This window comes from Durio zibethinus, chromosome 13 (assembly GCF_047325235.1).
Source record: "Durio zibethinus cultivar Kanyao isolate XHJ-2024 chromosome 13, ASM4732523v1, whole genome shotgun sequence".
In the NCBI taxonomy this organism is placed as follows: Eukaryota; Viridiplantae; Streptophyta; class Magnoliopsida; order Malvales; family Malvaceae; genus Durio; species Durio zibethinus.
Genome location: NC_143174.1, coordinates 21,542,566 through 21,654,379, shown reverse-complemented (window position 1 = coordinate 21,654,379; position 111,814 = coordinate 21,542,566). Strand labels below are relative to the sequence as shown.

The 111,814-nt window shown below is 32.5% G+C and overlaps 9 protein-coding genes and 2 pseudogenes across 20 annotated transcripts; 6 read left to right on the top strand and 5 right to left on the bottom strand.

Moving 5' to 3' along the window:
• The first annotated feature begins 312 nt into the window (after positions 1 to 312).
• LOC111303021 (alpha-aminoadipic semialdehyde synthase-like) lies at positions 313 to 16,423 on the top strand. Of its 7 annotated transcripts, none has more exons than XM_022899009.2 (26): positions 313 to 531; positions 1,053 to 1,112; positions 1,533 to 1,788; positions 1,878 to 1,964; positions 2,053 to 2,182; positions 2,580 to 2,753; positions 3,069 to 3,151; positions 3,276 to 3,392; positions 3,496 to 3,571; positions 3,935 to 4,106; positions 4,994 to 5,090; positions 5,239 to 5,405; positions 5,553 to 5,607; positions 5,752 to 5,892; positions 6,208 to 6,555; positions 6,660 to 6,740; positions 7,139 to 7,204; positions 13,631 to 13,748; positions 13,891 to 14,020; positions 14,392 to 14,471; positions 14,823 to 14,981; positions 15,179 to 15,416; positions 15,515 to 15,623; positions 15,707 to 15,868; positions 15,956 to 16,025; positions 16,107 to 16,423. In XM_022899009.2, the coding sequence occupies exons 3-26, from the start codon at positions 1,540 to 1,542 to the stop codon at positions 16,157 to 16,159; spliced, it is 3,162 nt and encodes a 1,053-aa protein (XP_022754744.1). In that variant the 5' UTR covers positions 313 to 531; positions 1,053 to 1,112; positions 1,533 to 1,539; the 3' UTR covers positions 16,160 to 16,423. The 7 variants fall into 7 exon arrangements, 5 of the variants coding, with proteins under 5 accessions (XP_022754744.1, XP_089598160.1, XP_022754743.1 ...); XM_089742034.1 differs by having other exon boundaries at positions 1,011 to 1,112; XR_016326583.1 differs by lacking the exon at positions 313 to 531 and adding an exon at positions 757 to 863 and having other exon boundaries at positions 15,687 to 15,868.
• An 84-nt stretch (positions 16,424 to 16,507) lies between these two features.
• On the bottom strand, positions 16,508 to 19,672 carry LOC111303023 (uncharacterized). Its single transcript, XM_022899014.2, has 6 exons — positions 19,065 to 19,672; positions 18,871 to 18,968; positions 18,255 to 18,279; positions 17,647 to 17,767; positions 17,429 to 17,563; positions 16,508 to 17,202 (listed from the first exon to the last, which is right to left on the bottom strand). Exons 1-6 carry the CDS (start codon positions 19,534 to 19,536, stop codon positions 16,974 to 16,976), a joined length of 1,080 nt encoding a protein of 359 aa, XP_022754749.1. The 5' UTR covers positions 19,537 to 19,672; the 3' UTR covers positions 16,508 to 16,973.
• A 9,961-nt stretch (positions 19,673 to 29,633) lies between these two features.
• Positions 29,634 to 34,214, top strand: LOC111302560 (uncharacterized; annotated as a pseudogene). Its single transcript, XR_016326581.1, has 11 exons — positions 29,634 to 29,898; positions 30,014 to 30,116; positions 30,261 to 30,337; positions 31,116 to 31,233; positions 31,301 to 31,492; positions 31,702 to 32,143; positions 32,331 to 32,430; positions 32,699 to 32,758; positions 32,908 to 33,000; positions 33,449 to 33,569; positions 33,757 to 34,214. The product of XR_016326581.1 is annotated as an uncharacterized LOC111302560 (transcript).
• A 297-nt stretch (positions 34,215 to 34,511) lies between these two features.
• On the bottom strand, positions 34,512 to 50,539 carry ATMIN7 (HOPM interactor 7). Of its 3 annotated transcripts, XM_022899003.2 has the most exons (34): positions 50,465 to 50,539; positions 50,170 to 50,322; positions 49,015 to 49,090; positions 48,434 to 48,686; positions 48,077 to 48,198; positions 47,938 to 47,996; positions 47,784 to 47,841; positions 47,616 to 47,700; positions 47,326 to 47,523; positions 47,134 to 47,192; positions 46,950 to 47,019; positions 46,793 to 46,861; positions 46,297 to 46,419; positions 46,149 to 46,202; positions 45,944 to 46,032; positions 45,692 to 45,788; positions 45,495 to 45,593; positions 45,168 to 45,365; positions 44,908 to 45,018; positions 44,652 to 44,836; positions 43,258 to 43,884; positions 42,662 to 43,079; positions 41,813 to 42,052; positions 41,507 to 41,630; positions 41,282 to 41,430; positions 38,448 to 38,804; positions 38,082 to 38,248; positions 37,718 to 37,983; positions 37,249 to 37,427; positions 36,601 to 36,714; positions 36,387 to 36,523; positions 35,950 to 36,283; positions 35,293 to 35,388; positions 34,512 to 34,849 (listed from the first exon to the last, which is right to left on the bottom strand). In XM_022899003.2, the coding sequence occupies exons 2-34, from the start codon at positions 50,270 to 50,272 to the stop codon at positions 34,787 to 34,789; spliced, it is 5,379 nt and encodes a 1,792-aa protein (XP_022754738.1). In that variant the 5' UTR covers positions 50,273 to 50,322; positions 50,465 to 50,539; the 3' UTR covers positions 34,512 to 34,786. The 3 variants fall into 3 exon arrangements, with proteins under 3 accessions (XP_022754738.1, XP_022754739.1, XP_022754740.1); XM_022899004.2 differs by lacking the exon at positions 41,813 to 42,052; XM_022899005.2 differs by lacking the exons at positions 49,015 to 49,090; positions 50,170 to 50,322; positions 50,465 to 50,539 and having other exon boundaries at positions 48,077 to 48,203; positions 48,434 to 48,570.
• A 1,615-nt stretch (positions 50,540 to 52,154) lies between these two features.
• LOC111304141 (RING-H2 finger protein ATL64-like) lies at positions 52,155 to 53,276 on the bottom strand. Its single transcript, XM_022900655.2, has one exon. It carries the CDS (start codon positions 52,804 to 52,806, stop codon positions 52,249 to 52,251), a length of 558 nt encoding a protein of 185 aa, XP_022756390.1. The 5' UTR covers positions 52,807 to 53,276; the 3' UTR covers positions 52,155 to 52,248.
• Positions 53,277 to 54,455: 1,179 nt separating this feature from the next.
• LOC111304140 (uncharacterized) lies at positions 54,456 to 58,434 on the bottom strand. Its single transcript, XM_022900654.2, has 10 exons — positions 58,269 to 58,434; positions 57,366 to 57,422; positions 57,168 to 57,235; positions 56,724 to 56,934; positions 56,542 to 56,642; positions 55,921 to 55,999; positions 55,760 to 55,819; positions 55,609 to 55,659; positions 55,364 to 55,442; positions 54,456 to 54,971 (listed from the first exon to the last, which is right to left on the bottom strand). Exons 1-10 carry the CDS (start codon positions 58,347 to 58,349, stop codon positions 54,883 to 54,885), a joined length of 876 nt encoding a protein of 291 aa, XP_022756389.1. The 5' UTR covers positions 58,350 to 58,434; the 3' UTR covers positions 54,456 to 54,882.
• Positions 58,435 to 60,176: 1,742 nt separating this feature from the next.
• On the top strand, positions 60,177 to 62,554 carry LOC111303018 (protein TIFY 3B). The gene is made up of 5 exons (XM_022899002.2): positions 60,177 to 60,349; positions 61,168 to 61,279; positions 61,369 to 61,573; positions 61,697 to 61,754; positions 62,037 to 62,554. The coding sequence occupies exons 1-5, from the start codon at positions 60,213 to 60,215 to the stop codon at positions 62,197 to 62,199; spliced, it is 675 nt and encodes a 224-aa protein (XP_022754737.1). The 5' UTR covers positions 60,177 to 60,212; the 3' UTR covers positions 62,200 to 62,554.
• Positions 62,555 to 63,094: 540 nt separating this feature from the next.
• LOC111303017 (uncharacterized) lies at positions 63,095 to 65,307 on the bottom strand. 2 transcript variants are annotated; one of them, XM_022899000.2, is made up of 3 exons: positions 64,819 to 65,298; positions 64,412 to 64,546; positions 63,095 to 63,660 (listed from the first exon to the last, which is right to left on the bottom strand). In XM_022899000.2, the coding sequence occupies exons 1-3, from the start codon at positions 65,252 to 65,254 to the stop codon at positions 63,521 to 63,523; spliced, it is 711 nt and encodes a 236-aa protein (XP_022754735.2). In that variant the 5' UTR covers positions 65,255 to 65,298; the 3' UTR covers positions 63,095 to 63,520. The 2 variants fall into 2 exon arrangements, with proteins under 2 accessions (XP_022754735.2, XP_022754736.2); XM_022899001.2 differs by lacking the exon at positions 64,412 to 64,546 and having other exon boundaries at positions 64,819 to 65,307.
• A 19,969-nt stretch (positions 65,308 to 85,276) lies between these two features.
• Positions 85,277 to 88,105, top strand: LOC111304139 (F-box only protein 13 pseudogene; annotated as a pseudogene). The gene is made up of 2 exons (XR_016326578.1): positions 85,277 to 86,073; positions 86,827 to 88,105. The product of XR_016326578.1 is annotated as an F-box only protein 13 pseudogene (transcript).
• Positions 88,106 to 90,168: 2,063 nt separating this feature from the next.
• AIP2 (RING/U-box superfamily protein) lies at positions 90,169 to 91,850 on the top strand. The gene is made up of 5 exons (XM_022898999.2): positions 90,169 to 90,407; positions 90,475 to 90,691; positions 90,789 to 90,991; positions 91,085 to 91,300; positions 91,422 to 91,850. The coding sequence occupies exons 1-5, from the start codon at positions 90,249 to 90,251 to the stop codon at positions 91,569 to 91,571; spliced, it is 945 nt and encodes a 314-aa protein (XP_022754734.1). The 5' UTR covers positions 90,169 to 90,248; the 3' UTR covers positions 91,572 to 91,850.
• A 10,622-nt stretch (positions 91,851 to 102,472) lies between these two features.
• Positions 102,473 to 104,953, top strand: LOC111302558 (protein AAL-toxin resistant 7-like). Its single transcript, XM_022898416.2, has 2 exons — positions 102,473 to 104,143; positions 104,700 to 104,953. Exons 1-2 carry the CDS (start codon positions 103,077 to 103,079, stop codon positions 104,746 to 104,748), a joined length of 1,116 nt encoding a protein of 371 aa, XP_022754151.1. The 5' UTR covers positions 102,473 to 103,076; the 3' UTR covers positions 104,749 to 104,953.
• The last annotated feature ends 6,861 nt before the right edge of the window (positions 104,954 to 111,814 follow it).

Genomic DNA, 111,814 nt, shown 5'->3' with positions numbered 1-111,814 from the left:
TAATAAATCAAATCGAATCGAACCGAAAAAATTTAATTTGATTCGATTCGAATTGAACAAAAATTCAAATTCAAATTTGTATTAAAATTTAAATTTTTATAATATCATATAATATCTAAAAAATTAAATCGAATCTAATTTAAATTATTATCATCCATCGGAGAAACCATTAAAAACAAATAAAAAACTCTCCCGCTACCAAAATTATACCCTACGCTCTAAAATTCAATTGAATTTGGCGCTATACCTACCGTTCAACGCCAAACGAAGGGGAAAAAAAGAATTAAAGCTGGAAAGCGTCCATTTTCCTTCATTCATTAATGTTTTAGTTAGAAGAAAAGCATGACATTTTTTCTCATGATTTTTTTTTTTTGGTCTTCCGACTTCGGAGACGTGATCGGCTGGAACTGTTCTTACAAGGTAACTTGTGCCAAGAGGCAAAAAGTGGTAACATGTTTATCGAACTAAGCTTTCCGAAGTAATATACGTGGCCCCTCTCGATTGGATGTTTCGAATGTATACAAATCGAAGGTGCGACTCCCCTCGTCTCTTCTTAGCGTCGTATCCTTATCATCAATTCCACCGCCAAAAAGAAAGAAACAAAAAAATTGATAATTCAGCCATTGATTCACAAGCCAGATTCGAGATACGTGCCTTAACATATCGTTGATTAATAATAACAAAAAAAGAAAAAAAACATTAAAAAAAAGAAGAAAAAATGGATGTTTTTATTTGCATCTCTGTTCTGCATTGCCTAGTCTGTATCAGTATTTTCCTCTGGCTTCGTAGGGCAGCTCTTCCAGGATTCCAGGGTGCTGGATGCCCCATGTTATTTTACTACTACAGTTTTTCTTCTTTTGAAAGTAAAGTGGTTCCTCTGTTTCAACTTTCTTTTCTTTATTGTCATAGTTATTTATTCTAGGAATGAAAATGAGTTGTTTGTTCTATCCGGGCTAGGAGTTTTGGATCTTTTGTATTCTGATGATAGGCATGTGTGTAAATGTTTGCAGGGATTTTATTCTCTACTCTTGACTGAGATCTGTTCTTTTCAGAATTGTTTGATCGCTACTTGGATTTCGGTTCATACCCATTGTTTAATTCTTCGGTTACAAGTAAGTTTTATTTTCTTCATTCTCTGTTTCTTTTTTTAATCTTACCCCTATTAGCCTGTCCTAGTGAGTTCTAATTACGTGAAGTGGTGAACCGTCATGGAAATTTTCGTTTCGTATTTGTGTCTTTTCTCAAGTTGAATTTTTTAACCTCTCAAAATCATACTTAGAACTGTTTTCTTGAATGAGAGACGAAAAGGTATAGTTGTTTGGAGCAATTTTATATTTTGTGCATAATAAATCAGTTTCAAACTTTGATTAGTATTTACTGTGGGATTTTTAGTTGTACAAAGAAGCATACTTTGAAGCAAAAGGGCTAATAAAGAAGTGACTTTTTAATTTTTGTCCACTTGCATTATAAAGAAACAAGTAAGTTATCGCGTAGGTAATAGTGCTAATTATTGATTTTTCTTGCTGATGAAGGTATAAGATGCTTGGGAATGGAGTTGTTGGAATCCTTTCCGAGTCTGTGAATAAATGGGAAAGAAGGGTTCCTCTAACCCCATCACACTGTGCTCGACTTCTACACAGTGGGAGGGAAAAAACTGGAGTAGCCCGTATAGTTGTGCAGCCGTCTACAAAACGCATCCATCATGATTCACTCTATGAGGATGTTGGTTGTGACATATCAGATGACTTGTCAACATGTGGTCTAATTTTGGGTATCAAGCAGCCAAAGGTGCTAAAGTTCCCTACAGTTTACTTTTCAATTTTCATATTAGCCACAGGCTTGGGAACTCCAAAATAACTGTTTGGCTTTGCCTGCAGCTAGACATGATTCTTCCTGATAGAGCTTATGCCTTCTTCTCACATACTCACAAAGCTCAGAAAGAAAACATGCCTTTGTTAGAGAAGGTAACATTCTTTTGTATCTTTATGGAAAGCTGGCAATAAATCAAATGAATGTTGAATTTCCTCTGCTGACTTTTTCTATGGCATGTAGATTCTGGCGAAGAGGGTATCATTGTATGACTATGAGCTTATTGTTGGGGACCATGGTAAAAGGTTACTTGCATTTGGCAAATATGCTGGCAGAGCAGGAATAATTGATTTCTTATGTGGATTAGGACAGCGTATGGTCCATCACCCTTAATCCTTTTCTAATGTTGCTTTATTGGAATATCCCTGCTCATTTTAAACTGATGGAGATTTTATAATCTGTATTGTTTTTCTTAGACTGGGCTCAAAGTAGGTGCATGATACACATTAGAATTCTTTCTTTTCGTGTGTGTTAATGTTATCTTTAATCAGTATGATAGTAATCTATTCTAACCTAGTCATTCAAGAGTAAAGAAATTAGCCATACTGGTTGTTGTTTGCTGTTTGGATGAGAGGAAGATGATTGTTGATCTTTCTTAAAGTGAACCGACAACATTCTTTTCTCTTATTTGGATCACACGAAACCCTTTTTCTGTGTGAAGATGCTGAAAAGTTTATTGTAATCTTACACTTTCCTTTAACAAATTTCAGGGTACCTAAGTCTTGGATATTCAACACCTTTACTCTCTCTGGGTGCATCTTATATGTATCCCTCGTTGGCTGCTGCAAAGGCTGCAGTGATCTCTGTGGGTGAAGAGATAGCATCTCAGGGACTGCCATCAGGAATATGTCCTCTAGTCTTTGTATTCACCGGTTCTGGAAATGGTATAAAACTTCTCAGGATGTTCTTTTTGTCAGCCATTCATAACATGTCAACACAACACTCAATAATGTGACCCTCAGTCAGAATACATGTCTGTTGTGGTGCTTCAGAGTTTGCATTCATTTGATGTCATTAGATACTTCTTGTGTAAACTTGTTTTCATCATTTGTTCAATATATCAGTTTAAATTGCTAATACCAAAATTTTTCTTTTTGTTTTAAATTTTCCTTTAGTGTTCATTTTTGGGATAAATCCCATGAAATTCCTCACATTTGCATATAAAATTTTCTCTCTCCCCTCTTCCCTTTCCTTTGCAGTTTCTCATGGTGCACAAGAGATATTTAAACTTCTTCCTCATACTTTTGTTGAACCAAGCAGACTTCCAGAACTCTTTGGGAAGGTTAGTCTCCATTTTAGCACTCCTTTTTATTCTTGTAGTGGCATATATCTCTATTAAAGGGTATTCTTATCTTTGTATATTTAATTTTTTTCTCACTTTTTTTATGCTGCTCTCATATTCTCAGGTAAGGAATCTTAATTCACCAGCACGAACATCAAAGAGGGTCTTTCAAGTTTATGGTTGTGTTGTGACTAGTCGGGACATGGTTGAGCACAAAGATCCTTCAAAAATATTTGATAAAGTAATCCCTCCTTTCTGTTTTTGGTTTGACATTTTGAGTTCAAACTGTTTGAAAAATAGTGCTAAGCTTAGGGTTTTTTTTTCCTTTTCTTTTCAACTTTCAGGCAGATTATTATGCACATCCAGAGCATTACAACCCCGTTTTCCATGAAAAAGTAGCCCCATATGCATCAGCAATTGGTAGGTGATGCTTTCTCTGCTGACAATATATTTTTAAGGCAAATACTGTTTCTCCTTACTTATTATATTTAGAGATTTGCACTTTTTAAACTGTAAACATGCTAGTTAATGAAAGCTTAAATGAGAAGGGACCGGCATTTGTAATTTTCCCAGTCCCAATATGCTGTGGTTGAACTTGGAACTTTAAAAACTTGATTCTAGTACGAGACCTGAATTTGGCTTTAAATCCTTCCTCTTAGCAAGTAAACAACATTCTTGTTCTATTCGCAAGAAGATTTTAGTTTTGGTGCATATTATACTTGTTGCACTTTTGTTTGGAATTAGTTTCAATGAATAAATCACTGAAAATGTACTCTGTGGCAGTCAATTGCATTTATTGGGAGAAAAGATTTCCTCGGTTGTTGAGTACCCAGCAGCTTCAAGATCTAATGAGGAAAGGATGTCCACTTGTTGGGATCTCTGATATAACTTGTGATGTAGGGGGCTCAATAGAGTTTGTTAATGAAACTACGTCAATAGACTTACCTTTCTTCAGGTATTCTAATGCTAGTTTGATCTCATGTTTCAAATGCATTATCTGATACATATTGCCTCATTTTATAGAAGCATTTTACCCATCAAAAAGTTCATCTTGTCTATGAAATATTCTTTTTTTTTTAATGAAATCTATAAAGTATTCATATTCATGCACAAACCTTAAACATTATAAACAATCCCACTATTAGGATAAAAACCATAGACAGTAAAGTATTCCAAACAATCCCATTATTTCTGTCGTCATCCTGCCCCATTAGCATAAAAAATAAAAGCATTACTTTGAAAGTGGAGGATCATGGAATCTTTCTTTTTTGTTGTTGACCAGTTTGTCTTGTTCACATTCAATGATGTTTTTACGTCTGAAGCTGAAACTTTACCATGGGTGTCAAATCCCAATTCAGTGTGATGTTTTAGATGTGATCTTTTTTCTATTTCTTTTTTTACTCCTGTAGACTGAGCATGAAGAGATGTAATTCTTAATAACTTAGGATCAAGTCAAATAAGGAAGTACCAGTGGGTCAACCAATATGATCTTTATTACTCCATAAGAGAAAAAATAAAATTGATTGAGACCTTTAGAAATGTCTGGAAACTGAAACCGTCTATCACAGAACATTCTGAGAGTTCACTTTGAAAAGTTTGTAATCTTCCTTATTGCTTTTCTCATATAATTTTAACATTATTGAACAATGTACAGATTATCTATATGGGCATAATTTTATCATATTGCTGATTGTTGTTTGATTTTATGTACAGAATATGGTTTGTGCTTCACATCATTCCATATCTTATTGCTGGCTTCTAAGTTGCATCTCTCTTTTTTCTACAAATATTATGTTCTGTAGCTTGAGATTTGTGGATAATATGATCAATGGTGTTTTTCAGATATGACCCCTTAACCGATTCCTACCATCATGACATGGAGGGTAATGGAATATTATGTTCAGCTGTTGATATTCTCCCAACTGAGTTTGCAAAAGAGGTGCGATATTTAACCCATTGTTTCAATGAAAAAAATTTGAAAACGTTCTGGTTCCCTTGGTAGTATAGAATGAACAAGTTTTGGGATTATAGTCTATCTAATTTATGTTGATCATGACCTTTAACATGCCATTTTTAATTGTGAAAAGGCTTCTCAACACTTTGGAGACATTCTGTCCCAGTTTGTTGGTAGTTTAGCCTCTACAGCCGATGTTTCCAAGTTACCTGCACACCTGAAGAGAGCTTGCATAGCCCATGGGGGAGCACTTACCTCCTTATATGAATATATCCCTCGTATGAGAAATTCAGACACAGAGTAAGCATTTAATTGTGTCCAATATTTCTTTGCCTTCTCTAGCCTCAATTATATGCTAGTAAAGAACTTGTGTCAATATTTGGATATAGAAAAGAAAATTGATCCATAGATATGTGTCAAGTGAATATTTTTTTGCTTGATTTGCAGAGATATATCAGATAATCTTGCTAATGGACACTCTAACAAGAAATACAGTGTATTGGTAGGTATCTAAATCCTGCTACATGTATCTGTTCTCCTATACCAGATAGAAATTTTAAAACAAGCCATTTTAGTATTGTGTTCTAAACCTCATTATTCGACTTTTCCTTTGTTAAAGACTGTTGATTGTAATTTTAATTCACAGGTATCTCTGAGTGGCCACTTATTTGACCAGTTCCTGATAAATGAGGCTTTGGATATAATTGAAGCTGCAGGTGGTTCCTTTCACTTGGTGAAGTGCCAAGTGGGCCAGAGCACAAGCGCCATGTCTTACTCAGAACTCGAGGCAAGTAGAATGCTTGTCTATTTTGATTCTATAAGAGAGGCTATTTATGGCGTTGTTCATGTAAGATGTGGCTATGATTAAGTTCCTACCCACCTAGTTGGGTAGCTTCGTAGTTTTTACTTTCTTGATTCTTCAAATCACTTCTGAGTTGTTGCGTGATTATTCCAATTACGTAATCTCTAGATAGATCAAGAAAAGTGGTTAGTTTTGAGCTATTTGTTTCAAAATTCTTTTATTGGATATTTATCATGTGGTATCAAGTTAGAACTCCTTGGTTAAATTGATTATAAGAAACCATCTTGTTGTTTTTGATAGGTTGGTGCAGATGATAGGGAAGTTCTGGATCAGATTATTGATTCTTTAACTTCTGTTGCTAATCCAAGTGAAAATCATGTAATCATAAGTCAAGAAATGAATAAGATTTCCCTGAAGGTTGGTAAGATCCAGGAGACTGTCGACACGACTGAGTTTGACACAAAAAGGAGGAAATCGGTTCTTATTCTGGGTGCAGGCCGGGTCTGTCAACCAGCTGTTGAGTTGTTAGCATCAACAGGAAGCAGTTCATCCCGCCAATGGTATAAGACATGCCTTGAAACTGATTTTGAAGAGCAGAACGATGTTCATGTTATTGTTGCGTCTCTCTACCTTAAGGATGCAGAAGAGGTACAGTTAAGAAATTCCAATTTTGCCGTTTTAAACTTTGCTTTATTCACATGTCATTCCTTTGAATTGAAGTTCTGTTCTGATAATGACGGGTCTGGTGCCAGATAATTCAAGGTATTCCAAATGCAACAGCAGTTGAGCTTGATGTGACAGATCATGGATCTCTTTGTGAATATATTTCACAGGTAATGTCTTTAAGGTACATTTCTGAGCAGTTATATATATATATATATATATATATATATATATATTTGGTGACATGTAGTAACTAATAATAAGTGCATAATTTAATGCTTCAAGAACCAAATAGTAAATGATAATATATGATTATATCTACATAAAATTACATTGGTAAAACTGTTGTTTTTCCAATATGACCTCAAAAAATTTCAACCCTATTGGCATAACCTGTAACTTGCAGTACTTGAATGCTTGATGCCAGTTTACATGGAAATTTCAAATAATTGATTTAGTAGGGTCTTCTTGTTACTTTGATAGGTGAGCCTTTTGTTGAGTGTGCCTCATTGATTCAGGGCCTTGATCAAGGTCTTATATTACCGTAATTTTTCCATGCCATGAACAGGTTGAGGTCGTTGTTAGTTTGTTGCCTCAGAGTTGCCATGTTGTTATAGCAAATGTTTGCATTGAGGTATGTGTACCTTCTCAAACCTCATACAATATCATACAACACATGTGTCTTTACCATATTTAGTAAATAAAAGTATTATTTTCTCTCCCTCTCAAAAAAAAAAAAGAAGAAGAATTACACCATATTACTACCTCATCTTATCTTATATTTTCTTTCTTTCTTTAAAAACAAAACCCAGCTTGTTGCTATACTGAAACTGTTAGACCTAAAGCTTTAGAGAACAACTTGCTAATCCCTTGGATTAGTCTTTTATCATATAGACAATACTAAGGAAAGAGAATCAATTACAAATTACACATTAATGGTCCCAAATAATCCCTCCTAAATTGTCTCCCATGGAATATTCTCATAATATTCCAACTCATACACAAGCATACACTAATACTCCCACTTAAGCTGGAGTATATATATCAGTCATGCTTAGCTTGTTACATATATAGTGTAAAGCCCCCAATCCCATATCGGAAGGATGTGTGGATAAGGAATGATATATATGTAGAGACTTAATCCCAAACTTGCGAGGCGCCTTTTTGTGGAACAAAACTGTGAGACTTTCGGGTCAAAACGGACAATAGCTCGCAGGTTGGGTGTTGGTCTCCACATATAGTCAACTCGAACTACTGGAAGTTTAATAAGAATAGCGGCTAGTTGTTCCCTTGTGCACACATGCTTCAATAATATTGTTCCATTCTGCAACTTTTCCCTAATGAAATGACAATCAACTTCTATATGCTTGGTTCTTTCATGAAATATTGGATTGGAAGCAATATGAATCGCCGCCTAGTTATCACACCATAACTCTGTAGGGGTCTGAACTGAAAGCCTAATTTCATCTAAGAATTTAACCATCCATAATACCTATGTTGTAGCCCAAGCCATGGCTTTATACTCTGTTTTTGTGCTAGACCTAGCAACTACTTGCTGCTTCTTACTCTTCCAGGACACCTGATTACTCACAAGGAAGATAGCATAACCAGATGTAGACTTCCTATCTATGGAAGAGCCCGCTCAATCTACATCTGCATAGGCTCCAATACCCCCATCACTAGTAGAACTATAGAGTATTCCCTTTCTAGGATTTCTCAACAAATATCAGAGGATGCGCATCACTGCTCTCCAGTGACTATCTCTGGGAGTTGCGATGAATTGACTTGCCACACTCAATGGAAAAGATATATTAGGTCTTGTCATGGTCAGGTAATTCAGTTTTCCCACTAGTCTTCTGTAAGGTGTAGGATCATCAAGTAAAGTGCCATTTTCTAGAGAAAGCTTGAAACCTCGATCCATCGGTGTGTCACTTGGCTTGGCATGGAACAAGCCTTCATCTCTCAAAATATCCAGCACATACTTCCTCTGAGATACAAAGATTCCCTTTTTACATCTTGCCACTTCGATACCCAGAAAATATTTCAATTGACTAAGATCCTTGGTCTCAAACCGGATTCATCTTAAGTCTGTCAATCCCTGCACCATCATTGCTAGTGATGATGATATCATCTACATACACTCTCAACAATATAAGGCCAGAACTCTACAACATATAAAATACTGAATGATCTTTCGCGCTCTGTTGCATGCCATACTAAACAAGAGCTGCACTAAATTTGCTGAACCACGCACGTGGAGATTGTTTCAAACCATACGGAGACCTACGCAAACGGCTCACCTTCCTAGACTCCCCTTGAGCAACAAACCCTGGTGGTTGCTCCATATATACCTCTTTAGTCAAGCCACCATGTAAGAAAGCATTCTTCACATCCAACTAATGTAATGCCCATTTATGTGTAGCAGCAAATTTGAGAAATAGGCAAATATATGTCATCTGTCACTGGTGAAAAGGTATCAAAATAATCTACTCCATATGTCAGTGCATATCCCTTTGCTACCAGTCTTGCCTTCAATCTAGCAAATGAACCATTAGGAATTAATTTTGTCATGTAAACCCACTTGCACCCAATAGCTTGCTTACCTTCTAGCAAGGAAACCAAGTCCCATTTATGGTTGGCCTCTAGGGCCATCATCTCATTCTCCAGAGCTTTATGCCATCCTGAATTTGCAAAAGCATCACAAAGAGTACGGGCACAGTAATAGCATCAATAGTGGCAATACAAGTCTGAAGTTGAATAGAAAGTCCTTTGTACAAGGTCGTGTATAAAGGAAAATTTCTGCAAGTTTGCTACCTTTCCGTAGAGTAATCGATACATCTTTAGCCATAGTGTCTTGAGGTAGATCCCTTGACAGAGAGATTGTCTCAACAGGGGAAGTTTCCATAGGCGGATCTACACAGGTCGTAGTGTACGTACAACCAAATTGAGTATATGGGCATGCCTTAGAAGGAGATGCATTGATCGGTATGCTATGCATCTGATAGATGAGAAAATCTTCTTATGATGGATGAGACTATAGTACCGAAGGAAAGGGAATTGACTCCTGAAACACGACATCTGTCGAAACAATAAAGCAACCCAGGTCTGGAAGGAGCATTGATACCCTTTTTGGACATATGAATAACCTAGGAAAATACACTTAAGAGAACATGCGTCTAATTTAGTGCGACCTGGATGAGTGTCAGGAACAAAACATGTGCACCCAAACCCCTTGAGGGAGATTGGAAATAAGGGATGATTAGGACACAATACTTGAAGAGAAACTTTTCTTTCAATAACCAAGGATGGCAAACGATTTATAAGATAGCATGCTGTGAGGGTAGCATCACTCCAGAACACCTTAGGGACCTTCATTTGAAACAAAAGAGCTCTAGCCACTTCCAACAAATGGTGATTCTTCCTTTCAGCAACCCTATTTTGCTGTGGAGTATCTGTACACGAGGACTGATGAACAATACCTTTTGTATTTAGGAATTGAACAAACTCTGTAGAAAAATACTTTCCCCTGTTATCACTTTGTAAAATTTTGATAGACTTATCGAATTGATTCTCTATTTCTGCATGAAAGGTAGTGAAAACAGAGAATAATTTGGAATGTCTCTGCAACAAATACAACCAACAAACTCATGAATAATCATCAACAAATGTCAAAAAGTATCTGTAGCTAGATTTTGAAATAATAGGACAAGGGCCCCCCATACATCAGAATTTATCATAGCAAAAGGAAACTTTTCTCTTTTATTAAATCGAGGTTGATAAGATACTTTGTGCAGTTTAGCAAACTTGCACAATTCACAATCAAAACTAAAAGATGATAAATGAGGAGGCATAGCTCATAAAGGTGACATAGATGGATGACCAAAACGACTATGAGACTCATAAGCTTGTGACAATTCTTTTCAGTATGTCATTAATCTAGACTGTATCTTCTGTATATCATCAAGCACATAAAAGCCTCCTTCAATCCTTCCCCTACCAATAGTTTGCTTCGTCAATAGATCTTGGAAAACACAATAAGTAGGAAAGAAGGAAACACTACAATTTAAATTCCTTGTAATCTAACTAACGGAAAGTAAGTTAAAAGAAGAAGAAGGGACATGTAGCACTGAATGTAAAGGTAACTTGGATATAGGTCAAGCCTTGCCACTTCCCACAATATCTATAGAGTTTCCATCAGCAACCAAAACAGAATGTTTCCCAGTCATAGGATTATATGAATAAAGAGTACTTGTAGTACCCATCATATGATCCGAAACTCCCGAATCAATCACCCAAGTCCTGGAAGGTGTAGCCAGGCATGCAGTAGATTTACCTTGTATAAAAGTTGCTGTTGGAAAAGAGATCAAAGTCTGATTCTGAAGCATCTGAATAAGCCTGTCATACTCATCCTGAGATAATTGAACTCCTTTCTCCTCTTGCTGCTGGGACTGAAACGTAGCATCAGTCACATGCTGGTGGGCCAGAATTGCCTCAAAGCTGCGAACAAACATTCTGTAAGTGTCCCTGCTGTCCACAATGATAGCAGGACCATGGGCTCCTTTACCATTTCTGGGTCCTACCTTGTCCACCATGTCCCCCGAGTGGTGCTCGCCCTGCACATTATGGGGCCACAAATACTGCCCTGTCTTCGTATAGAGGATCATGCTAAGTGATCTTGCTCAGGCACTTATAATCATCCGGTAAAAAAGGTGGATCTCTACCTGCTAACATCTTAGTACTAGTGTCACGGGTCGAGACTCAAGCTCCGAACCCGCGCGGCTCCGGGACCCAGGCATTCACCCTTCCGGCGTCCCAGATCAGCCTGACTGCCACGGTTCACATCCTTGTGAGGTATTGTCCGCTCTGGCCCCCCATGGCCTCACGGTTTTGTCCTACAAAAGGCGCCTCCCAAGACGGAGATGGTGTGAACCCTTTTATACCCCAGTGACCTTCCTATTATGTTCGATGTGGGATTCAGGACTTCCCCTTAGGTCCGTGACATTCTCCCGCACCCAACCTCATGACGCCCTCGTCACGGAGGCTGGCCACCCTGCTTGCCTCCCTTGAGGTGCTCGGCGTGGATCGAACGGTATAGGGCTGGCTCTGATACCACCTCGTCACGGGTCGAGACTTAAGCTCCGAACCCGCGCGGCTCCGGGACCCGGGCATTCACCCTTCCGGCGTCCCAGATCAGCCTGATCGCCACGGTTCACACCCTTGTGAGGTATTGTTCACTCTGGCCCCCCATGGCCTCACGGTTTTGTCCTACAAAAGGCGCCTCCCAAGGCGGAGGTGGTGTGAACCCTTTTATACCCCAAGGACCCTCCTATTATGTTCGATGTGGGATTCAAGACTCTTCCTTAGGTCCGTGACACTAGCACTAGCATATTCCGTCCTCAATCCTGCTAAGAAAAACACTATAGCTAGAGTTTGTCGTTGCTCCTAGTTTGTCTTCAAATCGGTAGACAAAGGCATGAGTTTATTAAACTTGTCATATACCTCCTTGAACGCAGCAAAATATTCCTTCAGGCTCTTATCAGACTGCTCCATTCTAGTCCATGCCTCGCTAACATCTGAGATCCTCCACCAATTCTCAGAATTTGCATAAACAATTTTTAAAGTATCCCAAAGTTCCTTACTTGTAAAGTATTGATTAAACATCAACTTGACTCGTCGTTACATAGAGTTGAATAATTATCCAAGTACTCAATTGTCCTCCTGCTCCCAAGCTGCATGCTCCGAGCTTTCCTTTGCTGGTGACTTACTTGTTAGGAACTGAGCCTTTCCAAGACCTCGCAAGGTCACCAACACAGTCTTGCTCCATGATAAGTAGTTGGAGCCATCAAGTTTCGCATCCGACAATCGTGAGTCTATGATAAACTCCTGAGTTATCATCTTTGATGCGGTTGCCTCTTCCTTTGCCATGGCCACAAAACCTTCTTCCTCCAGCATATAACTGGTAATCTTTCAACCGGGTAACACAATCCCTAATTAACAACCGGGAATTCCATCCCTAGTTCTGCAGCTACTCTACACCGAGAAAAACTTGTTTCCCTTAATCTATCATTCACAAAGAGGTTGCAACCCTTCTTCTTGCCGCCTTTGAGAATAAGGGGGCAGCCCCCCTTTCAACTAATGAAGAACTGCTGAAGAGGAAGGAAAAGTTTTAAGTACACAGCTTTAGGGCTGCAAGATCAAAGTCCGTAGTAGCGACAGCTTAGGTGACATCGCAAGGGCTATCATAGAGGGTTTGGGAAAAAAAGAGAGAGGGGGTGACAGCAGCTGGGGTTGTGCTGCTGGCTCTGATACCTTGTTATAATTAAGGCTTTAGAGAACAACTTGCTAATCCCTTGGATTAGCCTTTCATTATATAGACAACACTAAGGAAAGAGAATCAATTACAAATTACACATTAATGCTCCCAATTAATCCCTCCTAAACTGTCTCCCAGGAAATATTCCCATAATATTCCAACTCTTACACAAGCATACACTAACAGAAACATCTACTTAACCTATGATGACATAGGAAAAACACATTTGTAATTATAAAGTCTATGAGAAACAACTAAACTCAAACACACAGGAGAAGAAGTGAAGATTTTCCTTAATGTGAAGAAATTATGAGGATTTCCTTTGTGGACAAAACAGAATAAGAATAAACAGTAACAAATTACTGATAGTAAGAAATGGGGTGTGGAGGAGAGAATTAAATTTAGCCGAGGAAGAAATTTTCAGAGAGGGAGTTGGATGAGTGAGGAATGTAATTTGCTTGCGTGTTTAATGAGAAGAACCTTGAAATGTGATGCTAAACTTCCAATATGTCAAAAAAAGAAAGAAAGCAGAATATACAACTTATCTTGCAAGTGATTTAAGGGGAAATACCATTTCAAAAATATTTCAAAAGAAGTAAGTAATAACCAGATGATGAATTGTTGAGAGTACTGTTGCAGGGAATACTTGAAGTCTGATGTTGAATACATGATCAATTAATGAACAGCTAAATATGGTTTCCTCTTTGTTCCTCGTAGCTAAGAATATCATAACATCTCTTTATGCAGCTCAAAAAACATCTTGTCACAGCAAGTTATGTTGACAATTCCATGTCAATGCTGGATGAAAAAGCCAAGAATGCTGGTATTACAATTCTTGGTGAAATGGGCTTGGACCCTGGAATAGGTAATCTTTAATCTATCCATGCAAGTATGTTACTCGGAATGTTAGTTTTGCTTTATAATGCATGTGTTTCTGTAAGAATACCCATATCATTGGCCATCTCATAGAGTAATCTGACCGATTTAACATGCTGCATGCTTTTCAGATCACATGATGGCAATGAAGATGATCAACGAAGCACATGTCAGAAAGGGCAAAATAAAGTCTTTCACTTCTTATTGTGGAGGGCTCCCATCACCAGCAGCTGCAAATAATCCATTAGCATATAAATTCAGGTAAATCTGGAGCCACAAGAGCCCAAACAACCTATGAAATTTCAGAACCAATGCTCATCTTTCTATTAAATTATCTTCTAATGCTGAACAAGTGGAACTGTGTTAAAATGTGCTGTTAAAGTCTATTTTAAACTGCATGGTCAGGTTCCATATCTGTTCTCGTGCTGTTATGGCTTTGATTTTAACCAAAGCATACATCTTACCTTTTTGGTTTGGTTTTGGGGTCAGAAGGCCCAATAATTGTTTCCACACTGACATTATTTGTATAAATGGATGGAAATTAGTCGCTAGAGTTTCATGTTGAGCACTATTGTTTTAACTCACAAATGTTAGTCCTGTGGCAGTTCCTGACTGTATAGTCACTTTTTCAGTTGGAATCCAGCAGGAGCTATTCGAGCCGGGCAAAATCCTGCCACTTACAAATCTCAGGATGAAACTGTGCATGTAAATGGTAAGCTGTCAGCAACCGGATTTAAAGAAAAAAAATGATAATTTTGTGATAGTTGTGAGTTAGGCTATGCCAGACCATGTCAAAGAAAAAGAAGTATGAATCCAAGTCAAATTGTTTTACGTGTTTATACCCATAAAGCTTCCTATTATACACTAGTACATGAATATAGCTCTACCTTTATTACAACTTGTCGTATATGATTAATTATATTAGTCTCATGTAATATTGATTTGTTATGGCTACAACCTTTCCTTTTGCTTATCTTTTTCTCAAATGATTTTGAAAGTCTCTTTTCTTACAGGTTTTCACTTATGGATTTATCTTCATTATTTCACTTAATCATGTTTCCAGGGGATGACCTCTACTATTCAGCTGTGAGATTCCGGATACCTGAGCTTCCAGCTTTTGCATTGGAGTGCCTCCCTAATCGTAACTCATTAATTTATGGGGAGTTGTATGGAATAGGATATGAAGCATCAACCATTTTCCGCGGAACCCTCCGCTATGAAGGCATGACAGCATGTCCCTCTTGAATTTTGCAATTCTTATTCTGTTTAAACTTTAATGCTAGAAACCTGACTGTTTGGACTGAATGCAAAGAGGATCAAATGACCAAACTATCATAAAGTGTTTTTGGGTTCCAAAGTGGTTATTACGTCTTTATCATGATTCAAGATTTGGTCTTAACATCTTTATGTTTTCTACAGGTTTTAGTGAGATAATGGCCACACTTGCTAGAATTGGTCTATTCAATGCTGAAGCTCATCCACTTCTTGAACATGAAAGTCGACCAACATTTAGAACTTTCCTATACAAACTTCTAAAAATTGATACTGAAGCAATGGATGAAGCTGTAATTGGAGAGAAGGAGATAACTGAAAGGATTGTAAAACTTGGACATTGCAAGGATGGAGGAGCTGCAGTAAAGGCTGCCAAAACTATTATGTAACCCTAGTTCACATTCTGATATCACTTATCTATTCTTTTGACTACCCAAATCCAAAGGTAATAATATAATGACTTAACAATCGAAAATGAATCAGGTTTTTGGGACTACTCGAGCGGACAGAAATTCCTGTTTCCTGCCACAGTGCGTTTGCTGTAACCTGTCACCGCATGGAAGAAAAGCTAGCATATTCCCGCACAGAACAGGTACATTACTCATCAATGACAGAAACCTATTTGATCAGAAAAAATTACATTAATTTTCGAAAGTTGTGAATTTTAATCCTCAGGATATGGTTTTGTTGCATCATGAAGTGGAGGTAGATTTCCCAGATAGCCAACATACAGAGCATCATACTGCGACTTTATTGGAATTTGGGAAGGCTAAGAATGGGAAAATGACCTCTGCTATGGCCCTTACTGTCGGTGTTCCGGTAGCAATTGGAGCTCTGGTACTTTGACATATATCTCTTCTACCCCCAATCCCGAATGATTGAAAATGCTTTGAACTTGATTTTTGTTCATTTCCGTGGTTTCAGCTTTTACTTGTAAACAAGATCACAACACCAGGTGTGTTGAGGCCTATTCAACCTGAAGTATATGTACCAGGTAATTTTCACCATAATGTTATTATGCATATATTTTCTTGCATTGGTCCATTATATCATCCATCACCGTTGGTCGTGGCAGCTTTGGATATTCTTCAAGCCTATGGTATTAAATTGATGGAGAAAACTGAGTGATCATTTCTCAAGATGTCCTTTATATGTTCTTGCGGACAAATGGTGGTTTTTAAACCAGAACTTCCAAATCAGGAGAAGATGATGATCCGGATTGGTTCGATTATCCCATTGAGTTTGCTTTGCAAAACCACAAAAGGGCTGGATAATACCAATCTATTACCCCCAAAGGGCTTTGTAATTATTCTAAAATAAAACATTCACACAGATAATGCGTATATCATTTTGCATTTTTATCCAATAAAAAAGTATCTTGATCTTCTCAAATTACTTTATTGTTTATTATTTAAAATGGGTACATAATAGCATTATTATAAGTAAACAACCAAAAAAAAAAAAAAACAATATATAGTAATTTAAGCATGATCAAAATTATAGTTATCAGAATCTCAGTACAAACAAGCACAAAACTAGATGATACTACAATTGGAGAAGACCTTTCTCAAAGTTGGATATTGGATCTACTTGAGCAACTCAATAATCTCTAACCTCACCAAAATTGGACCTCACTATTGTTTCCCTAACTCAAACTGGACTGGGCATTGCTAAAAAGAAACTGTTGTTTCTTGAGTGTAATTGAAGTAACCTCCAATCTCATGAACTTCTAATGAATCGATGTTCTAGGGCATTCAGCAATTGCTTTTCCTTCATCTTGTATGCCAAGATGAAATATAAGAAATGCATTATTCCACCCACATTCCTTCCAATTTTGTCCTCAAAGCCAATCAATACAACCATGTTCCCAATTTGGCAGGTCTCATTATGGTTGATTCACCAACAACAAAATTAGCCCAAATTTTTCGGCATTATCAAATGTTCAGGGTCCATCTTTAAGGGTAGTAGAATTACGAATCCAAGACGCTATTTGTTCCTGCACTTCTTCCCAGTTATGTACTTTAGTCACCAAAGGATGTTGATCAATTGACTCTGTCTTGCACCAAGGATACGAGTTCTCATAATCAAAAAGTAGAACTCTGATTCCAGCTTGAGCACACTCAACAGCATATCTTGGGTTATCATCAATTAGCACCTTGGCTCCTAACAACCTGCAAGAGAAACAACTCATCAAGAAAACTTGTCAGCAATTAGTTTCTCTGAGGAATTAAAAGCTTATCAAGGCAATTATCTCAAAAAAGATGCCGGTACACTGGCATCATAAAAATAAAGAAATCATTGCACTTTAGATTATTTAAGGGTTACAGGATGAAAGAAAAGAAAGCTGACTAATAAAAGAATCCAGAAGCATTAAGGCCAAAGGTCTTATGGGCATACCGGCATATTTCTGACTTAGGTCTGGACTCGCCATCAAGAGCAAAATGGTTGCCAAAGTGAATCTCCTGGAACAGTCCAGGATAGTGCTTGTCTAACCACTCAATTGTATGGTCCTTAATCACATTCTGTCGAGACCTACTCATTCATATACGAAAGACCAGATTAGTGCACAGGTCAGAAGTAAAGGCATTATTAAGGAAGAATACATGCATACATACGTTACGACTGACAGGTTACAGAATCTTGATAACTTATGAAGCGCCCTCTGAGCACCTGGGATGGGGTGAATGCCTTTCTTGAAATATGGTGTCTTGAAGAACTCATGGACACGAATATCAGCTGTCAAAACAAGAATAACAAAAGAAACTCCAAATGATTGAAAGTTTTTCAGAAAGGATAAGAAAACATTCAATACTCTATTAAACAATGAGAGCATTGCAAAATGTTGAACCATCAGCAAGTTTGCACAAAATTTACCATTGATACATACTAAACTTAAATCTGATAGCTTTTCCATTTTTCCAACGAAAAATATTCCATAAATCATTTTCTATTAGGGATCCACTTTGTCTATATATTTAAAGTTGGAATATCAAAGAACAAACCCACAAAAGACTCCACCTAGGTTGATAACTTTTTTTGCAATCATTAAAAGCAAATGAACCTTGACCTTTCATCCAAAACAAACAGCCAGATTCCAGTGAAATTTATACTAAGAATTTGATGAATTTTTAATATAGCAGTAGTAGCATATTACTGAATGCTTTTTGTCTCATGAATTTAACAAATTATCCACAAAGGAATCAATCATGATGTCTAGTGATACCTTCATCACGAGAACAGTTCCATATCTGTAAAAAAAATAAAAAGAGGTATTAGAATACATATTAAAGAAACAAAACCAACATCCGAACAACAGCTGACTACCGAAAGCAGAAAACTACAAGAACAACACGAGTAAAATTACTAAAGAGGAAAGACCCAACCACAGAGTAAACTATCAAGTATGTTAGAGCAATCTGAACATGGAGGCAATTACATCTCATGATATTAAACGGAACAACACCAATACTAACATAACTTGTATTGCGAATGGCAAGCAGAATTCACATAGAAACCATTCACACGCAAAACGATACAAAAGACTGGACTCTGCTAAAAACCCATTAGAACCTTAGCTAGCAGCTAACACCAGGCATATCAAATATCTTCATGGCACAAAAATTGGCCTTCTGCTTTTTTTTTTTTGGGTCTTCCCGCGACCTTGCAGCTTTCCTGTCCTCAGGGAAGAGCAAGTTTTCTTTTCCTTCTTTTGGTCTTCGCTTTCATGCAAAATTAGTGCTGATCCTCTTTGATTCCACTTAACTAAAATTCAACACTAATTGACTCGTACCACCAAAAAAGTACCAATTATCTTGACTTCTTCACTTCTTTAGTCTTACCTTGAAAAACTCATAAACATGGTACTCTGAAACTGAATGATTCAACGAATAACGATCCGCTATAAATCTGTTCAAAGCCGACACAAAGTTTCCTAGCACTGCTTATACGAGAAACAAGGAAAAAACAATATTAGCATTAGAAAAATACCAAAAATTTCCAAAAGGCGTATAATTGGTAAAAAACAAAGTTGTACCTTCGTCGACGTCGACAGCAACAGCAATTTTTTCAGGCAAAGGCTTGTCGGCAAAATTAAGAGGATTCCCTCGTTGACACGCGCCACGACTATCAGTCGCCGACTTCGCCAGTTTTGGGGGTTCATTATGGCTAATCATTTCTAAATCACGCGCCAATTGGGGATAAAAGGCGCGTGTTTTCTGATTCCAGGTTGGACATGAATCCTCGAAACAACTTTTGAGAGTCAAATTTAAGCCAGCGGCGGGTTTGTTAAACTTAAAACCGCCGCCGCCGACATTGTAATGTTCAAACGAGTCGAGTTTGCCGTGGAATTGGAAGCAACGGCGTTGGTCGTTGGGCAACGTGTGGAGTTGTCTGAAAAACGGATCGTTTCGAGCTGAAAACGCCATGAAACGATCTTTTCCGTTACGGTTACAATTAGAGATTTGGTTGAACAAGAAACGAACACTGCTGCTTTGCTTCTTTAACATAACGAAGCTTCTCACATTCCAACTTTCCCCCCACAAAAAATTGCCACAAAAATGGAACGAAATAATGATGATTTCCCAGAAAAAAATTTGATTAATTGAATCGATTAATTAATAAAAAGTAGAGGCTAAAATAAAAGAAACCCTACAAAAGTAGTAGTTTTTTTTTTTTCTTTTTTTTGGGGGTGGGGGGGGGAGGGGGCGGAAGAATGGAAGAGGTAGAGACGGATAAAAATAGGAGAGAGTTGCGCGGCAAACCGACTTATAAATGGAATAAACGGAGAATATAATTATTGGCCTAGTGACCAAACAAACTTTAAAAAGACATAAGATTAAATGTTCCACCTTAATCTCTCTTTTCTTCTTCTGTTGTAGGACAACTTAAACAAAAAAATATATATTTATTTTAAATTATATGTTGTTGTTGTTTAGATTTTTTTTATTTTTTTATTTTAAATTATGTGTTGTTGTTGTTTAGAAATTTTGTTTCTTTTGTTACCTTTATTTATTGGTTTTTTTGTTAAAAGTTTTATCTAATTAAAAGTGAAAAATAAAACCAACCGATTTCATTTTTCTTAAAAGAATTGATCCATTTGAATTCGATTTTGATTTTAAAAATTTGTTTTTAATTATTTCAAGATGGATAGAAACTCATTATATATAGATTATTTTATTATCTCTATCAATTAATATCTTTGGTTATAAATTTTATGTAGTAATAAATGAAAACAATGTGAAAAAAAAAATCAAATAGGAGTGGCATGTGAAAACTCCATTGCTCTTTTTTAATAAAATTAACTTAATTAAAACGGTATAAAAATGAAAAAAAAAAGAAAAAAGATAAAAGGGAAAAGGGAAAAGGGAAAAGAGAAAAAAAAAAGCTTATAGGATTATTAAGTAAACATTCTAATTGAGTTTAAAATATTAATCTCTTAAATTAAGATATTAAATAATATTATTATTAATAATAAATAAACAAAGAAAAAAGAGATCATTGGGATGACATATAGATATCTTTGATGTAGTCGGTACACTTTAATTATACTAAAATACGATACACTTAAAAAAAAATTTTTATATTAGATTTGGTATCAAATAATATCGATTGTTTTCGTTAATTTTAACCTGTTTCAATGAATTTCAGTATAATAATATGTTTTAGTCGATATGTAAATATAAAATATATTTTATAATTTTTAGCTTATCTTTTGTTATTTAACTATTTTTAACCTAATAAAAATAAAATTAATTAACAAAATAACTCTTCAAAGTTGAGTTTTTTTTATTTTTTATTTTTATTTTTATTTTTTATATTTCATTTTTCAAACCAATATTTTATATTTTATTTTTTCAAATTTAAGTTTATAAGTATTTTAATTTTTGTTTAAAAAAACAATTATACTTCTTTTATAAAATTTACCAATTATAAAACCTTGGTTAATTTTTTTTCATCTCATTGTTTTTATTTTAATATTTATATGAAAAAAATACTTATTTAAACATCATATGATCATATTAAATATTTAAAAATATCATAAAAAAATTATGATATTATTTCTTATGCTTTTAAACTTATTTTTTTTATTTTTTAATATATTGTATATTTATTTTGTAGATTATTAATAATATTATAATATGCAAATTCATGTATATTTATAAATGTATTTGTATTAAACCAAAAAATTCAAAATAATATATCTAAATAACTGATATCCATATATATTATATTTAAAAAAAAAACTAAAACGTTATTCAATATGATATTAATAACCTTGGAATATCTAAATTGAGTTTAAAATGCTAATATTTTAAATTAAAGTTGCAAATGCATTCACTTAGAGTAGCTCGAATAAGGGATATATTGGACGCAACCCACTAACCCATTGTCGTTAAATAAAAAAAATTTAAATAATAACTTTATTATGTAAATGTAAATTTAAATAGATAGTAAAATATATATTTTATAGATACCATAGAATGGCTTGGGTAGAGCACCCTAAATTCGCTTTAAATTTATTTTTGCCTTTTTTAAAAAAATCGAGCTTACATGACTTGAGATCAATTTTTAACAAAAATGTTCATATAGAATTGGAATAAATCAAAACTCATAGAATATTGATTGTTTTGCTATCCATATCAATCGGCTCATTTTATATAATTAAAATACACAAAAAAATGTATATAAAATATAAAAGGGAAAAAAAACAAATGAAGGTGCTACGTTGATATATCAATTGATATCATTTTCTTAAAAAATTTATCTAATTAAAAAATAAAAAAATAAAAAAGCAAAAGTATAAAAAAAGAAAAAAACAATTTATTGTATTGATAGATGTGCAAGATATATATATATATATATATATATATGTATATACATAAAGCTAAAGTAGAAAAGAAAAAGAATTCAAGCATACAAAAGGTAAAAAATTAAAATAGAGTTCCATGTAAACATTTACATTATCCCTTTGCTACAAATTTTTTTTTTAATTTAAAAGAAACTAAAAAAGTTTTAAAAGACTAAAAAAATAGAAAAGGTAAGAAAACCAACTTCAAATGTTATGTAGATATCTCATTCGATATTTTTTTTGCAAAATTATTTAAATTAAAAAAATAATAAAATAAATAAAGAAGGCAAAGAAAATCTTTTTAATTAGTAACATCAAATGAATCCCATCATAAATAAAAAAGTATTCTTTATTAATATGAAGAAAAAAAAAAGAAAAAAAATAAGTTAAAGGGATTAAAACGTGAAGGTAAAAAAAAAAGCAAATTTTATATTATTGATTTTAAAATATATACATTTATATATACCTTTAGGTGAATTGGGATAAAGTGCCACTAAACTCATCACCAACCAAAATTCTTTTTTCTTAAAAAAATTCAAATTATCTTAACTCGATTTAATATAAAAAATTATTTGTTTATTATATCAGATCGGATCGAAATCTATCGGATATAAATGATTTCGTCATCCTTATTCATCGACACATTTTGTTGCAAAAAATTATCTAATTGAAAAAAGGTAAAAAAAATTAAATTGAGGTGTTATGTGAATACCTTCATTATTTTTTTAAAAAATTTATTTAAATTAAAAAAATGAAAAATAAAACCTTAAGGTGCTATGTTAATACCTTAAATGAATGTAAGACAAAAAATAAAATGAGTAAAATTTATATAATAAATTAATGGATGGATGGATTAAATCTTAATTATGAATAAATATAAGATTTTTATTAAATTAAGGATAATAATTTTATTAATATAATATATAAATATAAAATTCAATAAAAAATTAAAAATATAATTTTGCATATATACTCGGGACAAGAGAATATACCCTAAACCCACTTCCAACCCAACTACAATTTAAAAAAAAAAAAAAACATCAACCCAATCTTGAATTTAAAAACTCACACATATTAGATCAGAGAAAATTAAAACCCATGGGATATGGGTTATTTTGTCATTCCTACATCAATTGATTTTTTCTTACAAAATTTGTCTAATTAAAAATAAAAAATAAAAAAAAACAAAGTAAATGACCAAAAAAAAGAAAAGAAAAAGAAACCAAATAGTTATGGCATATGTATTTATTAAATTAAGGTATTAAATAATTACTTTATTAATATAATACATATATATAAATATAATGTTAAATAAATAATAAAATATGTTTATATATACTTGGGCAAAGTGAAATGTATTAAACTTGCATTTTAATGACTTTGATTTTTTGAAAAAAAAAAAAAAACTTCGATCCAAAAGAACCTATTAGATTAAAATGAACCAATCCTTATTGGATATGAATTTTTTTTATTATCCATACATCCAATGACTTTTTTCTTAAAAAATTAATTCATCGATTTCTTTTATTGTAATATTTATTTAATTAACAAATAAAGACAAAAGAAAAAAAAAACCAAAATGTTATGCCACATGGACCCATCCATTGGATTTTTTATAAAAATTTTGATTTAATTAAAAAAAGAAAATACAAAAAAAGAAAAATACAAAAAGCAAAAAAGAAAAAAAGTTGAGTTGCCACACAACATTTTTAATGATGAAATTTTTTGGCAAAAATTATGTCATGAATTTTAAAAAAGTAAAAAAGAATCAAAAAGCTAAATTTATATGTCACGTTCATATCTATGTTAATATTATTTTCTTACATAATTATCTAATTTAAAAAAATTAAAATGTTTTAAAAATATTTCTTAAATATTAAAGAAAAAAAATAACTAAGAAAGAAAGAAAGAAAGAAAGAAAAAGAAAGAAGGAAAGAGAAAGCAAAAATAAATAAATATCTTGATATGTGGTTTAGGCCCAAAAAATGTAGAAATATCTAAAAAATTACCTTTTTTAATCCGTGTCATGCGCGAAACTTTATTATTATTTTTTATAATTAAAAATTATTTTTTTATTAACTTTAAAATTTTATATTATTTTAATAAAAAATGTAAAATTTTATTGACTTATTATATATAATCATAAATTCATAAATGTTAAGTACAACTAAATAATAGTCTATGCATATTATAATACTCATTCCTGAACTTTTGTAAATTTTTAAAGAATTATAAAAAAATTTTTTTCATAAAAAATTATTTTTTTCAATTCATTTACTAAACAATGAAAAATTTGTACTCATTCTTTCTTGTTCAATCAAAAAGCAAGATTCAGTTTTAAATAGTCAAGATTTTTATTATTGATTTATATATTTTTTGAGTGTTGGGAATGTTGTTATCTACATTTTTTGATCCTTCATGTGCTGTTGATACAATTTCTGCAGGGTTTATTATTTTTTGTGTGTTCTGTTTTACTTAATTTGGTTGGATATTTGTAACAATTTTGATATTTTTAATAAAATTTTCCTTTAGCTTAGCCAAAAGAAAAAAGTCAAGATTAATAATTATTTATATGGATATATAAAAATATATCATTTGAATAAATTGTGAAAGACATTTATATTAACAAAATATTCTTAAACTATTAAATCTTATAAAGCTAAACCAAAAATAAAACTTCAAATAATAATAATAATATCTTTAATTTATATATATAAATTTGATTAAACAACAAAAGTATAATTATTAATTTGGTCATAATCATTTACTTTTTATTAATTCTTATATATATATATATATATATATATACACACATACGTTAACATACATAATTGATTTTTATTATAACATAAATCGACAATTTAGATTTCTTAAACTTATGCATAGCAAATAGTCAATTCAACTAAATATATATTAAAACATATAAACCAATTTTTTTAGAATAAATCAAATCTTAATGTATATATCATATAATACATATAAAACTAAATGAAAAGTTTGAAAAAATAAAGAAATAAAGGAAATTAAAAAATTAAAAAAATATATATATGAAAATAGAGAAAATACCTATCACCTAATTGAAACCAATTCAAATGTGTGCTTATTTTCCCTTCATTATTAAAATCTAAAAAAACAAAAATTAATATTGTAAAAAAAAAATCCAATACCATCATATATTTATTTTTAAAACAAAAAATAAAAATAAAAGAAATAATAAAATAATAAAAGTATAAAATGGATTTACTTGTTCATGAGTATGATGTGACTACTATTCTTTCTAGCTGTTATCATTTCTATTAAAACCATAAACCATAACCATCAAATAATAAAAAGATCATATTCAATTTATAATTCTAATCAAAAAATAAAATAACTTTAGTTAGGGATGACGCTTTTATTTTACCAGCTCTTTATTTTTATTTTGAGATTATGATTTTAATAAATAAAAATTTATTAAGTTTACACGCACACATATATTTAAATTCAAAATTTATATAAAATTTTTAATCTTTGATAGAGTTTGATTTGAATTTAAGTAGCTATAAAACATATTAAATTTAGATAATTTATTAAATAATACTATTTGACAGTAGATAAAAATTTATTAACCCTATATATATTTGAAATTATGATTAAATTTGGAAAGAAAGGTAAATTATAATTTAATATATTTGAATTTAAAATTTATGCAAAATTTTTAATATTTTATAGATTTTGATTTAAATTTACATAATTATCCAAATATATTTAAATAATTTATTAAACAGAGTTACTTGACAAGTACATGATTCTATATGCCATAAAATAGATTATTCACATAAGCATTTATATCAGCACAGCTATCCAATAATTTTAAATCGAAATATATATATATATATATATATAAATGATTCACTTTCATTTAAACTAATAAAAAAATCATCTTTGATTTTTTATTAAGTCTCATTTTGTGCAACTGTAATCAAACCCAATTTATATTGATTTTATTTAATTGGTTTATCTATTATTAATTTTTAGTGTGAATAGATATTATTTATGTTGAAAATATTTATTATATTTATATTTTTTTACTTGTTATACAACCTTTAAGATATATCTAAAGGTATATTTGACAAAGAAAGATGATTTTTTTCAATTGAAATAAAAACTTTGGATAACTGAAAATTTTTTAAATAAATATATGTTAAAAAGTTTTGAATAACCAATGATTTTTTAAATACATATATTTAACCCATAAATAAAAATAAGAATTAATTTTACTTATTTAAATAAAATCTTACCAAATAAGAATAATTTTATCTATTTAATTATTTGAAATCTAAATTAGTTTTTTACTTAAATTTGATTAGATAATTAAATAATTTTTTAAATATATATATATATTTTATAAATAGTTTAAAATAAAAAAATATCTTATATGTCATTATAAAAAAAAATTTTAAGAATTTTTGTAGTCAAAAAATTAATTGTTAACGTAAGAGTCCACATCAATAAATTTTATTTAATAATCATGTATATTATAATATAATATATATAATATTTATTAAATATAAAAAAAGATAAATAACAAAAGAAAAAAATAAAAGCCAAAAGCCAAAAAAACTAAATATAATATGTGGAGGCCTTGTGCAGGCCCTACATGTCTAAAATTTATATGTAGGATGGTTTAAACTTAAAGGGACTCTGAAGGCTGCATGGAAATTAGGAGGAGAATCTGAGGGTTTTCAATTTCGTAAAATGATGTTAATAGTGATACAGAACAAATTTGTGATTTGGATTTTGTAGTACATTCATTTTTTTTTTCCTTCAATAAAGTGAAAAAGGTGAAATCTTTTCCGGGACAATTGCCAAAAGGTTAGAAAAAGGATTTCCAAAATGGACAGAGGATGGCGACAGGGTCGATAGTGGGAATCTAAATTATCAAGCGAATTTGGGATTATTTTTATGGTCTAATTGCTAATTATGGAGTTTAGGTTCAATTCATCATTATTGTTAGGTTTGAAAATAATTGAACGAAAAAAGTGCTTTTTAAAAATGTGAAAACAAAATTATGGTTTAAAATTTTTAAATGTTTAATATTATTGTGAAAAAATATTATAATGAAATAAAATATTTTTAAGAAAATAAAAAATGATAAAAATTAAAATATATGAAATAATAAAATTATTTATTCATAAAATTGTGATTGAATGTAAAAATATCGCTTTATGAGTTTTTTATTTGGAATTTGAAAACCAGATTTTTAAATAAAAAATTATATTTTTTATTATTTAACATTAAAATTAAATAAAAATAAAATTTAAACATAAAAAATCACTTTAAACCTCAATATTAAACTAACTAACCTCTAAAAGAACTAGTTAAGGGAGAGAGAAAATGACTTTCTTCATTTATCATTGTTGCTTTCTTTGACTTGGTCATTGGTTTTTTGTGTTTCTATTGCCAGGGTTTGCAGGAAGTTGCCGGTGAACGTGCGTGCTTTGCTTATTTAAATATAATCCAAAAAAAAAAAAAAAACGTGCGTTAGCTGTGCGGTGCAGCCGAGAGAGAAGCTGATAAGCATTGGGGGATAGGCAGTTAGACTCTAATGTGATAATTATAAAGTCGCTCGGTCTGAATATATCTTCTTGAATTGTATTTTTAAAGAGAAACCCTGAAATGCTAATTGCTAATTGGTTTTGTATATTATTATCTTCTTTTTCTTGAGTATCGTGGTTTACATGTTCAGATACTTCATATCAGTTTTATATTCCAATTTCCAACGATAACCTGAATAGCAGATCTCCCAAGAGCCTCCGGGATCAGCTCCAAGCGGCTTCACTTTGTTGAATCCATTGTCTTTAATGTTAGGTGGCCGCGGATGTGTTGATTGCAACCCCCACTTAGCCAAGCCGTCATACCAAGCAGCCAAAGAATAAGTGTAACAAACGAAATTTACCCCTTCTTGGAAACGAGAATCACTATCTTGAGTCTTATTTTTTTTTTGGAGGTCTGGTTTCATGTGGTTGTATATGCAACAGTATCAGGTTTAAAGCCATATAAAGCAGCGAAAGCGTACTTTTTTTGTTTTTAAACATAAAATTTAAGTTGACGGAAGCTTTTTTATTTCAGAATCAAATAGTAGATTTTATAAATGATTTACTTTAAATTTACAGGTCATCCATAAAGAAAGACTGCATGCAGAAATACTCGAATCTAAATTTTATTAACCAAGTGTTTGAACTTTAACAATTCAACCAACCTCTTGATAAAAAAAAAAAAGGGAAGGAATTACATATAGATTCAACAAAGAAATGTTATCCAAGGAAAAACCCAAGTTTGAATCATCAATTGAAAACCATGGAATATGTAAATTAAGAAAGGTATAGAGTGAAAATGTTGGAGATGATTACGTGTATCTATTAATTTGGTGCCAAACGGCAAAACCGACGTAGAAGGATACTTGTCTGGTCTATAAGGCTTCATCATTCATGGGAAGTCTCTTATCCTTCACTTTGTTTGATTCAGCCTTTATTAAACAACTGCTACAATATTTGTTCCTTTGAAAATACCTGGACCATACTCCTCTTTGAACCTTAAGCTGCTCTTGTATTGGGCTCAGGCCTGAAAATAATTTAGGTTTGGGTTTAGGGGCAAACTTACCTTATTTTGGGCTTTTAAAATTGGATGGATTTGTATACTTTTCATTCATATGTTCATCTTTTACCGAATTGAAAAAAAAAAAAAAAAAAAGCCCTCCATAAGTTCAAAGATTTTTTTTTAATTTTTAATTTGAAAATTTAATTTAATTATTTTATGTAATTATTTTGAAAAATAATATTCAATAAATTTAAAATTTAAAATTTAATACTTATAATTTTTTTAAATATTTTCAAATTATGACCACCTATAATTAACATGATAAAACATATGATTTCCTAACATAAGTACAATAAGTATTAGTTAAAATTTTTTAAGGTTTTAACTTAACACTTATTGTACTTATGTTAGGAAATCATATGTTTTAATCATGTTAATTATAGATGGTCATAATTTAAAAATATTTTAGAAAAATTATAAGTATTAAAATTAAAATTTAAAATTTTTAAGGTTTTTTCTCAAAATTTTTGTAACGTTTTGTTATTGTGAAAATTTTTTATATAAAAGAGATTTAAGCTTAAAAAATTTTAAGTATTGAAAATTAAATTTATTTTTGCAAAAATTTATCTTAAAAAATGAATAAATCATTTACATTAAATTTCAAATTCTAATATCTTGATTTTTAGTTGCATACATTTATAAATGCATAAATATGGGTTATATTATAAGGAGTGAGCAGTGATTTCTTTTAAAAAAAAAAAAAAACTTGAGGAGAAAAAATAATAAAAATCCACCCAAAATCTTTTCTGACAACTCATGCAAGCAACGCCAATCTTTTATGTTAACAAATGACTCAAACTGAAAACTGAAAGGGAGAAGAAAAAACAAAACCATGAAAACACTTGAAAAGAGGAAAGGGCATGTGAGTATTGTCGGTGAATGAAGACTCCCTCTCGAAAAGCAGAGAGGACATGAATATGAATGAATGATAGCTCCACATTTGCATCAATTGTTGAACGGATTACTTTCCGACTCTTAATATGACACCCTAAATCCCTCCCTATACCCCACTTGGTCTTTGTGGTTTGTTCCGTTCTTTCATTTTTAGTTTGCACTTGAAAATAATTCCTTGCTCATTTTCTTTTTCATTTTTTCTTAAAAGGGTAGTTTTTATTTGTGGACTGGAGTTTTTGGATTCCTGTGTGTCAGCAGTGCAAGAAGAAGAAATGAATAAATGAGAGCGGACTTCAACTAAAATTACTTGCTTTGCTTGCATCAGGGTGTTCATTAGATTTTTTTTCTTTTTTAAAGTGATGCTTTGTCTAAAGGCAGAAGCTTTGGATGAAGACCATCATCCTCAAACTCCAAATAATAATAGCACCAGAGGGAATGGAAATTGCAATGGTGGTAATAATGGGGGTTTTATTCTACTAATCAAGTGGTGCTTTTTTTTTTTTTTATTCTTCTTAGTCTTCTTCTTCCTGCTTATGCTTTTCTTTTTTTCTTTTTGTTTTTTTTTTGTAATTGTAACTGTGATATGGTGGATAGTTTTGCAGGACAAGCTCTATTAATAGATATTTACAATGGAAAAGTGGCAAGGTTTGGAGCAGGCCATTGTCATCTGGGGATGATCCTTGTAACTCTTGCTCTGAGTTGGAGGTAATCTGCAAAGCTAATTCTGAGCAATGTTCCAAATGCAAATTATGATCTGGGGAGTTGTTACTTTGACTTTGCAAGCAAGGAGTTCTCATGGTCTATCTATTTGTTAAAGATTTTTAGATTCTGAAATCATGTTGTTACCAGGATACTATGGCCCAGGAAAGGAGTAGACAGGAGAAAAGTGAACAGATGTGTCATTATAAATACCATCTTGAAGAAGAAGTAAGAAGATTCTATATGTCTCTGCATATTCCCCTTTCTTTTGCAAGTAATGAAATTGGTTTCTTTCACTAGATTTCCACCCCTTCTTCTGTTTCTACCCTAAAAAAAGTTGTTGGAGACTGCATGTTAAGTTTTGGATTAAGGTCATGTGTCTCTTTAGTTGTCCAAAGTTAATGCCATGTGGTTCTTTGACACATAAAAACTCAAGCCACTGTTGTAAAGTTCATTTTTCCACATTTCTGATTTCTTTAGGTCGTACAAGTCAGGATAGTTCTAAAGAAGTGTATTAGGCAAGGTAATTAAAATAATGAACAGAAAATTAGAGTAACATGAGACAAGGGGTAGATGATGATTGGTGAATTCATGAGCATTCTCCTTGGCTCTCTTTCTCACTAAAAGCTGAGGCAAGATGATTGTGCTTTAAGCCACTGAACTCTTTTTTGGTCTACATCACTGCATTCCTTGTCGACATAAATCTTAAACTTATTGAAGGTTGATTCGGATTTATTCAGCAATGAAGTGAAGAAGCATTGGCATTGCAGTAGACTTGAGTGAGGGATAGAAAAAGGAAACATGATTAACATGGATGTGATTAGGAGAGCTTTGTTACTAAGACAATGCAGTTTACTCCACAAGAGTAACACTTATGCTAATGAAGATTATTGATGTGCCATGATATTCAAGTTTTGAATTTTTTCTTAGAGGGCCAGTAACAGACAACTTTATGCAGGATTGATATCTCATGCTCATGCAACATGCTACCACTTGGATAATACTGGTTAAAAAGTTGCAGCAGCAGTTGCAGGAAGAGACTGATTTGCACGTAGCTCTAGCAAGTGCTGTTGAACACTCTGGTTCCCCTTCTTCTGATTTTTCTGGCAAGCTCCCAGATGAGGTCAGCCTGCCTGTGCGTGGTTTCTCTTCTTTTATTATGTTCTTTTCTCAATATCTTTGGACTTCAGGCCCAGGAGCTTTTAGATAGCTTAGCTGTTCTGGAGATTACAGTATCAAAGCTTGAGCAGGAGTTTGTTTCTTTACAATATCAGCTTAGTCAGGAAAGGAATGAGTGACGTCTTGCTGGGTACCATTTAAAGCATTTGCCATGTCCCACAACATCACTTTTCGATAGCTCTCTGGCTTCCCTAACAGAACCTGTACGATCATCTATATCTTTCAAATGTTATGCTGGTGATCCTGTGGCTTTTAGTGGTTAAAATTGATTATCATATTAAGTTTACTAATTGGCTTTTCTATGCCAAGTTGTTCAGAATAACACATCTGCCGTATATTCCTCTAGTCAATTGTTTCTCTTATTCTGCTGAGGTAAAGGGAAAGCTGATAAACAGTCTATTTTATTTTTCAGATTGCTAGGCCTTGCCATGAAGAGGAAGCAGAAGAAACATGGATGATATGCCTCCATCAGAGCCTGTTATTGATAACAATCATGTTGTGGAGAGCCTTTGGCATCATCCAAATCAACTATCTGGAGAAATGGTCCTGCATATGAGAGATATTTTCATCTTCTTAGCTGATTCATCCAAGCTTTCTTCTTCAGAGTATTTGGTCTCACCAGCTTCACCTCACTGTCCACTTTCCAATTTTTTTGGCATCTTTCTTAGACTTATCCATTGAAACTTCCTTAGTAAGGGGTCCCTTAGGAGGTGGTGCATATGATCCATATGGAATCTCTTGCAAAGTCAACTGGACATGTAGTCTTGGGACCTATAAAAAGCAGTTGAAGTCTGATGGTTGTTGGTTGGGAAGAAAGAATTTGAATATGCCGCTATGTCTCTAAAAATATTCAGGTCAACTCTTTAACTCCTAATTTTAGACTGGTTTTTATATCCTCATTCCTTGGCTTCTAAGCACTCGCTCTGGAGTAGGAGAGTGGAGTTCATGGAGCTATTTTATCATAAAGCCTTAAGTAGAAAGGCTTTAGGCAGTGAGCCTAACCAATTATTGCTTTTATTGTTCTTCTTTGTTTGCCTACAGATTGCTTGTTAAGCAGTTGGCCAGAGTAGATCCATCTCAAATGAGTTACAACGAGAAGCTGGCATTTTGGATTAACCTTTATAATGTTTTGATTATGTAAGTAATATGATTTTACTTATTTCCAATCTATGCATTCTACTCTCTTCCTCTCTCCCACACATACAAACAATATATAGACACACTCTAAGCTTCAATAAGTTAGGATTCTATCAATAGATATGGAATTTTGGCAAGAAGAAGGTCTCAGACCTCAGTTTCTGACCATCCTGTGCATTTTCATGACAACTAGATCAATAGATAGTACTTCTTAGGCCTTAATTGAATCAAATATCTCCTATTATTTTTTGTCTTCTATCTCTATTTCTCAGGCATATTTAGCATATGGAGTTCCATGAAATGATATCAAACTGTTTTCCTTAATACAGAAAGTTTGATGCTGTAATTTTTCCTCTTATCCCTCTACACTTCCCCTTATCTTTTATCTATATTTCTTAGGCCTATTTAGCATTTGGATTCCAAAGAAACAATATCAAACTACTTTGACCAAATTCTAACAGCTCGGCATGATGACATGCAGGCTGTCTACACTGGTGAAGGACTCTCAGTGAGTGCAGCTGATGTAGAATGCACTGTTCTAAAAATGAATCTGGCTACATATCGACCACAAATTGTATGTATAATTACTCCATTTATATACAGTTACTAGCCCCTTGCAATAGAATTTTTTATAATGCAATAGTGGCTACTCCATTGTCCAAATTTTGACTGGACATGCACCATGCAATGGGATATTATGCAAAGAGAGAGAGAGAGAGAGAGAGAGAGAGAGAGAGAGAGAGCAAATACTGGTACTTAGAAGTATTGGCATCTGTGGAAGGATGGTAAGTTAGCTTTGCAATGGATGCTTTATAATAACTTTCTGGGGTTTCTTTCATCGAAATTTGAAGTTTTTCAAGATTAGTCCTACTTTCTTTTTCTTTTCTCAGAAGAGGAAATTCATTTTTTTCCCATACCCCATTTCTTTTTTTTGTGGGCTTATTTTCTTCTCTTTTTTGTATTGAATTCTTCCTTGCCAGTATTCTATGACATATATCACTTCTAATTACAATCATTGTTAGGCTCCGGTTCTTGCACTTAAGAAATTCAAAGCTTCTGACGAGCAGCTGAAGTATACAATTGATCATCCTGAGCCTCTTCTATGTTTTGCTTTTAAGTTGTGGGTTGCATTCTTGGCCTTCGGTAAGATCTCATTTGCTTCTTATTCCCCCTTCTAGTATTTTGAGTGTTTCTTCACTTATAAAAGTATTGGAATCCACTAATTTTGTTGAGAATTTGGCAATAACTGATTCATAATAATGAAATTTCTAATTGATATGATTGGCTTCTTGTTTTACTGGCTTTTCCTATTGTCCTCATTCTTAATCAGGTGAAGACTTTCAGGCCTGAAAATGTGAACAAGTTGCTAAAAGAGTGGATGAAAGATTGCATTCAGGCATCTGTTGGTATTAAGTAACAAAGGGAAACTATTGGTTCCTAAATTGTTGCATTGTTTTGCCAAAGGAGTTGTCGAAGACTCACTTTTACCCGATTGGATTTGTCAATTCTTATTGCCACAGCAACCATCCATGGTTAGAGATTGTTTATCAGTTAATAAGTGTAGGCTCCTTGGTGCTCAAAGCTTCTCTGTCCCACCTTTTGATTCAAGGTTTCGCTTTCTCTTCCTATTGGATGCAACTTCATTACCTCTACATCATAAGACCACCCACCCTTCAAAAGTTCTAGGAAAGATGTAAAAACTCATGCTTTGACAACCAGAGCAGACAATTCAACACAACAACTGTAGCTATATTACCCACTGCCTGCAACGTGCACATTTGGTCCTGGTAGAATTAGCAAAGATCACACTGTACAGTAGTTGCTGCCAATTATGAAAATTTTCTTATATGAACAAGAACGTATGGTTAACCAAATTAGAAAAGAAAATATGAAGTACTCAAGAAAATTGTTCTTCAACTTACAGATGAGTTGCCAATTTATTGACAACATAGGAGACATTTTTTACCAACTCAACGAGTAGATTATGTGAAAATCCTAAAATTTCATGTTCGCAAATAAAAATGCAGCAGAAAATGTCTTTCACCTAAAGAGGAAGGGCATATAAAAAAAGATATAGAGGATGGATTAAAACAGATAACGTGTAAAATCAAATATATTTCTCCTATATAACAGAAAATTTTGATGCAAAGTGGTTTTCTATTTGCAACTCTGGTATAAAGATGACGGTTCATTTCTGAAACAACTCCTTGTATTAATTCTGTGCTACTCGGAAATGGAATGGAAGATTGGAAGAAAATATAATGTCAATATTTAACTACATGACTATGGTCCTATGGAATGTGCAGTAACCGCTAAAAATCGTCCTTCAAAGCAGCTCAACAAAATAGCCGTTATAACTCTCATGGTAAGAGAGCTTTCAACTGTACTCTAAAAAGATCACCAAGTGCTCCCCGAACATCCATCTGAAGAAATAAAGATACAATTGGTTACAGCAAATTTAAAGAATGAGATGCCAATAAGTGGATTATTTAATATAGAAACAGATTGGCATACTTATTCCATATCACTTGTTAAACACAGACAAAAACAAGCAAAAATGGCCTAATATCTGCACTCTCACCAATTGGGACACTACATGCAGAGGGCAGTTTTTTTTAAGCTTATTAGATGCTTAATTTCAAGAGGTGAATATGCGGAGACGAAACTGCATGCAGAATAGGGGTGATTAAGCAATATAAAAAGTGTGCCAACCATGCAGGAGCAGCGGTGATGGCAACAAAGCAATCTTAATGAGAGGAAATGCCTGAAAACTGAACACAATTCATATATCGCATACAAACTTACAACTAGAAATCTTATTAGGAGATCTAAGGTACAGCAAAGAGAAAGGGGGATTCTGATTTACCTGGTCACAGCAAACAAGTTTCGTAAGCAAAGGATAGAACTCCCTGAGGTGTTTCCTGAAAATCTTATTGTTCATGAAGCACATGCCTTTAAGCACCTGCAAAAGCAAAACAAACAGATATTCTCTATTATCACTGCAACTAATACAAATCACAAGAGCAAAGAAGCAAGTTAAACATTCATCTCTACTCAAGAAAGAGCTGATCCTAAAGCAAACTATCTGATCAATAAAAACAATTTTATGACATAAAGTGATCACCGAAAGAGTGACAAACAGGAGATATTCACTTCAAGAAAATGTGACCACTGAAAGAATGATAATGAGGAGATATTCACTTCAAAGCACTAATAGTTCAACAGATCTCCAGCAGAGACAGCAAGAAGAAAAAAAAAAAGGCAGTCCTGATAATATAAGGAAAGGAAAAAGCAAGAACTAATCTGCACTGTTTTTCTCAGTAACCATCAATTTGATCAAATGCATGATCCAGCCATTCATGATCTTGCACTAATATAATTAAAGGCTGTTTCATAGATGAGGCATAGTTGGCACATAATCTTTAACTAATAAGCAACCAGACGTTGCATTTACAAAAATAGTCTAAACCATATAATGTTTTGATATTTTCTCAAAGAGGCAGTGTGAAAAAGAACCATATACCTTAACAATGATTGGAGACCGCAACTCCAGAACCCGATGAATATCCACATTACAAGTTTCCCCTATTGTAGACTGGAGGTCAGATGCATCCTTGAGTACCTGTTCACAGAAAGACACCAGCTTCTCTTCTGCTATTCCTTCCAATTTCGTTTCTGCATAAGAATGTTCAGCCAATCTTGACCTGTTGTTGTCTGAAGAAACATCCATGTCCTGAGAACGATTATGTTCTCGATGTTGCCCATTATTATCATTAAATCCTGAAGTTGTTTTTTGCAAGACATCCAGATAAATGCAAGTTCCTGCTAACTCCTGGCGAAGAAGATTTAGAGGAGGCCTGCCAAGATATGGAGTTATTAGAAGCAAGCTTCTTCCACCTTAAGAGTAAACAGAACAAACAATGACAAAAACTGAAATTAGGAAAAACAGATTTTCCTCACCTTTCTTCAGGAATGTGGTGCATACGTGTTCTCAGGTTAGAATATGAATTATATGAAGCAGCAAACTCTACTAAGGATAATAAAATGTCCATTACAGCAATCTTCTGAGCTGCTTTCAAATTATCCCAGTATTTTTTCTGCCAATTCAGACACATTAATTGGTAAAAAAAATTACAGAAATATACCACATGATCCAAAGTCCAAAGATGCAAACCTGAATGCTCTCAATAGCACCAAGAAGTAATAATTGAGTGATGCACTTGCCCCTAACAGTTGCCATCAGTGGACTTTCCTCATCTTTGGCTTCAGGCTCAACAACCTCAGGAAGCTAGAGAAGTGTCAGATCAAATAAGAGAAGGGTAAGTAAAAAAGAATAAAGGAGAATGAACATAGTGTCAACAACACATTACGTCCATAAATGAAGGTGTGGCGTATCCTCTCTGCCACTTTTTTATTTGATCCTTAAATAAAGACATTGGAAGGTTTGACATGATAAAACGAGCTTCTTGTAGCAAATATTTGCATAAATGTAAAACAAACAATACTCTTTCTTTCATTTTTTTTTCCCTCCCTTTTTTTTTAAGAACAAGTGTAATAAATAGTTAAGCAAGCATTTTAAAGGCTTATATACACATGCACCCCCAATAAATAACATATGATAGCAGTGGAGAGTGGAGACTGAAACTATCAAGAACCAAGAACTTCTAAAGTGTCTTCTATAAGGTTTAAAAAAAAAAGGAAACACATAAATAGAAAATCTCTTGTGATCGATCCACCAGAGATATAGGAACATCAAACACCGAGAGAAAGGAATTGCTAACCAGTAACCACCAAACGGCACAATCAAAGATGACTTGCTTACCTTGGGTGGTGAAGATGGAACTGGAATCTCTGATGCACGACTCTTTGGTTTTGAGGTAAGACTTCTGAGAAATAGGTTATCCATCATATTCCCCATGATCCTTTGACCTATAGTTTGACTTCGTTGGAGACCCCCAGCTTCAGCAGACTTCTGAGATCTACCTGATGGCGAGGGAAAACCTACAAGAATAAAGATAAATACATTTGTAAAGTTTGCTAACGGACATAATATATTTCAAATGTCTGGATTGGCTGTTTCAACAGTGGCATAAAGGTTGACCCTTCGCTTGGTATGAAGCAAAACCGGACATCAGAACACTATCAGAGAAGAATTAAACTTTGTAAAAAGTTTGGCAGATTATTCCGCAAACTGAGTTTGATATATAAATGATATTAACACATGATGATACAGCTTCCCAGTTGTCTAATGTTTAAGCAATAGAAACGGGAAAAAATCTTTAACAGCTAACCTTCAGATCCATCAGGAATAGATTGTAAGCCAGATTCTTGATTGTGATATTGTGAAACAGATGAATTAGTAGTCCTTGTGCTGCTATCAATACCAACACTCGGGGATGAAAGTGGTGAAATCTTCCCATTATCAGTAGAATCAATTTGGTAAACTTCACCACCTGTATGAACCTTTAAATCTCTTATTAAAATTGAGGAGTTCGATGGATTCTCTAGTGCTAAAGCATTGAGTAGCTCAAGCGGTTGTGTTGTGTATGATGCATCTCTGTGATAAGAATAAAGTAAACAAAATACATGACTTAAAAATACAAATTCTAATTGTCAAAAATATTTAAGTATTCTAAAATCTGAAGACATACAGACCTTATGCTCTTCAACAACATATCCCAGTCGTTCTCACTAAATTGGTGTCCTCCAACCTCTATGAGATGCACCAAGGCACCAAGAGAAATTGAAACCACTGTCTGATCTGTCTTTTTAGCACAATCCAACAGCAAACTCAAGAGTGGGGGCAGCATAAAGCACACCTCCTGTTTTTTTTTTTTAAAAAGACAAGAAAGTTCAAGATACCAATAATTGTCAGGAAACTTGGTCCAAACACAACATTATATGGACCATTTAGAATTTAGATGATATTTGGTTTCCAGTCGAGATCTAAACCCCACCCCTCACCCCTCTATTTTAAATTGTGTGAATAATACAGTTAAGAGGATTTTTACACTCGTCTACCTTGTAAAAAGTGTTGAAAAGGTTGCACAGCAACTGAAGTGAATGAATGCTGCTTTCACGAAGCCACTCATCTCCAGAAGAAATTAGGCTCTCCTTTCCAGCATGTCTCACATGATCAAATATGGGAAACAATACGCGATGGAAAATACTCTCCCAAAATGGTGTTGAGAACTTGCTACCTCTTTCATTCAGCAAATCAAACAAAACTTCAAGCGCACAACTCCTAACCTCTGGTCTTGAATCTGATGTCAGATCAGACAAACCAGCCAGCATTGGGAACCAATAATGCTCAGTTACATCAAATGCTGCGTCAGCATCAACATCAATGGGTTTCAGAGCCCCACCAGGTATACGTCCCTGTAATTGGAAAATATGTTGAAGCACTTAAGCAAAGATGTCCAGTACAAAGAAAAGAATGCAGAAGAAGTTAAGCAAATTCAGAAAACATTTTTGAAATATCAATGTGAGCAAACAATTAATATAAAATTTTTTTTTTTCCTGAGAAGAGAAAAAGAGTTCATATAAACCTTCAGAGTATTAAGAAAAAACTACGGCATGCTTATCATAATAAAGAAAATAAAAAAAGTCTTCTTGGTAGAAGGGGTGGTGACCATGGACATTTTTAGACCACATTGTGAATATTTCAATTAAAAGCCCCTCTACAATGTTTTCCAGATTTACAACTATGTTGAAGAACAATAGGATTTAGTCAATGTCATTCCATATCAAGAAACGCATTTTAGTGATGCAAAAAATTAATTATAAATAAGTAGACTAGTTTCTGGAGTAAATCCCACTTTTAAGCATTGTCACATTAGCAACTAAATAGTAGAACCTTTTGTCAAATAAGATCAAAGATGCTTTTATCATTGAGATACCAGATTGTGCTTTTGTCCTTTATACCTTATCTTGGACCATTTGTTGTATTGGGGAATTTTTGTACTAAAAGTTAGTATCCTTCCAGAGTTTTGAGGCAACAATTTTCACTCCAGTAATTTCAAAGCTAAGTTCAGATCCATTCCAAGAAAAGCTTGGAAACAATGGCAGCTTGGTTATTGAAGAGTGGAATCTCCAACACCTTCATTTCTTCAGATTTTTTTCTACTGTTGGTGGCTGGCTATTCTCTTTGCTTTTAGGCTTGAGATTCAGGAATTCTCCTAGAACTGTGAAGAGCAACTGATATTTTGGTTCTTAAGCTAGTATTTTCTAATTTTCATTTCTGTATAGTATTCAAATCTTATTGCTGCCAACTGAAGCAGAACAATATGTTCAATTGACATAATAAGCCAGGAAACTACCATTAATTGCTGTTACTTATTGTTTAATGCCTAGGTTGTTTAACAGGATCTACTTGCATCAGCTGGGATAGAGTCACCGGCCAATTCACCGGAGCTATTTCAAAATTTAGAAAGAGAATCTTCAATACAACAACAACAACAACACACTAAGCCTTATATCCTAGACTCTGAGGTCGGTTGTAAGAAAAACCAAATAAGAGAATCAAATTAGGTTCTAATTTGAATCTTCTTGTCCCACTCATTTCTATCAACAACTACCTTTTCATCTAATTTCTTAACCACTATATCGGTTTTTATTATTTGCATCCATATTTTTGTGGTTTACCTCTAGATGTTTTGATCTCTCCTAGATCTAAAGATTCAATTCTCCTAAACGGTGCACAGCTAGGCCTACGTTTTACATGTCCAAACCATCGCAAACGGCCCTTTCATCTTCTCTTCAATTCAGACTACCCCTAATTTTTCTCGAATCTCTTCATTTCTGATTTTGTCTCTTCTTGTCTTACCACACATCCATCTAAGCATCCTCATCTCTGCCACGTTCATTTTCTTCTCATGTTTCTTAACAGCCCAACACTCAGTTCCATATAATAATGCAGGCCTTACAGTTGTTTTATACAACTTCACTTTTAACTTTAAAGGCATGTTACGATCACACAACACACTCGACGCATTTCGCCACCTCGCCTATCCTGCTTGAATCCTATGTTTGACAATGAGAATCTTCAAAAAACATAGTTAAATCTAATGAAATTCCTTTGACCACATGAAAACCATAATATGCAGGATTTTAACTCCACTATAACATAAGATATAATTCTATTTTAGGACCGCTACTACAAATAGTACTACACCATTGATCATGAAATATCAATTGCTTGTTGAACGCTATGAATTGCATGAAAGTAGGATATTCCAAATTCGGGGGTCCAAAAGTTTTATAAAACGTTCTTGGTGGAAAAAAATGTGAATGAAAGATCCCACTGAATTGAATTGGATCCATGAATCTAAGAAATAGTGAGAATTCTTGATCTCTCTCAATATCTCTCTCAACTCGAAAATCCAGGGTTTGAATTGATGTCCTTTCATTGATTCCTCCTAAATTGCATTGGTTTATCCTAAAGATTTCATTTCAATTGGAATTTGGTTATATAGACTCAAACAGACCCAAACCTGATTGCTTTCTGCAAGTATCTGCTTACATAGATAAATGTGGGAATGTCAACCAAACCAGAAAAACCAGGTAAACCAACCCAACCTGAATTAACTAAAAAGTTCAACAACCCGAAGCCAAAACAGCCAGAAGCAGACCGGTCTTGACTCTTGCCCTATTGCCACCCTTATGAAATAAGCTTGATGTAATAATAATATGGACATAAATGCAGACTATCATTTCAAGATGTTGTCCGATGTGTTAGTAAAGAAAATAGTTCTTGCTCGAAGAGAGCAAACAAAACAATGAAAGTTCTTTTTTGTTTTTAGAGAGAGAACAACATGCTCAATTAACAAAATCTAGCTGAAGGATGGAAAACAGACCTCTGCTAGACGATCTTCACATATACGGAGAAGGGCAACGGCCTTCAAACTTATGCGGTGGGAAGTTTTATTGTTGGCAAACCTAATAAGACAGTTGACGCAGTCCATAAAACAATCTCCAACAACTTGTTCAAAGTGCTCTAGTATAACTGCAAAGAACCTGCTGTTAGATTAATTGGAAAAAGAGAAGCATCAGTTGGAAGAAGAAAAATAGCAACTTCTTACCCTGTTCCACGTTCTCAAATGCACTTTCAACAATTGATTCCAAATCATCATCTGCAGCAGCAGTGAAAATCATAAAAACACTTCGCCATCCAGACTTTATGCTTCCAACCTTTGACTTTATCATCTGCAATGACAACGTTATCAGTCAAGGTGTCACACAAGTGCTCAATGGAAGAAGAAAAATCTGACAGTTAAAGCTTTAAAATTAAAAATATATTAACTGCAAAACATATGATGATAAAAGAGTGGAAAAAACCAGCAAGCAAGAGAGCTAGATGTTCAGGAAAACCGAGCAAGCCCACATACTTGAACAATGCAGTCAACAATAAGGCTCCTTATGGTTGCACTTCGACTATTCCGCATGAGAACAACAAAAGGTTTAAGAATATCATTTTGGAAAGTAAAATTGGTCAGTTCAGCACGCTCCAAATACTTCATACCAAGCTGCCTCAAAGAATCTATCGCATACATAGCAATTTTTTCATCAGCATGGCTGCCAGCAGAAATAAAATGATTTGCGAGGACAGTCCATATTCTAGCCCAGACCTGGTAGACGTATCAAAATATAAGCCAGCATGTAATTTGGCAGGAAAAAACAAATGATTTTCAAAATTATAAACTATAGTTAGATCCCACTAAGTCAAAATAACAGCTCGTATCGTTAAATCACACATCTGAAACTAATTAATTTATAAAAATGCTCATGCGGTAAAAAGAAAGCCAACTTCATATCAAATGCTCTATTCTTGTAAATTAGAGTAACTTTAAATGTAATGTTGATTCACTGACATTATTTAAAATTTTTTCAGAATATTCTCCACAATTTATCATGAGAGCATGGCACAAATATATCATGTAATTTATGAACCTTTGTTCCTAAAAAACCAGACCTATCAAGAAAGGAATTAAAAGCATTTTGAACCAAGAAAAGTTCGCTGAAATTCAAAGATGGTTAGAGCATTTTAAAGAGTCCTCTCTCTCATATTCCTACATGTTTCTCCACAATATTCCATATGCCCATTTAAGTAGCGTAGATCCCAATCTACATCCTCAACTTAACAAGATTCAGAATATGACCAGCCATAAAAATCTTGATAAGTAATTATAAACATGAACAAGAGGGTAAGTGGATGTCAGTCAGTTTAAAGAACATACCATTCGTATACGAGCAATATTGTAATAACTGATCTCAACGAGCTTTTGCAAGCTGAAAACACGAGCTGGAGTTTGTTTTAGTTCTTCTGCTGATACACCACAGAGAGCAGTGAAGAACTCCACAACAGAATCACTAGGCAATTTTTCACTATTCACAAAAACCTGTTCAGCAGGTTTCCCAGCTAATTCTTTCAGTGACTGCACAACAGCATCCTTGGAGATCTGATTTGATCCATGCATGACAGTTGCAGCAATAGCAGGAGTTGACGTAATAAATTCAAGCCGAGAAACACATTCGAGAACAGCATTCCATGTGTCCTGAAGAGAGTCTGGTTCTAACTCGCATAAAACCAATAGAGTCCGTAATGCTTCCACATTTTTACTACGCATTTCCTTTGGGGCATGCAAGAAAGTAAACCTAACATCCAAAATTCAGAAACTAACATTATAGCTATGCTAAGGTAAGAAGAACAGAGTAATTACAATGATAAAGCAGAATTAATACAATGTTAGAAAAGGGAGGTGGGTGGGGGAAGGGAACTAGGCAAATAACAGCAGTAAGAGGAAAATTTTCAAGTAGAACAAGATATCTTTACCTGACTAGAGATGTTAAAAAGGCATAGCGCATTGTATCCATTCCAAGGACATAGGTAATATGTATCCCAGCTCTAAATCCTTCCATACAAAGGACAACCCTCGGCTTATTTTCACCTTCCTCCATTGTAACAGAGAAAGTAGCCAGCAACGGCCATCCTACAGCTTCAACCATGGGCCTTACAAGTTCAATCTCTTGTGCAGTATAAAAAACTCCTCTTTTTGCCCCTTGGTTCCGGATAATAGCCTGTGTCTGCTTAATTATTGCTTCACTTTCAGACTTAGCATCAGTTGCCGGCTTAGTTTTAGGGAGAGCCAGATTTAGGATACTAACTAGGCGGCCTCTCTCTTCACCTTCTGGCTTTTGCCTGCTACCTTTCCCAATGCCAGCTGCATCATCTTTCATTTTTATCTCTTCTTTAACAATAGAATCATAGATCTCTTCCAGAAGTTCGATAGGGGCACACTCTTCAGGATCATTCGTGGCATTCATACGTATAAAATCTGACTTTGACATTTTTGGCCAGACCATGGGGTTATGGGCATCAGTATTCAGCATTATAACTGCATATGCAAGAACATATGCAGTGTCTGCGTTCTTGAAAAGACCTGGATTATCAGCACAATACCTGCCAAACACAAAATGAGGAGACTAATCGCCACCTAGTGACGGAAAGAGGCATATAGTCTACATAACAAGTGGACAGCAAGAATTGTATTAAAAAACACTCACCATATGACATAGAAAAATAGTTCATAGAAGTGTAATGATTATAGGACAAAGGCATTGGAATCTTATTTACATTGGCTACAGCCTAGTTATGGAAATAATCTCCAAAAGTATTTAAAGAAAAGGTTTGGCATGATGGAGAGGAGATCTTGGGATCTGACAGTGGGCGGTTGTACTACTTTTAATCTAAGATAATAAAACAAAAAACAAATAGAAGTTTGAAGGATGCTTACGATATATGAGAACAGTGTTCTCAAGATGTAATAGAATTTATTCATTCAATGATGATTCCTTTTTCCAAAAAAAAAAAAAACCCTTATAACCTGATTTTTTGGCATAAAACCTACCTATAATGGCTAAAAAGAACCCCCACTAAACTAAAAATATAAAAAAGTAGAGGTTTGAAGGATGCTTACGATATATAAGAACAATGTTCTGAAGACGTTATAGAATTTATTCATCCAACAATGATTCCTTTTTCTAACCAAAACAAAAAAAACAACCTTATAACCTGATTTTTTGGCATAAAACCTACCTATAATGGCTAAAAAGAACCCCCCCACTAAACTAAAAGTATCTGTTTCCATAATTAGATTAAGCCGTGCTTATGTTTACATTTTAGGCGAAAGAGACAGTTTTATGCACATAGCAGGGATACCCTCATACCTTTCTGCAAACTTTTCCATGATGCGATCTATCTTTTGAGCCTCCCCAGGAAGACGGAATCCTTTAAGAAATTCACGTATTGCAGTATCAAACTTCATTCCTGAAAATGTTATTGAATCTACATAAGCATGCATAACAGCAAGGGGAAACTCCTCATGTTGACCCAAATAATCACCAATCATTGCCTGCAACAATGCTTAGAGTTAGACCACTTCTCTAGGTATTGAGCAAAAGTTGTATCAGATAAGGGCTCTACCTTGTCCAGACTGGGAGTATTTCTTAGAAATAGGGCAACTGAAGCAGGATTATTTTCCACCAATTTATTTGATATCAGATACCCAACACCCTTCACTGGTTGCCTATTGAACTGCATTGTAATTAAAACTATGTTTTAGAATCTAATTACAGTCTGATAAATTGAGGACTGATCAACAATACTTTCCAGTATCGTACTCACTTCACAGAAAACTCCCAGTCTAAAATGCTAAGTTGTGAGTATAAAACCCAATCAATTACCTCAGAGATGGCAGCTTCCATGGTAGATTTATGAGCTTTTGCCTTCTCAAAGTTACTGGTAACATCTTCCCTGATTTTTATCTCAACAGATTCTCTAGCATAATCTTCTTCAACAGACTGGCTGCCTCCCCTCTTCCTTTCTGGTTGTCTTCGAGATTTCTCCCAATCAACCAGTGATTTTAGAACGTTGACAAGGCACTGAAGAGTTTAAGAAGTAAAGCTTTATCAAGCAACTACAGCAGACATGGAAGCATAAAAATATAAAACAAAAATAGTACTAATGCTTGGCAAGCTGATTTACTGGAGCTGGCCAACAGATCAACCAACCTGGAGTGAGGAACCCCTAATTGATGTTGTCTGAGTGACAGCAACAGAGTTTGGGTCAGCATTTTGTGTCCCTTGAGCTATTTTAGACAATGTGGTAACCTAGAGGACCACAAGGCAAAAGGAATAGTCAAATACGAAAGTCTATAATAAGATAAAGATATAAATAAATGGCAGGTGAATGGTAACTGAGTTCCTACCATCCGTTCAAACAAGTTTGGTGCCTCAAGATCACAGTCATAATTCACATAAACATCAACAAGCATCTGGGGCTCCTTGCAAACTTTCTCTAGTATCCTGGAAAAATAAAATTAAAAAGGTTAGATAATATAAAGCAAAGAGCAAACTAACATGGTAATGACAATATACTGAACAGTGAATGCCACACAATATAACTAAAACCATTGCTTCCCAGCAATGACAACATTAATCAATTAGAAAGAGCAATATACCGAAGAACACTCATTTTTTGGTTGATGGGGAAGTCCGAACTATCCAATGACCGCAAAACAATCAAGGGGAAGAAGACACCAATTTCACCCTGAAAAGAAGTAAGGTAAAGTACTAAGGCATAAAGCAAAACTGATGTCTATCACAGAGCTAACGCTTTACAATGAAACAACTAGCTTTAACAATCTGACAAGATTATAATCATACTTTAAGACTCTCCCTGAATCGCAACAAAAGCACAGCAAATATCCCAGTAGCATACTGCCACAAAGAAATGCACAATCAGAGACAAATTCTCACAGCAGATTCTTCTAAAACATGATATCTGAAAGAGATTATGTAGACGCAAGATAACCTGAAATAAGACAGGAGACTGTGAAACTGAAGCTCGCAGCAAAGCATATGATAGATATGCTTTCACTGAATCAATGAAATGGAAGTTCTTGGTAAATGAATGGCCAACCCCTTCCAATAGACCCTGCAATACCATAGGCAAGCAAAAATGATGAAAGATATTAGCTATCTTTTCTTTATAACCATTAAAAATAAACAAATTTTAACATTTTAAAACACTTTTTGCTGATAAGATTCTTTTGGAGCTACCAATAGATTATATTCTACAATTTCACACTTCCCTATCTATCCAAACTCAAATACAATAAGGATTACATCTATACTTTCCACGCCAATAATAAGAAAGAAAATAGCAAATATATCCTCTTAACAGAGAAAAACAAAATGAAGCATTTGTAAATATGACCCCACAAAGTCGGGAAAGAACTCTATTATATTATGCAAAGACTACTAACCAAACATTCTTACAGAACATAGAATAAATTCATAAATTTAACCTGCAGAAGTTCAAGAGACAGAATCCGTGTCTTGGTTGTGACCTCATCAGTATCTTCCTTCATACCCATCTACAAGACAAAACATTTCATGAGGGAATGCTAGCAGAGACTTCAAAGTGCCAAGAATAATTGGTGAGGGAATAAGAAGTAGACCAACCTTGCAAAGGGTGCGGAATACTAGTAATGCATCACGTTTACCAATACTCATGCTCTCAAGGTCAATCCCTCTAAGATGAGTTTCAAAAGTTGCGATACCAAGCATCAATACACAATTGCAACAATATACCAGCAAAAGCAAGAAAAGAGAAACTAGCAATCTGGGTAAAATTTTTAGTCCATACCTTGTGATCTTTTTACCATCCTCAACATGCACAACTTTGTCAAGAGCAGCCTCTAAACCCTATAAAACAAGTAGGTATCATCTTAAGAACCATAAAAAATCAAAAGAAAACTTCACTAAAGCAAACACCCAGCATATGCTACAAAACCTAGACAATGAATCATAAAAAAATAATATCTAATATAAGGATAACCTTGATATCAGCACCGCCAGCAAGGTTTTGAAGTTCCTCAACAGATGCAAGTGTAGCATCCTTGACCCGGTAAAGTGCATCCCCTAAAGTCATTTCATTTTCATTTTGTTCACCTGAAGAAGCTTCTACAGGTTTTGAGGTAGAATTCTCTGAAGAAGCAGCTTCAATATCATCAGAAGAACCAGATGAAGTAGAGACCTGAATTCCATGTAAAAGATATTATCATCTTTCTTCCTGATGTAACATAGAGCAAAAAAATAATTAAAAGGTTAGAACTATAAATTCCACACCGGATCAACCTCCATTCTCCTAAATATGATGCTAATCATCTGTGTCAACATTGCCTTTGATGTCGCTTGGTTTATAGGGCTCTTGCTACACATCAAAACCATAAATCATGAGAACTATTTTAAGTTGGAGTGCGGACTGTCACTATATTCAACAAATACAAACAGCACCTATGAAGAGCAATATTGTAGCAGACTCTGATAACTCCAAGCAAAGGTTCCCCATGGACTGAATTTCAAATTAGCAATATTGTAAGAAGACTCAGTTCATATACTGGATAATAATAAAACAGATAAGAATACCACTAGATCCAGGACACCATACCTCTGAACTTTGTGGATGCTACAGCCGTAAGAAGTACCTTCAGCACTTGCAGGATTGTACTGCAAATTGTTTTCCAGAATTAAGCATGTAACAAATAACATATGCTATAAACAAGGTTAACAAACAAAAGGGGATATACCTGTCAGGAGAAGAATTATCAACACAGCTGCAAACCATATTCAAAATGTCTGTAAACAGAGGAACGTTTTTACCACCATCTAAACCAGGATCCCCCTCCAAATGATCATAGGCAATTAGTTTCTGTGCTTATGGAATTAAAACATATCATGTCAGTAATCGCTATGCAGAAATTGAAGACATAAGAATTTCCAAAAACAAATTGAACATAAATAGGAAGGTCCTTTTGGAATATATGTAACAGGCTTTCAGATGGATTTGGATTTCCCTTGATGTTATATAAGAACAATAGAGAAGACCATTAAGTAGAAAATAAACATTAAAAATTAATAGATCAAGAACGAAAGCAACTACATACATGAAGACAATCCAAAGCAGGTTCAAGGATTTTCAAGTTTTTTGTCTCAAATGCAAGTCGAAGAGGATTCAGAACAAGTTCCACCTCAGCCCCTTCCAAGGTGTATCCTGCATTTGCTAAGGCAGTTGTGATGGTTCCACTTACAACAGTTGGCTTACTAACATGCTCTGTTTCCCCAGCACTTTGTGAAACTGTACTTGATCCATCAGGTTCTGCTCCAGAATTTCCAGCCCCAGTTTCAGTCTCAAGGGAACTGTGAGTAAAAAAAAAAAAGCAAAAATTAGAGGGCATCGATAATTGTTACAGTATAAATCATGATCATATTATGGTAAATTATATCAATTACACATCATTTTTAACAAGGCCATTTAGAGTTCTAGTTGGCCGAATTTGACAAAGAATATAGTGACAGCAAAAACTTCAGCACTGAACTATATTGAGAACAAATAATTGTGAACTAATAGACCAAAAAATTATAAACGGCTATTTCATTGGGTTTATATCTTGGGTAAGAAACTAAGAACAAATCAAGTAGGAACAAAAAAGAGTAGCAGATTATAAGATTGTAAACAGATAGAAACCTTCCATCTCCAGCCATTGATGCTGCTTGATTTGTCTCACTAGATGAAGAAAGTTGATTCGTTTGCCTTGGACTATCTGAAGAAATGGAAAAATATAATAAAAAATAAAAAAGGCAAAAGCTACGACCAACCAGCAACAAGTTAACATGAAATTACAGAAACAGATATGTTCACATATTAAAGAAAACCAGTGAAAATGTTTTCTATTAAATGCTGGAGAACAGTGCACAGTAGGAAGTGAAAGCCCCACATCCTTACTCTCAGACCCATCCTTTTCTTATTGATAACATCCTCTATTTAATGCAGCAACGACATCAGAAATATTGTATTTTAAAGAATTAATCAATGAGGGAGATGGAAAAAAAAGATTAAATCCTAGAACAAACCATAGTAACAAGAAAAGAACCACATCATTATGCTTCTCACACACCAATTTTGCTTACAACATAAATCCATCAGACATGAGGATATCTTCTACAACAATCAGACATGAGGATATCTTCTACAACAACAACCAAAAACTAAGCCTTATATCCCATAACTTTGGGGTCAGCTATATGAAAGGCAAAATAATAGGAATCATGTTAGGTCATAGTTTTGAATCTTCTTGCGCCACTCATTTCAATCAAAAGCAATATTTTCATCTATTTCCTTAACCCTACATGAGGATATCTTCTAAAAGAGAAAAAATCCTTAATTTTATAAAAAAGTATAACTAAGTACTTAAATAATAAGGGCATCAAGTACTCCATAGAAACCGAAGCTTCTTAATCTAACGTCAAAGGAGATTGTGACTTACACAAGTATTCCTAAACCATAATTTATGTCCAAAGCACCATTCTAACTGCATTCTAAGCAATAGTATTGTCGAATAGGGGTAAAAATAGAAGGCAAATTGCAAACCAAACAAAAATCAATAGAGCAAATTCTGAAATTAAAACTTGCCGGTAAATTAGCTGAAAATCAAAAGTAAACTAAAAAATAACAGTATAAAGAAAACAGATTAAAGACAAAGAAATTAAAATTAAAGAACAATTACCAGATGAAAGATGATCAATGTAATCGCAAATAGAATTCATCCTCGGTTTCAAAGAAACAATAAAAAAAACGAAGATCGATAAAATAAGATTTGAATAAATAAAGTATAGATCTGACCTAAATAAGTCTGAATAGCCTTTTGAAGATCGTTATACTTCTTGCCGGCACATTCCTTGAGCATCGACTCGAATGCTCGGCTCACAAATCCACCTGCCGCCATTGCGCTCTTATCCGATGCCTCGAGAGTTCCAGAGTTTCCTTCTCTCACACCTAAAAAGCAAAATTCATTGCCGAAAAGAAGAAATTAGATGTTGATTAGAGAAACGGAGCCAGATCTCGAAAAAGAGATTTAGGATCTGGAAGTAGATCAAACCACAAAAAAAATAGAAGCAAACAATAGAATAAGAGTTACCTGTTTTGATTTGTTTTGAGAGAGAAAAAATTTGGAGTGAAAAATGTTGAAGATCCGAAAAGAATGAGCAGAACCGTTGAACCGAATATCAGGAAATGTTTAAACAAGTGTATTGTTTTTGTGTCTATTGGGCTCAGAAGGATGAGCCCAGACTATGCCCCGGCTCTTTGAATTGGATTTGGCGACGATTAATAACCGCCACAGGATTAACGGATCTTTGACAAAATTGGACTCAGATTTTGTTCTATTCCGTTTTCGCTATTTTTTTTATTTTTACTCATTAATTATTGTTGACGGATTTGAGCCCAAATTAATTGGGTGGAGTATCGGCTTCGAATTCGGGCCCAATGAAATGTAGAGAAAGCTCATATCCAAATTCGAACGCGTTGATTAGACTGCAGCCTCACATTCTTAACCACATATTTTGTTCTACTCCTTTTTATTTTTTCAAAAAACGGGCAGGAGAATTTCCTGGACCATGCAAACGAAGACTCTTGATTATCGATCTCATAGTAGTTGCCTTCTATTTTCCTATATTTTTTCCTTGGTCGTTCTTTTGGGAAAAAAAAAAAAAAAGAGCCATGTTGCAATCTGTTATAGAATTATCTCGTTATATACCATTGTGTCAATTTATCCCAAAATTGAATATTAATAAATTTTATTATTTTTGTAGTTTATTTATTTAATTAATAAATTATAAAATATTATTTTTTAATTTTTTATTAAACAAATAAAAATTTAATTTATTCACAAAGTGTTCGTTAAATAATTTTTCATTTATATTTATAAATATAAATAAATTAAAAATTAATAAATTTTATTATATTTGTAATCTATTTATATAATTAATAAATTATAAAATATATATGTGATCGATTGTTAAATTTAATAAATAAATAAAAATTAAATATGTTTATAAATTATTTATTGAATAATTTATATATTTATATTTAAATTATAAATAAATAAAAAATAAAAATTTTTATTATATTTATGATATATTTTTTAATTAATAAATATTAAAATATTATTTAAAATTATTTATAAATTATTTATCAAACATTTTATTTATGTTTAAAATATTACATTTTTTTGGTCCGCTAAATTTTTGTATACTTCCTTAGCAGTTAATTTAACTCATTAATTAAAGTCTTGAACTAAAGCAGGTACTATTTAGAAAATAATAAAAAGAAAAACTTTATATAAAGTGAATTATTATGTGCGGCCAAGAGAAAGCCAGATTAAAAAAAATGATAATAATAACTACCACTTAAACTCAAAAATTATCAATCGAAACTTTCCTTTGACCAAAGATCCCAACTCACTCACTCGTGAAAAACTCCTTCTGACTAAAGTTTTAGGTATTTACTTTTGGTCTATTTTTATTTTTTTGTTGATTATTAATTAAAGAGTGGGAAGCTCATCGTCTACATGCCCAATGATGATGTGGCGGAATCAACATAAATTACCATAATTGGGAGCAAAAAGAAAGTATGGTTGTTTGAAACTTTAAGAAAATGGGTAAGTTAAAAGAAGACACATTTGTCAAAGGTTTTAGGTTTTATGTATTCAGCTACTCCGAGGGTCAAGCTTATAGAGTTTAGACCACTTGACTGTTTTGTTTCTCTACTTTGTGGCCTACCCCAAAGAACAAAATTGATCATGCCCAAACTATCAACTGACTGCTAAATATACAATAATTATTGTGCTAAGCTCTATTTCAATGATCAAATGAGCAAACAATATGTGAAAAGAGGGAAAAAATTTATAGAAAATTTAGTGGATCAAGGAAGGAGATCATCCCCAAATAAGTAGAGTAGCCGCTCAACGGCCCAGCTGGGTTCATTCTTAGGCCAGTCCAAGCTATGAGAAAAAGTGAGTAAAGGGGCCCTACAAAGTGGGCAAGTCTTGTGATTATCTTCATGATCGTTGTTATGATCATGATCAAAATCATGGTCGTGATCTTGATCATAGTCAACCCATCTGTCAATGCAATCTTTATGGAACACGTGGCAGCAGTTAGTAAGTTCTCGGACCTCATCACCTTCCTTCAGCCGACCCAAGCAAACTGCACACGTGTCAGAAACACAAGTCACCCTTTCTTTAGCATCTTCAAAGGTTGTCAGTACCAGACTGTCTCCCATCATTTGTGAAGAAACTGAGGAAGAAGAAGAAGAAGAGTTGTTTTGGGAGTGAGATGAAAAACTATTGGTGAAGAAGCAGCTTATGTCTTTAAACCTAAGAGCCCAAGACAAGACCCATCTTAACACTGCTAAAACAACAGCTGTTTTGTATAGAAGATGGGTTGCAATTAGCCCTGGATCCTCTACAAAGAAACTCATGGAAACAAAGAAAGAACAATGAAGGGAAAAGCAAAGTGATTAGCAAAGAGGAAATAAAAAGAAAGGGGAAGAGTTAGAGGAGCGTCCGAGGACTTTTATCATAGAAGGGGGCCAGCCAAGAGGGGGGAGATAGTGGATTGCTTTGTTGGATTTTGTCGGCGTGTAAGCATTGGAATAAAGGAGAGAGGTAGGGGGAGGGCCCGAGTGGGTGACCTTCGGGTGCAATCGTGTAAGTCACAGCTCAGAAGGACGGTGGTCGACAATCCCAAGAATCTTTCATTTTAGAAAAAATGGAAATAATAAGCATTAAGAAAATTTGAAGGAAAAAGGGCGAAAACACGTGGCTTAAAGTTAGATTAAAGTAAAGCAACTGGATCGGATCATGAGATTGTGTATGTACCCAATGAAGATGGTGTTTTGCTTCGTAAGGAATTTGGTAATGGAAAGCCATCAAAAATTGTCTAGTACTAAATAAAATGTTGGCCATGGTCAATGCTTTTTTCTTTAAAAGAAATATAGAGAAAATCCATAGCCTATCTTTTTTCTTTTCTTTTGTGTATTTGGATAATGTGGTAAGTTTTTTCTTCTAATTTGAAACATGTGTTCATATTCTAAGACTTTGACCAAAAAAGATAAGAATTTCTTCATTTTAGCTGTGATTTTTTTAGGTTTAAAAAAAAAGAAAGAAAGAAAGACCTCTTTGGGAAGTTAAGACCATGCACTACATTAGGCCCATTCTGGTCCCATCTTGTAGGCTGAAACGTGCTTTCCTGCATGTGCTCTGCTGACCGCTGCCTGATTCATGATGTAAGCATTTGATTAAATTCTACGTTCAATCATAAAAGGAAAAGGTAGGGGGAAAAACCTTAAATTTTAGAATGTCAAGTGGAACGGAAGGAAAAGATCATCCCCTTCCACACACACACACACACACACACACACATATATATATATATATATATGCAAAATCAAAGAAGATTGCTTTGCTTTTTCACCCATGACACGTTAGAAATGGCCCCCATCACACGTTAGTTTCCACAATCCCAGTCAGATCCCACCAAGGCACTACCATTTCCTATGTTACTTCACGATTTTAACTTGGAAAGGAAATGGTAATGGGGAAAAAACATATAAAGAATGAAAGAAAATAAACAATGTTTTGTCTTTCAGGAAAAAAGACCCTGGTTATACCTCAAAGCAATGGAAGAGTGCATACAGACGCATACAAAAGAATGAGGCTAGCGTCGGTCATTCGTTTAGGGAATTCCCGCATGGCCAGTAGCGCGGCTCTAGAAAAAAAAAATCGATGTCCACTTAATATATATATATATATATATATATTGTTGATAGATTTATCATATTTATGATGAAATTTTTTTAAAAAAATTTCTTTATATTTGGAGGTGTGCAGAAAAAATTTTGAAAGTGTCAAGCGAATTTTTTTTTTTTTTAATTTTAAAAGTATCCATAAATACCCCCTCCTTCTCCTTTAGTGGATCCGGCACTGTGCATGGCTACGCCAGGTTTGATAATTATTCAACAATGGAATGAATATGCAACAAACAAAAAAGGGGAATTCTAAAATCCTTATCCATGGCTTCAGCTTCTACCAAACATTTTGACCACGTTGTATGCCAAAGTAGAATCAATGAAAAGAAAAAGGGCTAAATTTTAATGGATTAAAAAAAAAAAGGAAAAAATTGTGCCCCCCTAGTTCATCAACCAACCAAAGTGGCCCAACACATTCTGTCACACGTTACATGTTACCAGAATAGTAACAGAACTATGGAGTTTAATGTTTTAATAGGAACTTTGTTGCCTCACAACAGCATTCTGATTGTTGATAAAAAATAAACTTAAAAACAGCATTTGGATTGAGCCTCTATGTCGTGCAGCCCGTTTGATGATTTGTCTACCAGATATAATACAAACACTTGGGCAGCATTATAGTTATGATTTCTTGTTGAAACTGACAGCATGAAGCATTATATCAATAATTTATTGTTGAAGCTTACGGCTTGAGCTCATGCATGTCGGCTAACAGAGTAAATTATGTATCTTCCTTCAACTTCTCGTCTAGTGGATTTCATGCTGATCGCTTTCTTTCATCTTCATTTGCATCTTGTATTGCAAAGTGGCTGGTGCACAATCCAGTGGTGTTTCTCCTGGAATTGATGCGGTTCAAAAGCGTTAAAGCATAATCAAGAGACAAACAGATCATACAAATCAAAGCCAGATATGATACCAACTAAATCAGCAATGAAAAGGATGTGGAGCTCTCGATGATGGACTTCTACGAAACAGCATCATTCAACACAGCTATACCATGCGCATCATGCTTCTTTGAAATTTAAGTGAGAGTTCTTTGTCTTTTCCATTTTCCATTTTTATAAAAAAAAAAAAAAAAAAACCCTTGATTTTATCTAGAATCAAAGGAGTTTCTAATGACATTTTCAACTTTCAGTAACCTTAAAACTCTACCATGAGTAGCTTCAATTTGTAAATAGACATATTTTAAAATTAGGAATGCCACAAAACTCAGCATACAATTAATTACCCTGTGCATTCTTGTAGTCCATGCTTGCTCCAAAGTCCATGAGCGCAAATACTATATCAGTTCGGTTGAACAGTGCTGCCTACAAGAAGTTAATTCTGTCATTAGTGTCATATAATTTTGGAAAGAAATGGAAATTATAATTATGCATTCAATTGGTCAGCCTTCAAGGACATGTATACACGATTGCACTCACATGTGCAGAACTACACCATCACAAAGAGAGAGAGAGAGAGAGAGAGTTGTACCAGATGCAGCAAAGACAATCCTTGCTTGTCATGGTAATTTGCATCAACACACTGCACATGCAATCATATGTAAAATCCATTGCAATTGAAATATTGGAATGCAAGCATAAAATCCATTCCAATCGAAATATTGGAATAAAATCATACATACCTCACTTAGAAGCTTTTTGACTGCAGCAATATCACCATTCTTTATAGCTTCTCTTAAACCCTGAGTATAGCAATGCACAAGTACATAATTCAAAAGATGTAAAATCCCCAGGAAAGTTGAATGTCTCATCACTATTCAAATACTTCATTAAAGAGCTCTACCTCTCCATTGACATCATAATCAATCTGAGATTTATCTGCGGCGGTACCATTGGTCACTAGACCAGGATTGAAAACCAAACTGCAAAATGTTAACCATGTGTGAAAGAGTCCCATAAGACAGAAAGCAAAATTTGCCACCAAAAGAAGCTAGAGACCTAAACAAAAAAGAAATCATTTCCTTACTGACATATGACAACCTAAAGAGCACAATAGGACACCAGAAAGGCGGAGATGAAAAAAGCCATGCAAATAGAAATCAAGATGGTTGGAAATGTTGAAACAGTATGGGTATTTTTCACAATTATCCCCCACTACATTAAAACTTTTTCTAGTAACTTCTATCAGAATGTCAAGCACAAAAAGGAAATCAAGACGAAGAGAGAAGGTAAACTGATTTCAGTATTTTATGCCTAAAACCAAAAGTCCATGATTTTACTAGAATCCAACTTCAGGTTTCAATTAACTCAGGTCAGAGCACAGTACTAAAATGGGCCAGAAAGTGTTGAGGTTTCCACGTTCCAATTGCACAAAAAGAAATAATATATTACCATTTGACATAAAACACTATGTTCGGAAGAAGTGCAGAAGAAAGTTAGAATACAAAATTCAAGGATAACATACCTAGATTTGCTGTTTGAAGTGGAGCCTCTACTCTTGGGAACAGTGTCAGTCTTTTTTGATTTTGGATTTGATGAAACCACTGAGGATGGAGGATCTTTCATCTGCCACAGGAACAAATATGGGTCCATAACAAACTTGGAACAGAATATGAGGCACTGTTAAAACTACTGAAGCATTCATACCTTAAGTGGAAGTGCATCTGTGGTTGGTGCTGGAGATTCACAAATACACAAAGGCATTCCACACTTGCAATCTGGAGTGCTTGCAACAGGCCAATGATCTGCAGTTGCTTCAGTTTTTGAACCCATAACTGCATTAATGCTTAGTCGAGAGACTTCGTCTGTAACATAATCAACTCCATCTAAAGAAGGTTGAGGATTGGCTTTGGTAGATCTGCACCCAAATAAATCCACAACAAAATAATGTGAAGAAATAACAAAATATTAAGAAACGGCCTCTTAAAATAGTACTCAAGCAAAAAAGAAGAAAAGCAAAGTGAAGCTGGAGTAGAAGGCATCCACCACCACAAAGATCTGAGACACATCCCCCAAGCTAACCCCCCTCCCTTCTCTTTCCAATTGATAATATTTAAATACGTACAATGTATTCAATCAAGAGAGGTTTACCCTGAAGAGTTATTGAAACAATCTGCACAAACTCTAACAGACGAGAGTATGCCAAATTGTGGTAAAGCCTGAATATGCACACAGTAAAGAGAATAAAAAAGATTGCTTAGTTAATAAAGCTGATTTATTCAAACTTTTACAACTTAAGAAATGTATAGTTAACCCAAATATATAAATGGAAGGGATGGGAGCTTGAACCATTTGATTAGATGAATGTTCATGACATAATGTCCTTCCACAACATCGGCAATGGTGCTGCAAAGTGGAGAAGAGACAAACCATTTGATTTCATGTACTTCCCATATGGCAATCAGTCTAACATAGAATAGAGGTACACCTACTTTGAATAGAAATTGCAGATGAAAGTGTGTATATTTTACATTTACATTTCCTTCTAACCAAGAATCATCAATCATAATGAGCTTTTGCAACACATATTCCTTGAAGAATAGCAAGCTAATATCACTTTGATTATAGTTGATACAGAAAAAAATCTACAGAGTTTGGTAGCACTTAGGAATTAGGATCACTCCACTTTTGAATCAACGTTAGTAAACAGTAACGGATTTTACTCCTGCATAACAATTTCAAGTTTCAACAGTCTGGAACCAAGTATCCCACCCCAGCTATGGCATACATAAAATTATATCAAAGTCCCTCAATTCACAGCCTCGAGTTTTCATACAAACATTAACTCGCAGTCACACATCCGGACTTATAGTCATAACATCAGGCTTGCACCCCATTCAATCTTCAACTAAAGATGGCAGTAGACGTAGCCACTTAAAGGCAAACTGGATTATCAATACTTCCAATTACCAATTTAAAGCATCCAAAATTAAATTAAAAAAAAAAACTTTGAATCAGCAATTTAACGCATTGCAAAAGTCATCTTTAGCGTGAGTAGATCAGTCAAACAGCTAAGATCAAAGCAAAGAGAGAGCACACCAAGATAATTTAAATAATTACTGAATTATTCGAAATAATAAACTCTACTCGTTAAAATCTACTTTACCGAACGATATATTTCATTATTTTCATCGGATTAAATGAGTATGATCGGTAATTTCTTCGTGTAAAAAATTGAGAAGAAGAAAGTACCCGGCGCCTGAAAGTGTTGAAGATGCATTTACATACGTCGCAGCGTGGTGCTTCCTGGAAAGGCGGGGGCTCCGATGCCATTTCCGATCTCTTCTTTTTCCCCTCCGCCGGCGAATGCAGATAATGACAATGAGTTTTTATATTTTTAGGTGCTTTCCCTTTCTTTTTTTTTTATACGGTGTTATTCGATGATCGGGTTCCATCAGTATGCGAATCGTACCCGAATGTGATCCACTTACCCGCCATGTCGGCCTGTTGTTGAAGGGTGAATACGGGTAGAAAAGTAGATAAAGAGAAATTTTCCAATTAAGACCAATTAATCATTTCTCTGGAATGTAAGTATTACCTTTTACATAATTATTAAAAAATAAACAATAAAATATTCATTATTTTATTTTTTATATTTATTTTCTCTTTTTGCTTATGTATTTATTTATTGTGTTTTGATATTTATGGATTAATCTATTTTGTATGATCAGAAGAAGAAGGACAAATTTTGTATTCAATAAAGGGTTAAAATGATCATGAATTTATTTCTATTTTAGATTTGGCTATAATTATAATTATGAATGATATGTAAAAAAAAAATAGTATTGGCATATTTTTAAAAACATAAAAAATTATGAGGTTGAATCTTCAATTTTCAAAATTTATTTAAAAACATCTAAAAAATTGAATAAAAATATTATAAATATTTTTATATTTAAAATTATTGGATATTAAATTTAATCATTAAAATTAAAATTTTAATATTTTATTAATATGCTACACAATTATTAACAAAAAAGATTATATTAAAAGTACATCTAAAATTATATCTTTAATTTGAAGTTTTCTTATTAATGAACCGGATTAAGTTCTCTTTGTTTTTTCTTAAATATGTGCCAGATTAATATTGGCTTCAAAATTATTTCAAAGAAGTATATATCACCTTCTCGCTTTTGCTTTTCTTGACTTCATATACAAATGATCATCGTAGCTACAAATCTATATTTACAAATATTTTTTTATTAAAAATAATCATTTTTTTGTTTAAATAATATATTTATTAAAAAAAAATTCTACATTACTATGTTTTTCAATTTAGTCAAATTAGAAGTGTAAGTTGGCCTCCATGAGATATTTTCTTCTCTGGCTCCGTCCTCGTTGTCAAGTGCTCTTAAAAGAAATCAACGATCTAGATTTCGACATCTATCCACAACAAAGTCGACGGTCTATACTGTGCCACATAACAGTGTTGTTTTAAAACTAATACACTGCGTTTTGGCAATTTTTTGTTGGAGAAATGACGTGACTTTATAGAAAAATTTTTCTCTTGATTTCATCACCCCGCCCTTCAAAACCCGGCCTCTCATAAGCACCAGAAAAGGAGAGAGGATTTGATACTCATCTTTATGTTGAAGGATTTTTAAATATTTAATTAATTAGTGAAATTTTGAAAACAAAGAGATGCAGCTACATGACGTGTAAAGGACGAGAACTGGCCTCTCCGGTCCTTTTATTGGACCGGACAGGAGCCGCGTCCGGTTAAACTAGTGGTTGTCTCGTTAATTTAAGTAAAAAATGAAGAAAAAAAAACGTGGGAAATTGTGGCAACAATCAAACAAGCGATTGTGAGTGGTTGCATAAATGCAGTCCAATTATTCCTTTTGCAGTGGTCCAACTCCAAAGTCCTAACTAACCCCCTTAGCCTTTGAAAAGTCGCAATTATGGGTAATAATCATCATACAATAATAATACATTAAAGGTTAAAATATTAATTCATCAACAGCTTGGATTACTGTACATTTGACACGTATCAATCTTCCGTATACCAACAAACCAACCATGACCGTTGGATAGGTTTACGTACACTTTCACTTTCACATACTTTTTCAGTTTTTAATCACATTTTGGCCTGCCTACCCCAAGGCAGAGAGAGATTTAGCAAGTAAAGGAGAAAATATGGTTTCCATGGAAGGCGAAGCTGAATCATTCAACGAAGTCAAGCCACACGTCGTCGTTGAAAATAATGGCGATATTGTCGGTGATAACGATGTTGGCAAGCCGGGATCCGTTGAAACCCCAATCTTCCAGAACTGGTAAGCTTCATTATATTCTTTCCAAGAAGAAAAAATTTTCCGGATCTGGGTCTTGTTAGACAGTTTTTCAATTATTCTTCAATATCTGTTTCAAAAACGGAAACTTTTCACATAAGTTAGTTAATTTACTGTTATTATAGTGAAATTTAATACTTAATTAATTACCCTAATCTCGTTTAAAGAGGGCAATTTGACTATGATTTTACATTTTTCTCCTGTTGGGCTACGTTATTGGCACCACCTATATTTGACAGTACACTTGTAGTTTTCTTGATGTTAAATGGTTGGGGTTGGATTGAATTACTGCAAACTTTGAATTCCAAGAAACATGGAAGAGAAAATACAGGTAATTTCTTTTTATGGTAGGGAAAACATTCCGGTGGTCCTTACTCTTTAGTATTTAAAAGAAAAAGAAGATGCTTAGTTGTTTAGATCTTATATTCTAGGTTAAGGTGTTAGGATTTTCTTGACTTTTGCATCTCATATTTATTTTGAGGGCTTCTAGTTCTATATATGTTTCCGTTTGGATATGGCTTTTCCTTAGAATACTTGAAGATGTTCAATTGTTCATGTAATCTACAAAAATTTATAGTGACTCACTTAAGAAGAAGAGCAATCTATGGCCTTTTGTTATAAATATCACAGGACAATGTCACTAACTGTACAATCAACACCAGAGTTTGTTATTCGGCTTTATAAAAGTCAGATTTAATGAGAAAATTTAGTGTTCGGAACTGCATGCATGTACTTTTTGTGTGTTTTGTTCCTTTGGCAAGCTTCTATAACGTTGTGAAACTTTTCTTCTGTTGGTGGAAAAGTTCCCTAGCAATGCCTGCATCTGGACTAAATACCACAAGTCCTGCTCCATCCCAACTCACCATCTTCTTTGGTGGAAGTGTTTGTGTATTTGATGCAGTTCCCATGGAAAAGGTTGGCCTTTACTTGACATTGAAGATTTTACTAAGTTTTAGTGGAATGAGGTTTTATTCCATAATTCACCAATGATTCATGTCTGTCAGGTGAAAGAGATTATGCATATTGCTGCTACGGCTGCTGCTGCCGCAGCTAACTCTGTTGACATGAAGAATGCTGCAACTGATTGTGCCACCACTTCACCTGTTCTTACGAGGTCTCCTTCACTTCAAAGTACTGCAACTGCTTTAGCTTCACCACAGGCACAGTTGTATCCTCTTCACAGGACTTCTCTTTGCAAACTGCAAGCTGGTAACTCTCAAATAACTTCTCTAGAAGATAGATGAAGTTAAAATGCAAAGATTGTATGATTTTCCTATGCAGTGCATGTTATCTAATCTAGCATCATGTTTATGTGAATATCAATTGGATCAGAACTACCAATTGCAAGGAGACACTCGCTTCAGCGTTTTTTCGAGAAGCGGCGGGACAGGTACTCCTTCCTTGCTGAACTTCCGTTCCTAGTTTCTTTCTTTCTTCTATCCTCATGCATAATAAGCTCTAACATTTTACTGTTTAAATATATGCCCCTAAGATATTGGGAGCCTTGCTTTGATGATATCAGAGTCTTTTTACTTATTGATGTGATTTACCTTTGATAAAAGCTAACTATTCATATATTGGGTAACAGTATCATATTAGCTGTCTTCAAAATTTGCTCCAAGCATGGGGATATAATAGTTATAATAAGTATAGTAACTGTTTCCTTTTGCAGGCTGGTGAACAGGAACCCATATCCTAATCCATCAACACCAAAAACAGCTGATGACAACAAATCTAATCTCAGTGCTGCAACTTCGCCTGAATCGGGCTGCTTTGAAAAATCACCTGTTCCTCAGGAAGACATCCAACCAAAAGCTCAAGCCCATGTTGCCTAAGCTAAGCATAGAGGATTCGTTACATATATATTTATGTATTTGGTAAAAATTAAATCTAGTTGTATTATTCTTGTAAACTGTAAAGTGCCCCTTAAGGCAGGTCTCATGGTATGCCTTGCCGTGACTTCCCATGAGAGTGCTTCGTAACGTAGGATCTGTTGATCTGTTCACTTGTTTCCTGTTGCCTCCGCCATCCAGGGACTGTCGTGATGTCTTTTAAACCTGTTCATCTTGTGTCTAATCTCCCTGACAATAGGCAAACTAAGCTATCTAGGATTTGCTATGCATGTATTAATTACCTTGGTTGTTGGCTCTCCGTTCTATTGCTATGTGAAGACCTATAATTTGTTTCTGATGTTGATGGAACTTTTGACGTTGCATTTTTCTGCAACGAGCATACCATGCGTCTAGTGATCTTAAAACCAGTAACACTTTTCAACTAGACGAGCGTTGATCGGCGTCTGTTATATCATTAGTGTTAAGTTAGGTAACAGAGTGAATAAAAAAAAAAAGGTGGATAGGAGTAGGAATAAGTCTTCACCTGCTTTGCATCTCGATCCAATGGTTATGGAGTTATGAATGATACTTGACGGTAATATTTACCATTTATCTATATCTAAGTAACTCCATCCATTTTCTTGACATATTTGTCCTCAGGGATTAACATGTCGCTCTAATTGAAATCAATAGTTGGTAAAAGATTCAAATGTATCACAAATGATTCGTGGCTGGACATGACTCTAGCAACTACAGGAAGGCGGTAGGGTAAAGGTTGGATGCCGTTAATATTACAACACTGTCGGATGGTTTTTTTAAAACTCGCTTGAACATAATGCAACTCTTCTTACCAGTAACACGTTCTATGGAGAAAAGATAACAATAGCACTGCACCATGTTTCAGACAAGCATTAGATATCATTGATGCTTCTTAAAATATTGATTTTTATCAAGGTTGTATCTTATAATCGAAGATTCAAGGCTCCGATCAATGAAGCATTCTTGGAATATTCACAATGCACAGACAATACTAATTTTTTACATTGATTGGGCATACCTTTATCAGCCATTGCCTCCCTTAACATCATATAAACAATAAAACTGCCAAAAGCTATTTGAAAACTTATTGGAGTGGGGTTTATCAAGCTAAACGAGGGAAAATTTAGAGGAAAAAGCATAAATATGAAAGTAACCTGGTGTACGTGCACGATGGTCTAACGAAGTTCATAACTTCAAAGTTAGACATCGCAAAACACTATATACAACACCATGTCCACGTCCCATTAACATTCAACTTTTTTCCTGTCACAGGAACTGCCTCACACTAGTGCAGACTCCGCATGATGCCATGTAGGTAGCCCCCTGTCATCACAAGTGACATAAGTGATACAACACCGGCTGGGAAGATTTTTCTTGACCTCTTGAAACGAGAACCCATCACTACCAAAAGCACAGCAGATACACCTTCAAATTAAATATCATAAATGCAATTAGGATTAAACTTGATGGAGCTAAAACAAAAATGAAATGAGAAAAAATAAGCTAAATCCTCTTAAATGGCTTCATATTTGTAATTAACATTCAAAAGAAAACTTAAAGATTCACCTCCTTATTCCTCATAAGTTAGGCTGTGATATTAACAGCTAGCAGCACCTTTTCTAATTCTCTTTAGTTTTGTGCAAACAAACAGGGGTACATGCTATCGCAAGTTGATAGTTGGTACTTTCTGCTAAGTATTGTAGCAAATGACATAACCCACCATTGGAAAGAACTTTAAAGGTATCTCTCTTTCTTTCTTCCCCAACAAAACTGAACACCCTTCCCTTCCTCTTCCATTCCCCCCCCCCCCCCCTCCTCTCTCTCACCTTTCCTTTTCACGAAAGCAAAAATCAACCTTATCTTCACTCTCAGGAAAATTTGTATCAAGATGATAACAAAAGGGCAAATCAGCTAATCCTTAGAAATTCAGCATTTAAGGCAAGTTCAAACTAAGGCTTTGCTAGGTAGAAGGGATGGAAAGAGATAGGGATGGAAAATTTGTTAATCTAATGGTCAAAATTCATAACTCTTTTACTACTTTATAGTTTATCCATTAGATCAATAAGTTTTCAATCCTTCCTACCAAGCAAAGTATAATCATCACTTAAGATGTAAATTAATCATCTTTAGCAACATAAACATACAACACCGAGGTGCAACAACGAAAAAATAGTACCAAGCCCAAGGGATGAGGCAAAAACTGGTCTTGTAGGGAGCTCAGTATAAACATAATAAAGCAGTGCGGCTGACAATCCTCCTGCTAGAAGCGACTTCTGGCTGCCACTCTTCATGTAGCCCATAACACCACCCACTATATATATATTAACAAAAATAATAAAAACACCCTCAGTAAAATGAAATATTTGAACGTTTGCAATTCTAAAGTCCAAATAACAATATCCATCTCCTTTATTTGAAGCAAATTATCACCAATTTTGTTTTATCACCAAGTTTGAAGTTTACCTAATTATCCAAAATCCAATCAAGTTTCTAGCAACTCCAATCTATAGCAGCACCAAAACACAAGCAACAAATTAAAACTGAAACCATAAGTCAAAAAAAAGAAAAAAACAAGAATTTTACCTCCAACAAGAGCAGCATATCCAATGGTCAACTTCTGGGACATGGACAAAGCCATGTTTTTTTTACCCCCGTTGTCCGAAAACTCCCCTTCTCCTTTTTTTCCACTATCGCCTCCGCCGCTATTATCCCCACCGCCACCGCCTCCTCCGCCGCTTCTGTCGTCAAACTTGTCTCCTCCGCCGTTTCCTGTGTCTACTTCGACTTCAATTCCTCCATTGGCAGAATCAACAGTGTTTGTAACAATCGTGGGAGCTTTCGAATCAGGAGATACTACCCCAGCTACAGTCACCCCTTTCAAATGAAGCTGACGATTGCCAACCACCGCAAATCTCGAGTAACCGTTATTGTTAAAGAGCTGTAGCCTTTGAAATGATCCAAGCTTTGGCTGAAGTTGAAGAGGAGACGACAGTGAAACACTTACCATCAAATTTGCCATTCTTTTTCTAATATTTTCCTTTGTCTCTGACGCTTTGTTTCTATTTTCCTTTCCCATTCTTGGACTCTCCAGAAGAATATTCTCTCTGGGCCCAAAAAAATGGGCTCATCGGTACAGGCTTGGCTCAGCCCTTCAGGTCATGCAATGTGACGCACCGAGGCAAGAACCAAGTCTATGAATGTGAAAGAATTATTTTTTTAATAGAGGAACTTATAGATGGGAGATGAAAAAAAATTATGGGTATTATAATTTAAATATTAAATTTATTAATTATAATTTTTTAAAATTAAATGTATAAATTAATTGAGATAGATTTTAGATTTGTAAATGAATTATTTTATAATTAAATTATAATTCATATAATGTATGAAATAATTTTATTTATTTAATATGAATATATATATATACAAATTAGTTTCTTTTTAAAATTATATTCAAATATTTAAAACCTATAACATATATAAAATTTATATATATTAACTTGTCATTAAAAAAAACTTTATGAAAATAGCAAAAAAAAATTATATCTTTCCTTTGAATATTTTTATTTACAACAATATTTATACACCTATAAATTATATCAAATAAAAATAAATTATGTCTTTTTTTTTAAAATGAAAATATGTATTATTTAATGATAAATTAAATAATAAAAAAAATATTGACAAACTTTTACTTTAGTAATATTGACTAAATTATTATACAAAATATGAAAAATGTTAGAGAATATGTGAAAAAAATAAATTAAAAAAATTATTTTTTATAACAATGAAACTGTAATAACAATAAAATATATTTTTAAAAAATTTATAAACAAAAAAAATTGCAATAGTAATAGAATATACCTTAAAAAAATTACTGAAAAAAATTTATATATAATACATTATATTTGTAGTCTTAAATTTGTAAAAAAATTCTTTAGTAGCAATTAAAATTAAATAGATAATTTTTAAAATTTAAAATAGATATAATAAGTGATAAAGATAATATTAAACTTTTTACATTTATTTGAAATATAAATTTGATAATTAGAGTTCAAATGGATATAATCATTTTGATAATCTTATTATTTAAAGATTTAAGATGAATTTTTTTTTTAAATTTTAAAATCTTACATTAAATTACTTAAATTTTTTAAAAGATTATTTTTTAAATCAAAAATTTTAAATCAAGATAAAAAAATATTATTGAAATATTTGGATAAACTTGATCTTTGCAATTTTTAAATATGTTTGAAAGATTCTAATAATTAAATAAATTTTTAAATAAAGTTATTTGGCAAACAACTAAAATTATTTATTAGAAAAATAAAATCCATATTTTATATTGTCATAACGTATAGATCTGTGAACTTATCGCTAAACTTAGAATGAAAGAAGTCACCACCAATCTTTTTTTTGGTTAGGTGTGATTGACCACCTGGTTGAAACTGATATGCAAAACAAAGGATATGTTCAGAAGTTGATTACGCATGAAAAATGTTATAACACCTCAAAACGCTTATCCAAAGGATGATGCAAGTTTGATTTCAAATTATCATACCTTATTTATTTTTTATAATTTATCAAATAATTTAATAATGAATTAGAAATTTTTTCTTTTTTCTCTCTCTTTTTTTTGGGGATAAATATTGCAGAAACAATCTTTTCTTATTTTTTTATTCTTTTATTCTATTTTTTTGTATATATTTTTATTTTAAAAAATAAAAAATAATAAAAAAGGTTAAAAACAAAATAAAAATAAATCAAAATATGAAAATAAAAATAAAATAGAAAAAAAAAACCTGCGATTGGGTCGGGTTAGGACGCGGGTTGCTGCATTGATATTCAGGTCAACGCACAGATTTTGACTGGCCAAAACAATGTCGTTCCAGGTAGCTATATAAGCCAATTCTAACGCCTTTGTTTCAAAACTCCTTCTACACTCTCTCTCTAGACTGAGAAGCTCTGCTTTCTCTCCAAGATTCTTCCAACACCTGTCGAAAAGTTCAATAAAAAATTAAAAATCTCACTGGTTTCTGGAAACTTCACAAAAAAATTCAACTGAAAAATAGAACCCACCAATTTTTGGAAAGCCTGTTGGATTCTGGAAATTTCATCGAAAAATTCAACATTCACATAAAAAATTCAATCGAAAAATTATTCTGTCACCGAAAAATTCATCCCAAACCTAGAAAAACCTAGAAAAAAATTCAAAAACATCAAGAAAAATTCAAAAAAAATTTTAGGTTGTTCTAAACCTTTTCTAAACCCCCTATAGCTTTGGAATCACATCCAGAAACCTAAAATCCCACCAGAACTCCGAATCAATTCCTAAACCCCAATCTCCGAATCCTAGAAACCCTTATTGCAAAATTTTTTCAAAATTTCCCTAACAATTTTCTTTATTTTCTGTGTGTTTCTGTATCTTTTTTTGTGTGTTCTTATCTGTTAAAGATAGTTCAATTTATAGGCGTCTCTAGGATTGATTTTAGGAAACCGACATAATCAATCCCAAACTTAAATCCTGGGATTTGATTCTGTCCTAACAAGATTCTAGGTCCAAAATCTTAGCAATCACATTAAAACTTTGACCATGTGGGATTCTGATTCTGTTTTCACTCATGTGTGAATTAGATTCAGAAACGAAAGTAGCAAAGAGAGGGAAAAAAGGGAAAAGACCAAAATAAATAAATAAATAATAAAAATAATAATAAATAGAATAATAATAATAATAAAAATAATAAAATATTTAATTAAACCAAAATGAGCCAGGATGGGCCTAAACCAAGATGGACCTGACCAAATTGAGCCTAATTGAGCCCGAACCAAAATAGGTCCAATTGGGCTTGGACCAGAATGGACCCGATTTGACCCAAATCGAAATAGGTGTCTATAGCTACCCCTTTTTGCACATCTTTGTGAGACAAGGATGTTGTAAAGACCTAGACACTCACTTTGGACTTGAATTTGAAAAATAACCTGGACTGAACTAAGGTTAAGAGATCGGGATTAAACCACGAGTCAAATGAAGCGACTAAGACCAAGTCCAAGTAAAAAATGATAATTGGGATGAAACCACAAATCATAAGCAATGATCTGGACTTAGCCAAGATTGAGCAACCGGGATGAAACCATGAGTGATACGAAATGAAACAGCTAGGATTAAGTCAAGGTCCAAATGAATGATCGGGACGAAATCATAAATCATGAGAAATGATATAGACTAAACCAAGATCAAGTGATCGGGATAAAACAATGAGTCAAATAAAGTGACTAGAACTGAGTCAAGGTCGAAAATAAATAATCAGGATAGAATCACGAATCATGAGAAATGATCTGGACTAAGCCAAGATCAAGCTATCGGGATGAAACCATGAGTCAAATAAGATAATCAGGATCGAGTCAAGGTAAAAAATAAATGATCGGGATGAAATCATAAATCATGAAAAATGATCTAGACTGAGTCAAGATCAAGCCATCGGGATGAAACCACGAGTCAAATGAGGCAACCAGGACCGAGTCAAGATAAAAAATAAATGATTGGGACAAAACCACGAATCATAAGAAATGATATAGACTGAGCCAAGATCAAGTGATCGGGATGAAACTACGAGTCAAATGAGACGACCAGGACCGGGTTAAGGTAAAAAATAAATGATCGAAATAAAATCACAAATCATGAGAAATGATCTAGATTGAGTCAAGATCAAGAAATCGAGATAAAACTATGAGTCAAATGAGGTAACTAGGATCGAGTTAAGGTTAAAAATAAATGATCGAGATGAAACTACGAATCATAAGAAATGATCTGGATCGAACTAAGATCAAGCGATCGGGATGAAACCATGAGTCAAATGAGGCAACCAGGATAGAGTCAAGGTAAAAAATAAATGATTAGGATGAAATCACGAATCATAAGAAATGATCTGGACTGAGCCAAAATCAAGTGAGTGAAAATAATACAAACGTATACTTTATCTATGATACAAATGAATAATTAATTGTGGTATTAAGGCTTTTGTTTTCTCATTTCTGTACACCTTTAGTAGAAAAACCATCATATATTATCCTGCATGTTCACCTTCACTATGCTCTTTAACAAAAAAATTCTTCTTCACATTTGACAAAGAAGCTATTTTTCATCAATTTAGAGGTGCATTTTTTACAAAGAAACTATTTTTCATCAACCTAAAAATGTACAAAGAAACCATTTTTCATCATTTTGAAGGTAATTTTGGCAAAGGAACTTTTACGTCCGCCTGTCTGTTTATCCTAAAGAGAGCCATGAAAGTCAATTTCTCTTTTTTTTGGAGAGATCATCTTTTGCCTTTATCTCTTTCAATCTTTTAAAATAGCAAACTTCTTATGATTTTTTTCAATTATTAATCATTATCCCAATTTAAAAGCATGAGGATGCAAGTTATGCATTTCTTCCATTCATAGCAATATGTAAAGAAAAAAGGTAACGTATAGGATTTAGAGAATGAAAAGATAGCTTTCATTTATTTGGATAATCAGTTGCAAATGATGGTGGAAAGGAAAAAAATGTACAGGAGCGACCATTTGGGGTAGCAGTACCATAGGATAAATGATTAGATAACCATGATAACAAATCTCGGATCTCCTTCAAAAACTCAATTAAAACTTGATGCCCCAACACTTCAAAGTTTTTCAAAATTTACTATCCCGGATATGCTTTCCCAAGTACTGCAATTCCAATTACCTTGCAGAGTTTTGACCTTTTTTTTGGCTCTAAGTCATCTTTTCGAGTTTTTGACTTGAACTTCTCCCTTTTTATTTATTTATTTATTTATTTTTATTTTTAATTAATTAATTAATTTTATTTTTATTTTTTATTTTTTTAAATCAAGCAAAATACTTCTTCACTACATCAGAGTTGATAGGACTGAAAATTCATCTCTATTCATTTCTGACAAGATCAAGGCTTCTCCGAAAAAAGCTCTTTTTACCACATAAGGCCCCTCTTAATTTGGAGTCCATTTTTATCTATCATTATGATGACTTGGAAGAATCTTTTTTAACACCAATTCTCATTCTTAAAACTGTCGATGCCTGACCTTTTTATCATGAGCTCTTATCATTTTTCTTTGATACAATTGACCATGGCATAATGTCGTCAATCTCTTCTAATCAATAAAATTCAGTTGCTCATAGTGCTCTCGAATCCATTCAGCTTCTTCTAATCCCACTTCTCTTAAGACCCTTAGAAATGGGATTTCTATTTCTAATGGCAATACAGCTTTCATATCATAAACTAAGGAAAAAAGAGTTATCCCAATAGAGGTGCGTATAGAAGTTCGATACGCATGTAGAGCAAAAAATAAATTTTTTTACCAATCTTTATACGTTTCAGTTATCTTCTCCAGAATTCTTTTGATATTCTTATTTGCAGTTTTCATTGCCCCATTTATTTTTAGGCGATATGGGGCTAAATTATGGTGCTTGATCTTGAACTGAGCACATACTTCTTGCGTCATTTTACTATTCAGATTCTTTGTATTGTCAGATATGATTCTTTTTGAATGCCTATATCTATAAATTTTTTTTTATGAATTTCCAGACTATTGATCTAGTCACTGCTGTGAAAAAGACAGCCTTAACTTATTTAGTGAAGTAGTCAATCATCACAAAAATGAAGTTATTTTTATTTGAAACCTTTGGTGTGATAGGACCAATGACATCCATACCCCACATAAAAAATGATCAAAGTGGTGCTATGACATGTAAAGCACTTGGCGGAGCATGAATCTTGTCAGCATAAATCTGGCATTTATAGCATTTTCGAGTATAATTGATGTAATCTTTTTCCATTATCAATCAGTAATATCCAATTCGCATGACCTGTCTCGTCATCATATGTCCATTTACATGTGCCTCACATACACCATTATGTACCTCTTCAATAATTTTTTAGCTTCAGATGCATTTACACAATAGAGTAACATTTGGTCCTTGCCTCTTTTGTACAAAGTTTTCCCATCTAAAAAGAATCTCATGGCCAATTTTCATAAGACTCTCTTATCATTTTTTGTTCTTTGATTTGGATATTACTGATTTTTAAAATATTGTATGATATCATAATACTAGAGGCGACCATCCTCATCTTCTTTCAAGTTAGCACAATGTACTGGTATATATTTGATATCTAATTTGATAGGTTAAATTTTAGTGGTATCACCGATCTGTACCATGGTGGCGAAAGTAGCCAAGGCATTTACAATCTAATTTTTTTCTTGAGGTAAGTGTTCAAACCGAATTATTTTAAACTATTTGCATAGCTCTAAAATGTATTTATGATAAGGAATGAGTTTTAAATCCCTTGTCTCCTATTCACCTTTCAATTGATAAATGACTAGAGTTAAGTCCCTAAACACCTTTAATATTTTAATTTTCCTATCCAAAGTCGCGTGCAGTCCCATGACATAAGTTTTATACTTAACGATATTATTTGTGCAGTTGAAATTTAATCTTGCTATAACAGGATAGTAGTGCTCCGTTAGAGATATCAAAACTGCTTCAATCTCATGCTTTATGGCATTAGTGGCCCCATCGAAATACATCCATCATATTTCTTCATCATCATTATCTTCTTCTGATTCTAAGATGGTTATTAATTTTTTATCTGGAAAATCAAACTTTATGGGCTCATAATTTTCAGCGACCTTATCTACTAAGAATTTAGCAATAACATTTTTTTTTATTACTTTTTGACTTACATATACTATGTTATATTTAGAAAGCATCACTTGCTATCTTGTGATTCTTTCTGATAATGAAGGTTTCTTGAAGATATATTTGATAGGATCCAGTTTAGTTATGAGCAAAATTATATGGTACAGCATATATTGCCTGAACCTTTTAGCCGTCCAGGCTAAAGCACAACACATTTTCTCTAGTGATGAATTCTTGGACTCATATTCTGTGAATTTTTTGCTCAGATAATAAATAACTTTTTTTTAATAGATTCATCTTATTAGCCCAGCACATATCCTATCGAGCCCTCATATACCACTAGGTATAGAATCAATGATTTTTTTGGGATAAGGGGTACTAATATTAGAGGGTTTGATAAGTATCACTTGATCTTATCGAAAGCTTTTTGATATTGTTCATTTCACTCCTCGAGATTATTCTTTCGAAGGAGTTTAAAAGTGGGGTCACATTTAAGAGTGAGTTTAGAAATGAATCGAAATATATAATTCAATTTAGCCAAGAAACCTCAAACCGCCTTTTGTGTACTTGAGGGAGATAAATTATGGATTGCCTATCATCTAAAGCCATTTTTATTTGATTATAGCCAAAAAATCCATTCATGAAAGAGAATACCAAGTGTTGAGCTGTATTATCCACCAAAGTATCAATGTGAGGTAAAAAAAATTATCTTTAGGACTAGCTCTATTCAAGTCTCTATAGTTTACACACATCCATACCTTGCCATCATTTTTAAAAACAGATACTATATTAGCCACCCATTTAGGATATTTGACCACTTGCAAGAAGCCTGCATCAAATTATTTTTTACTTTCACCTTAATTTTTAATAGCATTTTTGGTTTCATCCTTCTTAGCTGCTGCTGCACCGATTTGTATTCTGACTTTAGTGGTAACTTATGCTCTATTATTTTGATATTAAGTTCGGGCATATCTTGGTAGGACCAAGCAAAGACATCCATAAATTCTCAGAGTAAATCTTTTAACCACTGTCGATCAACAACTGAAAGTGGAGTGCCAATTTTGACTTTTTTTTTTTTTTTTGGATCACCCAAATTGATTAATTTGACCACTTTTTAATGAGGCTTAATGGATTTATCTTCTTGTTCAATTAGTCTCATTAAATCTGAAGACAACATATATTTTTCAAAATTTTTTTCAGTATCAAGTTCATCGATATTAATTGAATTTTCAAAGTTAAACCCTAGATCATTGTCATGATTAACTTCGCATTCATTTGAGGACCTAAAAGTTAATAGAATAAGAAATATTAGCAAGAAATTTTGATGGTGAAATGAATGGAATAGAAAAAATGAACAAAATGCATGCTCCTATTTTTATTGAAATAATGAAAAATAAAAGGCCCAAACATAATATTTTATCCTAATGCTTTTGGGCATAAGTGATAAGGAGATGTGATTACATTGAAGGAAAATCAGAAACAATTGGCATTTGGATGACCTCTAATTCTGCACTTCATATCTTGGTGGGCAAGGGTAAACCATGGTTTTTTCATTTTGGCTTCCATCATCCACAGGTGAATGGATAGCTTGGCAAAAGCTTCCTCCCACTTTAGTTCTTTTTTTGTGTCCCCTTTAGCTTTTGAAAGCATGTATCTTCTAGTAGTGAAAGTCTTATTTAAATGAGGAATAACTGTTGACTCATTCCTTGCCCTCATACCAAGGCTTGGTACTTTCTCCATCTCATAACCCAATCCTACCCTGCCACTATTATCCTTAAGCTTTGGAATTTCTCTCATCCCTTGAAAATTCTTGCCCAGACCAAACTCAATACTTCAAACTTTGTTAACCATCTGATTAATCATGATTCAATTGAATTTAAGCCATTCACCTACTGCATTGACAAGTTCAAAAGATCTATATGAGCACTCCAATGATTATTCTACTGCTTCTACATATGGGGTATTTATGGGTTTGATTACCAGTAAATTTTTTTTTTTGACCACAATCACCAATTGCCCTACTACATTGAATTTGATTCTTTGGTGCAATAAAGAGGGAACAATGCTTATCTTGTGGATCCAAGGTTTTTCTAGTAAGTAACTGTATGATGAAGAGATATCCATAACTTAAAATTTTATATTAAAAATATATAGACCAATCGTATGGGTTGCACGACATCTTCTAATATTTCTTGCCTAGTCCCATTAAATGCTTGGACTACCATTAAACTATCTTGGATATGAGACATATCAAAGAGTAACTTTGCCAAAGTAGACATAGACATAACATTAATGGCTGATCCATTATCAATAAAGACCTTGGCTACTATATGGCCCTTATATTTAACAGTAATATGTAATGCCTTGGTGCTTCTTTTACCATTTGATGGAATCTCATCATTACTAAAAGAGATATAGTGTGGCACTACTAGATTATCTACCAGATGATTCAGATACTCTACGAAGATATTATGAGCTACATAAGCTTGATTCAATACCTTTAACAATGCATTATAATGCGGTTTAAAATTTAAGAGAAGTGATAATAAAAAATTTCTGACTAGCATTTTATTCAATTACTTTATCATAGAGTACTCATTGTGTTTGACTAGCTTTAAAAACTTACAAGCCTTCTTTTTAGGCATAGGTTTTGATGTATCATTCTTTGAGATTGTTAGTTCAGTTTGCTTCTCTTTTTTTCTTTAATTTATTCAAAGTCTCCGAAGTGTAACATCTTTCACTTCTAGTTATGCCTCATACTCCTATTATATGGGCCGTTTTAGCTTTTGGCACATCTTTTTGCTGTCTTTGAATTGTTATCCCACATTCAAAATTCTAAGGCACTGCTTTGTTATCTTTATAAGAAAATGGACGTGGAATCATGAGGGCTACTGGTTTGGAAACAAACTTATTCCCAGCTAATGGTGACTTCTTTTTACAATGTATAATGATAGATTTTGGCACTTACCATCTGTCATAGCCACATCGATGTCTTTTAAGACTTTTGACTTTTTATACAACTCTATTTAGTAAGAGTCCATCAGTTTTTAAACTTCATCAAAAAATTATTTACAGATGTCGATTGAATGATCAGGCATCCTACTATGATATTTACATATTTGATTTAGGATGTATTTCCCTATATGAGTGCATGGAGTCATTGGTTGTATCATTTTAGCATTATATAAAGCTTCATATAGTTGGTCAAATGACATCTTAAGCTCTTTTACCCTCTTTTTCATATATTTTTCACTTGTGTCCAAAGCATTGATTGTATGACTGGACAAATGATTCCCATTGATGTTAGATACAAAACTTTCACTAGTATCAAAGCTTATCAGCCCTTTCTTAATCAAACTATATACCCTATATTTGAAAGGAATGTAATTTTTTGTAAAATGTCATGCTAATCTGAAATGGTAGTCACAATGGGCATTAGCATCATTCCATTTAGGGTAAGAAAATTCAAGCTATTTTACAGGGATAGAGGTTATTAAATGACTTTTGTAAAGCTTTTGATATAGTTCTGTGTAGCTTATATGTATGGGGTTAAAAGTTAGTCTTTCTTTTATTCGTGGTTCTCTGGTATTACTTGTCGTATTGATTGGGTGAGTAGAAGATCTTGGAGAAGATGGATAAGATGGTTGAGTAGTTGACTGGTATAGATATGCGAAAGTATGACCCACAACTTGAGTCTTACTTTTTTTCTTCTTAGGTGCTCTGTTGAAAGATTCACCTCCTTCAAGCTTACCATTTTTATAGCATTTTCGATGATCTCTCCCAAAATCATTATGTCTACAAAATTTTTAGTTGTATTCTCGATCATCCTCTTATAATAAGGTGACTTTAGAGGGCTCATAAATAGCACAATGGCTTTTTTCTCTGTTAAAAGGGGTTACACTTGGGTAGCCACATCCCACCACCTTTGAGCATATTGCTTGAAGGATTCAAATGCCTTTTTTTTCCATTGCTTATAGGGAGAGACAATCGAAAGCCATGTTAATGATGTTCGGTACTAGTTAATAAAAGATCTGGTCAGATCTTTTCACGTCTTGACACTAGTCCCCATCTAATTAGACATACCATCTTACCGTAGATCTAGTCAAACTGTCATGAAACACATGCATAAGTAGTTTCTCATTATTGGTATATATAATCATTTTGCTATAGTACATAATGATATGTATGATAGGACACTTGGTACCGTCATACTTTTTAAACTCTGATATTTTAAATTTCAGTGGCAAAACTACATTCGGTATAAGGCAAAGTCCCACTACATCTATGGATCCATAAAAATCTATCATATCTACAGCCCTTATTCTTTTTTCAAGCCTATTCATAGTTTGAACAGTTTTATAATTTTCTAAGGGCATAGCTGCATGTGACTTTTCCTTTTACTTTACCTCATCTGCAGTAGGGAGTTGAATTAGCTCAGCTATTTTTTTTACAAAGATAAAATTATCATAGCTTTGGATATTCTTATGACCTAGTGCATAGGTCATTCTTGGATAGTTATACTTTAGAAGAGCTACCTGTTGAGACTAAAAGAATGGTGTGGTTTGATTTTATGGTGGGTTAAAGCTTAAAGGATATGTTGAATTAGTAACTTCTTGTGAAGTATCTTTTTCTACTGATTTCCCTGTATTTATCTTTTTTAGGGCCTTCATAATTTAGCTTAGCTTTCTTTCTAATACTTCTTGGGCTTTTTTTATCCTTTCAAAATGACTTGTATTATTCTGTTCTATCTTTCTAGCTTGAGCTTGAGTATTATATTAATGAGTAGCTATTCTTATACCTTAGTACCATAATTAAAGATTCAATGATAATGTTATGATAATGAATGCATGAGTGAATGTGATGCAAATGAAAGAAATAGAAAGTAAAAGGAAAATATTTGCCCTTTGAAAAAGATCTAACCAAAAGAAGCTTTCATTTATTCCACAGAAGTCTATTTTACATCAAACTTAATACTGTTCCCTATAGAAATGTCTAACTTGCTCATACTGGTCCTTAGCTTCCTTAATAAAATTTAATAACTTTTATCCATACTCTCCTGTTGGTATGATCAAAGCTTTTAGAGTCTTAACCTTTTTTGCCATCTCGTCCGTTTGGATCACGGTCTTGTCTATCTGAACAGTGAGGTGTTCTATGTATCTCTATCTTTTTAACTCTTTTTTTTTACCGTACCACACTTGATGGGATAATTTTTTATGCCTTTTTGTAAGGAACCTAACATGATTTTTTTATTCACTCAACTTTGATGTCAGAGTCAGAATATGGTCTAAAAGCCATTGGTTCTCCTGCTCAACCTTTATGAAAGCATTTTTTATATGGGCGTGCTCCTCTTTCAACTCTTCATTTTCACGAGCCAACTCAGTATTGTTTATTTTTTTAACTTGTACCTGTATACATAACCTCTTATGAGCCTGTTGTAACTCTTTCAATTCTTTTAGGGTGTCGTCTCGTTCTTTAACAATTTTTTAGGTCTTACTGTATTTTTTAAAAATTTTGTGAGCTTGGACTTCTAGTTTCTCTACTTTGTTTTGCTATTAGTCTTTTACTTCCTGTAGCTTCAAGACCTTTTATCTCAGTTCTTCTTTTTCATCTCATGTTTTAATTTTGAAAGTAATTTATCAGACTCTTGACCTACTGGTAAGTGATGATCCTGAGGCCCAGATGCAATCTTCTGACCTCTCTTATTTCTCTAAACCAAATACCCCTGAGTAACTCGATTAGTGAATATCCTAGGCTTACTCTTTTGGGCTTTTCTAGGCTTTAATTATGTTGTCAATCTTTTAGAAGGTTTTAGGCTCCCCATATGAGCAGTCGAATTAGTCGAGCTTGTGGGTCATAGGAATAAACTATTCAACTCCATGTTGCCTCCTTACCATTAATGGGGCATAACTTGTTAACCCCTATAGGCCTAGAAATGAGACCCATGTCTCATCTCCATATTGGTATAGCATAGGTTCTATGCCCATCCATAAAGCTAACCATCTTATTTGACTAGCAGTGAGTCATTGTAGTAAACATTTTCACTCTTTTTGAGTTTTTACCTCTAGCTAAGTACTCTGATAGAATTTTTTAATCAGACTCTGAGTGTGAAAATAAAGTTTAGTAAATGCATTTTTCTTGCATTCAAAATAGCTCTTTATCCATACATATAATAAGGGTATACAGCCCATGAAATGTGTTTTATCCATCTGCCTATAAAAACTTAGAGATCTGATAGTTTCTGCTAAGATAATTGGTGAAGGGTTACAACTTCTTTCAATCTATTCGAATAGATCCACCATTTCTATCTCAATGTGTCCTAAGTCTTTGGGGAATATGACCAACCTATATATGGCTAGAGCAAATGCATTCATTCTCTAGTCATCATTCGAATACTTGATAATGAAATCACAGAAGACCTCCAACGGAATACCTTTATGATCACTTTTCTCTCGATGTATGAATCTATAGTTTTCTTTCCCACCCTTAGTATCTGACTCAGCTTCCTATGACTCCCTAACTTATGTTTCTTCATGTATATTCTGTCTGAATACAATAGATGTATACCCATCAGAGTTGAGTACTCTTTAATTGTTGGTACTAGATCAACCTCATTAAAGATAAAATACTAATAAGAGGGATCTTAAAATTGTATCATTATCCTGATGAGTGAGTAGTCAACCTCCACTAACAAGAGATATGCTATATGTCCAAACTTCTCACAAAAAGCCTCCTACCTCGAAGGGGTCATATCATTCCATGTGTTTGATAGGCTTTTCAAGTTATTATGTTTGAGGAGTAAGTGGACTTCTTCTGATAGTGTAGGGACATGACCAGATGGTAAACAATCTCTTTCTTTTAACTGTCTCTTTTTTGATTCAATATTCAGCTCTATGGGAGAATCATATTTGAATAGCATAGATGTGGTACAAACCTGACGTTCTATGGAATCCATGAAGACTTTTGTTGACATAGTTTTGGGGTAAAAATACTATGCAATCTATGAATATGTTCATGAATGTGTGCAAAAAGAGATAAAAAAGGATAAAAAAATTAGTTAGTCATCTCAATAAAATATAAAAAAACATAATAGCATGACCTAGAATTTTGGATTATCTACAGAGGGTGAAAATAAGGCTCTATCTATGGTTAGGCTTTTAAAGTCAACTATATGTGGTTTGGGTCATTTCTAAAAGGTTCATAAATTGTTCTTTACATCATAGTCCATTACAAACTAGTAAGGCACCTCAATCCTCACCCATCATAGACTTCAAGTAAAAATGGTTTAATCGAGTGAGAGTATTTCGTAGGCCCATGTGGAGATATGAAATCTCACGATGACATAGGTATTTCACTCCCTCTTAAAGGTAGAGCCCGGATGGAGGGCTTATGTCATGCACATGTAAGTGAATGAGATATATAATAAGCATATATTTAGGCAAATATAAATACTGAATAATAGGGCAGACAAATAAACAATAATAAAGTAGATATAAACAATGAAAAGAAGTAATTTCAAATTTGTTAGACAAGGCTTGGATAATAAGAAATCTTTTACTGGCTTGAGTCTCCATAATGTCCCTAGTGGAGTCGCCAAACTGTCATAATATATAGATATGTAGACCTATCGTTAGACTTGGAATGAAAGGAGTCGCCACCAATATTTTTTTTTTGGTTAGGTGTGATTGGCCACTTGATTGAAGTTGATATGCAAAATAAAAGTTAGGTTCAGAAGTCAATTGTGCATAGAAAAGGTTATAGCACCCCCAAACACCTATCCAAAGGATGACACCAGTTTGATTTTGAATTATTCAAGCCTTGCTCATTTTTTATAATTTACTAAATAATTTAATAATGAATTAGAAATTTTTTCTTTTCTCTCTTTTCTTTTTGGGATAAAGATTGCAAAACAATCTTTTCTTATTTTCTAATTATTTTTTTGTATATATTTTTATTTTTTAAAAAAAATAATTAAAAAATGGGTTAAAAATAAAATCAAAATAAATCAAAATCTAAAATAAAAATGAAATAAAAAAAACCTCCGATCGGGTCGAGTCAAGACACAGGTCGATGCGCGGATCTTCGGGTCAATGTACGGATCTTGGCTGGCCAAAATGGTGTCATTTAAAGTAGCTATATAAGCTAATTCTAACACATTTGTTTCAAAACTCTTTCTGTGCTCTCTCTTTCTAGATCGAGAAGCTCTGTCTTCTTTCTAGGATTTTTCATACACCAATTAAAAAGTTCAACCGAAAACTAAAAATCCCATCGATTTTTGAAAACTTCGCTGAAAAATTCAACCGAAAACTAAAACCTATCGATTTCTGGAAAGCTTGTCGGATTCTGAAAATCTCATCAAAAAATTCAACCTTCACCTAAAAATTTTCTGTCATCGAAAAATTCATCCTAAACCTAGAAAAACAAAAAAAAAAAAATTCCTACGTCATTCTAAACCTTCCCTGAACCCCTTATAGCCTTGGAATCACATCAAGAAACCTAAAATCCCACAAAAACTCTGAATCAATTCCCAAACCCCAATCTCCGAATCCCATAAACCCTTACTGGCAAATTTTTTCAGAATTTCCCCAATAATTTTCTTTATTTTTTGTGTGTATTTCTGTATCTTTTTTCCTGTGTTATTGTCTATTAGAGACAGTTCAATTTATACGCGTCTCTAGGATTGATTTTAGGAAACTGGCAGAATCAATCGCAAGCTTGGGATTGAATTCTGTCCCAGCGAGATTCTAAGTCCAAAATTTTAGCAATCACATTAAAACTTTGACCATGTAGGATTTTGATTTCGATTTTCACTGGCGTGTGAATTGGATTTGAAAAAAAAAGCAGTAAAGAGAAGGAAAAAAAGAAAAAGACCAGAAAAGGAAAATAAATAAAAATGAATAATAACAATAAAAATAATAATACGTTTAATTGAACCAAAATGGGCTATGATGGGCCCAAACCAAGATGGACTTGACCAAATTGAGCCAAATTGGGCTCGAACCAAAATGAGCCTGATTGGGTCCGGACTAGAATGTGTTCAACTGAGCTTGGACTATAATAGGCCCAGACCGAAATGGGTGTTTACATATATTTTTAATTTTAGAATATATATCTCTAAATTGATTTGATTTTCAATTATAATTTAAATTAATTTGATATTTGAATAAATTTAAAATTATTTAATTTGTAATTAAAAAAAACTATCTTATTCTTTTAAAAAAGTATCATATATGTTATTTAAAAGAGTTGTCCACATAAGTGCTTATATAGTAAATTTGTTTGTAGACGTTGCTATATAATATATATATATATATATGTATTAGATTAGATATATTAGATTAAGATATGTTTATTATGAGCTCAACAAATTAATATAATTAAAATTTTGACAAATTAAAAAATATGATCTATTACATAATAATAGGAAAATTATCTTATTTTATTTAAATTTTATTGGGGAGTAGTAGTTTTATATATATATATATATCTTTTAATGTATATTAAAAAATAAAAAAATAATTTAAAAATAAAGCATATGAGGGGTATTTAATTTTATTTATATAATTTAAAAATTGTATTCGCCATATATAAAATTGGATTCCAATGCATAATTTCTCAATATATACTCGTATATTAATAGTTCATCATTCAAACTTGCACTATGAGATGATATATGCTAATTTCTTTTGTGATTTCACATGCACTTTAACATATGACTTCCTAATTTTGTTCACTTTTTTCCTTGTACCCATGCATTTTATTAAAAAATTGTAAACATAATTATTGAAATAAGAATAATTTTTAAATCTTAATTTGTTGGTTTATAATTGATGGTAAGAGAAAGAGATTTATAGGTTTTGTTTGTTTCGTAAAAAATAACTTTCAAAAAATAATTTTTGAAAAATATTTACATTTTATGAATTGAAAGAGATTTTCTGTCGTTTAAATAAGCTAATAAAAAATATTTTTCATTGTTTGGTTGTTTTTGAAAAATCTATTTATTTCAAATAATATTAATATTATTATTAAAATATTAAAAATTATTTATTATTAAAATATATTGAAATTATTTATTATTAAAATTATTAATATTAAAAAGTAATTATATTTTAATACAAATATTTAATATTAAAATATTTTGTTAATATAAAAAATACTTAAAATAAAACTATTTATTATTTTTATATTATTTATTAATGTATTATAATATTATTTATTAATAATATTTATTAATATATTATATTAATAGTATATTATTTATTAATATATTATAATATTATTGATTAATATATGATTTATTAATACAATATTATTTATTTATTAATATAATATTACTAAATTATAACCCGTGTAATACATGAAATAATTTTATTTATTTAATATGAATATATATATATTAGTTTTTTTAAAATTATATTCAAATATTTAAAACTCATAGCATATATAAAATTTATATATGTTGACTTGTCATTAAAAAATAAACTTTCTAAAAACAGAAAAAAAGTTATCGTTTTCCTTTGGATAATTTTTGTTTACAATAATATTTATACACTTGTAAGATTATATTAAATAAAAATAAATTATGCCTTTCTTAAAAAAATAAAAACTATATATTATTAAATGATAAATTAAATAATAAAAGAAGTGTTAACATACTTTCACTTTAGTAATCTTGACTAAACTATTATGCAAAATATAAGAAAAGTTAGAAAATATGTGAAAAAAATAAAATAAAAAAATATTATTTTTCATAAGAATGAAACTTTAATAACAATAAAATATATTTTGAAAAAAATTATAAAAAAATTGCAATAGTAATAGAACATACATTGAAAAAAGGTTACTAAAAAAATAAAAAAATTGATATATAATATATTACATTTGTAGTCTTAAATTTGTAGAAAAATTCTTTTATGGTAATTATGATTAAATAGATAATTTTTTTAAATCGAGATAAAAAAATTGTTGAAAGATTTGGATAAATTTAATTTTTTTAATTTTTAAACATGTTTAAAAATTTTTGATAATTAAATAATTTTTTAAATAAGGTCATTAAGTAAACAACTAAAATTACTTATTAAAAAAATAAAATACATATTTCATAGTTTTTATTTTTAAAAATATATTTCTAAATTGATTTGATTTTCAATTATAATTTGAATAATTTTGATATTTCAATAAATTTAAATTTATCTAATTTGTAATTAAATGAAACTATCTTATTTTTTTAAAAATACTATCTTATGTGTCATTTAAGAGAGTTGTCCACATAGGCATCCATGTGACAAACTTATTTATGTATGTTGTTATATAATATACATACAAGTCGTTTTAACCCGTACAGTGTACGAGATTTTTTTATTAAATTTTACATAATTTTAAATTTATTTTTTAATTATTTATCTAATATATAATCATATATTTATAAATGTTAAGTTACAATTAAATGATAATTTATACATAATATATTATAAATGATATTGTTTATCTAAAAAAAGTCTAAACTTTTGTACATTTTTAAGAATTATAAAAATCTTTTTTTCATTAAAAAATATTTTCTTCAATTTATTTGCTAAATACTAAAAATTTTATTATCGTTTTTTCTTGTTTGATAAAAAATCAAGAATCAATATTTAAATAGTTGAAATTAATAATTATTTTTATCATAATGTTGATTAGGTGGTGTATATATTTATATATTTGATTGAACAACAAATCATATGTATTGATTTTGTTATAGTTATTTGCTTTTTATTAGTTATTATTTTTTACATACTTCAAGTAATTATTATACAAATATATTAGGTTAACAATTATTTTTATATATGTTAACAAAATAAAGTTCTTCTTTAGATAAAAAGGAAAAAATAATTATTTATGTTACGCTTAAAATTTTTTTTTGAAATATTTTTATATTTTTAATCATTTATAATATAATTGATATTATTTTTTGTGAGTTAGATATGGTAGTGATCATCATTATTCTCATATTATCCATTTTAGATAAAGAAATTCAATAATAAAAAGTATAACAAAATGAAATAAAGAATATAAATTTACATATTAATTTGTCAAGATTAAATATATATAATAATAAAAGCAAATATATTAATAAATTAACAGAGAATAAAAACATTGAAGAAATTAATAAAATAAAAAAGGTATAATACAAAAAGTTTATTATAATCAATCTAAGTAAAATTTAAAAAAGTTATAGACTAAAGAGAAACAAATAAATTAACCAAATATATAATATGAAAATATTTAAATTAAAATATAAATAAAACATTATATTTGTTTTTAAAGCAAAATCATATTTTTATCTAACTTTTTTAACAATATTCAAATGTCTCATATTTTCATACAAAGATGTAAGCTTTTATTACTTTAAAAATAAATATTTTTTAATCAATAATTCATTCACTTATCTAAAAGTATTAAATTTAAATAATCTATTAAATAATTTTTAATTTTTAATAGATTTTGATTTGAATTTAAATAATTATCTAAAAATATTAAATTTAAATAATTTATTAAATAGATTATTTTTCAAAAAATAAAATTTTATTAAGTCTATATATTTGAAACTACCATTAAATTTTTTTAAAAAAGATAGATTATAATTTAATATATTTGAATTCAAATCTTATGCAAAATTTTCAATCTTAGATAGATGTTGATTTTAATTTAAATAATTATCCAAAATATTCAATTTAAATAATTTATTAAAAATTTTTATTTGATAAAATAATAATATAAATATTATTCTATGTGTCATTAAAAAAGATTATTCATTTAGACATCCACATAAGTAATTTTGATCACATAACTTTATATGTTGTAATGTAATATATATATATATATATATATATTAGATTTATAAGTAACATTATGCTTAAAAGTAATGATAAATAATTTTATTTATAAATAATTTTTTTGATAAATATATTTGTTTTTTAAAATTGTAAAATAATTTTTAAAAAATAATTTTATTTTCTATTAATTAAAAAATTATTTTTATTAACTAATCAATTTTCAACCAATAAATACTTAAAAATATAAAAATTATTTTCTAGGAAACAATCTAACCTAATTGATTTTAAGGAAAATTTTCCTGCTGGGGCTTCGATTGACGTCCAGAAAAATGGGCTCAATTGATTAAATAAACAAGGCTGGGTTGAGACGTGCGGGCCCGCCCGTGTAAGGTGACATCGAGATCCGGGTCTCTGTTTGAAAACACGAGCAGAAAAGGATATCGTGATTAACGGCTTTTTTGTCTTTGGATTAATGATTTATTGTTTTTGTTTTTGGGGAGTTTTAGAGGCATCGATTCTTGCTTCTGAGGCATTTTGACTTTTAATACATAACACACTACACTGACCAAAGTCCAAAGGAAAGGAAAGGAAAGGAAAGGAAAGAAAAGAAAGGAAAAGAGAGGAAAAGATTCCTCAACGAGGGAGGCAAACAAAAGAAAGCAATTCTCTTTCCTTCATTGCTTTTGCTTTACAAAGGTCAGCAACCCACCCGAGCAAGCCTCCTTGGTCAGGCTTCAATTCCCTCCTCCCTCTGACATGGAAATGCCGTTCTTTTTTCTTTTACTCCACTGGGGTTACGTGTGCGTGTTTTCACTTTCTTTTATGATTAAAGTGCAAAAACAGCAAACAAAATCCTTGAGCTTTGTTTAGTTCACGGCCGGCCCAACCCAGAATCCAATGCACCCTCCCTTTTCTTTTCTGTTACCCCATACTAGTCCTGTCTTGTAGTCTCCTAGTATAGCTGTAGAGCTAGAGTCAACTTGGTAGATTTTGTTTCGTTTGCTTTATCTCTCTCTCTCTCTCTCTCTCTCTCTCCACTCGTGTGCGTGAGTGTGAGGCTTCACTTTCGCTTTTGTTTTTGAAGTATAAATCTTGGCTTTGCTCTGCTCGCCCTTTGTGTCTATGGTGTCAACGCTTACAAAAAGAGCAACCCCCAGGAAGTTTCGAACCTCTCTTCCTCTTCTCTAAACCCTTTTACTTTCTTCTCTCTGCTGTTGCTTTCTCTTTTGTTTTGCTTTGGGCTGTTTCAACTTGTCCCTCTTTAAAACCCCAGAGCCCCACTAAGCTTCACTTAACGCTCTTGGCCCCTTCAGCTTCCTACGATCAGCCCCAGGTACATTTCCCTTCTTTGATCTTTCCCTTTCTGTCCTCATCTTCTTCCATTTCAAGCTTATTTCTGCTTGTTTTTATCAAACAAAAAGTTTTTTTCTTCATGGGTTATGTCTTAGTTTCTTTAGAATTTAAAACAAAGAAAAATGTGTCTGGTGCAAATTGATGGTAGTTAGCAAAAGTTTTACCCTTTTTGTAGTTTTTTGAGTTTTCCCTCTTCAATTCATGGTTTCCCAAAATTGTCCTTTTTAGTTACTTTATTTGAAGAATTTACTCTGCATTCATTGAAGTGAAATTAAGTGGAGCTAACTTGTTCTCTTGTTGGACCCCTTGAAAAAAAGAAGGAAATTTCTATTAGACAAAGGTTTTTACGGTCCCTTTTTTGTTCTAACCAAATGGTATGATGTTGTCACTTCTTTAATAGTAGTACTATTTTCTGCTCTTCTTTACCCTACTTTTTCCTAGAAAGTAAATTTTCGGTGTTAATATGAGCGAAGATGTTAGGAAAAGGAAAGCCGCTTATTGCTTTCTAGTCATGTGTGGACCTCTAATGCCTATGTTAGTTGGGTTGTCAATTTTCCCTAATCTTTAAATGATGTGATATTCAAGCCTTATTTGCCTTGTTTCATATATTCTCTATGATGGGGATAGATTTGAAAAAAAAAAATTGCCTTTTGATTCCTTTGTTTATTGTTATAATTGATAGTTGATAATGGCTTCTTATTCTAGTGTTGCTATCCTCTTTTTGTCATTGCAGTTAATTTTCTGAAATAATCTGCCAATGGAGAATGCTAATGGCTGCATTTCAAGGCCATCTAGAAAGAGAAAGTTGCCTCAAGAAGGCGATGAAATGTTGAACTTTTCCTTGGATGAGCTCACTGAAGATCTCCTAGAAAGGGTCCTTTCATGGTTACCAGCCTCCACCTTCTTTCGCCTCAGTTCAGTGTGCAAGAGATGGAAATCAATTGCTGCTTCTGAAAGTTTTAAGCTAGCTTGCTCTTGGATTCCTTCACGGGATCCATGGTTTTTCATGGTGGATCCCAATCTTAATCAATCAGTTGTCTTCGACTCTGCTGAAAAAAGTTGGAAAAAACTTAATCATCCGCCTCTTCTCTTGCATAACCGTAACCGTGACTCCATTCCAGTTGCAGCATCTGGTGGGCTTGTCTGTTTCCGCAATATGTCTGGCAATTATATTGTATGCAATCCCGTGACAGGATCTTGTCGCCAACTCCCTCCAGTGGGTCCAGACTCTCAAGATCTATCTCTTCATGCTATTGCAATGAATGTATATACCAACTACCATGGCTTGTACAAGCTTGTCTTAATCTCTGGTGATCTTCCAAAGCTTTCATTCAAAGTTTATAACTCAAGTGCTGATTGCTGGGAAGATGAGATTATATTGAGGAGAAAAGCTGATGATTGTATGGAATTTGACTCAGATGATGATGATGATGATGATGATGCCGTGTACTTCCTTAGTAAAGCTGGAAATTTAGTGGTAACTAACATGCAGAGAAGCCCATCCAAGCAGTATTCATCAGTTATGACTCTTAAAGATGATGAGGAGGTTGTTTATTTCCTCAGCTCATCAGGGACAGTTATGGCTTGCAATCTGACCCACAAGTATTACTCTGAATATCCCAGGCTGTTGCCTGTCTTTTCTGAGTACTCCATTGATGTGGTTGAGTGTAAAGGAGAGATGTTGGTTGTTGTGTTATCAGAATTTTTTGAAAGTGCTAGTCTTAGGGTGTGGAGGTGTGATGAGAAAACGAAGACTTGGAATCAGATTGCAGCAATGCCTCCTGCGTTGTCACACGAGTTTTATGGCAAGAAGGTAGACATAAACTGTGTTGGGGCTGGTGATCAGATACTTATCTGCTTAAGCTCTGCTGAGCTTTGCAGTTATGTTCTCTGTGATTTTGTGACTAACGAATGGGTTGAACTACCCAAATGTTCCATGAATGGTGTAGCGTTGGAATTCATGTCTGCCTTTTCATTCGAGCCAAGGATTGAGGCCACTGTATGAAAACATGGTGTGGAGTGAGCTATGTTTTGAAGGATTTCAGAATGCCGTCTGTGATTCGTCTTTTTTTTTTTTTTTTTTTTTCCCTTTTAAGTATTTTTTGTTAGTTTTCTTTGCCACATTTATTTTGTTCTTTCCTGTATTCTTTTAATATTGGATTTGTTCTCTTATTTGAATTGTTTAAGCAAATTGGCCCACAGAAGTTAGCACAATCATGTTATGATGTAATTTGCTGGATGTATTAGTGAGATAATGCTATTCGACCATTGTTTACTCAATGCTAAACTTTGTTCCTCTAAACTCAAAGGTATAAAATTGATGATAGAAATATGATCACTATAGCTAAATCGCCTTTCCCAGATTCCTTATAGGAGAGATTTCCCTCAAGATCATGTGAAAATACGTGATATGCAGATGGACTTTGTCTCTACTTGCGTTTGGCCAACAGCGCTTCATAAAAAGCCAATGTTTAGATCACGTATTCAAAGCTGCATGCAACAGAGAAAAGTGGTATCAATGTTTGTTTACTTAATGCTAGTCGAATTTCATGTTATAGCAGCATATAAACATTTAAATTCTGCCACATTTGAGAGCAAATGAAAGCCCTTGCGTTCTCCTGGTTGAAAAATTTTTGTTGTACTTCATATGGGGAATGTAGGCTGGTGATTGTGGACCAGGAAGCATACTATAAAAGCATGGGCATGTCTCTGCAATTCCAGCGTCTGTTTATGATGGCGATCATGATATTTCTTCAGGGGTCGGATTTTAGTATGATTACTACTACCATCTATCTCTCTCCTCCATTAGATCATATTTCTGTAAGATTTCTTCAAGATATGAACAGTACTCCATTTTTTTTTTCAGCGTGTGAGAGGTGAAGTACTTAGACAATTGCCAATAACTAAGCATAAAATATTCTTATCTCTACCTCATAGTTTCTTTTTCTTTTTCTATAAATGCTCAAGCTTATAGTTCATTGGCTCTACATTTAATGATGGGTAGGTTTGCGATTGCAGATTGCCGCAGCTATTGTATTGTACTGCACTCAGGGTCTGCTAACTGTTGTTTAGTGTTAATGTGTTACCACGCATTGAATGATTGTGCTACGGAGTTAAAGTTAATCATGCCGTTCCTCTGAATTTCACAGTAGTGAAGAGTGAAGATGATTGGATCTTTGTACCTTAATTTTCCTTTCTTTTTTTTTTTTACAACATCTTACAAGATATAATATTATTAACAAATATTTATAAGCGCCCGTTAACTGTATTTATAACGAATATCACTCAAAACCCAACACATAATTACTAGGAAAATAAAACAAACAAAAATATAGCATGATCATAGTTTCAAAATCCTTGTTTTAAAATAAAGTCATCTTACCATTCTAATAAGATTGAATATAATCTTCTTATTTTTTTCCATTGTGGAAAGCAACTTATTAACTTTATGGTATTTAGGTTTTGTTTGCTTGTATTTCTTCTACTTTCATTTTTGCTTCTGCAAGTAAAAAATAATCTTGAATTAATAATAATTTGATAGGATGGTAGATTTTTAATTTTTTTAATCCCACACAGCTTTATGTATAAAGAAAATACTTTTAAACAATAAAAATTTAGCTTTCTTTAGAATCAAATGATTTTAATTTTAAAAAGAGCAATAACATTTGAACTATAGTATTACAATTTAGTCATTTATTTTTTGAATAAAAGAACTATTTATTTTAAATTTATTAATGATTTTTGAAAAATAAAAAACTACTATTATACTAAAATCTAAAAGGATAATTTTTTGGTAACATTAAAAAAAACTAAATGGATAATAGTGAAGAGGAATAACAAGTACCAAATCAAGTCCTAATTTTATGGGATTGGCCCATTGCCCCCATAACCCACAGCTGAATCGGCCTAATAACGTAGGGCAGGCAGATGAGAGTGGGCAGGAAGAAAGCGCGTAAAGGAGGAAGACCCGCCCATCCAAATTACATTGGTCCGTAAAGAGGGGCTCGCTACCGTTGTCCCACTCGCCAAGAAATCTTCTCATTAAAACCAAAATCAATTCAGAATTCTAAAACCCGCAAACAGATCAAAGAAGAAACGAAATTTAGAATCGGAATTCGAGGCGTATTCAAGAATTTAATTACAGAGTTGCAAATAATGGAATCTTCTTCTTCTTCAGATGTAAGCTTGAAGCAACAATTAGAGGAATTACAGAAACAGCTTGGAAAGAAACAGAGATTCGAGGAGGCAGTTTCCTCTATCAATTCCCTTCTTAAACTCCATTATCCTTCTGCTTCTCCCTCTCTTCGCAAATCGGTAAGCTCTTTATTCAACTTTCTCTTTCAATTTAACCATTTTAACATATTGTCGTTTTCGTTATCAGTTTTATTCTGCTGTTTGCCGAGTTGCGACCATTTTGAAAACCAGATACACAGCCCCTGGATTCTGGTTTGCTGGTTTACGTCTTTTCGAGCTCTTAGAATCCCTTGTCTCTGATCCTTCTGAAAAGGGTCATTTAAGGAATTGCATTTCTCAGGCTAAGGAACATTTAAATGAAATCGAAAACCCTGTCCCATTATCTGAATCTTCCCAAAACAGAGGTTTGTTTCCAAAAGAAACCCTTCGGTTTTCTGTCTTTCTAAAGTATTTTTTTAGGGGCCTTGAAAATGTTTAAAATGTTCTGTTCTTTTTCCAAAGGTTATCTTTTTGAAGGACATCTTACTGTGGATCCTGAACCACCACAACCTCAATGGTTGGTCCAATCGAATCTCATGAACGCTTTTGCTTCTACTGTCACTACTGAATCTTCTCAGGGTTCGGCTGTGAATGTTAACACAGTAGAAAATGCTGCCAATGTGCTTGAACGCCTCATTAATCACCTTGATACTGTTCTACCAGAGGTATTTATTGTAATCTGCTTGATGAATTTATATTGTTTTATAGAAATTGATTAGATTTTATCACTAAAAAATTAACTAGTCTTTGTTTTCAAGATATTGGAGAATGAGGGTGGTGTCCGAAGAGTACCACCAGCTAGTAAAGAAGTTGTTGCAAAGCTTCCAGTTATTACTCTCACGGAAGAAATCCTGGCTAAGCTTGGATCTGATGCAGAATGTGCAATTTGCAAGGAGAATCTTGTTGTAGGTGATAAAATGCAAGAATTACCTTGCAAGCACACATTCCATCCTCCTTGTCTAAAGCCATGGCTGGTAAGTAATGGTTATTGACTTTGTTTGATTAGTGGTATATTGCACTTCTAGTTTCAACAAATGGAGGATTAAATGAGATTGTGGATTATGTGTATCTTATATGCAATGGATTTTGTGGCAGGATGAGCACAATTCTTGCCCAATTTGTAGATATGAGCTGCAAACAGATGACCATGATTACGAGAGCTGGAAGGAGCGGGAGAAGGAGGCTGAAGAAGAGAGAAAAGGTGCTGCAAATGCTGTTCGTGGTGGTGAATACATGTATGTGTAGATGACTGGTCTTATTGGATTTATGCTCAATTTCAATGATGTTTAATTGTTGCATTTATACATGTGACTAAGTGGTGCAATAAAGATAATGGTTTTACACATTGTATGGTTAGGTTTTAGCTAACTTTTACCATGGATTGCCCAGTTCCATTTTTTTTTGGTTGATATTAAGCTCCTTGCTAAGGACATATTATATGTTTGATGGGTTTGACATGGTCTGGACTTGAGACGTGTAATATTGTTTGAATGATAAGTGAAATGCTGTTACACATTGTTCTTAGCCCTTTGATGCTCTATGAATTTCTAAAAATGTGGTAGATTATACAAGGTTGGACTTTCTAGTAGGTAGTTTAAAGGAATTGGAACCTTCAATGTTCGATGAATCTGATACATATGCTATATATATTGCTTTCTGAAGCGAAAAGAGGGACTGTTGTAGGTAGGGGTGTAAATGTTACATTAGTACTTGCAAGCTACTCGGGTTCGATTCGAAGAAAACTCGAATTTGATTTGATTATTATCGAGTCGAGCTCGAGCTCGAGTAGCTCGACTTATCGATCGAGCCAAATTCGAGTATTCTTATATCCGGCTCGAGTAGCTCGCGAGCTTAATCGAGCTTTTATATTTAAATATAGTTTTATTATTTTAATTAATAAAATATTTCGAATTCGAGTTCGAGCTCGAACATAAATAATCGAATTTTTGTTGAGTATACGAATCAAGCTTATTTTTACATATTAATCGAGCTTAATCGAGCGAGTTCTAACTCGAATTCGATCACGAATCGAGCTCGAGCTTGAAAAATAAAACTCGATTGAATTCGAGTCGAGTTTCGAACCGCGAGTTGTGAGTCGAGCTCGAGCTCGAGCTTCTCACTGTATCAGCTCGACTCGGCTTTATTACACTCCTAGTTGTAGGTAATATTCAGACAGGTTAGGATAATCTCATCTATTTAAGAGGAATAACAAAGACTGTAACAAAGACTATTGCAGGCTGTACTTGAATATTTGTTTTCTAATTCACTGGGAGTCTCTCCCCTGCCGTAATCTCGGGCATATTAAGATGCAAGAAAGTAATAGTCTTCTCTAGCTTCCTCTCAAGTTCATTACTTTTTCTGATTACTTACTAAGCTTGGTCGGTAACTTTCACTTTGTGAGTAAGTCCAACTTCAAAGCACTTATTTTCAATTTTATAAAAGAGCTAATTAGCACAGCACTGTTACGAGTAATTCATAAAGTATAATAGTTTCCTTAACTTAAGCTACATTATTTATCTCAAAATGAGCAAAGTATTTGAATAGAAAAGTTTCTGTCAGGGATGACAACGGAAAGAGTATGGGGGGGGGGGGGGGGTTAGAGCATTTTTCATCTTTATTTTGGGATTTTTATATTATACACATTTTTGTATTCAAATCCAATGGGTATTTTAAATTTATTTCTTTCCTCATTACGTGTATTTAATTGAAATAGATAATTCTCATATTCATAGCTTTTGAAAAAAAAAATATATATATATATATATTTAGCTTTTTTATTTTTATCTCGTATATTTAATTAATTTTTTATAGATATATATTAATATATATCTTTTCAATAAAAATTATTAATTTTAATTAATCTAAAATAATAATTTATATTATTTAATAAAATTTTTTATTAAATATATATAAACATATATGTAAGATATGGGTAAAGGATAAGTATCATCTGTCTTTATTTTCATATCTAATAAAAATTTAAAATCATATATATTTTTATTTTATATTCTAATATTCATTTTCTTTTTTATTAGGGTAAACAATTAAGTTTCCGTACTAACATTGATATCCCTAGTTTCAGTGAGAAATAACCTTTAACAGTCCTGTGTAAAAGCGGCTCTAAGAGTGCATTTGCAAGGATTAGATACTCAGAGGTGCACCCTAGGTCAAGTATTTGCATCTCCTATCAATATGGTTGCACTTTTACCTTTAATAATAAGAATTCAGAATTCAATCCCCTGATAACTTCAAATAAAAAAAATTATTCACTTAAAAACAAAACGATGGCACTAAAACTAGAGCTAGAGTGGGACTAGGAATATGCCAATTACTTGTTAAAAGTGGGCCAAGTTGGAGATTATAAGTTTTGGATTCTGAAGGGCATTAAACTTCACAATCCAAGCCTAAATTAGCCGAGCCGATATTCGCCCCAATGGGCCATTTGAAGCCTACGTCTCTAACCCTGAATCGTGGGGTTAACTATCAGCATGTGTTTCTAGTTTGCCACGTTTTCTACAGTCAGCCCAATGGGCCAATTCTAATTTTCCTCTCTAGTGACAAACTGTTCTGTCAAACCTCCTACAGAGTACACGATGGCGTTAGCTGCCTCTTAAATCTCAGGCGCGTAACTAAGCTTGCTTTCTCCGCAGAATATCACAACATCAATTTTCCACTCTTACAAGTTATCCTCAAAGAACCAATTTTCTCAACTTTCACTCTCTGGTTCCAATGGCTTTATTTTCCGGGGAAGCAGCTTCGGCTTCATTAACAACATTGATCACCTCTAATTCTAATGACAATAATAAAGTAAATTCCATCTAGCTACTTAAATTTTAAGTATAATTCAACTCAAGATCATTAATTTAAAAAATGAACATTTTATCCTAACCTTTTTAATTAATAAAATAACTAATTTATTACTCGTGTGTTATACAAATTAATTTTAATTATTTAAATGTACGTAGATATATAAATTAATACTATTTAATCACTTATATGTTATATATATGTAATACATATAAGATAATTTAGATATCAAATCATCATAAAATTAAATTTTTTTATAAAAAATTAACAAATTTAAAAAATATGAAAAATAATATTTGAAAAAGAATAAAATATGCAAAAGATATTATAAATATAATATTAAATACACTAACAAAATATTAAAATAAAAACTAAAAGTTTCATCACTTCAAAATAACTTCAAATTAAATTTCGTCAATATGCATCATCTTCATATTGTGTAATCATTTTTAAGTATTTACAAATTTATATAATTTTAAGATAAAATTTATTTATTTTTAAAAATAATTTTAAATGTTTAAACAATGTAGTAAAATCTTATTTTATTTTATAGCTTACAATAATAACATCCCTGCAGCAATTGTAGTGTTTCCTCTATTTTGCAGGTAAGAGAATGTCTTTGTAGTTATAATAGTCTACACAATTTACCATCAAAAATGAGAAAATCAAGTCAGCTAAATTTATAAAGTAATGACAAAATAAAAAAAAAATTAAGACCTATGCATAAATAAAAAATATATAAAATTCAAAGTTATTCACAAAAAAAATAATTGACAAATTACTTGCAAAAGATTTAAAGGAAACATCAACGGTTAACATTAATGATTAAATTTGAATATTATAATAATATTTTAAAAAATGATAAAATATAATAAAGATATAAAAATTATTTTATATTTAAAAAATTTTAATCCTTTCTTTTCTTTTCTGTTTAATTCAATTTGAGATAATTAAAAATTAAAACTTAAAAAAAGAAGAGAGATACTCAATTTCTTTTCTTTTCTTTTATTTATTTGATTTATCATTTACATTTTAATTTTCTGATAAAATAAAGAAAAGCTTAAGGTGTATAGAAAATGAACGCATATTCATAATGTAATTTAGGTTATTAGTAATTTGAGGAATCCTCTTTGGTAAGGAAAACACGCGGATATGCACATGATGCAAGAAACTGAAAAAAAGTTGTAACAAAAACAAATATGGCTTTGTCTTGAAGAGATGTACCGTGTCAAAGAAATCAGCACCCAAATCAGCACCCAGATCAGCAAATTTGGTTTCAGGAGTCACAGTGCTCACATCAATTGACAATTGCTTAGCAATGGTGTTTTGGACGGATTTCAATGTTTCAGGTTGAGCCTAGCCAAAGCCAATATGTATCAAGATGATGAGCTTAAAGACAGATTTCATGTGGTCCAATAAAAAAAAAAACAGATATATGATGCTTTAAGTCTAGTAAGAACAAAAAGATTACGAGAGTTAAGTTCCTTACAAGAGAGCATGAAATTGCAGTCCTGAAGCAGATAGATCGATTAGCAAAACTTGTTTGTCTCCTTTGAGAATTGAATCGTTGGAATAAGCTTTAATGGATACAGGACCACCCTGCAATAAAAATTCGGCTCAGTCGTTTTTGTTATTCACATTGCACCAATTTAAAAGAGGTAATCGATTACAATTGTAATGAAGCTTTTGTACTGAGAAATAGATGTCCTGGCTGACCTGGGAATCGTAGCAAGGATGGCCAATTGGCATGCTGAGGTTGAGGCAAAAGCATCCATTTGAATCTTGATTTACTAATTAGAATAGAAAATTATGTAGCCTCCAATTAATGGGAGATATAATGTTAATTTTTCCAAGATTAAACGGAGTGAATTGATGAAGAAACCCAAAGTTGTTGATATAAATAAAGAACTTCTATAGACAAGTCAGAAGCTGGCATTGAGGCCGGAAAGTTACATTAAGAGATGATGATGATGATTCCAATTTTTTTATTTTGTTTTGGGGTCTTTGGAATTTGGAGAGATCGATGGTTTCCAAGCCAAAATTAAATCCAAGCCCTTGGGAGAAGCCCTGCCATCTTTTATTGGCAAAATTCACTAATCTCTACCTATATGCACTGCAACCTTTTCCAATCCATACCCAATTCATTTATCAAAAAGATCAACCCAAATTTGAAAAAAAAAAAGGTCCTTTACCTTTCATAATGATTTTAGATGAAGCGTATTGACAGTTTGACTATGTTTCTCTGTTTATATAAACTCAGTAACCAAGCAAACCGTATAAATTCTGATCCGTGGCATATTCTCTACTCTAAAAATTTGTAGCAGTAAAGTTTAAGTTACGGTAGTCTTCACAAAAGATGGAGTGAGAATAAGAGTGACAAAAAAAAAAAAAAAACTAAATGATAAGATTAAAAGAGATCGTGGACTGCAGCTCTCTTTTGTGGTTGTGGTTATCCGTTTGCCCTTTATATATTCAGAATCAGAGAGACAGTGCCTTGGCATAGAATTGGATTGGTAATACTGGGTTTTTATTGGATACAACTTGTCATTCAAAACCATAACTAAAGCAATGATAGAAAGGGATAAAAAAATTTGATGCTACTCTCTCATCTCGGATTTTAGAAAAAGAGTTGTGTAGTTTTGTTGTGTTGTTGGTGGCAGATTGAAAATTGAAATGGTCCCACCGCCACCGCCCCCCCACTCCCAGTTATGGCGGAAAGTGACCATACACTTTGGAGGGTAAATGGAGAGGAAAAAGAGTGTGAGGGCTGCATCATCTGAGAAAAGACGCCCCTGAATTCATTAAGTGACAGAATTCATTCTACCACAATATCAAGTGGAAATATATATACCTGGTGCTATTAAATAACGCTGAAATATCAGCAGCATGTGTTGGGGGAGAGATGTGGCAGGATATGCTAGCTAAAGTCGAATTTAAAATGGAATTCGATTTAAGCCATTCCTAATGGCACTGACCACTGTACAATTTGCCAGGATACTGTATGATCAGCTTATAGAATTCAGTTTGTGGAAGGAACTTAAAGAAACTAATTAAGATACAAATATATGATCAAAGAGATAAAACTCCAAAATAACTAGGATAATGCTTCACGTACTCTTCAAGTTTCAATCCCATTTCAAATGCGAAGTGGTGAATTCAGTTACATATATATAACAGAAAAATTAAAAAAAAAAAGAAAATTGTGGGATAGTTTGAAGATGGGTACGCAGACTTTTTCAAACAAAACAGTTTTGGAATTACAACGGGTCAAGTATGGTGGGTTATGTCATGACTTGGTGATCAGGTTTGCAGTCATTTGTTGTTTATTGGAGTTCTCTTTTTCCCATTGTTTTACTTAACAAATGGTTTTCTTAATTGCTTTAGCAACAATATGTTCATTTTAGATGGATCAAAATAATGCTCTATTAACAGCTTTCTTCTCTGGATTTTTGGATGAATAAATAACAAAATTATGTTCATGAAGTAAATGAAGATAAAAAGTACATGAGTTTACGGTAGTGAACTGTGAACAGGATAGTGAAACGGGCAATTGAACGAGGGGGGAAAGGGGAGGTGCTGCAGGTTTTTTCGGCGCTGGCCAGCTGCCAAGTATAGGTTGTCCCTTCCGAGTGCATTCCCACGTGGAAACCTGCCTCTGATTGGACCCTCAAAGCCCTGACCGCGTGGCACCTTTGTCAGCAATGTTCCCCACTCCCTCAGTGGAAAATTACCGTTTGATTATACCCGTCACAACATGTCCGTCACTCCATGCAGGCGGTCCCACCCCATTCTTAGGCAATTGGATAATAAATTCCACCTTTAGTATCAGAGTAAGAGAAAAAGGAAAAAAAGAAAACCTCTGCTCATGCAATCGCCTAAAAATAAAATGCCAAACCAGCAGCCTCCCGAGTCCATCCATATATCAAGAATTCAAAGTAGTAGTAGCTGTTGTAAAAGTTTATCTATTGTTCTCACTCAACAGTCTGCTGCTGACCATTCTCCATGCCATTCCAAGCTATCTTCATTTTGGAATGGTTTCCGGCCACTTTGGGATATAATAATCTAAACCCTTGTACCAATTTCAAGTTTTTATGTAATAACATTCACTGCAATATTAATTTGAGTAACTATAGGCCATACTATCACAAATTTAGCAACTTATTTTACCAATTAATAGTACAAGTTTTATGTAACATTCATGCATGTCACTTTGAGAACAAACCAAGTACTCGTGAATTTAATTTAATGAAAAATGGGTAATTGATTTTTGACGTGATAGTAAAGTTTAGCATGTTTTAAATTCAATCCTATAAAAATTTCTCTAGCTGATTCAGTTCGTTCAGGTGCTTAACTTTCATGCAAAGCAATTCCGCCCGTTACAAAGAGAAATCCAGAGACAATTGTTAAGGCTGAAATGGTGATACAGATGGCAATGCATGAGAGACCGTGGGGATTAGGGGTGTACCGAACAAAGACTTTATGAATTGTTTGTAAGTACGTTTGATTTTTGTTTATATTTATTTATTAAATTTAAATAAATAATTTTAAATAATAATTTTAAATATATTTATTAAATGAATAAAATACAAATAAAAGTTTGTTTGATTCAAATTCATTTAAATTTCATTTAGCACTTTTTTTAAAGGTTTGTTTATTGTTTTATAATAATAATAATAATAATAATAAAAAATAAAAATAAAAATATATTTTTATCTTTTATTTTAATTTTATTTTAAAATTTGTTTGGATTAGGTTATTTTCGTTTAGAATTTATTTATTTAAATTTAATTGATTATGATTTATTTATTATTTATAAATATATTCATTTATATATATTAGAAAATATATTCATTTAATTTTTATAAATAAATTTATTTAATTTAATTAAACTGAATATAAATCAAATATGAATATTTTATTGTTTAATTGAATAAAATAATTTTTTTATGAAATAAAAATAAAATCTAAATAATTTTAAAATTAAATAAACAAATCACTAATATTAATTCGATCGTTAATATTCCATTCGTATACATTCCTAATAACCACGCATTATTGACTTGGGAAATTAGCATACATTTATTAAGGAACTTAATTAAAGGGGCCCAAAGAATTACTATAGTAGTACGATCAGAGAGAGAGACAGTATCGCTGACATAGTTGCTGCATGGCCACAGCTCTCAACTGAGCCCCCAAAAAAAAAAAAAAAGAATGTGGGAATAAATATTTCTGCTCAAGATACTTTCATCCCCGAATTTGTGCGGGTGCTACCGTGGGAGAGCTGTTTTGTTGTAAAAGGATAAAAGGGATAAAGACATAAGAAATTTACAGGGGCACTGGTGTGAATGGAATCTAAAGGCACAGAGAGAGAGAAAGAGAAAGAAACGGAAGCATACGGGGATGGATGGTAGGGGTGGTGGTGTGGTGCTGTGTAAATGTTATTCGTTGAAAGCAATCTTTTTCATCTGAGCAGCAATATCTGCGGGGTGAAGGGATTGGTGGAAGCTGGTTTTTTCTCATCAGAAAATAAGAAACCCTCTTCAAAGCCATGTACTATTTCCATTTGCATCTTTATCCCCTTCACACGAACAGGCCTAAGCTTCTCTGTCTCTCTCTCTCTCTCTCTTTCGTGCATCTGATTAATATTTTTGTTCATTTTTCTTCTATATTTTTTTTATTCTGTTTCTATTCTAAAATTTTATAGCTATTATTTCTGTCTGTTAAGATGTAATTTGTAAGTATGCCTCACATGTTTGTTTCTGTTGTGTGTTTACTCCATTCCATTTTCAGTTTGGCCACTCAGCTTAATTTGTTTATTAATTGTTGTTGTGTATGTACTATGTAGTTCTGTCAGTTTACTTTTGGGTTAAGACATTGTTGAGTAATGTTAATTTTGTTCCAAGATGTTAAAAGATCATTCAGTTTTTTTTTTCCTTTTTTTTTTTTTCGTTTCAAAGGAGGTAACGCCGTATTACATGGAAAGGGGAAGGGGTGGCTTGGTTCAAAATCAAACTCTAATAGCTTCCTTAAGATTTATTTGCCACTAAGCCAAGAATCGGAAGACTAAAAGATCATTCTGTCATTCAGCAATAAAGGGGAAAAAAACCCCATTTTCTTACAATGAAACACCACTCTTAAGTAGCTGTCATTAACTGATAATCCCATTTAACAGCGAAAATAAATGTATTATATGTTTACTGTACATAATAATTAGGTTTCATGTTTGATAACCTATTGGGAAGATTGAACATACAAGTCAAGATCAGTCCTAATGCATCTATAGTCAGTTAGCTAATTTTTTGATCACAAGTTCTTCTTAGTTCAATGGTTATGTATTTGCTGTACATCTTAAGTGGCGAGGTGAAAGAAGACCCATAATTTATATGTTCAAGACCGATGTAAAATTCGTGACTTAAGATGTACAGACAAGGCTACATTTGCTCCATCTTGGTATATACAATTATTCAATATATACAATTACATCCATCTTGGTTCGGGCCTACCTCAATCCTGGTATTTCTCATGAGATTTTCACATCAGTGAAGAGTTAGATATATTCTGATGCGAATTGTCACGACTTCATATTTTTAACACAAAAGATATATTTTGCTGATAAAAAAAGACGCATTTGTGACAATTATCCAATTTAAAACCAACCCTTTTTCTTATTATTGATAAAATTTGTGACATGCGTGCTACAAAAATTTTAAAATATTCTAAACTTATCATGGTTTATACTAAAAGTGCCAATTTGGAGTGTCCAAATAATAAAGGATAAGTGTACATGCTGCCCTCAAAAAAATTTAGGGTCTTGTTTTATAAGTCCTAGTATAAACATGTGAAATTAACTTGGCCAAAATGTTAATTTACTTTATAAGTAGGTAGCTATCTTTTGTAACAGCCGTGAATTTCCAACAATCATTAGCATGCATCATTTCAGTGCCAAAAAAAGTACTAGGGAGAAATTACTTGTGTGTTGAAAGGTAAGCAGATCAGATGGTTTTCAATGCTTCCATTGTTAGGCTATAATGATGAGGTAAGCACTGGACTTTAGAATGGTTTTTCTGATATCTTGAGATATGTATAGTTCAACCGATTCAAATTGAACACAATCTTTTTTGCAAAACTTTTTATTTCCCTGATTGCTTTGAAGCTTCATATATAATTCTTTCTAAACAGACAAGGCTACATTTGCTCCCTATATGAACAACATTTTACATCCATGAACAAAAAGTGTCAGTTACAAATTTGATTATAAAATAAAGTGGTAATGCTAAACATAACTGTCTAGATTTCACATTTTCTTAAATGTATTGCAGCAGCTGATTTGTTTTTGTTACTATTATTGACAGCAGTCATAATATCTCTTCTCTACGCTTTATTTTCACTTTTATTGGTGCCTGAAACCTCTGATAAAAGCCGCAGGAGCCATGCCTCTGGCTCTGCCATCTCCAATTCGAGTAAGAAAGTCGAAGAATAAAAAAAGAGGTTTAGTGAAAATTATGGCAGCAGCAAGACTGAGGAATACTTCTTACAGGGGAAAAAAATGAGGATGGTACGAAGCATTCCTGTCTCTAACTTGCTGTAGAATACCTTTACAAAAGGTCCAAGTTCTCTGTTTCATAAACACACTCAAATCATGTCCAACAATTTGATTTAAACAGCAATATTGGAATATTTCCCTTCTTTTCCAGATATAAAAGGGTAGGTAACAACAGTAATGGAGATTCGTCTGTCAGCACCTTGTATTAGGCTTTCGCCGATGTTTCTCATAGCCTGGTCCCATCGTACTTGCAGACAAGATACCAGAATAACCCATCTATTCAGTCGTTTCCCTAAATTGTCCTCAGGTTCTGAGTTACTTACCACCAGTAAAAATCAATAAATTACCGGCTAAACATCAATCCAATTGCCAGCTTCTCAATTCACCTAGGAATTCCTATCTCTTTTTCATCTTGCTAAATCCTACCTACGAGTCAGTGGCTGTCCCCTTTGACATAATGGGAAACAAGAACCAAATACTCCACTGTGATATATATATATATATATATATATATAAATATATATGTACTGTGATATATTTAAGTTCATCATCACAAATTTTTTTTTTTGTTTTGTATCATCCAGTGATTGATCATTCCAGCATGAAATAGTTACAAAAATTGCTATAAAGATTCAGTGAAGCTGTCTCCTATATTTGTCTCAATAAAAGCCACTGAAATTTGTCCGGATAACTTCAATAATTTAATCTATTGTTCAACTGTTTAATTGGATAAATTGCAAATTGTTACCAGTAACACTTGATGTAATCTTCAATTTTTTTTTGCAAGTGTGCTATGAAAGTAGATTGTACAAGGTCATTGCACTAAATGAAGCTACCCTTCACATCTTTATGGCAATTGACAGATTAGTCACCCGATGGGGTATTCAATATTTGGTTGCTTTTTGCTTGGAGGTGAAATGATCGAAGGAAGGAGGCAAACTTTTTTCCCACCAAAAGGGAGGCAAACTTTTCGTAAATGTACATGAAAGAACAGGCCAGTTCAGTAAAGGAGAACTCCTAACTGCCCATTTAAAGCATGTAATAAAATGGTAACAAATGTTGATTGCCAAAACAAGGAAAAATCCAAAAAATTTTAACAATCCTAGACAGTCCCCAGCTAGTATTTATGACACCCCTTTGAGGCCCTCCGGTCTCATCCGGATCAGTATCTGCTCCTCTCTCTGCGTTTTGTACTTTGTTTTTCAGAATATTTGAGAGAAAAAACTATGATTCTTCCAACCAACTTTCTATCTATTCAGTCCTAAGTTGAAAAAAAAAAGTGAGATACAAAAGGAAAGGAAATTGATAAAATTGGTATACTCAAAGAAAAGCCTCGTCTCTCTAGTGCTTATATCCCTAGCCCTGTTAAACAACTGACCTCTTCCAAAACCGAAGACCCCATGAACCCCAAAGACCCTGAATCTGTTGATGCTGACGGTTTTAATGGCCAAAATTTGAGTAAATATGGTGAAGGTTTTAGTGAAACACCACAGACGCAGCAACCACAACCACCTCAACCACATAAGAAACAGGTTAGGAGGAGATTTCACACCAGCAGGCCTTACCAAGAAAGGCTGCTTAACATGGCTGAGGCTAGGAGAGAAATTATAACTGCCCTCAAGTTCCACAGAGCTGCCATGAAACAAGCCAATGTGCAAAAACGACAACAACAACAGCAACGGCAACAACAAGAAGAGCTACAACAACAGCAATTATCACAGCCCTCTCATCTTTCATCTCCACCACCTTTTGAACAAGAATCAAAGATAAAGTCTGGGAGAAATCCTAGAATATACCCGTCAAGCACAAACAACTTCTCTTCTTATAATTTAGACAAATTTTCGTATTCCTCTTTCTCTCAACATAATTACCCTCCTCATCCAAATCCTTGTTCCTGGCCTGCTTCTCCGTTTCCTCTTCGACCTGCCACAGACGCTTTGAACTTCACTCTACCAAACCAAACCATAGGTCTAAACCTAAACTTACATGATTTCAACAACATAGACGGCAACCTTTGCTACAACAGCAACAACCCATCAATCTACTCATCCTCATCTCCATCATCGTCATCTTCCCCGACTCTATCCGTTGTAACTGAAGAAGTTCCTTCAGTTGCACTAGCACCTGAAGTGGGGCCTACAGCTATGGCTGATTTAACTGAATCCTACTGTGGGGGAGGTTTGCATCACGGTATGGGTGATGAGGAAATGGCAGAGATCAGATCATTAGGAGAGCAGCATCAAATGGAGTGGAATGACGCTATGAATTTGGTAACATCAGCATGGTGGTTCAAGTTCTTGAAGACTATGGAACTTGGGCCTGAAGTGAAAGTTGAAGATGATGGGTACCAACCATTTGATCAAGTCATGGAATTTCCTGCCTGGTTGAATGCAAATGACAGCTGCTTGCAGCAACATTTCAATGATGTTTGCCCTGATGACTACTTCCAGGATCCTGCCCTACCTTGGTAAGAATCCAAAATTTCAAAATAAAAAGATCAGAAAATGTCAATTAGGAATATTTCCGATGTCATGTCCATTCATACCTTGGAAATTTAGTATAATATTGATCATCAATTTAACTACTATATAAAAAATCAAAATATTTTGGCAAATCCATCAGAGTTCAATTGGATTGAATAGAAAGACTAAAGTTACTTGTAATTCGCTAAATCGGATTCATAGGCAAGGTTACAATTTCTGACCACGAAAAGAGTTAATTTACCTCATTTTCTGTTATAAGGCTCGATCCAATAGATGCCACCTATATCCTCACCCAAACTCAATGTTAAACAGCCCAAGAAAGAGGCCCATATAAGTTTGGGATATGGGGTTTTTCTTATAGAAGTTGGGTCACTTTGACCAATCTAGCAGAGTTTTCAATTCCGATAATGGGGTCTAATGCGTACAAACAAAAGCGTTTATCAATTCCACTGCCGTATAAAAGTTGTCGAGATTTTATATTACGAGTTCACTTTCTTTTTTCCCTTCTGATTTTTTGTCTTGTGTTGTTGTGATTCACAGCATGGACATTGGAGAAATTGAAGGAATGGACGGGGAGTGGCTGGCTTGACATGGATTGATTATGTTTTTAATTAATAAAATCTTTGGCATCGCATATCTCCCTTTTGTTTTCATTTTAAGCCCCTTTCTCTCCTACTTTTCCTATACTGTACTACTTAGAAATCTTTTAATCTAATAAGGCTTGCAAATATGTGAAAGGTGGCAGGCCATTGAGGGAAAAAATTCTAAGGAAAGAATGTAATGCAGTAGTTCAAATGGTGTTTGATAAATTAAAAAATTAAGTACTGAATTTGTATCATAGAAACTATTTGGTATGTTGCTCAAAAGTAAGGGTTGAATATAATTTTACTATTTGATAATTGTAAATGTTGAAGTTTGAAAATGATTCATTTTATTTATCTTTATTGTCATTACATTTTATATTTCTAATAAAATTAAATTCTTAATGATATATTTTGATTTTTATATAATTATTAAATACTGGTAAAAAATACTACTATAAATAAAAATATCATAAGAAAATATTTGGTAAAAAAATTCTATAGATACTCAAGGATTCATGTTTCTATAAAAAATATTAGCTGAGAAAATATAGAAAAATGGTTTTAAATACATTTTTAAGAGAACAATACTTTTTAAATCGGGAAACTTTCATTGTGTTTCGTTGGCATTTGTCTCACACATGTTAACAAAGTAAAATCACAACGTGCACTTCAAGCAAGTAAGATTTTTGAATATTGAACAAATAGTGTGGCCTTCACAAGTTGAGTGAAGCTCCTATTACGGTTATCCCCTCGATCTTCATTGAGGATTCATCTTCTCAATGACAACCTTCACAAATCATCATCTTTAAAAGGAAAACGTAGCATTAGGCTTTCCTCCCCTTCATATTAATCTTTGGTAATATTCTCCCTTTTCTTGAGATCAACTATATGTAAGAAATCTAATCAAACCCAATTTTCTATAAGTCATAAACAAAACCCAGAACTAAAAACAAGCTTTTTAGTCAGCAACACCGCATCGAGTCACTATAATTATTTTCTAGATGCATCTTGAACACTAGCAAATTTGTAACCTTTATCCAGGAAAAAAAAAGTAAATATAAGGAGAAAATAAAAAGGATGGGAATGGGACAGATGCGGAGGCGGTCCAAATGTCGAAAAGCAGCCATGCAAAGGGGCAAGCGTCAAAGCCTGCAGGATACATAGTACTAAGCTATTATTATTTATTGCCAAATTGCCAGGTCAGTTCATGTATATGTCTTATTATTTATTCCTATGATTCCCCCAATAACATTAACAAAGAAAGAGAAGGACCATGACTCCAATGTGAAAGCATCCCCATGTTCTTCACACTGGTCTGATTTCAATCATGGGTTTGAAACAAATCTCTGATGGACTCGCATCTACGTTTGACATATCGAAGAAGAAAACATCATCATCATCATATCATTCATTGCCCAGTAAAAGTTACTCCAAAAAGTTTTTATGTCGTCCTTTTGCAAGTAATATTCTTCAATCACTCACGGTTGAATGAATCCAGTCACAAATTGCCTAACTCAGCTGATTCACAATCTTTAAATTTATATTTTTTGAAGACCAAATGGTCAAGATGCCCCATCTACCAAATGTACAAACTAATTAATGAAAATTTAACTATTTGGCCTAGAAAATGTTACTAACCAGTACTGAATATTCGAAAAGTTTATATATATATATATATATATATATAGGTAACAGCTTAAAAACAAAAATATTATGAATGTCCAAATTTAAATTTTAAAATTATCAAATATTATTTTTTTAAAAAATAATTTTATGAATTAAAGTTAAGTTACAAGCTAAAAAATATTCTTACTAATTAAAGTTAAAAAAAAAACTGAATTTTGATAAAAAGATATACCTGTCATTGTTCAAATCATATATATATATATATATATATATTATATTATATCATATCATATTATATTATATTATAACATAATAAATATATTTATCATATGAACATTTATCTGAATAATTCTTTTGAATGATATATAGTATAATTTTTAAAAGAGTAAGATAATTTCTTTTAATTACAAATTAAATGATTTTAAATTTATTTAAATATCAAAATTATTAAAATTATAATTGAAAATAAAATCAATTTAGAATTATATTTTTTAAAACGAAAAATATGAAATATGGATTTTATCTTCTTAAAAAATAATTTTAATTGTTTACCAAAAAGAATCTTATTTAAGAAATTACTTAATTATTAAAATCTTTCAAACATGTTTACAAATATAAGGATTAAATTTATTCATCTTTTGACATTATTTTTTATCTTAATTTGAATAAATAAAAATTATCATTTTAAAAATTTATGATTAAAAATTCAAATAATTTTACGTAAGACATTAAAAGTTCAAACAATTTTTCATATTAAATATTTAAATAATAAGATCATTAAAAAGATTAGATCCACCTCAATTCTAATTATCAAATTTATATTTTAAATATATATAAAAATTTGATTTCATTTTTATCACTTATTATATCTATTTTAAATTTTTAAAAATTAATTTAAAAATTATTTATTTAATCCTAATTGCTACTAAAGAATTCTTCTACAAATTTAAAACTATAAATTTAATGTATTATATCAGTTTTTTATTTTTTCAGTTTGCAATTTTTTTAAGGTATATTCTATTAATATTGTAATTTATTTTTTTGTTCATAACTTTTCTTCTAAAATATATATTGTTGTTTTTACAATTTCGTTCTTATGAAAAATAATATTTTTTTAATTTGTTTGTTATTTTTTTCGTATATCTACTAATATTTTTCATATATTGTATAGTAATTCAGTCAATATTATAAAAGTGAGAGTATGTTAATATTTTTTTATTATTTAATTTGTTTTCAATAGTGTATAATTTTTTTATTTTTTTAAAAAAGACATAATTTATTTATATTTGATATAATATTGCAGATATATAAATATTGCTATAGACAAATATGATTCAAAAAGAAGACAAATATGATTCAAAAGGAAGACATATAATTTTCTTCTTGCTATTTGAAAAAAGTTTATTTTTTAATGATAAGTCAGTATATATGAATTTTATATATGTTATACATTTTAAAGATTTGAATATAATTTTAAAAAAATTAATTTACATGTATATACTTATATTAAATAAGTAAATTTATTTTATGCATCACATGGGTAATAATTTAGTTAATATATTATAGTACAAGGATAACTCTATCGAAATAATAAGTATAAATTTCAAAGTACAAGTAGCATAGGATATGAAAATGTAAAGTGATAACATATATACAAAGATTATTAAACTTAAGTTGATCAAAATATATCTTTAACCTAATCATTTTCGTCCGTTGAATAAGTCTTGGATGTGAATACGTTAATTCCTCTAATAATTTTGAGGAATTGCATCATTACATTTTGAGATTTTTTTAAATTTGAATCTTGAGAATAGTATATAAACTCTATTGATGAAAGGTGATCATTATCTTTTATCTTGTATATAAAATTATAATGATTTTTGTTGGTGTCAAGCTCAGACATGAAGGTTGTCATAATGTCTAGATCCGTGGATCTATCGCTAGACATTGACTTGAAGGAGTCGCCACTAATCTTTTTTATCTAGGTGCGATTGGCCACCTAAGGAATCTATCATTTCAGGGAACACCTAAGTTTAAGGGTCCCTAAACGAATAGGTTTGGGTCTATATACCAGAACAATGTTCGGGAGTTCAGTTACGTGTAAGGAAGGTTATAGCACCCTCACAACGTCTATCGAAAGATGGTACCATCTTAATTTTATGTTATCCAATAAGCCTTAAAAATTTACCAAGTAATTAATTATCGAAAATTATTCTCAATTGACTCTAATACTTTTAGTAGAAAATTGAAAAAATTCCCTCACCTCAACAGTATGCAAGAAAACTACTGTCTCACTTACAAAGGCTCCATCGTCGGATTATTTAACATTAAAGAAAATTCAAGAAAATAAAAAAAGAAAAAAATGATTGTTTTTGTACAGGAAAAATTGATACTTTCAACATTTTTCCAAAATTATTTTTTAGAAACTTTAATTTCGAGAAAAATTGATACTTTCAACTTTTTCTCAAAAAAAACCTTTTTGAAAAATTTATTTTTAAGAAAAATTGATACTTTTAACTTTTCTCAAAAAAAAATTTTTTTTGAAAATTTTTTTTTAAGGAAAAATGATACTTTCAATTTTTCTTCAAAAAAGACCTTTTTTGAAAATTTATTTTTAAGAAAAATTGATACTTTCAACTTTTCTCCAAAAATATTTTTTTTGGAAACTTTAATTTCGAGAAAATTGATATTTTCAACTTTTCCTCAAAAAAAATCTTTTTTAAAAAATTTATTTTTAAGAAAAATTGATACTTTCAACTTTTTCTAAAAAAAAAAAAATATTTTTTTAAAAATTTATTTTTAAAGAAAATTGATACTTTCAATTTTTCTACAAAAATATTTTTTGAAAAGCTTATTTTCAAAGAAAATTGATACTTTTAACTTTTTCTCAAAAATATTTTTTTGAATTTTATTTAAAGAAAGTAAAATAATAAAAAAATAAAATGAAAATAAAAATAAAGGAAAATAAATGAAAATAGAAATAAAAATATAAAATATTAAACAAACCTAATACGATAATAATAATAATAAATAAATATATATATATAAATATATAAAAAAAAAAAAAATCTGGGAACGGCTCGGCTTAACAGATCTTCTGGATTACTTAACGTAGAAACGACTTCGTTTTGGGGAGGGTATATAAGGCTGAAGGTCAGTTTTTTTCTTAGAATCCCTTTTTCCCTCTCCTCCCTTCCTTTTTCTTCTCTCACTTCTCTCTAAAAGCCTGAAGAACTCTGATTGAATGCCCGTCAGATTCTAAAATTTTTTTTCAAAATCTAAGTTTTTTACCGAAAGTTTGCTGAAAAATTGATCGGTTTCTGGTAATGGTAGCCAAAAACTGGGAAGTTGGCCGAAAACTTCAAACTTGATCGGAATAGTCGTCGAAAAATTCAACCTTCGTCGAAAAATTCAATCGAAATCTAAAAATTTTCCAAAAATTTCCAGAAAAAAATTCATAAAAAATTCTCCAAAAATTTTTCACCGATTCCTAGAGCTATTCTAACGCCTCAAAACCTTTTTTCAGCCTTTAAATCTTCTTTGTGTGTTTTTTGATGTGTTTTCTTCTGTTCTTCCAGCACCTATTTATAGAAATTGATTAGAAAAGTTTTTGATCAATCCCAACTCTTTCTGAGATTTGGATTCAATCTTTGAATTCAATCCCAACTCTGTCAATTCTCAAATCACAGTCAAATTCATTCCAATTTTTTTTATCCTAATCTTAACCGAAAATTAATCAAAATAAAAAGATAAATATATTAATAGAGAACAAAAAAAATAGATAAATAAAAGAAATAGATAAATAAAAGTAGATAAATAATAAAAATATTAATAGATAAAAAATAAAAATAAATAAAAATATATATATTAAATAATAAAAATAAAAATAAAAGCTCATTGAGGCCGGCTAATTGGATCCTAAACCGGGTCTAATGGGCTTAGACCCAAATCCTATTGGATTAGGCCAATGGGCTTGGGTCTGGACTAAATAGGGTGTCTACAGTTATCCCTCTTTGCAGATTTTTTACGAAATAGGAATTGTGCAAAGACGTAGACACTCATTCAAGACTCAATTTGACACTTTTTATTTTTATTTTTTTTGTTTTGTTTTTTTTTTGCTTGTTAAAATTTTGATCAAAGCTCTTCTAAACAGAGGCTTAACGACTTTGAGAAACATAAAGAAAGCTCATCTAATCAGATGCTCAACGACTTTTGAAAAATAAACAAGGCTCCTCTAATCAGAGGCTCAATGATTTTGAAAAAATAAATGTCTCCTCTAATCAGAGGCTCGATGACTTTAGAAAAATAAATGGCTTCTCTAATAAGAGGCTCAACAACTTTGAAAAGTAAATGGCTTCTCTAATCAGAGGCTCAACAACTTTGAAAATAACTAAAGCTCCTCTAATTAAAGGTTTAATGACTTTTGGAAAGTAAATGACTCTTCTAATCAGAGGCTCAATGACTTTTGAAAAGTAAATTGCTCCTCTAAATAGAGACACCACAACTTTGGAAAATAAATGGCTCATTGACAATCATGTCCAAAGGAGTTATAGATCGTGATTGAAGAGATTTTGTAATGAAAACTCAAATATTCATAATTTGAGTTCAACATTCAGAGGTTCAGATTCGTAAGAACCTTTCAACTTCGTAAGAATTTACTGAAATTTGATTCTCAAAATTTTAGTTTCATTCAAATTTACAAGATCTCAAGATTTGCATTTACAACTTGTAAAATTCGCATCAAAGATCTTCATTTGAATTTTGGAGGTTCACATCCAAAAGTTCAAGGCTTTTCAAAGGTTCTCATTTGGCAAATTTGGAATTCATATCCAAAAGTCTAAAGCCAAAAATTCAAAGCTTTTCATTTGAGTTCAAAGGCTCACATGCAATAAAACTTAGAGTTTCGCATCTAAGTTCAAAGGTTCTCATTTAAAACATTAGAAATTCATATCCAAAAAGTTGAAGCTTTGTATTCACATCCAAAAGTTCAAAACTTTTCATTTGTTCGAAGATTCACATTCGATGAACTTTAAGGTTTCACTCTTCAAAGATTCTTATTTTAAAACTCAAATATTCTCATTTGAGTTCTCAAAATTTCTCATCAAAATATTCATAATTTTATTTCTCAAGTGACTCAAAAATTTGCATGAATGAATGTTATGACAAAAATGAAAATGCCTTCTTAATGATGCAAATACAATAACCTAGATTCTCATAGTGCCATGCATGTCCAAACAAAGTTTAATTCATCAAATCATGTGCATGTATTATTCAAGCAATGATGCCCCCATGATACATGTAATGCAAACATCTATGTCATAAAATTTTAAATAATTATGGTAATATGACTCTCAAAACTCAACCATTTCGCATGTCTTTCTTGTTCAGTTTCTCAATACTTTAGAATAAGTTTCATCAATCGATCATCACTTGACCATTATTCAT

Excerpts from the sequence above, each read along its gene's own strand:
- LOC111303021 (XM_022899009.2), top strand. The coding sequence starts at position 1,540 with ATGCTTGGGAATGGAGTTGTTGGAATCCTTTCCGAGTCTGTGAATAAA. Across the intron at positions 2,754-3,068 it reads ATTCACCGGTTCTGGAAATG|TTTCTCATGGTGCACAAGAG; the intron begins GTATAAAACTTC and ends TTTCCTTTGCAG. Across the intron at positions 15,869-15,955 it reads CGGTAGCAATTGGAGCTCTG|CTTTTACTTGTAAACAAGAT; the intron begins GTACTTTGACAT and ends CCGTGGTTTCAG.
- LOC111303023 (XM_022899014.2), bottom strand. The coding sequence starts at position 19,536 with ATGTTAAAGAAGCAAAGCAGCAGTGTTCGTTTCTTGTTCAACCAAATC. Across the intron at positions 18,280-18,870 it reads ATGTTTATGAGTTTTTCAAG|ATATGGAACTGTTCTCGTGA; the intron begins GTAAGACTAAAG and ends TTTTTTTTACAG. Across the intron at positions 17,564-17,646 it reads TGTAACCTGTCAGTCGTAAC|GTCTCGACAGAATGTGATTA; the intron begins GTATGTATGCAT and ends ATGAATGAGTAG.
- ATMIN7 (XM_022899003.2), bottom strand. The coding sequence starts at position 50,272 with ATGGCGGCAGGTGGATTTGTGAGCCGAGCATTCGAGTCGATGCTCAAG. Across the intron at positions 47,842-47,937 it reads AGCATCCACAAAGTTCAGAG|TCCATGGGGAACCTTTGCTT; the intron begins GTATGGTGTCCT and ends TTTGAAATTCAG. Across the intron at positions 38,805-41,281 it reads GTGAAGATCGTCTAGCAGAG|GGACGTATACCTGGTGGGGC; the intron begins GTCTGTTTTCCA and ends TTCCAATTACAG.
- LOC111304141 (XM_022900655.2), bottom strand. The coding sequence starts at position 52,806 with ATGAGTTTCTTTGTAGAGGATCCAGGGCTAATTGCAACCCATCTTCTA.
- LOC111304140 (XM_022900654.2), bottom strand. The coding sequence starts at position 58,349 with ATGGCATCGGAGCCCCCGCCTTTCCAGGAAGCACCACGCTGCGACGTA. Across the intron at positions 57,236-57,365 it reads AACATTCATCTAATCAAATG|GCTTTACCACAATTTGGCAT; the intron begins GTTCAAGCTCCC and ends GTGCATATTCAG. Across the intron at positions 56,000-56,541 it reads ACTTCAAACAGCAAATCTAG|TTTGGTTTTCAATCCTGGTC; the intron begins GTATGTTATCCT and ends AACATTTTGCAG.
- LOC111303018 (XM_022899002.2), top strand. The coding sequence starts at position 60,213 with ATGGTTTCCATGGAAGGCGAAGCTGAATCATTCAACGAAGTCAAGCCA. Across the intron at positions 61,280-61,368 it reads ATGCAGTTCCCATGGAAAAG|GTGAAAGAGATTATGCATAT; the intron begins GTTGGCCTTTAC and ends CATGTCTGTCAG. Across the intron at positions 61,574-61,696 it reads TCTTTGCAAACTGCAAGCTG|AACTACCAATTGCAAGGAGA; the intron begins GTAACTCTCAAA and ends CAATTGGATCAG.
- LOC111303017 (XM_022899000.2), bottom strand. The coding sequence starts at position 65,254 with ATGGCAAATTTGATGGTAAGTGTTTCACTGTCGTCTCCTCTTCAACTT. Across the intron at positions 64,547-64,818 it reads ATATGCTGCTCTTGTTGGAG|TGGGTGGTGTTATGGGCTAC; the intron begins GTAAAATTCTTG and ends ATATATATATAG. Across the intron at positions 63,661-64,411 it reads TGCCTCATCCCTTGGGCTTG|GTGTATCTGCTGTGCTTTTG; the intron begins GTACTATTTTTT and ends TTTAATTTGAAG.
- AIP2 (XM_022898999.2), top strand. The coding sequence starts at position 90,249 with ATGGAATCTTCTTCTTCTTCAGATGTAAGCTTGAAGCAACAATTAGAG. Across the intron at positions 90,992-91,084 it reads TTGATACTGTTCTACCAGAG|ATATTGGAGAATGAGGGTGG; the intron begins GTATTTATTGTA and ends TTTGTTTTCAAG. Across the intron at positions 91,301-91,421 it reads CTTGTCTAAAGCCATGGCTG|GATGAGCACAATTCTTGCCC; the intron begins GTAAGTAATGGT and ends ATTTTGTGGCAG.
- LOC111302558 (XM_022898416.2), top strand. The coding sequence starts at position 103,077 with ATGAACCCCAAAGACCCTGAATCTGTTGATGCTGACGGTTTTAATGGC. Across the intron at positions 104,144-104,699 it reads CAGGATCCTGCCCTACCTTG|CATGGACATTGGAGAAATTG; the intron begins GTAAGAATCCAA and ends TGTGATTCACAG.